Source organism: Malus sylvestris, chromosome 14 (assembly GCF_916048215.2).
Source record: "Malus sylvestris chromosome 14, drMalSylv7.2, whole genome shotgun sequence".
NCBI lineage: Eukaryota > Viridiplantae > Streptophyta > Magnoliopsida > Rosales > Rosaceae > Malus > Malus sylvestris.
This window is the reverse complement of record NC_062273.1, coordinates 2,980,542-3,102,465: the sequence shown is the minus strand read 5'-3', so window position 1 is coordinate 3,102,465 and position 121,924 is coordinate 2,980,542. Positions and strand designations below refer to the sequence as shown.

The following is a 121,924-nucleotide window of genomic DNA, read 5'->3' as shown; positions in this document are numbered from 1 at the left end:
TGCAAGCTGATTTCGACGTCGATGGAGCCAAATGCCAAAATGTGTGCACATGAAGGAAAAGATTTGGAAGATGCGACGATGTATCGAAAATTGGTAGGTAGTCTGATCTACTTAACCTTGACTCGACCTGACATTTCTTATGCAATTGGTGTGATGAGTCAGTACATGCAAAATCTAAAGAAGCCTCACTTGGAAGCAGTTCAACGAATACTGAGATATGTGAAGAGTACAATTGACTATGGTCTTTTGTACAAGAAAGGTGAAGACTGCAAGTTAGTTGGTTATTATGATGCAGACTTTGCAAGAGATCATGACACCAGAAGATCGACCACTGGGTATGTCTTCAGAATTGGTTCTGGAGTAGTTTCGTGGTGCAACAAGGGACAACCAATGGTGTCTTTGTTAACCATAGAAGCAGAGTATAGAGCAGCAGCAATGGTAGCTCAAGAGAATGCATGGCTGGTATAGTTGATGAGTGATCTACATCAACCAGTAGATTATCTAGTACCATTGTACTGTGATAACCAATCGGCAATTCGCTTGGCAGAAAATCCAGTCTTTCATGCAAGAACTAAACATGTGGAGGTACACTATCATTTCATTAGAGAGAAGGTCTTGCAAGAAGAGATTGAGATGAGACAAATCAATACAGATGAACAAGTTGCGGACTTGTTCAGTAAAGGTTTGAGTACCAGCAAGTTTGAAAAGTTTCGTCGTCAACTCAACATGGAGAAAAGAATGAGTTGGTGTTAAGAAGGAGTGTTGAAAATCAACACCAGCCCAATTGGTGTGGCCTAAGACAAGTGATCCAATCCAAAACCAATGCATGCAAAAGCTAGAAAAATCTAGCAATCTTTGTCGACAAAAGTAGCTGGAAGATTCCAGCAATTTAAGTTGGTTATCCACCTAAATATCTAAGCTAAAGAATGTATTAGAAGCTAGGAGAACTCAAAGCCTTTTAGGAAAGCAAGTCGGTTTGCTGTGTGTGTAATAATATGCTAGAAAATTCTAGCATTATTTATGTCGGCAACCACACCTATAAATAGGTGTGTGTGTGTGTGTGTGTAAGCTTGTAACAAAGTGTGAAAGCAATCAAGAAGAAGAAGAAGTAAGAGAGAGCCAAGTAAGAGTGAGAAGTAAGGGTAGTCTTGTAGGAGTGTGAGTGTTCTAGTGAAAGAGTGTCCTTGAAAGTGTGTGTTGTAATATTTTGTGAGTATAATACAAGTAATTTGTTTACTTGTGTTGTTTCTCCAACACTTGTGTTAGAGTTGTATACTCTAAATTTTTCCTAACAATGACTACATGCCAAATGGTTCTTTGCAATCTCTTCTACTTGGAAAGAACCCGATAATCTTAGACTGGAAGGCTAGATATCACATTGCAGTAGGGACTGCCAGAGGATTGGCTTACCTCCATGACGAGTGCAGAGACTGCATAATACACTGTGATGTTAAGCCGGAGAACATCTTGTTGGATTCAGAATACAGTCCAAAATTGGCGGATTTTGGTCTTGCGAAACTCTTGGGGAGACACCACAGCCGGGTTTTGACAACCATGAGAAGAACTGTGGGGTATCTCGCACCAGAATGGTTTTCGGGTGAAGCCATCACGCCAAAAGCCGATGCCTTCTGCTAATTGAGGTCATATCAGGGAGGAGAAACAGAGAGGGGTTAGATGACGGGGTAGAATACTTCCGTCCTTATTGGGTTGCGAATGCAGTTAATAAAGGGGAAGATCTTTTCGCCTAGTTAGATTGCAGATTGGAAGGCCAAGCTGACGGAGATGAACTGAGTAGAGCATGCAAAGTGGCTTGCTGGTGCATCCAAGAAGATGAGAAAGATAAGCCAACAATGAAGCAGGTGGTTCAAATTCTTGAGGGAGTTTCGGCATCGGTGTTCCGCGAGTACCGCAGTTCTCAGAGGCCCGTCAGAAGGCATTAACTACCAGGCGACTACGTCCTGTTCAGGTTCATGGTCATGCTCCGATGTCCAAAGTGCGTTTCAAGCCCAAGTCAGCAACTGTGCAACGAAAAGTCATGAGGATGAGATGTAGAACGCGAGGGTTCTTGTATTATTATTGTATGAACAAGCTTGTCTTGGAGTTGGAGGTAGTAAGTTTTTGAATATTTCCAGTTATGTTGGTTATGTAATGAGATAATAAATAAAGGAAATAATTTTCGCATTCACCCACCAATCCACCCGCCAACCCATTTCTTTGTTTTTGCCTCCTAATTTTGCTTGAATTTATTCAATTTAACCGATAAAAAGAGGAGTTGCAGCATAGGGAGAAAAGGGGAGCGTGAAAAGTATTTTCCTTAAAAAATGAGTTGCACATCTTATAGTGTATAATGGGGAGCTATAGTTGTTGCTGTATATCTAGTAGAAAAAAGAACCCTGAAGACAAATACGATGTTAATACAACAATTAGCTAGTAGCAAGTACCAGAAAGTGTCACTGTATTAAACACCAGGCCCCTGTTTATAGCACAATGAAATGCAAGGGATGCTTTCTCCAACCAAGTCCTCTTTTGCAAAGACCGTCAATGAGGATGCTATAACTGACTATATTCGGAGAGACGCTTTTAAGCATCTCTTCGAGTAGTTCAAGGGCACCTTTCGTGTTTTCAGACTTGAAATAACCGTCAATCAGATAACTATATGCGACCACATTAGGTTCCGGACCCTTTTCCAGCATTGTATTGATCATCAACATTGCATCTTCCATTTTACCTTCTTAACAAAATGCATCAGTCAATATAGTGCAAGTAATGGCATTGGGTTTGCGCTGCCCCTGTATAATCTCTTCAAAAAGTTGAAGAGCCACATCTAACCTTCTCTGAGAGCAATAACCACAACTCATTGTGTTGAATGTAACAATATCAGGTTCCGGACCACTTTCAGCAAGCTGCTCAAAGACTTCCTGCGCAGCGTCTACACAACTTTCTTTGAAAATCATATAAATTAATGAGGACATTATAAGTGGCAAATCGGGATTTACTCCATTGATTCGCATCATCTAAAAAATCCAGAGTCCAGCCAGCACATGTTTCTGCTTGCAGCAACCATCAATCAGTGTGCAATATGTTACAACATCGGGTAGGAAACCCTTCTTTACTGATTGGAAGAAAAACACCAACGCATCGTTTAATCACCCTAGTTCAGAAATACCCTTAATAAGCACGGTATAAGTCACCAGATCTGGTTTTATGTTATAAATTCCCATTTGAATGTACACCTTCACAGCATCACTCAATTGTTTCAATCTGCAGCAACCATCTATTAACATGTTGAAAGTATAGACATTGGGCTTAACGCCCCTATACACAGCTTGAAAGAACTTAAGAGCATCAACCATCAGCCCATTTTTGCAAAGGCCATTTAATAACACACCGTAAACAATAATATCAGTTTCATAGCCCGTTTTGATCATACGCTCATACAGCTGAAATGCATCTTTTACATTCCCTATTCTCCACATTCCTTCAATCAAACTACTATAAGTCAGAACCGATAGCACAAAACCACACTTCAAAATCTGACCAAATATTCCACAAGCCTCTGCGACCTTATCATCATGACACATGCCGTTTATAAGAATGATGTAACTAAAAGAGTTTGGCGAGATCCCTTCTTTCAGCATTCTTCGGTAGACCTTCACTGACTTCGCCAAATCTCCAATTCTCACATATGCATCCATAATGGAACTGAAAATGACTACATCCAACTTGATCCTGCTATCGAATGCCGCTGAGAAAAGCCGAAGCCCCTCTTCTAATTTCCCTGCCTTAAAAGACCATCATCTGGAATACCATATACAACCAAGCCAGGACTGGTACCCTTCTCTATCATAACCTTATAAACCTTGTTTGCCTCTTCCAATTTCCTATCTTTACAATACGTGTTAATCATCGTGCTAAACGTGACCACATTTGGCTTCGGACCAACCCTTAGTAATAGAGTAAAGAAATCTCCGTTGCCCCCTATCTGATTTTCTTTACAAAGACGTTTTAAACTCTTGTTAGAAGCAACAATGTCAAGCACAAAGCCTCTGTCAATCAATCATAACAAACTCATACATAGAAAACTCTTTGCAAAGGTTTGCTCTTTTGACCTGATTTGTGCTTTTCGACTTCATCTTCAATACTCTTTGCCATTTGATCTATCTAACTTAAAACAAAATTGACAATGCATGGCTAGATTTGATGCAACGAAATAAACATGAGAAAGAGAAAAATTTTATTCTAAGAAAACTGTTGGCCTCTCAATGCATTACAGATTTCTCCATATGTATGGAGAATCACGTTGACACGGTCCGAATCAACCAAACAAGTCAGCATTCTAGACAACGCATAAGGAGACACCGGAACTCCCAATTTATGCATACGACTGAATGTATCAACAGACGAATCCAACATTTCCATTTCGACAAAAATTCTCAATCAGAAAGCTACAAACAAGACTAAAATCGGAGCTATGGTTCTGAAAACAATCAGAAAATGCATCAAAGAAGTGAAACTGAGTCCCGAACTGGCCTACCGATGTTTTTGAAAAGGCGGGAAACCGGAGAGAGCATCCGGTGGCGGAGCAGCAGATGAAGGAGGGCGCAGAAGGACTGCGGGTGGTGGTGCAAGCCGAGGGAGCCGCAGGCCCAATCGAGGAAGCGGAGGGCGGTAATGGGGTTGTTGATTGGAAGGAGAGGAGGATGGGGTGGAGGTGGTGGAGGTGGTGGGGTTGTAATTTGGAGTGAAAAAGAGGGTTTAAGAGTTTGGGGTGGTCTTGGAGGAAGGCGTTGGAGATGTGGTGGATCTGGGTTTTGGATGAGAATAAGGGCGAAGTCGAGTAGGGAAGGAGAAAGCGGCACGCGACGTCGAAATTGTCGGCTTTTGGGGACTTGAAGTCGATAAAGTCGATGGGGGTTCAGAGGAGAAGCACTTGCCAGCATGACATACGTTGCATGGTTATAGGTGTGTGCCCATTACCTGTTTGATGAAATGCCCAGAAAATTATATGATTTGTTCATAGAAAGAAATGGTCTTTTGAATTTTTATTTAAGTGATACATTACTATTTAATATTGAAATTCTAATTTGGTGGATTCACTTGTAGCAGTTTAATTTTAAAATGTATCCCCATAAACTCTAAATAAATAAATAAATAAAGGTTTAAACGAAAAAAAGTAAATGATCATTTTGCTGGCGTCGAATGTCTGGCGAGCGTGATGAATTACTTTCTATGTTTTAGGTTCAATGAGATGAAATTATCTTTACTGGTGAATTAAGTGGTGGTACTTGTTATGAGATTGAGAACTTGTTCTATAACGTGACTGCCCGGAGGAAGATGTTACAAAATTCTGCTGATGGTTACTCAAAGATTGTAGATTTGCTAAGCCGGTTTGCAATTCATCATATGAATGTTGGCTTCTCCCGCAGAAAGGTAGTTTGCTGTTTAACTAAGAAACTTGTCTTTCTTACTTCACCGATCTTTTTCATGGCTAGAACTAACTGCAAATTCACAAATTAAATCTTTTTGTGCGCTATTACTATTGGCACGGAGCTGCCAGAGTAGATGTTAATTCTGCTTCCATGACGTCACTGATTGATGCAATTCGTTCAGTTTATATGGGGTGTCAGTTGCTCAGTCTGATGAAAGTAGATGCTTCAGGTAAAGATTCTTCTAGCTCAGTTTTCAAGATGGATGGCTTTATCTCCGATTCCAATGATTTTGAGTACTGAAGCAGTCTCAAACAAACCCTAAATTTAAATGACGGAGTCATCTCTTCAATTGTTGTTTACTTTATAGATCTTCTTTGAAAAATCTTTAAAGATTGGGATTGAAAGAGAATTAGATTTCTTGCTTCCTTGAGGCCGTCCTTGTTAAAACAATTTACGGATTTCTTTTGGTGCCATTCATCTTGATTTGTCTGTAGCCTTGTAACGAGTGTGGCGACCTGTTCTTGCATCTTTTTGTTTGATTTGGTCTAAGCTTTCCGTGTTTTGTTTTGTTGTAGGTTTGTTTTTATGAATTTCTTGTCCCTCCCCTGTTGTAGTTTATACTTCCATCTTCTATAAATTTTCGTTTCCTATCGAATAGATTGTTTCTGAAGACAAGTTTACTAATACATGAATTATTTCTCAATGAAATTACAGCGAAGAGCTCATGTATCAGCAAGTTCTGCGTAGGTTTGCCTATTTTAATGCTATATAAATAAGTGAGCCCGCCCTGCTGAAGGAGTTGATCGTGTTGGCACTAAAAGAGGGGGAGGATCCGGAATGCAGTGTGAATAATGAACTGAATGAGAAGATTGCAGAGGTAATGTATGTGCTCTCTGTTCCAATACAGTAATATGTTAAAGTACTGTTCAGTCCTACAAAATGATTTTAAATTTTTAGAAGTCGGTTTTTGCGTGAAAAAAGAGACTAGACTTTTAACCTCCCATTAGATGTATTTATACCAAGTACAGCTAGATAGTAAGAAAGAATCTGAACCATTGTCCAGCATTAAAAGGAGAAATCGTGTATATTCGAGGCTGATTGGAATCTTGAGGTAAAAAAAGGTCGTACCCAGTGCACAAGGCTCCCGCTTTACGCAGGGTCTGGGAGAGGTAGTGTGATTAAAATCAATGACACGAATAGATTGAAGATTTATCTCCAAGAATTCTACCTTTGCTTTGTGCTTGGATTGGAAGGTGTCTTTTACTGCTTCTCAAGTCAGCAATCATGAGAGAGTTTCTAGGAAATACAGAGAAAACTAAGTTAGGGTGAAGAAATGTAGTAAGAGTAGGGCTGTAGGGGTACGTTTCAATTTGCAAAACTGCATTCAGCATATCGATGGAGGTTCCTAGTGTCACGGGCCATGTGTTAAAAACAAAGAAAATGCCCAAGACATCATATATCTAAGCCCAGGAAGCCATGTCTTCATGGAAGCTTCTGGAACGTCCCGGAGAAATCAAGAACGTGGCGGAACATTCAAGATAATCTAGGGCATTCCGGAACATTCCACACAAGTGTACATATTTAAGCCTCACCTAGAATAATCTAGATTAGGCAAGTTGTATCTAGAACTATGCTAGATATTTTTGGATGTAAGTAGGGGATTCTAGAACCCTCCATTGAGGAGGTGACTTAGGCCTATAAATAGGAGGTAAGGCCATTTGGCCAAACCATCCAAGAATCCAAGAATTGTAAAGCTCTCTTAACTTTCAATACAAAACTTCCTTTCTCCCATCTTCTAAGTGATCTTAGCATTCTCCAAGCTATCTTAGCTTTCTTCGTGATTCGATCCGGGGAAGCGAGGCTTCGAAGGCTTACTTAGCTTGTTCATCGAGGTATTCAAGTCTAAGTGCCGCACGGGCGGAAGGCTTAAAGAGTCATCCCGTGACACTAGGTATCTCTACGGTTGTTGTTTTATCTTCCAAAACATCATACCCTTTTCCTTCCGTTGGTGCTTTAATACCAGCCACAGGGATCTCCAGGTACTTGATTGATGGTATTCAGTTTTGGGATTAATTTTTTCAATTTGAAAAGGACCAAAACTTGATCAAATAAGAGTAAACTTGTTTGGTCTGGGAATTGGAACTGAATGAATCAATTCGGTTGAAATAAGTTTGACAACATCTCGTTTGAGCCAGACACGGGTTTGTTTTCCACAGTCGGTATTGCTGGGAACAAGGATGTCGTTTCTTGTGATTTAATGGCAGCCTGGAAGTGATTCGCACAGTCACCTGTTATTTCTCTGAAGTACCTTGGAGTGATTTTTTGGTGTTACAGGAGATGACATTGTCATGACAGAAAATGAAATTGAGCATGAACTAGTTGCAGAGGCAGAGAGTGCATGGGCTCTGCGTGAATGGTCAATCCAGCATGTTTTGTTTCCATCAATGAGGTTCTTTTTCAAGCCACCAAATTCCATGGCTACAAACGGAGCATTTGTCCGGGTATGCTGCATTTCTTTACGTTCCAAAGACGTACCTTGATTTATTACTCCTCAATTCTTGAGATTATTTCATGTATGTTAGGCTAGCTCGGTGACTCCCCTGTACGTTTAATCTTGTATACATATAGGTAGCTTCATTGGAGAAACTATACAGGACTTTCGAAAGATGCTGACTCCATCCATCAGTGGCAAACGGCAGTACACAGAAGGCCCTTGGTTTTGTATAGATGTTAGACGCCATTCATCGGTATAATTTTGGGAGAAAATACTAGTTCTGTCCATGTCAAGGGGCATTTGTTTTCTTCTCTGAAGGGTGTATATTACAATTAGTAAAATCGATCAAATTACTTGAGTTTTGAAAGTGGCCTTCATTTTTCTTAATGCCAAAATGCACAAGTTCAATCTGACGTTGGTTTTCTGCCAATCCCGGAGTTCCTCCAGCGCCTTTCAGATATTAGAACTAAAATACTCACCCGTACACCTGAGTTGTGCGCACAACCCAAGTAGATAGTGTATTCAAGGATGCACATTGGGATCAAGGTGGTCCTAGGACCACTTAAACCGGGAAACAAGCATGTGAAGGTTCTTCAATGATCATCCAAAAATATTCATGAGTTTCTTTGTTTCCAGGGAAACAAGCCGGGAAACAAATGTTGGCAACAGTCGACAAATGCTCTTGATAGCACTCATCAGATTGTTTTGGCATATGTCAACATCTGTTGACATATGTCAACATCGTTCGGCTAAAGATAACAAGCCCACTAAGTGTTCGAAGAAATGCTTATGTGAATAAACTGAAATTTGCTTTTACGCTTCGCGCTATTTTTCTATCTTAAAAACATGGATCTTGAACATTAAGATCCACACAGTTCAAATCCTGAATCCGTGACTGAGTATATTGACGACGTATATTCCCCCTATGTTGACAATATAATGAGAACACACTATCTATATATTATCTATATAGTATTAGTAGCGATATATTGTTAATACAATATCTAATTGGTTCATAACGCAAACCATGTGATAACCCAAGTGGGCGGGTGAGCAAACCTCGAAATTACAAAGTGTAGCAGAAGACCAGGAGACTAGACTACTTTCCGGTTCAGGTTTGTTCGTGAGGATCACATGCAGGACGTGACGTGTCTAGTTCTTTCTACTACGATGCATGGCGTTGTAGTATCATGCATATCATGCCTGTATAATGTAGTAGTATTACCTTGTCTTGAAGGTAGTAAGCTTTTGAGATATTAGGCTTCTTCTTTTGATGTCCTTCCGATAGGGTAAAACATTTTCAAACTCAGAGGATCATTTGGCCCAAAATAAAAGTTGATTTTACTGTGATATTGCAAAAAACTAATTACACATCTCTAATAAATAGGGTTCAACTTCTATGTTACGTAGTACTAAATATTAAGAGTATTGAATTGTTTGGATTTACGGAATCACGATAAAAACAATAATATAAGTCATCCAACGCTGGTAGCATTTAATGCTACATAGCATGGAAGAATATTCATAAATATGTAGAAGATAAAAATAGATAGTAGTTAAAATTTATGGAACACAAGTGAGAATTATAACAAAGAGTGCCACTTTAAATTGAAAATGTTTTTGACAAATTTATCCTTTTAGAAATTGTCCTTGAAGGACCTAAACAAAGTTCGGAAAAAAAAGCTAAATTTATGGTGCAGCGTGACAAAGAGAAAAATACATGTATTTATTAAGAACAAGAACTTTGAAATGAAAAAAATATGGTGAAATCTCGAAGTTTAAGTAATAAAAATATCAAAGATGACAAACCTAAGGCCAAGACGACCTACAATGGCGGAGCTAGAAATTTTTTACCAAATGGGCTAGCTTAAAGATTTAAATCTTTATAAACAAAGAAAAAAATTTCACAGTATCAGCTAGCTTAAGAAATTTTTCACAAGGTGAACCAAGAATTTTCGTTATTCAAACAAATTCAAACTTGTACATGTACAAGAAGCGATGAGAAAAAAGATGTGAGAAAAAGAGATGATTTGTAAACTATATTATATAATTAAACTAAGAGAATTTGAATCAATAACTAAATATATGGTGAGCTACATTTAAAAATCAGTAAAAATTACATGTAAAATTTTATTTTTTATCGAAAGCTACCTGAGCTACAGCCCAGAATAGCCCTTAATGTGGCTCCACCAATGACGACCTACTTATAATGTAATTTAACTCTAGAAGTCGAAATCCTAAAATAGGACATAAACAAATAATAAAATACCAAATGTCGTAAAGTATCAAAATCTCGTGAGCTTGATGCGCATAGCTGTGCTCTTTGAAATGACATATAATGGGCGAAAATAAGGTACTTGAGCCCAAATTTGCAAAGGTTTGCTCTTTTGACCCGATTTGTGCTTTTCGACTTCATTTTCAATACTCTTTGCCATTTGATCTATATAACTTAAAACAAAATTGACAATGCATGGCTGGATTTGATGCAACGAAATAAACATGAGAAGGAGAAAATTTTTATTCTAACCAAATGTCATAGAGGACATTTGAGAGCATTGTACCCAAATGTCAAAAATGAATGAGTTATCAATAATGTCAGATTCTAACACTGCGATATAGTATGATTTCTCTTCGTTTGTCGTTTATTGTTTCTACCATTTCATTTTTTCCGACCTTCTCGACCTAAGACTGGAGAATTCAACTTGCCATAACGAACTATTTACATCTCTCTTTAATTGCTTTTCTTGTGTGACTTTTTGCAGCAAGTTTTGTCACAGCCTGTCCCGGGATTTTATTTATCGAAGACGTGAAATGACGGAATTACCCTTGGCGGGTGCTAAGGTGTGTGTGTGGGTGACATATTATTTTGACTAATACACATATTCCATAAACTTTTGGAGAATTATTTAAGTTGGTATGCATGTTTTGTGTGGTTAGGGATGAAGTGATCTGTTTTTGTGGGACCACACACACACACGGGTTACACTCACTGGACCCCTTCCCTTTTTCCCCCGTGCTCTCTCTTCTCTTCTCTTCTCTATTCTCTCTCCCTCTCGACTTGTACGGACCAAGATCAAAAACCCTCCAACCTTCATGGATCGACGTCAAAAAGTCAAGTTTGTGAATCTTTGCAAGCTTGTGAGTTCATTGGTATAATTTTTAGAACTTGGAACCCTCGATATCACGTGAAATCTGAAACCCATTTTGAGATCACTGTTCATGCACACGTGAATTGTTGAATTTCAGGGAATTTTGAGCTTATAGTGAGCTTAGTGAGGTCCTAAGGAAGCTCGGAGTGCTTAGTTTGAAGGTTTTGGACGTCGGGATCACTGAGTTCAAAGTTGGCCGGTTTTTCTTGGAATTTTTCCAATGAGATTTAGTTGTTTTTAGAGCCTTAAATTAGTCCAATGTGATTCTACATGTTGAGGGCTTCAAATTGATATAAAATACAAAGAAAACGGTTGAGAAACGACGGAGAACAAGGAGATTGAAAAATCTCCAGTTTTCCGGCCACCGGAAAACTCAGTCCGGCAAGCTCGAGGAAGAAGACGCGCATGGGGGCGCATGAACCCGTGCCTGTCCAGGCGCGTGCCGCTTCAAAAAAAATTTCTAAAAATTTCTCGACGTCCGTGACGTCGAGTAGGTCGATGTGGTATATTCATATACCCAAATTGAGCACCATATGAGAAGTTATTTCGAATTGTTGGTTATGTGCATGAAATTAACGTTTTTATAGTTGTTTCGCATATAGGTGACACCTATCCCGAGGACTAGCGCATCCAGGGACGTCACGGGGGTTACGACCCATGGACTTACCAGTGAGTGGGCAGTTTTGTTTTCAGTATATACCTATATACTATTAATTTTCCCAGAAATTGAATTTATATGAAAGTATGTTTTCAATTGCCATGCATGCATATTATGAATTATATGAATTGATATTAATGCATATATATATGTGAATTGGTGTTGTGGACGCACAAGTGAGTATCAGGTGAGTTTTATGTTACTCATGTGAATCATTGATGATGTGAATTGTGTTGAGAGCTCATAACCTGCACCCCTGGTGTTAGTGCTTATAGAATTCACCGCATCGCACGCTCACCTTGGATCCAAGTAGGTGCATGTCGTACAGACCATGAGAGGGTTCCGACATGCTAGTCGTACAGACCACTAGAGGTGGTTCCGACTAGTAGGTGACCTTAGATTACGCGCGCAGATGATTGATGAGAGAAGCACTAGAGCGTATCATTACACCATTCTTGTCGTACAGACTACTTCAGGTAGTTCTGACTTATGTGCAGAGTAGTGTCGTACAAGTCACCGTGGTGACTCCGGCTGGGTTGGATATTGAGCTATGAAATTAACCGTACAAGACCAACTGCAGGGTCTCCGGTTAATTCATTATGTCACCTGTTATTTTGATGCATCTATGTTTTGTTATTGACATTTATGGCATGGCATATTCCTGGATTTGTGATAGATTGGTGACTTGTGACGTATGAGGTTTTATATGCTATTACGTTATTTTCTGGGAAAGTATACAGGTTTTACAGTGATGGGTTAGAAATGTTTTTAATGAAATGTTTTGGAAAACTTTGGTTTTACTGACCCACTCAATTTTGTTTTTGCGCCCCTCCAGGTTCTAGTTAGCAGTTGGTGGCTCACAAGGTTTTCTTTGGCGTTCTGACAGACTTCCTCATGCAAAACTCACCTGCGGGTGTTGTAATTTAATTATAGTCCTACTTGACTGCACCTAGTTTTTTTTTATGCTCTGAACTTGTGTACTGCACACTTAAACTCACTCTAGCATACTAGTTGGATATTACTGCTAGTAGTTGGTTTTTATTCTTTTGTATTTCTCATATCCTTTGCTTCCGCATCGCACTTTTGGTTACGTCACACTCACGTGACGGCCAGCACGCCTTGATTCTAGGATCGGGGTGTGTCAAGTTTGCCCACCGGACAGGCATCAGAAAATTCAGAAAAATCGTGACCTAATTTCCGTGTAGGTTCGCATACATTGTATATGTGCTCGAGTTCTTGCCCACACACTTTCTAATTTTAGTTTACACTTCAATTTCATTCGTTTAGATCGCAGCCTAGGAGGACAAAGTTTTGTATGGTAAGCATCAAACCATCAACAACAACAACAACAAAGCCTTTTCCCACTAAGTGGGGTCGGCTATATGAATCCTAGAACGCCATTGCGCTCGGTTTTGTGTCATGTCCTCCGTTAGATCCAAGTACTCTAAGTCTTTTCTTAGAGTCTCTTCCAAAGTTTTCCTAGGTCTTCCTCTACCCCTTCGGCCCTGAACCTCTGTCCCGTAGTCACATCTTCGAACCGGAGCGTCAGTCGGCCTTCTTTGCACATGTCCAAATCACCAGAGCCGATTTTCTCTCATCTTTCCTACAATTTCGGCTACTCCTACTGTACCTCGGATATCCTCATTCCCAATCTTATCCTTTCTCAGGGACCTAAACCAAGTGAGGTGCATCAAGGATGAGGATGGAAAGGTTCTTGCTACAGAGAACGCGGTTAAAGATAGATGGAGAGGTTATTTTCATAATCTTTTCAATGAAGGACATGAAAGGAGTGCTTCTTTAGGGGAGTTGAGTAACTCAGAAGAGTGTAGAAACTACTCCTTTTATCGTCGAATCCGGAAGGAAGAAGTGGTTGTAGCTTTGAAGAAGATGAAGCATAGAAAAGCAATAGGCCCAGACGATATACCAATCGAAGTGTGGAAAGTTTTGGGAGAGACAGGTATAACATGGCTCACTGACCTTTTCAATAGGATTTTGAAAACGAAGAAGATGCCAAATGAGTGGCGAACGAGCACTTTGGTGCCTATCTACAAGAATAAGGGCGACGTACAAAATTGCATGAACTATAGGGGTATTAAGCTAATGAGTCATACAATGAAGCTCTGGGAGAGAGTCATTGAGCATAGATTGAGGCAAGAGACACGGGTTTCGGACAACCAATTCGGGTTCATGCCAGGGCGCTCAACCATGGAGGCAATTTATCTCTTACGAAGATTGATGGAAAGATATAGAGATGGGAAAAAGGATTTACACATGGTCTTTATAGATTTGGAAAAAGCGTATGATAGGGTCCCAAGAGACATTCTTTGGAGGATTTTAGAGAAGAAAGAAGTACGAGTAGCATATATCCAAGCTATAAAGGATATGTATGAAGGAGCAAAGACCGCCGTAAGAACTCATGAAGGACAAACCGAAAGCTTTCCCATAACTGTAGGATTACATCAAGGCTCATCCTTAAGTCCTTACCTTTTTGCGTTGGTAATGGATGAGTTAACAGGACATATTCAAGATGATATTCCTTGGTGTATGCTTTTCGCAGACGATATAGTGTTGATAGATGAAACTCAGGAAGGGGTAAATGCAAAGCTTAACCTTTGGAGAGAAGTGTTGGAATCTAAAGGTCTTCGCCTCAGCCGATCAAAGACAGAATATATGGAATGCAAGTTCAGTGCAAATGGAGGCCAAAACGAGTTAGGGGTGAGGATCGGAGATCAAGAAATACCAAAGAGCGACCGTTTTCGTTACCTAGGATCTATCTTGCAAAAGAACGGAGAATTAGATGGAGATCTCAACCATAGAATACAAGCTGGATGGATGAAGTGGAAGAGTGCATCCGGCGTGTTGTGTGACCGCCGTATGCCACTGAAGCTCAAGGGAAAATTTTATAGGACGGCAATAAGGCCGGCAATGCTGTATGGCACAGAATGTTGGGCGGTGAAACATCAACACGTACACAAAATGGGTGTAGCGGAGATGAGGATGCTTCGTTGGATGTGTGGGCACACGAGAAAGGATAAGATTAGGAATGAGGATATCCGGGGTAAAGTAGGAGTAGCCGAAATTGAAGGAAAGATGAGAGAAAATCGGTTACGGTGGTTTGGACATGTGCAAAAAAGGCCTACTGACGCTCCGATTAGAAGATGCGACTATGGGACAGAGGTTCAGGGCCGAAGGGGTAGAGGAAGACCTAGGAAAACTTTGGAAGAGACTCTAAGAAAAGACTTAGAGTACTTGGATCTAACGAAGGACATGACACAGGATCGAGCACAATGGCGTTCTAAGATTCATATAGCCGATCCCACTCAGTGACTTGGATTTTCCAAGTCTCCAACCAAGAAGTTTTCCTCACTCGGGAAATTAAGGGAACACTACCCCAACCTACATGCTCCACTCAGAAAGCTTCAACATACAAGCTTCAACAAAAGAAAATTCAAAGAACTTAGCGAAGAAGGCTTTGGTGTATTTAACACAATACGTTGAAATGAAGGAAAGCTTATTTATTGATATCCCCGATAAGCTACAAATATGTACATATACATGAGTCAAAATAAACACACAAGAGGGAGCCTTCACAAAGGTTGCTTAGGAGAAGTCTCAGCAGTCGGTAGAGCCCCAGAAAGAGAAGGCACCGGAGGGAGATCATTTGGAGCCTCAGTACTGGACAGAACCCTAGAAGGAGGAGGCATCAGAGGTTGATCATTTGGAGCTTCATTACGCGGTACAGCCCCAGAAGACGAAGGCAATAAATGCCTTTGGAACAAACCCACAAATCTCTGATGATCAAGTAAAACCTGACCATCAGTTTCCTTCATCTGGTCAAGCTTCCTCTTCATGTTTGTAGCATAGTCATGTGCGAGCCGGTGCAACTGTTTATTCTCATGCTTGAGCCCTCTAATCTCCTGTTTGAGACTCATCACTTCAGCCGCCAATGATTCAACTTGGCGGGTTCGAGCAAATAGGCGTTGTGCCATATTAGACACAGAACCTGCACACTGAACACTGAGAGCCAGCGAATCCTTAACAGCTAACTCATCAGACCGTTTGGAAAGTAGTCTGTTATCTTTGGGAGTGAGAAGGTTCCTGGCCACCACCGCAGCGGTCATATCATTCTTCATCACGGAATCCCCAACGGTAAGAGGACCAGTTGGGGAGACGAAGGATGGGCGCCATATGTTGTCTGGAGAAGGCGGGGCTGCCTCTTCAACAAGGTTCAAGTCAAAACGACGGTCGGAGGGGCCGGACATTTTCAAAGGTGTTGAAGAGAGAAGAGGTCGGACAAATCAAGATCTTAGAAGTGCAAGAATGAAGCTTCTACTGGTGGAGATTCAAGTGTGCTTTGGAACTTAATGCCAGCCCCTATAAAAAATCTGCACTCGACGGAGCTTCAGAAATCAAAGAGGCGCCTGCTCAGAAATCGAAGAGGCGTTTGCTTTCTCAAAAGCTGGGCTGCTTAGAGATCACGAGGGTTGATCTCAGAAATCGAAGAGCCGTTTGCCTTCTCAAAAGTTGGGCTGCTCAAAGACCACGAAGGCCGATCTCAGAAATCGAAGAGGCGCTCGCTTTCTCAAAAGCTGGGCTCCCTAGAGACCACGAGGGCCGATCTCAGAAATCGAAGAGGCACCTACTTTTCCAGCCTTGTCAGCACCTGTCACACGCACACTCAGCTTTGCGGAAATTATGGGCATTCTGTCAAAGACTTCTGGGGAAGTAGAAAACACATGAATCTTACTGTTCAATCACCCACTTCCCACACGCAACAATAGCTCATGGGTACCACAGATAACTTTGCCAAAGTTCTCTGCCAAAGTTGAGCACGTGAAGCTTGCAGCTCCCACTACATCGCTCTGACCAAGAAGGGTAAAAGAATAGCAAAGAAACAGCACTAACAAAGTTTAGACCCATAAATTTTGAAGGTCTAGCTACCATATTATTACCCACAAGGGTAAAGGAACAGTACCACTGCTGGATAATTGGAAAGTCCATGTATGTCAACCTCTGTGCTTCGTGGCAAGGTAGACTAGCAAACATGCCCAACCTTTACTCACATTCGAGAAAACACTCCCAATAAGATTGCTTGCTCCAAAATCGAAGAGGCACCGTCCTCCGAATCTAAAGAGCCAGACTCCCAACATGACTACTTTCTTAAAAATCGAAGAGAGGGTAAAGGAACAGTACCATTGCTGGATAATTGGAAAGTCTCTGTGTGTCAACCTCTGTGCTTCGTGGCAAGGTAGACTAGCAAACATGCCCAACCTTTACTCACATTCGAGAAAACACTCCCAACAAGATTGCTTGCTCCAAAATCGAAGAGGCACCGCCCTCCGAATCTCGAGAGCCACTCTCCCAACATGATTACTTTCTCAAAAATCGAAGAGACACTGCTCCCCGAATCTCGAGAGCCAGACCCCCAGCATGATTGCTTTCTCAAAAATCGGTGAGGCACCGTTCTCCGAATCAATCGAAGAGGCGCTCGCTTTCTCAAAAGCTGGGCTGCTCAGAGACCACGAGGGCCGATCTCAGAAATCAAAGAGGCACCTACTTTTCTAGCCTTGTCAGCACCTGTCACACGCACACTCAGCTTTGCAGAAATTATGGGCATTCTGTCGAAGACTTCTGGTGAAGTAGAAAGCACATGAATCTTACTGTTCAATCACCCACTTCCCACACGCAACAATAACTCATGGGTACCACAGATCACTTTGCCAAAGTTCTCTGCCAAAGTTGAGCACGTGAAGCTTGCAGCTCCCACTACATCGCTCTGACCAAGAAAGGTAAAAGAATAGCAAAGAAACAGCACTAACAAAGTTTAGACACATAAATTTTGAAGGTCTAGCTACCATATTATTACCCACAAGGGTAAAGGAACAGTACCACTGCTGGATAATTGGAAAGTCCCTGTGTGTCAACCTCTGTGCTTCGTGGCAAGGTAGACTAGCAAACATGCCCAACCTTTACTCACATTCGAGAAAACAGTCCCAACAAGATTGCTTGCTCCAAAATCGAAGAGGCACCGTCCTCCGAATCTCGAGAGCCAGACTCCCAACATGACTACTTTCTCAAAATCGAAGAGAGGGTAAAGGAACAGTACCATTGCTGTATAATTGGAAAGTCCCTATGTGTCAACCTTTGTGCTTCGTGGCAAGGTAGACTAGCAAACATGTCCAACCTTTACTCACATTCGAGACAACACTCCCAACAAGATTGCTTGCTCCAAAATCGAAGAGGCACCGCCCTCCGAATCTCGAGAGCCAGACTCCCAACATGATTACTTCCTCAAAAATCGAAGAGACACTGCTCTCCGAATCTCGAGAGTCAGACCCCCAACATGATTGCTTTCTCAAAAATCGAAGAGGTATCGTTCTCCGAATCTCGAGAGCCAGATACCACAGACCACTTTTTCAAAGTGCTCTGACAGAGTTAAAACATGTGAAACTGGCAGCTCCCACTACCGTGCTATGACCAAGCAGGGTAAAGGAATAGCATTACTACTTGTTGTTAGGGAGACTCCTATATATGTCGACCTCCATCCCCAACGGACAGGCAGACCTGCAAAAATGCTCAACCCTTCATCATATCTGAGAGGGCACTCCCAACAAAGCCTTTCGAAATATTCAGCTTTCTTTCCCCCCGATAATACCTCTGCAAACAAGCTATACTAGAGCAAGAATATCTCATATCATCAGGGTTAAAAGCAAGAGTATCCCATATCATGCTTTTTCCCTGTTTTTTCTTTTGGCCTTGTTTTTTACCTGCAAGACAAGGAGAAAGAGAGCAATCAGTCAGCACTTGGAATCAAGCTTCCAGCCAGGAACTGACTGCCTGGAACCCCTTACCTGATTACTTACCTGGCATTGCTCTCGAGTACTCATCTTCAACATCTTATGTTTCCAGGGAAGATTCCGCATCTGCTTGAGGAACAGATAGGGCAAGTGCGAAGGATACAAGGAAGCATGTGGAGACAAGCGTAACAGCACACGTGCCGATACATCCATTACTCTGTCAAAAGCAAAAGTATCCCATATCAGCAGGGTGGAACGTACTCTAGATTTGATGGACTTGTTTTGACCCTCAAATTCTTCAGTCGGCCTTATACTCTGGAGGAAACCAGAAAACCCTCCAGCTCAGTTCAAGAATAAGCCTGTGGAAAGTTACTTCTTCAAAAGCAAAAGTATCTCATATCATCTCTTCTCATTTTTCTTCTCTTTATCCTTCATGCTGCTGCAAGATGGGGAGAAGGTGAACAATCAGTCGGAGCTCTGATTGCTTACCTTGTCTGTCACCTCTTTCAGCAGACCCCCTAGCTCGGCGACTTGGGGGACTCCTACTACATGGTTTGTATCGCGCTTGACCAAGCCTGAAACTACAAGTAAGCTTCAAGTGAAATTGATACATTACCTTGTGCATCTCCACCAGTTAAAGATACCACCCCTGGATGGAGGAAGAGTACTTCCAGAGAAGATGCCACATCTACCTATGAGACAGATAAGGCAAGTCAAGACGACACCACACTCCGATACTTAGAAGTTTCGTGATTACGAGAACATTCTCCCACAATATTTCCTAATGTCATTTGTACTAAATCATTCACTCGTACTCACTAAAGGAGAGCTTGAACCTATGTACTTGTGTAAACCCTTCACAATTAATGAGAACTCTTCTATTCCGTGGACGTAGCCAATCTGGGTGAACCACGTACATCTTTTGTTTGCTTTCCTATCTCTATCCATTTATATACTTATCCACACTAATGACCGGAGCAATCTAGCGAAGATAACAAAAAGCGACCGTTTTCGTTACCTATGATCTATCTTGCAAGAGAACGGAGAATTAGATGGAGATCTCAACCATAGAATACGAGCTGGATGGAAAGAGTGCATCCGGCGTGTTGTGTGACCGTCGTAGGCCACTGAAGCTCAAGGGAAAATTTTATAGGACGGCAATAAGGCCAGCGATGTTGTATGGCAGAGAATGTTGGGTGGTGAAGCATCAACACGTACACAAAATGGGTGTAGCGGAGATGAGGATGCTTCGTGGGATGTGTGGGCACACGAGAAAGGATAAGATTGGGAATGAGGATATCCGAGGTACAGTAGGAGTAGCCGAAATTGTAGGAAAGATGAGAGAAAATCGGCTCTGGTGATTTGGACATGTGCAAAGAAGGCCGACTGACGCTCCGGTTCGAAGATGTGACTACGGGACAGAGGTTCAGGGCCGAAGGGGTAGAGGAAGACCTAGGAAAACTTTGGAAGAGACTCTAAGAAAAGACTTAGAGTACTTGGATCTAACGGAGGACATGACACAAAACCGAGCGCAATGGCGTTCTAGGATTCATATAGCCGACCCCACTTAGTGGGAAAAGGCTTTGTTGTTGTTGTTGTTGATGGTTTGATGCTTACCATACAAAACTTTGTCCTCCTGCAGTCACCCTAGCCCTGCCTTTGAAGCTATTGCCTACTCAGGCAATGGACTATAGAAATCTATTTTTTCTTCAATTTATTTCCTTGCAAACAAGTTCTTCCATTTTTTTTAAAGGTTGGCTCTGCTTATTTTTATGAAAAATAGAAATTTGGACATATATATTTTCATAAAAGATGAAGTTGGGCGAAATTCTGTTGAATACTTAAACTGAGAAGGTAAACGTTGATCTTTATATCCAATACAACAATTTTATACTGTTCTAGAACAAATTAAAAGGAAAAGTAAAGGAATTGGTATTGGAGTTTGACTTAGCAAGTAGGGAAAAAAAGCTGTCAATCTTGTAAGATGAATTGTGGCGTTTTTTTTAGAGTGTTGTTATTGACATTTTAAAAATTCATCCTGCAGTTCTTCTTACACATATTTTCATATATTTTTATAAATATAGAGTGCATAAAATAATTTTTATGTAGTGTTAGAGTGAGTCGTTTCTATCCGAGTCTGATTCAGCATCTCACCCCTTGTCACTAATGCTCTTATGGACGTTTAAACTATTATAAAACCCTAATACAAGATCTTATTGTTTTTATTTAATTGTTATTAAAGCGAGGAATGAGGGTTTGAAACTATTACAATAATTTAGGAGATTGGGAGTTTCGAATCCGAGACGCATGGGTGGAAATCTTACTTCATTGGGCAGTTCCATACCAGAGTGGGAATGTTGTTTGAGCAGAAACATCACTTTTTTTTAGAGTGGTGCTTTCCACACACCCATGTTTACTAGACCATTCTCAATTTTTAGCCATTGGATCGAATGAACTAGAGAAGATCAATGGCCAAAATTAATAAGAATGTATGAGAAGTAATGATAAGCTCATATTTATATATATTTTACATCAAATTCACTTGTCTTTTCTTAGTTAGTTCCTTATATTTTTGAGCTATTTACTTTGTTTTTATGTTTTGTGGGATTTGTCAAGCAAATAAAAGAAAAATAGCACAAGTGGGATTTTAAGTAACAAATTCGTCAAAACTGCCTGTGCAGATCAGCTGACTTTGGAAGCAAGTTACGAACAGCTCAGAATGAATTCGAGAATGAACCTTATATGCTTGGAAAGCTACAGATGTCTATTTTCTGGAACATTTCGCGGATTGTTAATATCATTTTTCTAGAAAAAGTTATGGCCGTTTTAACACTGAAAGGTTACCAAGAGGCTGAGCAGTTTGTAACTGCAATGAAACCAATAAACCCAATAAAGCAGTTTACCAAGAGGCTGAGCAGTTTCTTAACGCCATTCTCTTAACATACTACATAAGAAAAAGTAAAATGTTGAGTTCTAACATTGAGCCAACTTGAACATCTTCATCCTGAAATAAAAGGAATTTGAATGAAACATAACATGTTTGCATGATTATTTGGTGGTGGATAGCAATTCCCCTAACTCGTTTTTCTTAATTTATGAACTATTTAAAATTTGTTTCTGTCCTGTTTTTGTTCAATTTAATTTAAATAGAAAATCAACTCCAAAAATCCCAAATATTTGTGTGAGTGTAGCTCTGTGTGTCTAGTGTCTTTATATAAAATTTCGTAGAATTTAGATAAGTGTAAGTTGGTCTAATAATTATTTTTCGGTGACTGGCCAGTAGGGACAGCAGCCTAGTTTTTGTGACATTTTAAGTAGTTAGATAAAACAATCGTCTGCGAGAAAGACCCTTATTTTCATATGCAACAATTGACAAATCTTAGTGTTAATAAGGAAAATCAATAGGACATTTTTGTGCTACTTTGTGGTATACTTTTAATCCTATCAAGTAAAAATAGATGTGTGAAATCGAAAATAAACTTACTGTGGAGGAGAAAGTAGGAATTAGATCATTCTATAAATCATAAAACAGTGGAAATACAGGAAAGAAAATAAGACATATTATACTTTTCGTGGTTTGAATTTTACAAGTCCATTTGGCCATATTAATGATCCTTACGTATTGTCAATAATCCACATTAATTCTAATTAAGCTTTCCACCTCATGTTTGTGGTCTGTGGACTCCTTTCTTTCATGTTTTTGTGTCCCACAATTTTTTTCTCAGCCGAGATATTTGAATCCATAACTGATTGTTGGTATGCATCAAACTTAGATGGATTGTTGTGGTCCTGCTACAGATCGAGCAAAATACAAAATCGAAGTGAAAATTTTATCGAGGACTCTTTTGACTACAAAGTGGCAACCCTAAAGCTATAATTTCTTTTTCTCTTTTAATTAAAGGGGGACAAGGTGGCAAACCACAGTTATCTGCCCCTTTCGGGCCCGAAAAATGCTAGTTAGGAATTTCATTCTACTTCTGGCCACAAGCAAGTAGATTCACAGCTTACAAAGTTATATCGTTGAATTGCATAGATAATTTAGCATAATATGTTATATTGATAATTTGACTGTTCATGACAGGAATAAATCTTATCGATTATTTGTATACTGTATATATACCGTCAATGTAATATTGTGGGGTTGCTTTTGTTGGAAAGAGTTAAAATTAAACTGAATACACGCTCTAAGTGTTAATAAATTAAATGACAAAAAGAAGAAATTGAGTGCAATCACTAATTTTATTCCATTTGATTAAAGCACAGAAGTATACAAATGGCCGGCAACATATTACCAAAACAACTACATAATGTACACATTACATCTTGTCAAGACTTTTAATTCATACCAAATTTAACTCAAGGAATGCAATTATAAAATACCAAAAATATCCTAAGACAAAGTAAACTGTTAACTTGCTAACTTTTCCAACAAGTGTTTCTATTGGAAGTTTTCATTATAAACACGTAGCAATGTTGATAAAAATTCAAGTGCTTAGTGGAAAAACAATTAGTGGTGATTCTTGAAGAAGCACATGTATAATAGATGCTTCTCTAGAAAGTGGTTTTACAACTAGAAGGGTTTTTAATTTGTTGTGTCAAACGTAATCAAAAGCGTAACAACTTTACCTTTTACAAGAGCAACCCCAAAAGACCTTGAGTTTTTAGGTCATAAGTTTTTTATACACTAAGGCGTAATGAATTTGGGATATGTCAAACAATGGGTCTAGTCGTAACAATTTAGTATTAAAATCACCAACTTAAAACCTCTTATTTACAAATGAAGAGAAAAATCACTAGACATAGTGTTAATAGTAGTTTTAAGGTCAACCTTTGGAAGTAGGAATATTATTTTTTTTACAACTATGTCCACAATAAAGGAAGGCAACATTCTACTAGAAGGTAGATTAGCTATGCCATATAATTTGTATTGTGAAACCTCTCACTTATAAATTAAAAAAATATTATTAAAATGTAGTACGATTCGATTGGAAGCAAATAGATAAGAAGATTAAGATAAGGTATACCAACTTACCAAAACAGAAAAATTAACATTTCAGAGGGCAGTAAATAAAATAGAGAGAAAAATAAATAAACAAAGAGAAGTGAGTGAAGGTAGAATTAAATTTGTATTTATTATCTGACGCAATACCCTTCTTTATGCTCAACTGTCTCAATTACTCTTGCATTTATGTGATTTTAATGGTCTGTCAATCTAATAATATAGTCTCTCATTATTTTTCAATGCTCGAACGACCCAAATCACCCCGCAATTGTGTATTCAATTAAGAATTTGAGAGACTTTAATGGATTTTTATGGAGTTTAATTGATTTGTAGAGATTCCATATAATTTTTTTATTCAATTCCCTCAAAATCTCATGGAGAGATGTGAGATTTGTGGATACTTAAAATACATTACGAAATCTCAAAAATTCCCTCTAATTCTTCAACTTTCTCAATTTCTTTAAAATCAATTTCTAATTGAACAAACCTAGAATGTTATAAACTTCTTTAAAATCCTAATTAAATACACCTGGATTTCTAAAGATTTTAATAAACTATCTTAAAATTCTAAATACACCTTGAATGTTAGAGAATCACTTAAAATCCTAATTGAATACCCCTAGATTCATTAAAAGAGTTAAAATCTCTCAAAATCTCAATTGAATACATCCCTAATTATAATCTGTCGGGAAACAGATATGATTAATTTGGGAAATTAGTCGTGTGCTATGGATGCTAGAAGTTAATTAACCAACTAACAAGTTATCGCTTATTTGATTAAAAAAAAAAAAAGGTTATCGCTTCACCGCCAAAATTGATATCTTTCAAACTTTGATTGTTAGGTTTTAATGTATACAATCACGTCATACTAGTTCTGATAGTTTATCGTTGTGAAGAAAAAGCGAGAGTCGAAGTTTGGTTATGATGTGTAAACAATTTCTTTACCACTACTGTTTTGATTGTTGATTTATTGTTGTTTTCAAAGAAGATTGTGAATCAAAGGAAAGAGCAAAAGTCGAACTTTAGGTATGGAGCAAAAGTCGAACTTTAGTTATGGAGCTAAAGTTAAGTCGAACTTATGGAGCAAAAGTCGAACTTTAGTTATGAATGCAAAAGCGAGTCATCTATCACTAAAGCTATGCGCTATCGTGGCAACTTTATATGATTTGGTTATGGAATGACGGATAGTGAGTCGTATGTTTGGGTTAAGGTCCCAGGTTTCAATTTGTCCATAATTTGAACAGAAGTTCAGCAAGTTTATATATGGACCCAGTGGGGACCAAAATTTGTCCACTCTTGCCTGAAAAGCTCGATCTGCAGCTTTTAACCTGAAATCAGATTTCGCTTTCAAGCAAAACATGCACTTCACTTGCAAAAATGAAACACAGAAAAATCTACAGAGAGCTAGGTTTTACCCATGCATGTGCAACTACCTGGTAAGCTGTGATTGGATATGGTAAAACCATATGAAGACAGAAAAAGGTAAAGGCAACGACAAATATGACCTGACATTTTTTCTCATATGAAAATGTTGGGCAGTTACAGTTAAACCGTTTTACGTCATTGTCCTTCTGCTAAAGGGTTAACAAAAGCAGAAACAAACACCTTTCACCCCACCTACCAAACCCCATGGTGCAAGCCCAATTGCCCATCATCCATAACCTAATTTCTAAGATTAGCAAGGTAAATAAAAAAGATAAAACCAAATAGGTAGTGATATTCGCGCTCCACTCAATTTCAGACACCTGGTTAACAAGACTCAACCCAATTAACTGAGGATGAATTGAGCCTTGTCTAAGTTAAATATTTTCCGTTATTTTTAAATAGCGAAAAATGTAGTTGAAATGGAGTGCCAATAGCGTTGCCCTCAGAAGGGAAAAAAGGGTTGGAAATAGAAAGAGCCTAACATCAAGTCCTAGTAAATTTGAAAAGAAAAAAAAGCCCAAAAAAGGAAATAAGGGGATAGACTACTCTAGCACTTAGCTCTTTTAGCACTTTTTTTTAGCTCCTCCTTGTCCTTGAGGTTGGGGGGGGTGGTGGTGGTTGTGTCATGAAGAAAGTCTAGCAAAACAGTGCTCTTGCATTTAGGGCATTTAGGGTCGTCCTCCGAGAGCATCACATACATGAGGCACCTAGGGCATCCGACTAGCACCATGGAAGTGGTCTCCGGGCTGAAATTGTCGTCCTGATTCAGCTCCAACGACACACATGAGCTTGGCGGTGACGTAGGTGAAACAGTTGCCGATCTTCGTGGTGACTCTGCCAGTTGCTGATTAGCCCTCGGTGGTGACAGGTTCAGCTTTAGGTCAAGCTTCGGACCGCCTCCGTTTCGCCTACTCATGGCTTTGGCATCAAAAAAAAAAAAAAAAAAAAACCTTCAGCTCTAATTTAAAATCAAGCACACCCAAAATTAAAACATGTAAACACTATGGAATTCAAGAATCATCTATTACCGCCGAAGTTTAAAGTAGTAATATCGTTTGTACCTTACAATTGTCAAGAGGGCTTGTGGAAAGGGAGAAGGAGGATTGGAATATTGGATAACTTGTTTTTGGGGTTGGGAGAAAGTTGGGTTAGGCAAAAACCAGGAAAAGATGAGGGAACAAAAACATGGTCGTTGGGGAGAGGTGGTGTATGGACCTCAAAACACCATATATATATATATATATACACACAAAGGGAAGTGAAGGGGAGGGAGAGGAAGATGGATTTGCTTTAATGCTTAATTAAATTATGGGGGAGAGGTGGAGGGTATAGGATGAGAGAGAGAATTGTTTAGAGAGAGAGAAAGAGTGATAGGAATTAAATTGAATTGGATTGAATTGAAGTATTTGGGTAGAAGAAGAGTGTAAATTGAGGCCAGGAAATGTATTAATTGTTGGAAATATCGCAATAAGAATGCAGGAAATAGAAATTTGCAGTAAATATTGCAATTACAAATAGTGCAGCACAGCAGGGGAAGGAAGGGATGAAGGCATTGCCTTCATTCATTGCTTAGGCTAGTCGGTGTTTAATATCCGAGAGATGGCCAAAAAAATACAGCACAGGAAAAACCCAACGGCTTTAAAGCTAACCCTCCTTCCTCCCTCCACCAAATATTAAATTAACAAGCAACACACCAAAGAGAATTAAATGGATTTCTTGGAAAATTGAATTGTAACAACTATAAACTCGATTTTGATCTCATTTTGCCCCTATAATTCGAAAGTCATCACTTTACTTCCTAAAATTCAAATTTTGCTCCACTTTATTGTGTTTTCATTTCTTGTTTCATATCCTTAAAGACTAAATTGGAGTGAATTTTGAATTTTAGGAAGTAAAGTGACGAGTTTTAAATTTTAGAGGGCAAAATGAAATCAAAATCGAGTCACAGATGCGTATCTAAAAAAAGCCTATTATATACAATTTTACCCATCTACATCAGCAACTTTAACGGCTATTTGACAAAAAAAAAAAACCAAAAACATGGTAAAGTGGAGCAAATTTTGAATTTTAGGAAGTAAAATGACAGCTTTTGAATTACAAGAACTAAAGTGGAATCCAAATCAAGCGGTAACTAAAAATAAGCATAAAAACTATATCTCAATAACATGTCATAAAATGGAATTAAACACTTAAAAACACAAAGGGCCATTTAATTTTCACAATCTGAAATAACATTTCAAGATACAGAAAATTAAATGACAAGCCATTTATCTCCTTCTCTTGTTTTGTTAGCTCAGTAAATACTAAATACCATTGATCCTGTTTTTGAAGAAATTATAGCAATGGTCCCTCAACTCTAACCTAATTGGAGTGATGGTTCGTCAACTAAAATTTTGTGACCAGTGATCCCTTAACTCATCAAAACGTGCGGCTATGGTCAGTTTTGTCAACTCTGTTAGAACTTCCGTCAAAATAAGTCATGCGACACGCACGTAAAGTTGAATCAAAGGACAAATAAGGAAAACCAAACGAGAAAAATTGTAGCAATGATCCTTCAACTTTAACCTAATTGAAGAAATGGTCCCTCAACTTTAACATTGTTAGAGCAATGGTCTCAACTTGAACCCAATTGTAGCAATGGTCCTTCCAACATGACTCATTTTGACAGAATTTTGACGAAGTTGACGAAAATGACCATATATGCATGTTTTGATGAGTTAAGTGACCAATGGTCATGAAATTTTAGTTAAGGGATAATTGTTCTAATTAGATTAAAGTTAAGGGATCATTGCTACAATTTTCTCCTATGTTTTTATATATTAAAAGTCCACTGCATTAGCTCATTTTATTTTAGTATAGTTACGTTGGTAAGAGCAGTACGTTTCTTCTCTGCATCCAAATTTGAATTTCCTTCTTATAATTTAAATTAATTTAACATAGAACGTATAAAAAATCTATATAACATTCTCTTCTTCTTTCTGGAAAACAAAGATCAAAATAAATTACATTACATCACACGTCTTAATTGAAAGCTCCCCAATTAGCTTAGCTAGTGATATATACATAATACATGTCAGGTGTGGTTGGCCAACAATACCTATCACAGAAGTTATGTTGTTATCAAATCTCATAAAACTACTAAATTTACAGTGCCAGGTGTGTTTCTAGGCCTTCTTTCATTGATTTTCGAGAGCGAAAGGAAACTGATATATATTTGGGTTTCTTTTTTAAGTCTAAGCTTAGCAGTGGACATATCTAAATAGACTTTCTAAAGTTAGGTTCTCCCTACAAATTAGGGAACCCCTTGAATCTTCGATTTAATAATATATACACACACTCGTATATACTGCTCAAACAAATATGTACGTTTCAGACATAAGTTTAGCCATAAGTTAGTTAAAGGCTTAGAGCAGTGTGTTTCATCTCTTATGTACATTCAAAGTTCGAATCATCTTTCCCATTGTTTAGATAAATTTAGTATATTTATGTTAATTGTATGTTCAAAAATACAACAACAAATATGTAATTACTATCTGATTTTTTTTTTTTCGTTATTTCTTCAATTATGCAGAGAGGAGTAGACTATGTAATTTCCAGTTCATATATTAAAATTGGGTTTAGCATGGTCAATGACTCAAATTGGATGCAATATTGAATAGGTGGGGTGCATTAAGGTGTCCCATCTAAATCAATTTGCATCACTGTTTTTTAAAAAAATGACTCAATCTGGAAATTGCTTGTATAGAAGGATAAAAAAAAAAGGGTCAGTATTTATAAATATGAAAATGTTCATTTTATTGTTTTTTATTTGAAAAAAATGAAAAAAAAGTTGGAAAGGAGATTAAAAAAAAAACGTATTTGTGAAAGTTTAATTTTGCTCATTATGAAACTTCAAGTTCTCAAATTCAAGTCTACGAGTGCAGAAACTTGGGTTGAGTTGTCGGTGCATTGTTTGGCGTTAGGCGAATTTATATTCTTGCTAAGGGCGAGTTTTGTGTTCTCTTTATGTTATAGGCGAGTGTGAGTTCTCAAGTGTGCTCTCAATATAGTCATATGGATATGTCATGTTATGTTAATTTGTAGCTTATCTATTTCAGTAGCAACTATCATATTGGTGGCTGATTTATATGGTTTTAATTATCGTCGGTAGTGTGTTATTCTCTCCAAAAAATTTATGTTGAAATTGGTCACTAAAAATTATTTACTTATATTCAATAATCAATATTATATTTTTTTCTTTATAAAAAAGTCGAGTATTATGTGGTATAGAGCAAATGGTAAATGATGATTTTAAACACACATTAAGTTTCTCTTATGAAATTCCTATTGAGCATTGATGATATTATGAAATCCAATTCGTATATGGTGTTGTAATTTGTAAGAAAATAAATGGTTTGACCAAAAAAAGAAAAAAAAAGAACTGTGAGAAAAATGGTTAGTGATCAAAACTTAAGAACTGGCTTTCTCTGTCGGAAAGACATCCTCTCAGGATATTTTCCTCCTAATTCACCAAGTTCAGGGATCCGGGCCGTTGAAAATTGGTCCAACGGCTAAGTTATTATAACTTTTAAAGTAGACCCCTATTTGTAGCCGTTGAATCAGATTTTAATGGCTCAGATCCCCGGACTTGGTGGATTAGGAGAAAGGGATCCGGCACTTTCCTTCTATGTCAGATTCTTGATGAGCTTTTGTCTACTTTTCTCATACATTACTTCAAAAACTAACACGTAGCATGACAAAGTTGCTAAATTACTAATAGGTATTATTATTGGCACTTTAAAAATATCAGCATGCCCTCCCCTATATACAAGTTTTCACTTGAGCACAATATGATTCTTTTGGAGCGCACTCTCCAAGTTTGAGGGTTTCAAAATGAGTCATAAAGTTTCAATTTTCTCATATTGTACCCTGACATTTTGAACTTGTATCAGTTTGTACTTTTTGTACATGGTTGATTTAACGAAATTCCACCTACAAGAGAACAAACACCGTTAGCCTAATTAACGAACACCTTGAAGAAAGGGGAGGGTGTTAGCCAAAGGGCCTCTGATGCCCAAGTCAGAAAAGTAGTTAGAGAAAAAATAAGAACTTGAGAGAGGTATGAGTAGTAAGTTGCGATTACCATTTCCTTTATTTGACCTGGCTATTTATAGAGACTAAAGCCTAGCAGGCAGCTAGGAGGGGAGGATGCAGATCATACTAGGCAATCCTTGATGGTGCAGGCTAGTCTCCACAATCATTTTAGCAAGTAGTTCCAAATGTCCATGTTGGTAGAAAACCTGGTTCACCGAACAAGTATAAGGGGAGACTCTGAGAGTTTGCTTCTTGCCATCATTGGGCCAGGTATAACCCGATGGCAAGACATATCATGGAAGGCTCAGAGTGCCCTTGATAGGTTGGTGTCTAAAAGGGCTATTACCTACAGGATAGACGAATGTCATATACTCATGTGGTAATATGTGGTCTACCCATGACATCAAAGGTAAAATTGTCATAGTGAGCTTATGGTCCACGTGTCATTCTCCTATTAGATGTGGTTATGTCTGCACATAATCTACCTTTAAATTATGTAATAGGTGTGACCCATTTATGGGTTGGTGTCACATTTGAACTATTTGGACCAAATTCTGCAATTGGTTGTTGTTTTGAGATATAAAACATCAATTTAGTAGAAGTAGAAGTTTTACCATGAGTTTTTTATTTCCATGTTTGTCTTGCACATTAGCTGGTAAACGGGTCCTAAACTTGTCAAATCTTCAATTTAATAAAGGATCAAACGTTCAAATAGCTCAAATGCAACTTTAAAATTTTATTGGTGTAATATGAGAAGATTGAAACTTTGTGGTCCATTTTGAATATCACACCAAACTTGAAGGGTGGAAAATGTTAAATAAATAAGACTCAAAGTTTTTTGTTGAATATGTATTTGAGGATCCTATGTTTCTCTTGATTTTTATTATAAGCTGTGGAGGTAGTTTCTAAAGAAATGTGTTATCCACATGCATCTTTTTACTTTTCACACACCTTGTTAAATTCTGTCATTTGATATTCTTCAATTCATCCAATCCAACAAAAATTAGAGAGATACGTAAGAAGTAAAAAGAGGTGTATGAACATCACACCCCTTTCTAAATTGTAGCAAATCTTAGTAATTGTGAGATCTGTTTATACCATATTTAGGGCCTCGTATTTAGACCTCGTATAAATACTCGAAGGACTTAAATGTAATTATGTAATAAAGGAAGGGGCAAATATGTAATAAGTGATGAGTCATTATTCTATAAAAGGACCCCTCACCCTCACAATTAGGGGGAGGCCAATTCCTAAGGCCCCTCACCCTCTCAACGCTCTCACTCTCAGAGCTCTCTCTCTCCCTCACTTCTCAGATAAATACAATACAATCAGTGTGGACCAGTGTTCTAAAAAACGGCCTAGGCGGCCGCCTAGGCGCTGGGCGCCTAGCAACCGAGGCGTTTTTGGGCAAATCGGGAGGAAAAATCGGGTTGGGCCTAGGCGGCGCCTAGGCGGTCTAGGCGGGCTGGGCGGCTAGGCGGGTTAGGCGGGCTAGGCGGACCTAGGCGGCCCTAGGCGGCCCTAGGCGGTCCTAGGCGGTCCTAGGAGGTTTTTTTTATTTTTTATTTTTTATTAATTGCGTGCTTTTTTCTTTTTTGGTTTCATGGTGGTATACTTATGGAAATGGTGTATCTAATTTGCAAATGATGGATTTACTACAAGTTCATCCAATACTTATGGAAATAGTGTACCTAATTTGCATTTTATCATTATTTTATTATTCATACAAGTATAGTTTTTTTTAGGTGTCAATATGCATTTATTTACAAGATATACAAGAAATTTACCTAAATCCGCCTAGGCCGCCTAGGCGCCCGCCTAGGCGCCGCCTAGCCGCCTAGGCGCTAGGCGCTAGCCCGCCGCCCGACTAGCGCCTAGCGTTTTTTAGAACCTTGGTGTGGACGTAGCCCAAACCTTGGGGTGAACCACGATACATCTTGTGTCATTTACATTACTTGCATATTCACGGTCGGATTTACGTTGTTCCAAGACCTCCGGTTTTGTGCATCAACAAGATCTACATGCACCTCATGTCAGCATATTAATGGGAATTCTAATAGAGTTAGTCTTGAGGATTAATGCTACTAATTATATAATAAAAAATTAAGTACCTACACATCCGATAATTTAGTTTGAGGACCAAGTTGAGATCGCGTCATAGTTCAGAGACTAATTCACCAACTTACTTAAAAATTAACATATCTTCAGGTGCAGAACTGAAATTATAATGAGCTTCAATTTTGCTTAGTCATGCATGCGTACAAACATGAAAAGAAAGAAATTACCAGAAAAAAAAAATTACTCACATGTCCTTTTCAATACCGTTTATACTTGAACGTTGTGGTTTGGTGAACCCCTACTTCACGAGTCCACATCATCTTCTGCATTATTTGTTCGGTGTTCGGATGAATATCTGGAAAAGAAATATAGTCTTATTATAGACTCCTTAAATTTTTAATAAGATACTGTATAATATGTTTCTCATTATCAAAGGAAGAGGAGGGATCTAAATCGAAACTTTTTCAATACTAAGATTAAAATTGAAACTCTTGCAAATTGAGCTAGGCATAAATTAACTTAACTCGCTAACAAGATGAGTTTATCTTGAAACCTACCACTTAAGAGTAAAAACAACAATATCACCGTACTATAGTGGTCGCGGGCTACAAAACCAATAGTTATTCATTTGGTAAAAATATACACTATTGACCACTCTTTTAAAGAATGAAATCACCAACTATATAATAGAGATGTGATGAGAAAGTTTAGAAAGATAATACTTTTGTTCTCCTTTTTGGGATGAGCTCATTACCACACTTGTAAATAATATATCTTTACATAGAAATTTCAGAATCAGGTGTTCAATTCATTAAGCTTCATTTAAAAACCATCCCTACAACAAATCATTCAAATTAATTGCAGTATGTTTTAGTCATCCAAATATATCAAATAAATGGACGGTTCATTATGAATATGGTACTTGATACCTCCACCGTTAATTCATTTGATAAACTTGGGTGACTAAGCGAATTCCGATTCGAATTATTTTTTGTGGGAATGATCTAAAATAAAGATTAATGAAATGAACGGTTCCGATTCTGAAATTTCTACGGTGAATATACGTTATTTGCACATGGAGAATGAGCTCATTGCCCCTAAGGAGAACACAAGTATTATCCAATATAAATTAAGTAATTTTTTTTTCGTAATTCGTATAAATTACTGTATGACCATATATCTTCTGGACCACATAGAAACTATATGCTCTTTACTTATATGTAGTAGTCCGTAATATTATTAATTTTTTTAGCTGCATATATAGCGGTCAATATATTCAATAAGCAAAAAGATTTTTGTTTTAAAGAACTGGCCATTTGGTTGTAGTAAATAACAAGCTGCAGTTAGTTAATTGTTATTAAGTAGGGACTATAAATGAGAACCACCAAAGGCCAAAACTAGGTTTTGTCTTCATTACTCTAGTTTTTAAGGCATTCATGGATAACTATGTATTTGTATCTTTGAGAATACGATGGGAATTGAATATCTCTAAGTACCCATGACAAACGAACGAAACTATGAAACCGTGAATACAAAGAAGAAAACAAATAAACTAGATTAATGTCGAGACAGCTATCATTTGAAGGCTACTTTTTGACTAACTAGTAACTTGTTTTTCAAACTAAAATACAATATATATATATATATATATTTATGAGAGAGAGAGAGAGAGAGAGAGAGAGACCTTAATGTAAGAAACCCTAATATTTTCTAACAGTAGCTACCATGAGCACTTGTAGGAAATAAGGAAACCATATCTAATTCCCGAGGCTGAGGTTCTTCACGTAATCCTTGATTCCTTGCACAACGTATTTGTATACTATACTTATATATTTTTTCCTTTATACAAATAGGTTTTACCCTTTTTAAGAAAAGGAAAGTATAATTCTTTGCCAAATTGTTTGGGCTGCTGGAGAAAAACGTGCATGCAGAAAATAATTTCCATGCATGTTAAACGCTTTATTAATACAAATTATACAACTTTGTTTTCTTTTGGCATGATGCACGTTTTATTTGAACTTTCAAGTTCAACTGATTAGGGTTGACCCGGATTGTGGATCTTTCTATGGAATTTCAGTGCACTGTTTTTGTACCCTTAAAAGACCCCAATATATCAAGAAGGAAAAATGTTTGACTAGTTCTTCACCAACAAAAAAAATATATGTTTGACTAGTATTCCATGTAATATGCGTGTATATTTATATTGGAAATTGATGTCTTCAACTGTAAAATAATAGTATTTCATGCAATATGCATATATTGTAAGAATGAGGATTTTCTTCAGTTCCTCTTTGTGAGGATCTTAGGGATTCTCAAATCGTGTCCGTTCATCGTATATCGTGCGGTCTATTTTCATCAGATATTATTTATATTTAATTTTAAATAAAAGTATTTAAAATGATTTCTGGCTCACGATGTACAATGAGCAGTGTAAATGTTATTAACTGAGTTGAAAGTACAAACAAATCCTTTAGCCAGGTATCATTATTTATAGATTTATTTTTAGCTACTACATTTGTATTCTTCACAAAATATCATCACTTTACCCTTGTTTCACTTTACAACATGTACTCTTGATTTGTGTCTCAAGTACACTATTCACTATTCGGTCAATTCCGTCATAAATACCGTTAACTTGCTGATGTGGTAGGACTATTTTGGTACCTTCAGCCATTAGAAAAACTATCTTCAATCAATTTAATAATAAAAATTTGATTATAAAACTGGAAAAAAAAAACTAACTTCAGCCACCACCACAATCATCACGGCGACCCCCTTTCTTCTCTTTGATTGAGTAACATTTCTTTCTGTTCTTTGTTGATAACAGGATTAATACTAAATCGAGATATGTTTCTTCCTTCATCTCCATTTTGAATGATCACTGAAACTTATTATAAATATATAAAGAAAAAGTTTAAATCCACTGGAAAGTTTACCAGTGGTATCGTCTCACTTTCCCTTCTTTTTTTTTTTCTCTTCTTTTTTTCCTTTTTTCCCCCATCTTCTCCAGCGGAATTCGGAAATGATAAGAGCTTGAGACTTTGCCGGCGTCACATTGGGTCTAACGATCAATGAGAGAAAGAGAGAGAGAGCTGTTTATTGGTATGGGTCAAGGTCCTAAAAGACGCTAGGCATTAATCGGTTGGGGCTAGGGGCTAGGGCCTAGACGGTTAGACACGGCCGAAATAGAGACCTAAACGGATTTAAGTAAATTTATTATATATCGTAACGAATATGGACATGGATAAATACTTGAAAAAAACTCAAAAACTTAACTATTTTGACTGTTGGATTATGCCTCGAAAATATGATGTCATTTTTCTTAAAGATGGACACCCTTACTTAAGAAAAAGGTAGTGCTATCCACACACCGATTTTTATCTTTCTCACACCCTTCTTAATTCTCGGCCGTTTGATCAAATGAATTAAAAAAGATCAATGGACAAAAAATAACAATGGTGTGTGAGATGTCAAAAATTATGTGTGAACAGCACTAGCTACCCAAGAAAAATAAGTGAATAACACAGTCGATGTATTCTTTATCCAAATATAGACACTCCAACACTTGTTATTTTTACAAAGTTTGTCGATAAAACTGGACAAGAATGAAGAAGACAATGACAAACTTTCGTTGTTATAATATTAGAACTCATGTCATTGGCCAGGCATATATACAACCCTACGTTTCAAAAGGGTGAAGATCTGTTCTTAAATTTTTTTTTTGGGACATTGGATTTTCTTTTTGGTTGTGGAGATGAGTGTGAAGATGAAGGAAAATTATCTACAACATATCGATGACATAACAACCTTGTATTGACAACTATCTATAGCTATTATCTTATCTAAGGAAATAATATCTCCTAAGGTTTAAGAATTAATATTGTAATTTGATTTTGATTATTAGCGGTTCCGAGTTCTCGAGTTTAAATCATCTGTGCTTCAATTTTGCTTGTAAAACAAAATCGAGTGTCTGTACTTTTACTAATATATAGGGCAAAACCCAATTTTACGGTGTGGCTTGGCCGATATTCTACTGTTCGAAAAAAGAAGTTCGATCATAATAAAGATATAAATCAAAGCACAGTGTTTACTTGGTAAACAAATCATATCGTATATAAATGATATATACAAATCCTACCAGTTGCAGGTTATAAATTTTGATACTTTATTCATGAAACTTGAATTGAATTCTCTCAACCTCCACCTCATTGAAATGCATGCCAAAGCTAGCATTTAGTGGCATACCTACGTACAGATAATTAGCCTCTAAATCTGGGAAAAGAGATCAGAGGATTCTCTCAGAAGCCATCGAGGAGAAAGCCTGTATTCAAACTCCATGAGCATTCATTCTATTGCTTGCCTGCAAACCAAACTCCATTCAAGAAGCCATGAATTCACGATCAGAAAATTAAGTACATCTTATTTATGGCCACATTCAATTTTCCTCTGCCTTAAAACCATTCAAGAAGCTATTCCCTTTTTTTTTTCTTGTACAACGAAACACAGACCACAGCAATTATATGTGAATTTTAAAGCACACCCATCAGTAAATTTGGCTTGCTAGTAGATATTTATGCTATTAGATTTTGCAACCACAATCCACTGAATGTTATGGGATTTTATTATGGCCAAATGCATGGGTAAATTTTTACCGCTATTACTTCTTGGACTCTACATGCATGCAAGAATGATAAAAAAATCTCTGATGCACATGTAAATGTGCGAGGGTTTAGAGTTTAGGGTTTTGAGATTGCCACCACTACTCATCGTGTTTGTTTTTTATTTTTTTTATAAAAATTGGTCGTGGTAAGTCATGGTTATTCACTATTTACAGGCCAAAGGTTATAGAGAATTTCACCCTACTCGTGATCACAGTTAAGCAGATTCACTAACTCAAAACATTAAATCCGTTACCTCCCATATTTTTTTGTTTATTAGGAAGCCGCAATTTGCATCCTTACTAGTAGACCATTTGTTGTGGTTATTCGCGTTTGTATTATTCTTTTATGTAAGGAAAGTGTCTCGTTCGTAAAGAATCATGAGGAAAGTCCTCCTCAAATGTTATGCGAAATGGATTAAAAATAATAGAAGTTATCTGAAATAGGAAAATGGGCAGGTGTCGGTTTATGAATAAGACACGAACAATTGAGGATGATGAGCGAAGCAATATCCTTTATGAAACTGGATATTTTAGGCCGTTTTGCCATGTATGTATCAAATTAAGAAACGGTGTTGGCATCATCGTGGACAAGACCTTGACACAAGATGTTGTAGATGTCAAGAGGGTAGGAGATAGAATCATGGCAATCAAGATTGTAATAGGACAAGAACTTATCAATGTGATTAGTGCGTACGCACCTTAAGTAGGGTTGGATACGAGTTCGAAGGAGAAATTTTGGGAAGACCTTGGAGACTTGGTGCAAGGAATTGCTCAGACGGAGAAGTTATTTATAGGAGGAGATTTAAATGGACACGTGGGCAGAGAGACAGGCAACTATGGAGGTTTTCATGGTGGCCATGGTTTTGGGGAGAGAAACGAGGATGGGGAAGCTATCTTGGATTTTGCAATGGCATATGATCTCTTCTTAGCCAACACATTCTTTAAGAAGAGAGAAGAACATGTGATCACCTACAAGAGTGGGTCGTCAAAAACACAAATAGATGGTGGAACATGTAATCAACATCGCTTGTTGGTGATGGATGTACATACCAAAAGAGTGAGAAAAAAGAACAAGACTTGGAAGTGCCCAAGGACTAGATGGTGGAATCTAAAATATGAAAAACAAGCCATTTTCAAAGAGAAAGTAATCACCCAGTGTGTGTGGGATAGAGAGGGGGAAGCTAGTCAAATGTGGGATTCCATGGCTAGTTGTATCCGAAAAGTAGCAAAAGAGGTATTAGGAGAGTCCAAGGGCTTTGCCCCCACACCAAAAGGAATCTTGGTGGTGGAATGAGGAGGTACAAACAAAGGTGAAGGCTAAGAAGAAATGTTGTAAAGCCAAGGATAGGACAAATGAAAATGGTGAAAGGTATAGAAAAGCGAAGCAAGAGGCAAAGAAAGCTATGAGAGAAGCTAAGTTAGCGGCTTATGACGATATGTATAAGCGACTAAATACCAAAGAAGGAGAGTTGGATATCTATAAACTAGCTACAGAGAACGCGGTTAAAGACAGATGGAGAGGTTATTTTCATAATCTTTTCAATGAAGGACATGAAATGAGTGCTTCTTTAGGGGAGTTGAGTAACTCAGAAGAGTGTAGAAACTACTCTTTTTATCGTCGAATCCGGAAGGAAGAAGTGGTTGTAACTTTGAAAAAGATGAAGCATAGAAAAGCAGTAGGCTCAGATGATATACCAATCGAAGTGTGGAAAGTTTTGGGAGAGACAGGTATAACATGGCTCACTGACCTTTTCAATAGGATTTTGAAAACGAAGAAGATGCCAAATGAGTGGCGAACGAGCACTTTGATGCCTATCTACAAGAATAAGGGCGACGTATAAAATTGCATGGACTATAGGGGTATTAAGCTAATGAGTCATATAATGAAGCTCTGGGAGAGAGTCATTGAGCATAGATTGAGGCAAGAGACACAGATTTCGGACAACCAATTCAGGTTCATGCCAGGGCGCTCAACCATGGAGACAATCTATCTTTTACGAAGATTAATGGAAAGATATAGAGATGAGAAAAAGGATTTACACATGGTCTTTATAGATTTGGAAAAAGCGTATGATAGGGTCCCAAGAGACATTCTTTGGAGGATTTTAGAGAAGAAAGGAGTACGAGTAGCATATATCCAAGCTATAAAGGATATGTATGAAGGAGCAAAGACTGCCGTAAGAACTCATGAAGGACAAACCGAAAGCTTTCCCATAATTGTAGGATTACATCAAGGCTCATCCTTAAGTCCTTACCTTTTTGTGTTGGTAATGGATGAGTCAACAGGACATATTCAAGATGATATTCCTTGGTGTATGCTTTTCGCAGACGATATAGTGTTGATAGATGAAACTCAGGAAGGGGTAAATGCAAAGCTTAACCTTTGGAGAGAAGTGTTGGAATCTAAAGGTCTTCGCCTAAGCCGATCAAAGACAGAATATATGGAGTGCAAGTTCAGTGCAAATGGAGGCCAAAACGAGTTAGGGGTGAGGATCGGAGATCAAGAAATACCAAAGAGCGACCGTTTTCGTTACCTAGGATCTATCTTGCAAAAGAACGGAGAATTAGATGGAGATCTCAACCATAGAATACAAGCTGGATGGATGAAGTGGAAGAGTGCATCCGGCGTGTTGTGTGACCGCCGTATGCCACTGAAGCTCAAGGGAAAATTTTATAGGACGGCAATAAGGCCGGCGATGCTGTATGGCATAGAATGTTGGGCGGTGAAGCATCAACACGTACACAAAATGGGTGTAGCGGAGATGAGGATGCTTCGTTGGATGTGTGGGCGTACGAGAAAGGATAAGATTAGGAATGAGGATATCCGGGGTAAAGTAGGAGTAGCCGAAATTGAAGGAAAGATGAGAGAAAATCGGTTACGGTGGTTTGGACATGTGCAAAGAAGACCTACTGACGCTCCGATTAGAAGATGCGACCATAGGACAGAGGTTCAGGGCCGAAGGGGTAGAGGAAGACCTAGGAAAACTTTGGAAGAGACTCTAAGAAAAGATTTAGAGTACTTGGATCTAACGGAGGACATGACACAGGATCGAGCACAATAGCGTTCTAAGATTCATATAGCCGATCCCACTCAGTGACTTGGATTTTCCAAGTCTCCAACCGAGAAGTTTTCCTCACTCGGGAAATTAAGGGAACACTACCTCAACCTACATGCTCCACTCACAAAGCTTCAACAAAAGAAAATTCAAAGAACTTAGCGAAGAAGGTTTTGGTGTATTTAACACAATACGTTGAAATGAAGGAAATCTTATTTATTGATATCCCCGATAAGTTACAAATATGTACATATACATGAGTCAAAATAAACAAACAAGAGGGAGCCTTCACAAAGGTTGCTTCGAAGAAGTCTCCGCAGTCAGTAGAGCCCCAGAAAGAGAAGGCACCGGAGGGGGATCATTCGGAGCCTCAATACTAGACAGAACCCTAGAAGGAGGAGGCATCAGAGGTTGATCATTTGGAGCTTCATTATGCAGTACAGCCCCAGAAGACGAAGGCAATAAATGCCTTTGGAACAAACCCACAAATCTCTGATGATCAAGTAAAACCTGACCATCAGATTCCTTCATCTGGTCAAGCTTCCTCTTCATGTTTATAGCATAGTCATGTGCGAGCCGGTGCAACTGTTTATTCTCATGCTTGAACCCTCTAATCTCCTGTTTGAGACTCATCACTTCAGCCGCCAATGATTCAACTTGGCGGGTTCGAGCAAATAAGCGTTGGGCCATATTAGACACAGAACCTGCACACTGAACACTGAGAGCCAGAAAATCCTTAACAGCCAACTCATCAGATCGTTTGGAAAGTAGTCTGTTATCTTTAGGAGTGAGAAGGTTCCTGGCCACCACCGCAGCGGTCATATCATTCTTCATCACGGAATCCCCAACGGTAAGAGGACCAGTATGGGAGACGAAGGATGGGCGCCATATGTTGTCTAGAGAAGGCGTGGCTGCCTTTTCAACAAGGTTCAAGTCAAAACGACGGTCGGAGGGGCCAGACATTTTCAAAGATGTTGAAGAGAGAAGAGGTCGGACAAATCAAGATCTTAGAAGTGCAAGAATGGAGCTTCTACTGGTGGAGATTCAAGTGTGTTTTGGAACTTAATGCCAGCCTCTATAAAAATCTGCACTCGACGGAGCTTCAGAAATCGAAGAGGCGCCTGCTCAGAAATCGAAGAGGCATTTGCTTTCTCAAAAGCTGGGCTGCTCAGAGACCACGAGGGTCGATCTCAGAAATCGAAGTGGCGTTTGCTTTCTCAAAAGCTGGGCTGCTCAAAGACCACGAAGGCCGATCTCAGAAATCGAAGAGGCACCTACTTTTCCAGCCTTGTCAGCACCTGTCACACGCACACTCAGCTTTGCAGAAATTATGGGTATTCTGTCGAAGATTTCTGGTGAAGTAGAAAGCACATGAATCTTACTGTTCAATCACCCACTTCCCACACGCAACATTAGCTCATAGGTACCACAGATAACTTTGCCAAAGTTCTCTGACAAAGTTGAGACACGTGAAGCTTGCAGCTCCCACTACATCGCTCTGACCAAGAAGGGTAAAAGAATAGCAAAGAAACAGCACTAACAAAGTTTAGACACATAAATTTTGAAGGTCTAGCTACCATATTATTACCCACAAGGGTAAAGGAACAGTACCACTGCTGGATAATTGGAAAGTCCCTGTGTGTCAACCTCTGTGCTTCGTGCCAAGGTGGACTAGCAAACGTGCCCAACCTTAACTCACATTCGAGAAAACACTCCCAACAAGATTGCTTGCTCCAAAACCGAAGAGACACCGCCCTCCGAATCTCGAGAGCCAGACTCCCAATATGATTACTTTCTCAAAAATCGAGAGACACCGCTCTCCGAATCTCGAGAGCCAAACCCCCAGCAGGATTGCTTTCTCAAAAATTGAAGAGGCATCGTTCTCCGAATCTCGAGAGCCAGATCCCCGACAGGATTGCTTGTTCGAAAACCGAAGAGGCACCATTTTCCCAACTTCAAGAGCCCGATCTCCTTGGATAAAGCTTGTCTGTAATCGTCACACGCAACATCAGCTTTCCAGATACCACAGACCACTTTTTCAAAGTGCTCTGACAGAGTTAAAACATGTGAAGCTGGCAGTTCCCACTACCGTGTTATGACCAAGCAGGGTAAAGGAATAGCATTACTACTTGTTGTTAGGGAGACTCCTATATATGTCGACCTTCATCCTTAACGGACAGGCAGACCTGCAAAAATGCTCAACCCTTCCTCATACCTGAGAGGGCACTCCCAACGAAGCCTTTCGAAATATTCAGCTTTCTTTCCCCTCGATAATACCTCTGCAAACAAGCTATACTAGAGCAAGAATATCCCATATCATCAGGGTTAAAAGCAAGAGTATCCCATATCATGCTTTTTCCCTGTCTTTTCCTTTGACCTTGTTCTTACCTGCAAGACAAGGAGAAAGAGAGCAATCAGTCAACACTTGGAATCAAGCTTCCAGTTAGGAACTGACTGCCTGGAACCCCTTACCTGATTACTTACCTGGCATTGCTCTCGAGTACTCATCTTCAACATCTTATGCTTCCAGGGAAGATACCGCATCTGCCTGAGGAACAGATAGGGCAAGTGAAAAGGATACAAGGAAGCATGTGGAGACAAGCGTAACAGCACACGTGCCGATACATCCCCTACTCTGTCAAAAGCAAAAGTATCCCATATCAGCAGGGTCGAACGTACTCTAGATTTGATGGACTTGTTTTGACCCTCAAATTCTTCAGTCGGCCTTATACTCTGGAAGAAATCAGAAAACCCTCCAGCCCAGTTCAAGAATAAGCCTGTGGAAAGTTACTTCTTCAAAAGCAAAAGTATCTCATATCATCTCTTCTTATTTTTCTTCTCTTTATCCTTCATGCTACCTGCAAGATAGGGAAAATGTGAACAATCAGCCGGAACTCGAAATCAAAGTTCTGATCTGGGACTGATTGCTTGGAGCTCTGATTGCTTACCTTGTCTGTCACCTCTTTCAGCAGATCCCCTAGCTCGGCGACTTGGGGGACTCCTACTACATGGTTTGTATCGCGCTTGACCAAGCCTGAAACTACAAGTACGCTTCAAGTGAAATTGATACATTACCTTGTGCATCTCCATTAGTTAAAGATACCACCCCTGGATGGAGGAAGAGTACTTCCAGAGAAGATGCCACATCTACCTATGAGACAGATAAGGCAAGTCAAGACGATACCACACTCCAGTACTTAGAAGTTTCGTGATTACGAGATCATTCTCCCACAATATTTCCTAATGTCATTTGTACTAAATCATTCACTTGTACTCACTAAAGGAGAGCTTGAACCTATGTACTTGTGTAAACCCTTCACAATTAATGCGAACTCCTCTATTCCGTGGACGTAGCCAATCTGGGTGAACCACGTACATCTTGTGTTTGCTTTCCTATCTCTATCCATTTATATACTTATCCACATTAATGACCGGAGCAATCTAGCGAAGATCACAAAAAGCGACTGTTTTCGCTACCTAGGATCTATCTTGCAAGAGAACAGAGAATTAGATGGAGATCTTAACCATAGAATACAAGCTGGATGGATGAAGTGTAAGAGTGCATCCGGCGTGTTGTGTGACCGTCGTAGGCCACTGAAGCTCAAGGGAAAATTTTATAGAACGGCAATAAGGCCAGCGATGTTGTATGGCACATCATGTTGGGCGGTGAAGCATCAACACGTACACAAAATGGGTGTAGTGGAGATGAGGATGCTTCGTGGGATGTAAAGATTGGGAATGAGGATATCCGAGGTAAAGTAGGAGTAGCCGAAATTGAAGGAAAGATGAGAGAAAATCGGTTACGGTGGTTTGGACATGTGCAAAGAAGGCCTACTGACGCTCCGGTTCGAAGATGTGACTACGGGACAGAGGTTCAGGGCCGAAGGGGTAGAGGAAGACCTAGGAAAACTTTGGAAGAGGCCCTAAGAAAAGACTTAGAGTACTTGGATCTAACGGAGGACATGACACAAAACCGAGCGTAATGGCGTTCTAGGATTCATATAGCCGACCCCACTTAGTGGGAAAAGGCTTTGTTGTTGTTGTTGTATCACGTTTACTAAATATTTCTAATTATACGTGTCGCAGGTATGAGTATAAGATTTATATAAGACTTTTTGTTGTATCATATATTAGGCTTGGGTATTGGGCCCTCATTATTTAGCCCATGATTTATGTGAGAGATGTGAGAAATCCTTTTTATATAAAAAGGATCATTCACCCTCACTTTAGGAGGATGACAAACTTAGCCTCTCTAGCAACAAGCCCCAATTTATATAGTGAAAACCAGATCTACACCAATGTGAACATAGTCCCAACTTGAGGTGAATCATGATATATCGATGTATTCTTGTGTGTCTGTGATTTAGATCGGATTTATGTTGTTCAGATCAATCCGAATTTTTGCACTTCAACATTTGGCGCCGTCTGTGCATCAACTTATATCGGGTTGATAATAAACATAAGAGATTTACTTTGTGGACAAAGATAAATCGTTTCACGCGACATGAGATTCTTCACAAGCACAAATGCAAGTGTGGGTTATGCATTTTCTCTCTTTTTATATAAAGATTGAATCTTCTTACATGCTAAATTTAGGGTTTTATTTACAATTGAATTCAAGGTCGATCTTGTAAGTTCTAACCCAAAAAATAAAGTCAGAGAAGAAAGGGGTTTGACTGGGCATTACCAAGAATCCCATTTTTGTTCAGCACCAAAAACTTCTAGTACACATTACACTTTGATGAGTTTAACAATATCTATTAGAAAATTGGTCACTAAAGCCATTCATAATAATACATGGAATAGTAACAATACGTACTTGTATTGCTGGCACACACAAACTTCTCATGTTTTAGGCTTTAGGGTTTAGGCGAGTTGTTACATAATTTTCAGACCAAACAGCCAGGTGCTGAGGGGGTAGGGTTGGATCAATAAATTTGGTGTTAATTATATTTCAACCAAGGTTGGTTGTCTGTGCTTCCTAATGCGGAATATATGTGGTTTAATCATAAAGCTGGTGAGTTACTGAGGGACTGAGTTGAAATGTCCTTCTTAGTTGGTTTCTCTTTAAATTAAGCGGCACATGGAATGAAAAATTAGAGGAACCAATAAATGTGCCTCCATTAGTATGTGATTAATATCGAAGGCTACAGATTAGCGACCATGATTAATTCTTCCGACTCCAACCATATAATCAAGACAATGTATGCATGGCAACCAACACATGCATATTTTCTGGAGAACTCCGTTTGATTTTGATTGAGAGGCTTATGGTTTGGAAAATAATTTCACATGTATTGTTTTTTCTTTCTTTTTTCTCTAGATGTTTCTGATGTAATTGTTTATGATGAGGAGATTAATAAATAAAGTGTTTTTGAGATTCTATTCAATCGAGAGAGCTTCTTCGGTGTCATCAGTTTTTTATAACTATGTGTTCAGTCACGTGATAAAGTAGAAACATGTTGTATACTATGTTAACTGGCAATATGACAAAAAAATTCAATGGAGAGCTTTTGTGAGACATATTTGTGGAGGATTCGAAGACATTACTACATAAGATTACTGGAGCTTCTTCTACCTATGTGTGTTCATCGCCTAGCTTACTATGCTCTTTATTTTTAGTAGTTGTTGAACCTGGTTTGAGGAAACTGCTGACCTCATTTTAGACTTATTGTTAGAAGAATGTTGTAGTGGGTTGTTGCCACCTTGTTGTATTGTGTTGTTCTTTTCAATAAAAACTGTCAACTTTTATAATAATAAAAATGGAGGGCTTATTGGGTGTCTAGCTGTATATAATTACATGTCCAGTTGTCCAGTTATGTATTGAGAGATATAGAAATTTAGTTTCTGGTTAAATACATTACGAGATGTTTTTCCATACTTTTCGCATTCAGTTCAAGCTTGCTGCGCCTTTTGATCAACCTGAACAACATATACAAATCCCTCAACCCCTTTTTTAATAGATAACTAATGGACTATCATTCACTATTTTACTAAAAATGGAACGTAACGGTCTTGTTTTGTTTCTCAATTGAAAAGAGATCTCTTAAGTAATCGGAGAAGCACTTTGATAATAAACATACAATTGTATACAACGTTACTGAAAGGACGGATTTTCTCCTATGGGTGGTTGAGATTCCCATTTATGGATGATACGTGCAAGACATAAATATGAAAACAGTTCCCCCTTTGAATCACAATGAACACAAGTTGACAGAAAATTTACTTATTTCTGTGTGACATTGGTTAGGACGGCTTCAACTATTTTCAGAACCGAGGAGGTTGCGGATCTCTGTTTCGAGTGTCTTGGGCTACCAAGAAGGGGAAATCAACCGGATATGATTAGCCTAAACTTGCAATGTCTATTATTTTGCTGAAGTTACAGCATTTAGATCTATACAAGGACCTAAAAATAGTTTCTCAAGAAATTCTTATTTTTATGGGATTCATTTTACTTTTTCATATATTGTGAAAGGGAAATCATATCAAGCAAAAAGCATAGGCCATGTTCGGTATTGCTTTTTTTCACTGAAAAGCGGTTTTATTTTAAAGTTAGGTAGTAAAAACTTTAAGTAAAATTAAAATATTATGCTTATTTTAAAAGCAATAGCCTTCGGACAACAAATGAACAAAACATTTAATGAATATCTCAATTCTCTTGATACCCTCACTAGTGTTTAAGAATGACATGTTTTCACCATTCTTTGTGTTTTACGCGCTTTATCTAACGACTAACGAACAAACCACCACCACCTACCGTTGCCACCACACCGTGACCACCATCGCCACAAATAACACCCTCTCCACCACCGCCATTGTAGCCACCACCACTTCGCTGCCACCTCGTCACCATCGTTGCCCTTACACCCCACCATTACCACAACCACCACTACCTTACTGCAACTTGGCCTGCTATCTAAAAGTACATACCGATTTTCAAGGCCCCTAACCATGAACGTAGGTTGACTTCTGACATGTAGGAGCAAAGCAGAATCAAAGGTAAAAAAATAGGTATTATCTAAAGTTTAACAACCTTGAGCACCCAAATGCCTCAAGACTTCATTGCACCTACTACAAAGAGGTCCCTTGACCTTCACTAGAATCATGCAAACATCCCAAGTTCTCACCTGCCCATGATTGTTCTGGAGTATTTGGGTTGTAAATCGGTTTGATACAATTTAAATTCGTGCTATGTTCAATTTTTTCTTGAACCCTAATACCTAACTTGACTGATTTCTTCCCAGTTTGCCAAAAGTCGACTGTGCAATATACTGTGACATATAACGCTAACTTCACAGTAGAGCATCAAAGAAGGCCTCAAATTGTATTCAGGAACCATGATGACCGTGACTTTGATACGGAGCTGGAGCTACTTACTATGATGAATGCGCTAACTATGGATACAATGCGAAAAATAGACTGGAATAATGTAAAAGGCTTGCCCCTCCTATAAAAAATACAAAAACTACTAACTCTGAATCAGCAGCAGAGAAGGACTCGTGTTAAAGTTTCAGTACAACTTGTGAGAAACTGGGACCATCCTATAACAATACTAAATAAGATAGGTTGAGGAAATAAATCGGAGAGACGGAAGGAGAAGTAAATCGCCAGCCTTGGTCTTCTCAAAGGTAAAAAGTACAACAGTAGGAATGGAAAAGAATACAGAAGTGCATCTGGTATGATCGTAGACATGTGAAAGAAATGGAAGAAAAATGTAGGTAAGAATACAACAACAACAAAGCCTTTTCCCACTAAGTGGGGTCGGCTAAATGTAGGTAAGAATGGCTACTGAAAATACAATAATGGTGTTTCCAGAAATAGTACTAAACAGTTACAAACACTTTCAAAAGCCTATTCACCAAAATCATAAATTGAAGCGTCAGACATTGTAATCAAGTTCAGATCAAAATGTACCTCCTACAACTCATCAGCCCGATGAGTGGTTATACAACAACGTCTGTTCATCTGAATTTTAAATCCAAACATGAATCTCAGAAGGTTTCTTCACAATAATTTTTGAAGGACTTGCGAACAATGAACTTCAAGACGAAAGCTGCAAGGGACAATACTGCACCAACTTCACACACTTATGAACACTTCCCACTGGGATCTCCTGAACAACCATCCTATCGGCAGCTATAACTTAATAAATCATAAGACAAGATTTCTAGCTCAGAACTCCAGCCAAGGCATTGGTTCATGTTTAAGTTTGGTAAGCTGTAGAAACCAATCAATTTACAAGATTCACTGAAGGGCTGGACAACAGACAATCTCGGACTAAGCGTCTACAAAATTTTCTAAAGTAATCCAAGTGTTAGATATTATGTTTAAGTAATAGGTAATAATAAGTTATAACATGATGCTTTTACAACCCAAATTATTCAGAAATATTACAAAGATACAACCAAGGCCATACTATTGATTCACCAGTTTACCCAGACATCAAATACCGAATCAGTTTTCTACTATTGACTACTAGAGAAGACTCAAATGAACCAGAAACGTAAAACAGCAAACCACAAAAAAGTAAATATCCATAGCATGCTGGCAAAAGACGAGATAAGAATTTGGTAATGTGATTTGCAACCAAATGGATGTAATTTCACATGAAGCTAAACAATAAAAGGGAATTTGGATTCCCTACTTGCAGATACAAACATGCTGAAATTGACATGTATGATCCATGACTAATCCTCCAAAGGTAGATGCCTTTCAAGCTCAGAAAGAAATTCATTAAAAGATTGAATTCTTTGTACGCAGTTGTGCAGCTAACTTCCACAGAAAATAGGACCTCAGAAACAATTTCAATTAAGTAGATGAGATTACTACAAAAGCTCTTGATTAGTTCTTCGTATATCTCCTTTAATCTATATTAAGGAAATGGTTTAGTCTTTTGTTTCCTCCCCTTGGTTTATCTACAGTTGCTTCATTTACATTGGTAAACCCTAATATGATGGCACTAATCTGTCTCTGATTATGCAACTGAAGAAATTCCCAGAGAGTCCCACTTTCCTAGCAGTCTAAAGATGAATGCGGTAACTATTGTTTCAATGCTAAAATAGACCTTTTTGTATCACCCTTATAATACAGGGGGAAATATTGTGGACTAATTGGAACAATATAAAAGGCTTGCCCTCCTATCAAAAATACAATACTACAAACTTTGAATCAGCAGCAGAGAAGGCTTCATGTTAAATTTTATTACCAACTCGCAAGAAATTGGGACCATTTTCACAGTAACTACTAAATATTATGGGGCGAGGAATTAATTCGAGAGACCGGGATAGAAGTAAAACACTAGCCTTAAATCTTCTCACAGTACAAACTACAATAGTAAGAACGGAAAAAAGTTTAACAATAATGGTGATAGACATGTGAAGACATGTGAAGGAGAGGGAAAAGCAAAGGTAAGACATACAGGGTACTAAGATCACAATAATGGTGATTCCAGAAAATGGTACTAAAAATTGAAACACTGTTGCAATTAAATGCCTCTTTCCAAAAATCATAAATTGAAGTGTCAGGCATTGTAATTAAGTTCATGTAAATATTAAATCCAAACATGAATCTCAACACAGGTTTCTTCACAAAAAGTTTTGGAGTTCAAACGTGAGATGATGACAGCAAGGAAGAACCCTGCACCAACTTCACTCTTTTACTGAGTACACTTATGAACACTTACCATTTCATGAGAAAATATATTAACAACAGTTTAAATGCCTCTGCACCAACGTAACAACAGTTTAATATTGAGAGGACAAAATTCATGAGAATATAAAAGGATAATAGCTAATAAAGAATGTTCATGACACTTAGCATGACTGTTAAAAAGGTTCAGCCCAACAAATATACCATTGGGGGTCTCCTCAATGATAACCCGTTAGGGACCATAACTCAATGCAGAAACTTAATTAAATCATTAGACGAGCTAGGTAGTCCAGGACTGAAACCGAGGTGTTGGTTCATGTTTAAGTTTGGTAAGCCAAATGAGTACTGATTCACCAGGAATATGAAAGGGGTGGACAATAGGCGATCCCAGCATACAGCGTCTAGGAAGTTCTAATCCCTGTGTTTGGTGTTAGGATGTTGAAATAATAGGTAATAAGTACTAACATGATGCTTTTACGATAATATTTCTCTGCATTTATTGGTTATGTTCCTACAAAATATTTGAACCTTGGTTTTCATTTCATGCCACCGAATCATTTACTAAAAATATCACCAATATAGAAACTTTATATATCCATAACATACTGGCAAAAGATAAAGAGTTCTGATATTGCACTTTGCAACTAAACAAATGTAATTTCACATGATGCTAAGCAATAAAAAAGAATTTAGATTTTCCTACCTACAGGTACAAGCATATTGATGTTTAATACGTATGATCCATCATTAATCCTCCAAAAGTGGATGCCTTTCCAGTTCAGAAAGAAGTTCAGTCAAAGGAGCTGAAGTGCCATTGACAATCTCATTTTCACCTCTACATTGTAGCAATTGTTCTCGAAGACTCCGCACAAGCTCATTAAGTTTTTGTATATTTTTCTCTTGGGAGAGGATAATCTGCAGTGAAGATGATATTCAATGAGGTTAATGAACTTATCTCCCAGTTGACCCCACCATAATTTGTAGAATTAGGCCATTATGCTACCGCAGGTATATAAGATGCAGGTAACTTAATAATACATTATCACATAACTCATAAGTAGTAAATTGTGTACGCCAAGATAAAATTAGAATATCCAAAGTGAAAATTAGCATTTGAAGTACTTAAAAGGTCGTACCCAGTGCACAAGGCTCCCGCTTTACGCAGGGTCTGGGAGAGGTGAATGTCGGCTAGCCTTACCCCCATTTATGGAGAGGCTGCTCCCAAGTCTCGAACCCGAGACCTACCGCTCATGGGCGAAGGCACTTGCCATCGCACCAAGTGCGACCTCTTAGCATTTGAAGTACTTAATGCAACAAAATTCAAAAAGGCCCCAATCAGATAACTCATAATGGGGTTACATGAATGCCTTGATTATGCGGCCTATAGCACTGTTAGTTTGCAACTGGGTAAATTCTCTCTCTCATTAAGTTCTTTCCCATCCTTTTTGGTATTTGTAAATATAGTCCATAAAAGGGAATATAAAACATTATACTGTTCTTCCTCATCGGGTGTCCCACGCTCCCTCTCAATCTCTCAATTGGTTGTGAGCCAGGCATAAGCAAGAGGTTTTTCTAATTCTGAATATGCAGTCTAAATTTATAGACAAAGTTGTGCCAATTGGAGAAGCATTCTGCATAGAAGGAAACTAGATAAAACCAAAGGTATATAATCCTGCATATTTCCTTCTCGCTAAACAAATTCAAAGCCCAACCCAAAAAAAATCAAAGATCGGTCATTTAGAGAAGGGAATTGCTGTTTGTGAGCACTTCAAAAAGCCCATCCATCCAGCATTACCCCCTCCGTTGTGGAGTTCATGATGACTTTTTTGCAGTGCCAATGATAACTCCCATACAGAAATGGGCAAACACTTCAGATATAGAGGTCATTAACGGAAGAAGCCAATTATTAGGGGCCGTGGCATCAACTAAAGAATTTTTATCTAGATCGCTCATGCATTGTCGTAGAACACTTACTCTCTCTGGACAAGAATCAAAGCAAGGGTATCATTATGTATACAGGGCAATGTGGAGATATGAGTTTGTTATATTAACTGCTTTTAAAAGTTAGAACTTAAGTCCTGAATGAAGCAAAAAAATGACCCAAAACTCAGGTATGTTGACTGCTTAAGTCTTAATCCCAAAGGCTCGCTGCATAAATTTCTGAATTTGAAGACCAGAATAGCCTATTCATTACTAATTTGTCTTCTATTCCCCGAACTAACAACATTAAATAATTGAAATACATGTATATTGTTCAAACTAACACTTGTGAAAGTAAATAACTACAGATTTCCAACTCAAAATCACACGATAGGGTAGGCAAAGAAAAGAATCCGTATGCTATACATTTCCAAAATTAGCACTCACTTTTTCTTTCACGGCTTCTTCCCTTTCAGATATATATTGTTGTTTCTTGGAGGTACTTGGACTTGGTTCATCATTCCCATATTGCTTCCATTCAAACTGTGATGTAAACACAATTAACAGGAGCAGACAAACCAACACCCATGGTCTGGACATTGTCACAGACTCAGATGCAGCGCTCACCGAAATCTGGTATACATTTCCAAAATTAGCATATCAAATATTTCATGAATGAAAGGAACTCACAATTCACAAAAAAGAGTGAGAAATTATTTAATTTGACAGCATGATCTCATTTTATAGTTCGGTTGGACACCGATAACCATTAGCAAGAAACTTTGTCTTCATTTATCCTTCTACATTTATTTCATGTAATCATGTTTCATAACTGAGTTTGTGAAGATTTAAATTTCTATATTACATAAAGAGGTCGCACTTGGTGCGATGGCAAGTGTCTTCGCCCATGTGCGGTAGGTCTCGGGTTCGAGACTTGGGAGCAGCCTCTCCATAAATGGGGGTAAGGCTAGCCGACATTCACCTCTCCCAGACCCTGCGTAAAGCGGGAGCCTTGTGCACTGGTACGACGACGACATAAGTATTTCTGGACTTGAAGATGGGTATATATTTTTTTTCCACGGGAGCATGAAAAAAAGAACAAAAACAACAACAATAAAAGAAAAATGGCTTCCTTTCCTAAACATCCGAATGCTTCAGCAATATCTGCTTTTTTTGGTTGCTGACAATACAACCCCCCAAAAAAATGGTGCCTAAATCTCAAGCATTTTACCTTAAATACACAGTAACACAAAAACCAATAGCAATACAAGTACTACACACAATATATGAAAGGGCTAAAAAGGGAAGAAACTTTGCAGTTAATTTTCTGTTTCCTACAATTTTCTCAACAACCAAACACGGCCAAAGAAGCAAGAAAGAAGAACCCCGTTACCCCAATCCAAGATACTACTAATAAAGCTTAAAAAATCAGTGAAAGAGAAAAGCATGGAACTTACAGATCTGAGTTGAAGAAGAGAAGAAGGGCTTATCTCAGTTGCTGTTGAACAGCTTGAAGTTTAGAAGAAAACCCAGATGGGTTTTGCGTTTTGGCTTTTGGCTTTTGGCTTTTGGCTTTTGGCTTTTGCTATAATAAATTGTGGATTTTTTGGTTGGGTCCTTGAGGCTCTGAGTATAAATTCCTTCACTAAACTTGCGTACAAACAAACCTCTCTTTTCTCTTTAAGTTGGTTTTCCTTCCACTTCAGTTGTGATTAACTTTACAGTCTCCATTTTCTGCAATTCGGTCCCTCAAGTTTGTAAAAGCTTTCAATTTAGCACCTCAAAGCTCAAATTCTCACAATTTTTAATTTTTTTTATTTTATCCTTGCAATTAAAAAGGCTAAATGTTCTTTAGATATTGATTCCTTGCCGACACAAAATAATTCTTAAAGGACACGTACCAAAAAAAGAGTTGAAGAGAAAAAGGAAAAGGAATAAGAAATCTTGATGATTTTGTCAACTCCAAAAAATAATTTTTTTTTCATGATGTAATCCTATGACTCCATATCATCATGAGGTCATTACTTATTGAGAATGACCTTGATACTTGTATGTAGTTTTTTTTCCTCCAAATCAATTGAAAAAGTCTGAATTTTTTCACTTCCAAATTGAGTACAAGTGTACAACATTGATGTAAAATAAATCCCACCTGTAATTACTCGTAAATTATATTTGTTAGAAATTTTTAATGTTGATAGACAAATAAAGTGTTGGTCTACAGAAAAAACACAAAATGAGATGATATCTCAAATTTGAACTCTAAAATTGTAAAAAAGGAAAAGAAAATTTTGAAAGGGGCAAAATGATTCTTTTTTCTTGATAAGTGATTTTTATAGACTGTTTTTTAATTTTCACACACTTCTTCGTACCGAATTGAATAAATTAAACAAAATTAACAACTAATATTAAGCAAAGTTGAGTAGAAAGCTAATGAATCCCAAGTTCTTATGAGATACATGTAATTACCAAAATGTTTGGGGGAGTTTGAACATATTAGTAAATTACAAGCACCTACTTCAAAAAAATTGCAATGAAAAAGTATAAATATCAATCTAGATTTTTTCAGAGTCCACACTGCAGAGGGAAGAAGAAAACCATAAAAAAATGGGGAACTCTCAGTCACCTCCTTCTCGCAATCCTCGCTTTGCTTCCTCCTCTAGGTCTCTCTTTCTCTCTCTCTAATTATCTGCATATACATTATATATATATATATATATTTGATTGATTGATTTGGAACTGATTGCAGAGCTTTTACTCATACGGAACTCGAAGATCTCAAATCCTTGCACGCGTCTCTGGCTGCTCAGTCGCAGAGCGGTGGTCCGTACATCTCCCCCTCAGTTTTCAAGGTAAATTAGCTTCACCCATGTCTTCGGCTCTTCCAATTTTCATGGAAATTCCATTTCTTTTGCTGTAAAATGATCTTTCCTCTGTACTTAGATATGGAGTTTGTGTTTTCGTAGACTTATTTCGGACTAAAGGGAGCTCTGGGAGATAGGATGTTCGACTTAGTTATCCAGCAACGCAAAGACGGAAAGCTCACCTTTGAAGACTTAGTTATTGCCAAAGTAATTTTTTTTTTCTTGAAAATCTTGTGAACTTTGCAATGTTTGTTTCGTATTTTCGAGTTTTATCATATGCCCATTTGCTTTATTTTGCTTCCTTTTTTTGTGGGTTTTCAGGGGATTTATGAGAAGGGAACGAAAGATGACATTGAAGAATTCATATATCAGTTGTTAGACGTATCCGGGGATGGCATTGTGGGAAGGTAGGATTGGAACTCCAACATTATCGAGAATATACAATAGAGATTCATATTTTGATGGCAATTGGTTGAAGTATGTGGTTTTGTTATATCCTGTCTACAGAAACCGGTTGTGGCGTCCAGTAGTTTAGATTCGGTTGGTATAGTTTTAGTCAGTTTCACACCGTGAGTTTCTTCAATTTTGTGGAATAGATAAATGCAACTAGCATTTGAATGATTTAAAGTTCATAGAAATAAGAACAGATATCTTAAAGTATGGCAGTGCCGTATTACATGACTTGGGTTATACTTGTTATTTTGGCTTGCAGTTCATAGAAATATAGAGTTTAATTACTCTTGTTTGCTTTAAGTTCACAGTGTGATATTTCTTCAGATTTGTTGAATAAAAACGTACAAGTACCCCTTTCAATAATTTAAAGTAAATAGAGTTAAGAACATATGGCTTATTGCATGACTTTGGATTTACTTCTTGTTGTAGCTGCGGTAAGGATGGAAGAGTTTCGTGATTTCTATTTATAATGTGATAAGAAATACCCGTCTTTGTATTCTTTTTATGTCTCATCTGATGTATATGATATTTGGAATTTAAATTCAGGTCGGATTTGGAATGTGTTCTGGGTGCAATGTTTGACAATGTATTAAATATGGACAACTCTGAACGTGGATCAAATGCACATCAGGGCAGTGTCGATGTGTTTCTTAATGCTGCAAAGTTTACTAAGCATGACGAAGGACACGACCAAGAAAGTTTGTCTCTTGAAGATTTCAGAACTTGGTGTACTCTTCTCCCATCTGTCAGGAAGTTCCTTGGAAGCTTATTGATACCTCCTCATCAAGGTTTTCTGAATTCTTTCATTTTGATCCTCTGGATTTGTTGGTGTTACATTATAAACTGTTATCCCAATTAGTGTGGGAGAATCTGAAATTTGATTTGTACTTCCAATACTTTTGACATCGCCATTCTGTTTAGGAAGACCAGGTTCCCAAGTTCCTCGACTGATGCATGTGGAAAACATCGATTCAAATATGGTGCTACTGAAGGAGGTATATGCTTGGCATATAGGAGGAATCCTTCCACAACAAGAGCTGATGGAATGGAAACTGCTATATCACAGTTCTTTTAGCGGTCTGAGCTTTAACACCTTTTTGGGCAGCATGTCGTGAGTATCTTGTTTACACAGTTATTATTATTTTATTTTTTTATTTCATTTTGAATCTCTTAAAGTAAATTATATTTCTATTGTGAAGTTGAATATGTCCTCGTCACAATGTGAATTTATCACTGTTCTCAAAACGAGGATTTAGATTTCTGGATACACTTTTAGAGTCAAACGGGGGGGTGTTCATGGATGTGCCTTGTTAGATAGGCAATGAGCACAAATTCTGTATAATGTAGCCTGTTTTGGTTTAGATGCGCATCCACAGAATGTGATATGACTGCACCAAGTCGCTACTTTGGTTTTGTTTCGTTTATCTTGGGTTGAAGGGGAGATCATGTATAAAGACCACGGAAGTGTTCCATTAAATGGTTATACTTTGCCACTTTCCCGTCTTAGATAAGATGCTAAATACATTTTTTTTTGCTACTTTAGTTTCAGTCTTGTCGGTTGCTGCAACTAATTTGGGATGGAATGGGTAATTGTTCAATGAACTGCAGAAATGATAAAGGACCAACTGTGTTAATCATCAAGGATAAAGATGGTTATATTTATGGGGGTTACGCTTCTCAGCCATGGGAGAGGCACGGTGGTTTCTATGGAGATCTGAAGTCTTTTCTTTTCCAGCTGTATCCGAAGGCGTCAACATTCAGGCCAACGGGGGCAAACACCAACATACAATGGGTGAGTTCCCACTCGATCTTATAATTTATATTGCTCTCGAAATAGAAGACTCGTTTCTTTAATAAGATTTTAGCATCCATTTGGTTGATGAATGTCTTAGGGTCTTAGTTTCTTTCAGTTTAGAGTCAATCAACTGAACCGCATCACATTGTAAAAGCTTGTTTATTCAGATGATCAGCTTCGTAAATGAGTCGAGTTTGTTTCGGATTATGATGGTTTGAAGTCTTCTTGTTTTGTATGCCGGCAGTGTGCAGTGAATTTCAGTTCAGAGAGTATCCCGAATGGTATCGGTTTTGGAGGAAAGGTGAATCACTTTGGCCTTTTTCTTTCGGCCAGCTTTGATCAGGGGCACACTTTCTCCTGTACCACATTTGGCTCCCCTTGCCTCTCCAAGACCAACCGGATACACCCGGAAGTGATAGAATGCTGGGGAGTTGTTACCAAAGTAGCAGAACAAGAAAAACACGCCGGTGGAAAAGGTAATGTACTGGAGAGATTTAAGGAAGACCGCCATATGCTTAACATGGTTGGGCTTGCTAATTCAAGTGAGTAAAGAATTTGTATCTCCAGAACTTCGCGGTGAAAACGCTTGTAGATTGAAGAGGCAGCTTGCGTTTGATGTGGTGTATGCTGTGCGAATTCATGATCGCGATTTCCCTGTATATTTCATTTGGTCCTGTAATATTGGCGGCTCTTTTTACCAGCTTGTCTATATCCTCGTTCCTTTCGAACGAGGAAAACATAAGCGACACTCATTTCATCAAAGCTCCTTTTACATGGAAGATGTTGAGTTTTGTTTTGGGATGGATTAAGCAACAGCATAACGAATTCGAACAAGTCGAAATTAAAAACCGATCTTCCTAATAACCTTTTGAAGCTAAGTCGCCGACAACAAATCTTAACCATACATCTTTTGTTCAATGGATAGAATTGAGTCATGGATTCCAAAATCACCACCAAGCAGCAAACAGCAACGCTAGGTTACAGGGCAAGTTTCGCATTTCCGAAAATTTTGTCAAGGGGATGTAGAAGAGGGCATTTTTCGTCTAAAGGCAGGGAGGGGCTATCTCACTATCCTACGAACAAGGAGGAGCATATGACAGTGACAAGAAGAATCGGTGAGAGGGGAGCAAAGTGGGCATCGTCGTGACAACAAGACCACAATGCAGTGGTTCCGGGACTTTAATTCAACAATCTTTGGACGGTATAACAACCCAGTTAACAAGGAGGACATGGTAAAAAACCAAAGACACTACTGCTTATGTATTTACGGGAAGAAAAAGGCAAAACGGGCGCTGGTGTGGAAGCAAGAGACATGACTGAACCAAGCATACAACAATGATACTGATAGTGTTAACCGATTAAACTAACCATTTTAGTAAGTAAATTGAACAAATCACTACAGCTTACATGCTGAATGGACTGAATAACGCATGAAAAATCGACAATAAGCATCAAAATCGGAATCAAAAAGGTTACAAATTCCGACGATCAGAAACAAAGCCATAACATTGTTTCTGAGATCAAACTAGTCATTCCCAACTAGGACCATAAAATTCGAAACCAAATCATAATCTTGAAGCCGAAAGCAACAGTGATATTAACCGAAAGAAGCAACAATCATCACCAATACGATTCATCTGACGAATTCAATAAAATGCAACGCTTTCCATTCTAAATGCAAAATTGACATAATCCCATAACAAAAATGTCACACGCATTACTTCCACAGTAAAATTAAACACACAACAAACTTCTTCCTAATTCAAAAACCAAATGTATTATAGCATCAAAACCCGGTCATTCTCCGTTTTAGTACCTCCTGGGTGCACCACGCCCGTACCCGAGATTCTGAGTCTGAGCTTCCGGGTCGACCCGCTTGACACCAGGCATGTCAGCCATACCGAGAGCGGAAAGCATGTCGAGGGTCTCCTTGTCCACGGAGATCTCGTCGATCTTGATGGCGGACTCCTCGGGGACAAAGTCCATGCGGCGCTCGCGCTCCTCCTCCTGCAGCTTCAGCGAAATGCCACGAACCGGGCCCTTCTGGATCCGCTTCATGAGGTGAGTGGAGAATCCGGCAATCTTGTTGCGGAGGCGCTTGGAGGGGATGATGGCGACTTCCTCGAGGATCTTCTTGTTGGTGTGGAAGTCCAGGGTCATGCGCGAGTAGTAGCGCTCGATCACCTGGCGGGAGGATTTCTTCACTGTTTTTGTGCGGACGCGACCCATGGTGGTGGTGGAATTGTGCGGCGGAGCTGGGTGGAGACGAACGGCGGGTGAGTGTGTGTTCGTGAGAGAAGCGAAAAGAGGGTAAGGGAAGGGAAGGTAGGGTTTTGGGATATTTATAGGAGATCTCTGTTGGTGGGTTTATGAGGTTATTGGGCTAATGTACAGAAATTGGGGATGAAATTGGGCCACTGTATTATTTGTTAAATTGACTCTGTTTGGGAAAAACTTTGTCGTGACACTTCGATCAAATAATGCACTGTTCTGTGGAAAATACTTCCACATCGTAATGCAATATTGGATCGAAATTTCATTTGGTAGTTAACTCATTTCATATAAATCATTCTCTAATTTGGAATTTGCTAATGGAATTGTTAACAATCAAAAGCTTTTCTAATTACGTTTTACTTAAAAATGTTTTAGGTTATGAGTAATGCTATTCATACCATGTTTTTTTACCACATTTTCATACCACCTTAGGTGGCATTTGATTTGGACAACCACATTATTTGAATTAATCAGATTTTTTAATTTAGTTCATTATTTAATAAACTAATAATTAAGAAAAACTAGTTAATTAAATAATGATTGTGGTATATGATGAGTCTTTCTGCTTTCTTTTCTTGGGTTTTGCAAATTTTTAAATAATGTGGCTGTCCACATATAGAAATATAGTATAAAAATATGGTATAAATAGCATTACTTTTAGGTTATAGAAACTATTTTTCTAGAACATAATCTATAAACTATCGGGGCTAGCAAGTGCTTATTCTGGAAAAATACCTAGATTTTTAATGGAAAAATAAAATTCAATATGTTTTTAACTAAAAATTACTTCTAACAAAAACACTTATCAATAGAAATACTTTGTACAAAAGCTGGCTCAAACAATCAAGTGGATGAGGGTGGGGAATATAGATTAGAATATTACTAGAGAGACCACATAGTTACACCATATTCATTCACTGACGTGATATATACTCATTATTTGACGCATCATATGATATATTAGCTAATACGGTACAAAGTTTCCCTAGCTTTTTCTTATGTTAAAATTAATTAAGCTAGGCTGTTCGTAATGTGAGTTTAGATAAAACTATTGTTGTGATATATATGTTTTCAGATAAGTAAATGAGGGTAAACTATTGTTATTATATCTATTGTAAAACTTCCATTTTATTTATGTTTATATTTAAAATTTCTCTGCGTAATGGACACTTGTTATTATTGGACTTAGTATGGATTAAATATAATTTAATCATAATGGAAGGAAATTATTTGAACTCAAGTTTTGAAGTAAGAGGTAGTTTTATTTATTTTATTTGTAGATGACACTTTAGCAATGGTGGAAAGCAATTATGTATATGTATCCTGCTAGAGTTTCGATCCTCACAGATCCCTTAACAATTTAACTCACTAACGTCATGTTTATTAAAAGAAAGAGATGTAGTTTATTTTGATTAGGAAACTAATGGTAAGTGCTACCTTGATAGGAGGAGCAATTACTAACCTCTATATACACATCTTTGGTCTCTCTTCTCAAGTTAACCAGTTCGACAAATACTCGTCCTATCTACAGTGAGGAACTAAGAGAGAAGAAGATTGAAAACCACCGTTTCGAGATGGCTTCTTGGAAAATCTTTATATTGAACTAGTCTTTTGTATTAGGGTTTTGGTGCGTATGGTAGTTTTGCAGACAAGAATTACTGTTTGTATAGAAAGCTTTATAGCAAATGCGGTTTATGCCCTTATTGGATTATAGGGTTTATGATTTATGGCTTTCATCTATTATATTGTAACAAGAAAAACAACAATTTATTTTACATTCATTAATTTATGTTACATAAGAAATTTTGGAATAAAAGAAAGGATATTGCTTGAATCTTTACATACAAGGAGACATTTCTCCTTTAACGACAATGTGACATTGATCATATCTGAATACAAATGTCAAAATCAGAACCGTTTACTAATTATTTTCATCATCGTCTGAGGATCATCTTTTAAAAAAGTTAATTTGATTTTGAAACATTTATTAGTTATCCATGTGAATCGAACAAATTAAAAGTCTATGATAAGACTGCTCCTATAATCGTCAAATTGAGGTCTCATTATAACATTTTCAAAAGGTTAGGTTTGATACCCTACGCTGCACATAGGCTCGCTCGTGTTGGACTTGGTCACCAACTAGAGGTGCAATGGCGGGAACACCCACCTGATATACTCGCGGATGTGCTAGTACAAGATAGTTCTATTTGATTCCCTTTAGTCCTATTATTTAAGCGTTTCAATGAGGATAGTTACTTCTAATTAAGTTTGTAAGTGCGGACACTCTTTTTCTCTTAGACCGGGTGAAAATCTCTGGCAACGTTTTTAGTGAGGCTCAGTTATGCACCCTATCCTCATCTTGCATTGTACATTTCCCTCTTTTCAATGAATATCGTATTTTCTCTCAAAAAGAAAAATTGATACTATAAACTGATATTTCACTTAAATCATAAGAGTGCATGTGTAATTAACTCGTTACAACTCATTAGGTCAGTGTTTCATAAAAGAGAGAATGACGAGTATTGAAATGAAGATTCATACTTCAAAAAGAGAAAGCGCGAAGGATCAAAACATAGCAGACTAGATAGTAGTAGCACAAGAAATGAATAATGCTTACAAAGCCTGGTTTGAGGACATTAAATTCCTCAAAACCATACTAAGAGACTGATTAGTGGTGCTATAACCTCCATCCACAAGAAGGTTCAGTCCGTTCACAAATTTAGACTCCTCACTCGCCAAGTACACCGCAGCCTCCGCCACATCCTCCACCCTCGGCACTGCTCCTTTCAACACCGCGGAAGCGCAGATCAACTCCTCGACCGTATTTTTCTCAATCCCCATAAGATTCGTCAGCAACGGGGTTGCCATGGCACACGGAGATATGCAATTGACTCTAATCCCATGCTGCCCCAACTCCACACACAAGCTCTTCATAAGTCCCACCACCGCGTGCTTTGACATGGTGTATGCGTGTGTAGACTCGCCGCAACTCGCTGATGCCACGCTCGAAGTGAAAAGAATGACACCTTTTTTAGCAGCGATCATTGCCCTAGCAGCATGCTTGGCGCCCAAGAAAGCTCCGTAGACGTTCACATCAAACACTTGCTTGAAGTTCTCGGCATCAGCTCCCAAAATAGATGGGTCCAATTTGCCGGATATGCCTGCATTGTTGTACATGATGTCAAGCTTTCCGTACTTTGACAGAGCCACGTCTACAACATTTTTCACATCCGAATCGATAGTGACATCGCAACGTATGTACGAAATGGACTCTCCGTCTGAGTTGAGTTCTTTGCAGAGGGACAGAGCTAGTTCATCTTGGACGTCGGCTATGATGACTTTTGCACCATGGAAGACAAACAATCTTGCAGTGCTCTCTCCAATTCCACTAGCACCTCCAGTGATAATTGCCACTTTGCCTTCTAGCCTGCAAAATCAATGACGACAAATGAGACGTATGTTAATAGATGTAAAACTTAGAGATTCGAGCTCTGGACCTCAAGTGCAGGGTTATAACAGTAATATATTAACCACTTAACCTATAAACACCTGCTCGAACTCTAGATGTTGAAACGCTACGAAAACTAAGTACCTTTTGGGACTCGGAACCGGAACTAGTGAGGAAGAACTGCTCATCATCTTAGAATTCTAGTGACTGACGCAAATGTATGGAGATAATTGAGGCATGAATCAAACAGTGTATGTGATGTACGTCTATAAATAGAATGGAAGTCATGGATGGAGTGAGAAATGTTGGTTAGGTCGCCGACAAGTTAACGCAACCCGATTTGAATGCATGTGACAGACAAATTCTGGGTTTGAAGCTTTTAAATTTTGTTTGGAAGTGTTCTTTCTTTTCATGCTTAGGTTGCATTTTTTATATTTTAGGATTCCAATTGTATATACAAATCGTAGGGTTAAGTACGTTTGCTTTAAACAAGAAAAAACTTAGTCAGAGATAAAAGCCGAGCAGAAACGTCCCAATTACTACCAGATGAGGATATATTGCAAATCAAATTGCCTGGCAACGATCACAGGGTATGGAGGATTATATTTGTTTTTTCTTTTTCCTGGACCACATTTTGTCCTGCATAGGATTAAAAAATAATGGGTTTGACTTAATTGTCGACAACCCTTGGGATGAATTTTATTTTTTTATATTTTCTGCATATTAAATTTGGGGTAGATTAATTGCATTCGGAGAATCAGAGTGACTTTTAGTTCAAATATTATAGTTTTTGTTGCAGTATTCAGATACAATATTAGGATAGTGCAGATGCATAAAAGGCTGTCTGTTAGTGGATCGAATATTTTTTGTTATTTTGTCTCAGTGCATGCAAATTAAACAATTCGAGTCAGACTTGTAGTGTGATTAACTTTAAAGGTCCAGAACGGTTCATGACCATTAATATTATTGATATTGTCTTCAATTTAACCACTTATTGTTAGGTACGGAGTTTTATCTTAAAAGACCTTAGTGATATAAGGGGTGGAAACTCCTATATATTAATCGTATATTATTTTGTTATATTCTAATATGAGATTCTATTCTTCAACACGCCTCTTCATGAGTGGCCCCATATGGAACAGCTAGGGAAACCAATTCCTACATTAAGAGCTGGTCAAGTCATTATACTTGAGCTAATGCTAATCATTTCGAGAGTCTAATCAGTCTGCATTCAGTTACTGGAGCTAACACTAATCTTTTCAAAGACCCATTCAATATTCAGTCATTGGAGCCAATGTCAATCTTTTGGAATACCCAATCGTTCAACCAATACTTTAAGCTGGAGCTAGTGAAACTTTTCAAAAACCCAATTTAAGGAAGCATATTCAAGCCCAGTAACTCAAGCCCAAGACGTGTAGAAAGAATAACATGTACTATGATAAGCTTTATAAGCCTAACCTGATTCACCACCAATATTGCCGATATTGTTCCCAAGATCACATTCATCAACTGCATGCATTAGTAAATCTTGGCTTCATTGGAACAATTTGCTCCTCTTATGCGTTCAAGTTCAAACATCTTTGTGTTATGTAGTTCATGGAGTTCCTTCTTCGCATCATTATTATTTTACACACAATTGTCACATAATGTAGCAGATTATTCAATTATTAGGATGAATGAGCGCCGTCGTTTCCTATGACCAAATTGAATCATGTTCTCAAGTGATTTTTCAAATGTAGCCATGGCCTAATTAATAAGAAGCCTCGGCTTCTATATATAAATCTCTAGCTTGAACAAATAAGGAAGGAAATGATTTCTGCTTTTTTCCTCCTTGTGCGCTCATCTTTTCCTTTTTCTTTTATCCATTACTTCAATCAAAGGAGATTAAGGGATATAAACAAATGGACTGCAAAAGCAGAAAACAAGAGCGTAGAAATTCTTTTTCATTAAGAAATAGGCATGAACGAAACTCCTATATTTATGTGAAGCCAATTTTTCTCTAGATACATTTGCTTCGTTTCTATCAGAAGTAAAGTTTGCTAGCCAAGAAGAGTAAATATTTGATTGTCATAGAGTCTCGCATCGGAGAAGTACAAAAATATGAGTACTAAGTATTTATACGTGGGAAACTTACACACAATTCTAATCTAACTATGAGTGCTAATTAAGTATCAACATTTACTTAAAGTTTCAATTCCAAACTAATTAGGACTTTAAACTCTTCAACAAGACCTTTCCGTACCAATTTAAACTTTTCAACATGACCTTTCTCTAGTTAGATAATTTGTGAGAGAATGCTATCAAGGAAATCTTATCAACCAGATGGTGAAAAGACAAGCATGTCCCTCTTTATAAAGCAAATTTGATTATTCAATTAATAAAATGGGTAATATGGTAATTATGTATATTAATGCATTAACTAGAGAAAGTACTAAGCATGGGAGGAGGATCCTCTCTTGATTCACTTTGTGGGAATCCCTAGGATCCCCACATTCTAGTCATTCATCGTACATCATGTGGTCAGTTTTCGTTAGGTACTATTTGTGTTTAATTTTAAATAATAAAAAATCAAATGATTTCTATCCGCACGATGCACGATGAATAGTTAAGATGTGAGAATCCCTAGGATCCTCACATTTAGATCCGGGTGGGATCCAAATCCCTAAGCATGAATATGCAAAGGCGGAGCCATGATTTTTTTTGCTTGAGTGGGCTAGCTGAAATTAATATCATAAAATTATATTTGCTAATATAAAATTATATAATAATCAATATAAAAGAACAACACAGAATATAAACTATTCTCAAAATCATAACCCTAACTGATAAATTCAAGGACCATATAAATAGTTTGCCTACCAATTAAATCAAGAATAAGTAAATAAAGAGATTAAGAGTATACCAAATGTGACATTCATTAGAAAATCGCAAAGGAAAGTAAGAAAATGCAGAGGTCTAATTGTGGATTTTAAAAAAATATTATTTTTCTTTTCTTGAATAAGAAGCACAAAGGCTAAATCGTATAGGATAAATGATCTTTTTCTTTTACGAATAGGATAAAGGGAGACGAGAGATAGAACTAATTTATAATTTTAGCATAAAATGTATTATTTATTACCTATCCTCTACTTTATATACATTAAATAATGACATGTATTAAATAGTGTTATTCACACACTCATTTTACCTCCTACAGACCCTTATTAATTTTTTTTTTTATTGATCATCTTCAATTCATTTAATCAGATAGCCGAAAATTGAGAGGAATGTGTGAGAAGTAAAAATGAGTGTATGGATAACACTATCTTTACAAAAAACCTCTTTGGGCTACAACCCACATGAGTCTTGTAGGTGACTTCACCATTGAATATGGAAGGATTGACTTTCTCTCTCATTGTAGAATACTTTTTTACTGAAATTAATATATATATATATATATGTAGACATCAAAATTTCAATGAAATAAGTGTTCACCAATGCATTAAAGCTTCGACGTGCCAGGGCATACGTCGTATGCGCCACGTTTTGCACAAAATTGTACACATGTGGTGTGTGACTCAACAAAATCGGACGAGTCATCAAGAATGACACATGTCAACACTTGGCGGAAAGGAATGATTTGATTTTAATTTAATTAAATCAAATGTTAATTGATGGAGTCAAATCGAGTCATGGTTCTTTCGTCAATTAACCAAGCCACAAATCAAGGTCAAATCCATCTGTAGTCAAGGCTTAGATAGTTTATAAATAGGAGGCTCCAAGACAAAGGAAAAGGTTTAGAAAATCATTCACGCCCAAACGTTGAAGCTTTGAAACTCTGGAGCTCTCAAGCACTCAAACCCCCCAAACACTCAAACATTCAAGAAGACTCGGAAAGCTGTCCGCATTCTTCATAAAACCCGTGAATAACCACTAAGCACCCATACATATGTAGGTTACTCCATTGCCAAGAGCCAAAACCTTGCGGCATCCATTTATACAAGATCAAGTCATCGTGACCCTTTGATCAACAACACTACATACCTTACATTTCGGATATCGAATCAAACAATCAAGCTGTAAAGAGATTGTAACCCTAAATTGATATTAATTCAAATTATTTTGTACACGAGTTCTTGTTTCATTTGGTACAAGAAATTCATGTTTACAAATTTAGCACACCCAAAGGGATAATCTCCAGCTCTCATCTCTTTCTCAATTCAAGAAATCCAAGCACACTCCAAACTTAATGGCATCAAAGAAAAGAAAAGCCGTTCTCGCAACCAAGGGAAGGAGCGCCAACACTTCTACCGCAAGTGAAAAATCTATTGGCATCATAACTCGAAGTAAGGCAAAGGCAGGTTACCACTTTTCAACATGCCACTTCAAAGTTGGTGTCGTTAAGGGAGCAAGGGGAACGTTAGATATGCGAACCCAACATTAGCTTGACCTCGTTGGGCCCACTGAAGAATGCTGTTGTGGCACACACGAGGACACCTCAGAGCGGCAAGTAAGGTTTGCTAGTGTCAGAAGGTTCATGTGAGCACTTATTGTTACTAGCTTCAGACGCAAATTCAAGCACGAGAGCCTACCGCTGATCACTAACCAGTAACCGTCGCACGGAGACTTCACCATCACATTTGATGTGTGGAGGAGAGTCACATCCTTTGGTTGCGCAAGTCATAGCCACTAGCCCCACCTCTATTGAAGAACCATTGGCTTAGATGAATGAGACGATCGCAAGGTTGACCAGAACTATTGAAGAAAAAGACTTGCAGATTGTTACGCTTATGGACAAGTTGGAGGCGCAACATGATGAAAGATTCGGTCCAGACCCAAGGAAAAATTAAAATGACCAGGAGTCTGGCAAGGACGATAAGCGTCATGCAAACAAGGCCAGAAACAAGCAAAAGCTGAAGACTGAAGCTATATCGATGGGCTATCTTTCCTACCAATAGCTCCAAGGCATGATTGCGAACACCATCAAAGCACATGTAAGAGGCACTTCGTAGGATACACTGTTGTATTCGAAGCCATATACCAGATGGATTGATGACTTACAGATGTCGATGGGGTACCAGCCACCTAAGTTCATCCAATTCGATAGAAAATGGAACCCAAAGTAGCACGTTGCCTATTTCGTCAAGACTTGCAACAATGCAGGAACTGAAGGAGACTACTTCGCAAAGCAGTTTGTCCATTCTCTGAAGGAGAATGCTTTTAATTGGTACATTAACCTAAAGCCCGAGTCTATTAACAGTTAAGAACAATTGGAGCAAGAGTTATTGAACTGCTTTAACAACACATGTCGCACCGTCAGCATGATGGAGCTCACAGGTACAAAGCAATAGAAGGACGAGCCAGTCGTTGACTACATCAATAGATGGCGCACTCTAAGTCTCGAATACAAAGACAAACTCTCGGAAATCTCCTTGATTGAGATATGCTTACAAGGCATGCATTAGGGCTTGCATTACATTATTTAAGGTATCAAGCCCTAGACTTTCGAAGAGTTAGCTACTCGCACCCACGACATGGAGTTAAGCATCGCACATCATGGGAAGAAAGACCCGATTGCTAACTATAGAAAAGACAAATTCTTTGGGCAAAAAATGGACAAATCTGTGAGGGAGCCTGTCAAGGAAGCGATGTTGGTCAACACAACTCCCGTTAAAATCTCTACATGAGACAAGATGAAGTTCACCAAAGCTTTTTGTGACCAAGAGAGGCGTAAACGCGCTTTAAAAGAGCTTGAGGAGAATACTTATCAATTCCCCGACTTCGATGTGGTTTCCATGTTAGAGGACTTGCTCGACAAAAAAATGATCGATTTACCCGAGTGCAAACGGTCGGAAGAGATGAATCACCGACAACCCAAGATAATGTAAGTACCACCGCGTCATCAGTCATTCGGTTGAAATGTGCTTCATGTTGAAAGATCTCATCATGAAGTTGGCCTAAGAAGAAGTCATGGACTTAGGTCTTGATGATGTGGTGGAATCAAACAATACCACCGTCACTTTTGGCTCATTCAATTCAACATCTTCACCTCAATTGTTGGGGGCATACTCCAAAACCATGCCAATCAAGCCTAGTGAAGTTGAAGGATGGATTCATGTCACTCCAGAAACACTGCACAAGAAGCATGGTTACACGGGCATTGAGTAACTTTTATTTGGATCTTAGTATGGAATTTGAGAGAGTTTGTGAGACTCAATATGATTTTTAATAGATTTGCATAGATGTCAATTTTTTTTAATCGGCTGCTAAAATGGGCATTTCCACTAGTTTCAAAGTTTTATTTTTTTTTAAATAGTGGTGGGTCATCATGTGTAATATTGGTGGCGGTATTAGAGGTGGGTAGTGGGAAGATGGTGGTGGCGGTGGTGGTGATTATGTTTCTAATGACGGTGGCAAGATAGTGGTGATGGTAGGGATGATGGTACTGGTGATGGTCACAACAAAGTAATAGTGATTGTGATGGTGACGATAATACGGTTGATTTGATTTCTTATTCCTATATTTTAAATTTGGTCAATTTGATTCCTGTGTTTTAATGTATTAACAATTTTGATTCTTTCAGTTCAATTTGGGTTAATGTATACAAATGACACACTATGCTAACACGACAAAGTAATGTCAAAGTAGTTACAAGGGACAAAAATTGTTGATGGGATAAAATATAAAGATTAGCCACTTAATACTACAGTCTAGTAGTATTCCTCTTCATTTGTAAGTGAGATGTCTTAGGTTCGATTCTCACCAAAGGTAAATTTCAGCCACATTATTACATGTCAGCCAATTGTGAGGTTAAGCTCACCCCCTTCCCCTTAGTGTAGATAATATTGTTTGTTAAAAAAAAAAAATCAACTTCAAAATATAGGGATCACAATAACAATCAAATATTAGGAAATGTACATAGATATCAAAAAATAACTTGAACGTGGAAGTCTCTTTCATCACTCTTCTTCACTCTTCTTCACTCAAACTCGTAGCAAACGAAGATGATGTACAACCTTCTAAAACGCACAATTACAAGATTGCTTATTGGAAGACCCGAATATTTCTACTCCGATAGGGGTATTTAAAAACCCCTTTTTTTTTTTTTTTAAGGATGAACTTATAACAATTAAAAGTAATTCAAACTCAAACGTGTAAAAAGAAAGAAAAAAAATCTATAGCAACTGAACGGATCAAAGCTTTGGAGGATAAACTGTCATGACGAAGTCATCAACTAATCCATTTTTTGAAGAACCAAAAACAAAAAAGATCAAGGCTCTTGAGGGTACTGAAACATTTTGAAAGAGGGATTAAGGATGCTGAAACCCCCATCTATCAAGAGATTATGCCCACTAATATACCTAGCCTCATCACTTGCCAAATATAGAGCTGCATTTGCCACATCCACTGCCTTAAGTGTCACGCCCTTCAAGTTGGCTAGAGATCCCATCACATTCTCAAGCTCCTCATCCTCAACCCCCACAAAAGTCCGAGCCAACGGCGTTGCGAGCGCGTACGGCGACAAGCAATTCACTCTGATCCCGAACTGACCTAACTCAACGGCTGCATTTTTTGTCAAGCCATTAACTGCATGCTTGGAACAACAATATGCATGTGAGGCTGCACCACCAACATATGAACTTATACTAGCAGTTGAAATTATGCTGCCCGTCCGCGCAGGAATCATGGCTTGGGCAGCATGCTTTATGCCGAGGAAAACTCCGGTGATATTTATGCTAAGCACGCGCTCGAAATCTGCCTTTTCATTGTCGATGATTCGGGCTTTGTTTGGGTCAACTATGCCTGCGTTGTTGAACATGATGTCTAGTTTTCCGTATGTGGCAACGGCTTTGTGTACGGCATCTTTTATTTGGGCCTCGTCTGTGACATCACAGTGGACGAACGTGCAGTCCGATGGCCCGATGGACTCGCGAACTGAATGGCCCAGATCATCTTGGACATCTGCAATGACGACTTTGGCCCCATGCTGGACAAAGATTTTGGCTGTGCATTCTCCAATGCCGCTGGCTCCTCCGGTTATCAGAGCCACCTTTCCCTCCAGCCTGCATTCAGTTACAAAATAATAATTACTTCTGAAAATTTCAACATGCATATTATCTAAACAGTAGGATTTGCAATTTACAGAGTTTTAGATTGACGGTGATCTACATTTCGTCATCACATAATTTTTTTTATAATTTGTATCAATCGCAAGGTTATGAAACACATTCACTTATCCGTAAAGCTGGTTTTAGCGGAATCACAATAATGAACTACATTAGTAGACCTGAGTTTAGACAAGTTGGCTAGTTAGAATAAAATTCTCTTTTATGTGCACACAAGTTTGAATCTTCCTTCCAACATTACATGTATCTAATGAGGTTCTTTCAAAGCATCATATTATTAATTTATTAACATACACATCGGTGTTCTCATAATGTACATGACAGATGATGCAATAATTAGGAGGAATGAGCACTTTCACTATAAGAAAAGTGAGAAAAACTTACCCTAATTAGTAACTCTTTTTGTAGATGTTGTTTGGGTAACAATGATGTTGCCAATGAGAAAATAGTGACGAAACAAAATTAATGCGTTTGCCGCCTTTGAGACGTAACTATTACCTACTTTTTTTTTCTTTTTTTTACACCTTTATTTCCTTTGAACATCGTTGTTACCTCAACAACAAAAGTTACCTAAATGGTTACTAATAAATTAGGACTGTTGTTGCTCACTTTTCTTGTAGTGATTGTTTCCAATGACCAAATTGAATCATGTTCTCAGTGGCTCGTCAACCAAATAGTGGAGGAATCAAAGATTTGCCTCAGCCGGCTTAATTAGCGTCTACGCATAAATCTCTAGCTTGGACAAATTAAGTAAATGAAATGATTACTCTTCTCTATTTTTAGTCATTAGATTGAATAAATCAAAGAAGAATCAAGGGCGATAAACAAATAAAGATGTGAAATAGGAGAAAATAAGAGGATGGAAATCATTTTCCATTAGAGGATAGGCACCATGAACTTGTATTTTTGTGAAGCCATTTTTATTTTGAGTATACATTTGCAAAGCTGGGTCAGCAATCAGCATGTTGAGGAAACTAGCTTCATTCTATCATGAGAAAAGTTTTGTTGGATAATTTGGTAGATAGCTAGGATGAGTCAAGACTCAAGAGAGGTTGCAGTTCGTAAGTTTAATTAGCGAAAAAAGTAAAACTTGATTAATCATAGAAAGTTAGAAACTGATTAACTAGAAAAAGGTACACGAACAGAGGCACAAACTGAAAACTAAAAAACCTTGATTGATTAAGCATGTTCTGCTAACCTTCTTGGGACTGCAGAGAGTACTGAGGAGAATGCCATTGCTCAGAGAGAGAGAGAGAGAGAGAGAGAGAGAGAGAGAGTACTGATTCTCTTTTGAAATGGAGAGAAAACGTGAGAACTGATAGAACTCCCCCGCACACCCTGAATTTATTGGTTCTCACAAGTTGAGTAGTGGCATCTACTGTTGTTTTTGTGACGGTCTAGAGAGATTATACCCAGTCATCAAATGTATACACTCAGTATTGCACCAAAACAAAATATCTAATAACGACACAGATGCTTGAGTTCGGAATCATTTCATTGAGCCCTGGGAATCTTCATAGTTCCTAACCTCCTGGCAGAACGACAAACCTAATCTAGTTTATTTTTAATTAAATATTTATCAACTTAAGTATTTTAGAGTTTAGGGAATAATTAATGTGCAGTGGTGGCAAAATTCAACAAATCATTCAAAAACCAACCACGTCAAACCAGTTTGGGCAGTTTAGTTTGATCTTTACTTTGACATAAGTGCAACCAAGCTTGGACTGAAATGAACAGAATCATACTTCACAATTTGGTATTTTGCTTGGTGTTATATATTCACGTGACACTTTTTTTTTTGTTGTCGCCATTTGTTATTAATTAAGTTCTCTCTCACATGTTGTTATATTTAATTCTAAGAACAAAGATTCATATTCCTTTGAATTTGACAAATTCTCTACAAAACTTTCTCTATCTTCTCTAATATTATCTACGATGAGAAAAATAGATGGATTTGAACTCGAAACGCAGTGGTTAAAGTTATGCTCCAACCACCAGAGCAAATAACCCACCACTATTTTTCTTTTAACTATTGTTTAATTTGTAATTTACAATTCCCCTTGAAATATTAATATAATATTTTCAATTTTTTAACAAAAGGAAATCTTCAAAACTAAATGAATAATGGATTGCTTTGGTTTAGCGGTTTTTTTCCCACCCGGGCATCAACCACATCCCTGATCACTGTAATGGAGTTGCTCATCTTGGCCAAGTTTGCACTTACTATACTGTCGGCTATAGTTTGGTTTGAGGATCGTCTTTTATCCGATACATGAGGCCCTTCTCCAGAATAGTGGTTGATTGTTTTGGCCTATATATTGAGCTCTTTTCTTGTTCTGGGCCGGTTTTGTTCCATGTACTTGTCTTCCAGAGCGAGGCTACTTTATGCGCGCCTCAGTGAGTTATTGTTTTAACCTCAAACATTCAAACAATAATAATTTAGAGTTTATATAAGAGTGGAATAAATCCATTCACATAACAATCCTTAACCCGATCGAACTCATCTTGTTGTCATGGAGTGGCTGCGGCTTTTGTTATTGTTGTCCGCGATAGCAAACCACTCATGGGGTTCAGAGGCGGCTGGTTCGTGGTGGGAGGTGAGTCAACTCACTCGGAAGAGGGTGGACTCGGCTCTGGTGCCCGAGTTCTTTGGTTGGTTGAGAGGGGTTGAGAGGGGTTAGGAGGAGGAGAATCCACGAGAACCTGGAACTGGCCTTTGAGGAGGATGAGACGAGTCGACTCGCTCGCGATCGGGTACACATGGCCGGTGGCCAAGACCCGGGGTGGTGGCTTCTATTCGCTGGCGGAGGCACCAAGGGACCGTGGTGGTCCTGGGCCTATCCTGACCTTGAAAAAATATATCTATATCTATATACATATTTGTATGATACTTAGATATTCCTCTTGTTCTAAAACCCTCTTATTGTTTGAAACTTTAAATAAATCCAATCATTATGTCTTGTTATGATCCTTTATCACAAATCAACTATTAAATTAATATTATCATTCACCTTTATTTATAAGAAAAAAAAATCTTGCCTCACATTCTTATCTTTGATCTTTCACGGTGCAACCCAGAAAATTGAGAGTTATCCACTATCTCATTCTCAAAATTTTATATTTTTTGTCATTCCAAATTCCAAATCGAGTCAACTTATTGAACAAAATTAGAAATCCTTTGGAAAAAAAAAAAATTACAAATCCATTCAATATGCAACAATAAGATTTGTAAATCTCTATTATTGTTACAATTTTTGAGTCGTTGTTTTACTCTATTCTACCTCCTACTTGAGTGTTAGGGTTTGTAAAATTTTATTGATTCTACATATTGATTATGATAATTCTTTCAATGGAATAGAATAGATGACGAGGTTATCATGCAATGTTTTCAAATATGAAAACTTGTCGAGGATAAATATGATTATTTGAAATGTATGAGATCTTTTGATATAGGCGCCTCACTTTCATATTTTTAAACTAAACATTTATGCCTTTTAGAGATTTGATTTCTGTGCTTTGTACATTAGAATTAATTATTTCATGTACCTCCCTAAAATCTAACGACAAAAAAACACATCATAACAAATTTCCTATTATCTAGCCATTTGATTACCCTCCTCCCTTTCGAGATAAGTGTAAAAAAAATGTGGTTAGATTCAATTTATTTTCACAATAACCCCTAGCTACAATATAGCAATGATTATCTACAATTTAAAATATTTTTTTTAAATCCCACAAAACTAAACGTACCCAAATAAGTTTTTCTTTTAGTATATTAAAAGAAAATAGGACTGAAAACAATATAAACTTACCAATGAACAATGTGTGTGAAATTGAACGTACCTAAATGAAAAATAATGTACTAATATTAACAATATGTACCAAATCAATTGTACCAAAATTTGCAAACAAACGTACCAATCAACGATTTTACAAATTTAAACGTACCCACCGATAATATATGCAAAATGTATTATACCTAATAATAGTTCTATCAACAACTATACGTAATAAAACATCAAAGAAAAATAGTTTCACAAAAAAATGGAAAAAATTACACATAACTTGCTATGGTGGATCACAACTATTTGAAAACAATCAATAAAAACAAACCATTTGAGAAAAAAGATAATATTAAATGTTTGCAAAAAATAAAAAATAAAAAATGTGATCGAAGAAGCGTATTTGGAAGAATAAAAAATATAGTTAATAACAAATATGTCCACTGAGTAAGGAAAAACGCATCAAGCAACTAAATGGATAAATTTATAAGTTATTTTAATTACAAAAATAAAATAATGACATGTAATTTAACTTAACAAAAAACGCTGACGATTAGTCAAAGCACTTTAATCAAAATTTAAAAAGACACAAATGTTTTATCTAGATGATATACAAAATTTGTAGGGGATTCTAGTTATTGACTTTCGCCATAGACAGATTTGAATCATATTGTTGTTAGCTTATTATGAGACTAAACTCAACCATCTTCCTCCTTCATGTAGATAATATCATTTGTTCAAAAAATATTTTGGTTACTAATTTTATAAATATATATATATATATATATATATATATATATTATTATGAGAGATTTCTCCTTATAAAAAATTCTGACTTTGTTACTGCTTCTAACTGTTCGGGGTCGCAGCCATGGTTTACTCTCAGGGCCGACATGGATACTCTCCCTATTCACGTTGGTCAATATTCCCTTCCTCTTCCTTTTTTTTTTTTTTTGGACAAATGTTCCCTTCCTCTTCTTTGTCACAACTTTTTGATAAATGTTATTTGCACTTTGCATCATTCTAGACTTCTGGTTAAGGGTCACTAACATTTTGGTCCTTGATTTTAAAAATTTTACACTTTTGTTACTATTAAGTCACGAATTCTTCCTCTTGGCCCCTCTTGTTAGTCTAAATGTCAAGTTAACTTTATTCTTTTAACGTACCCCTCGATCCATCTTTTCTTGCATGGAGTCATGTCATAAGATTCGTGATGAATGGAATAACAAATTCTATATGAACAACAAATAAGAATTTTCTTAGTGGAAACGTTAACCTTCTAGGTTTATTTATAGATGCGAATAATGATATAAATGCAATATCAATTTAGTGTTCATGTAAGTAAAAAGTAGACCAACTAAGTATCGGGTAAAAACTTAGCAGTTAGTTAATTTTTTTTTCGTTGACAGTACTTGTTAGATGATAGTTCGACGAACGGAAGGGACATTAGTATAACAATTTGTAATTTTATGGTAGTAAAATGCCAATTATTAAAAGTTAGAGACTAAACAGTTAGATACATTGAATGATGAAGGATTCCACAAACCATTTTCTCCTTCTGCGCACCTATGTCTATTTGTGTCCCTTGAATATTATTTGGTTTTGTTTAATTCAAAGGCTAAACCTAAGGTGTGCAGGGAAGAAAAATTGTGTTTGAAAATCAGTTCATATTTTAATTTGACAGTATTTATTTAATCCAACATTAACAAAAAGAATGATGTTATTTCCATCACATTTATTGATCATATAGCTTAATACATGTGGGCCTCGCGTGAGGTACACTTCTATTAGAGCAACTCCAATGTAGGAGCCCTCCCTCCAGGCTATTCACTATTTAATCCACTTAGTGAACAGTAACTGCCCTTAATGAATAGTGCATTCCCCTGACAATTGTTTTTTGCATCTCCACCCCTGCACTGAATAGCCCTGGCAATAAGCAATAAAATATTAGTATTTTTTTATTTATAAAGTAATACATAATAATTTTATTTGTAATTTCGGATAAGATTTTTAATCGTTCTCATTGCGCCACATGTTAGTATCCGAAAAGCCAATAGCAATAAAAATTTGTATTTTTATATTTATAAAATAATTCAAAAGAATTTTATTTGTTATTTCGGATAAGATTTTTAATCGTTCTCGTTGCGCCACGTGTCATTATTCGCAAAGACAATTATTGGTGATGGATTTCCGATAAGATTTTTAATCGTTGTGTCAAGGCACGTGTCATTATCTGAAAAGACAATTATTGGTAATGGATTTTTGATAAGATTTTTAACCAATCACGTCGTGCCACGTGTCACAATCCGATTACAATCTTTGAGGATAGATTTCCACCAGATTTTTAACGAATGACAGCATGTCACGTGGCATTATCTACAACCTAATCCTTTCTGAATCCTCCATATAATCCACTATCCATCCTCATAAATCTCACACCAATTTTCTCAAGATCTCTATTATTATTCATAGTTTCTGCTTTCTTCTTCGCCAAAATCCCTATCATTATTCATAGTTTCTGCTTCCTTCTTACAATGTCTTCTTCTTCTTCTTCAAAGATGATGTGGGAAATCGATCAAGAAGAGGAAGAATTGTTTAACCAATCAGAAGGAATGTTCAATGTTGGGGATTGGGCCCAAAATGAGATGGAAGAGGATGATGAGCGTTAGGGCTGGGTTCGGTTCTTTTCGGTTCGGTTTTTTGCCAAAACCGAAACCAAACCGAAATTTCGGTTCGGTTCGGTTCGGCCCATATTTTTTTCGGTTTTTTTCGGTTCGGTTTTTTTTTCGGTTCGGTTTTTTCGGTTCGGGTTCGGTTTTTTTTCGGTTTTTTTTTTTTTCTCCAAAAAATGCAAAACAACCACAACATAAGATAGAAATAGAAAATATGACATGTTTCCATCTCTCCAGGATGGTTTTTCAATATTCATAAGGGAAGTTACTACTTACTAATTAATCTAAAAACATAAAGTCTCATAAAACTAAAAGTCTTCAAAAAATGAAAATAAACATTTAAAGTCCAACTAAAAATAGAATCAATCATCAATCAAGTTTAAGTCTTCAAAAAGTCCAAATTAAACATCAAAGTTTAAGTCTTCAAAAAGTCCAAATTTAAACATCACACAAGTCAAATAAACCTTCAAGGTTTCATCACTTCATGTCTTCCACAAATAAAATCTTCCAAGTCTTCAAGCTCAAGCTCAACGCATAGGCGGCCTAGGAGGCAACATAACAAATTGCATAAGCTCAGAAGTTCACAACCATGTAAAACAGGTAAGATTAATACAACAAGCATAACGCTATAAAGGACAATACTGAAGGCTAAGAAGAGATGAATGTAATGATTTAAAATGAACTCTCACTCAACCTAAGGCTATATACAATCTCCTTATTAATTTTGTTTAAGTGTCAGCGAGGTAAGACAACCATACCTCTTCAAACCGCTCAGCTTCATTAGCTGATTCAGTTTCAGCAACCACGGCAGGTGGTGGAGGTCCTATAAAATATTCAGAATCTTCTTCCAACTCAGTTTCTCTATACATATGTAATAAAAACCACAACATTTCAAGCAGTCACAATGAGAAAATACTATAATCCACCACCACGTCAACAGGTAACCCAAATTATAACTGTAATTCAAAATAAACAAGACTAGAGTAATTGCAAAGTTGTTTCAAAATAATTTGCCAGCTGAATAATCTGTCAAATAAAATACCTTAGCTCAGCCTGTGCCTTCGTCAATTTGGCTGCTGCTGCAAGTAACTCAGCTGATGGCATTGCAGGGCCAATTGTCCTAAAATGTAATGCAAGCAATCAACCAAAAAATAACAAATCAAGGTTCTTTTCTTAAGCAATACATAAGTGTCATTAAATATTCGATCAACATATATCAAGCCCATCAGTACCTGATGCAATATGTAAAACTAAAGATAGAAGTATGGTTACATTAAAAACTTTTACCAGTATATTACTTTCAAGAAGAACCCAAATTATGGGGCTGTTTCTCACGAAAAATTACATATTCCCAATAAGAAAAGAGATCCTCTAGCATATCATAGTAGCCCACAACCTAAGCAAAGTTTCTTACACCCAATTTAGTGAATTATCCCAGAATTGAATCACCATTTGAACTATTTTCATATCCACCAACTTAAGCTTTTATCTGCCATCTTAACTAGTTATACATCATTGCTTTACATCACCATTTAAATGCTACAAAATTTCGCAAAGTTTATTTTCTTTTCAAACTGACTTCTACTCATTTATTTACTATCGAAATGATTTCAACTATGCATGTCAATCTCTAACAAAAGCTATTGAAGAAAAACAGATCTCAACCTCATGGCTTGTCTTTAAAACAGTAATGTACCCAAAATTTGAGGAGCTTTTCTTTCTCAAACTCGTAATCAGTAATGAAGACCGTGAAAACTGCAAATACAGGTATCGTACCACTCAATAAATCTTTAAACATGTGTTGGGAAATATATACAGGCGTGCAAATTTCTCCAAGAGCAATCAATTGACGCGCAGCATCGAATACAACTATAGTCCTAATTTCGGATCATATTGTTTTTTCCATTTGTGCCTCAAATAGGATAACGAAAACTCTACACCATTGATATAAATTTTACTGGAAAGAGTTTTCCTAACCGGTTACTAGGAAATTTATCAAAAGTCTAAACCACCATAGATATCAGAGGAAGAAGCAAACCTCATTTGCTTCATTTGATGGCTTAAATACTTTTCCAGTGCTTGCAGCACCTTCTGTTAGATCAGTACTATAAAAACGACTTAGAGAATGCCATCAACATTATGTATCGGTCCATCGCCTCTTCCTGGATCTCTCACCCAAGCTATCTGATAATCAACAAACAAACAGACGAAAGCTCACATTTTTCTTTCTGTTTATCTATTTTCTCAGCAACAAAAGAGAACCCAGAAAATTCACGAGAGAAATTACGGAGAGGAGTCAATACCTGGAGGACTTTGGGGCTGAGGAGGTGAGAGGACTTTCGGAGGGTATGCGGGTCGGGCAAGGACCTGGAGGAGATGGATTTGAGGTCCATGTTGGTGAGCTCCACTTGGATCAGGATCATCGCCTTCACTTGTTCGAGATCGCCGAAGCACACGGCGAGGGCGAGGTGTGAGAGACTGAGAGTGAGAAGCGTCGCGCCGTCGCGGGTCGCCTGGGATTCAAGACCAAGAGAGACAGAGAGTTTGAGAAAGACAGAGAGAAGGCTCGGCTGCGAAGGGAATGAGAGAGAGAAGAGGGGAATGAATAAAAGGTGTGGCTGCTAGGGTTAACTTAAAGGGGATTTCTCAAAAAAATAAAAAAACGTTTCTGAAATGTTGGAGGCATGAGGGTTCGAACCCTTGCACTGCAACTTGAAAATTTTCCCTGAAACCAACTTGCCAACAGGTTTTGTTTTGTTATGATTGTATGAATAAACTATTTATAATATTGAAAAAAATAATTAAATATATATAATTCGGTTCGGTTCGGTTCGGTTCGGTTTTCGAACCTCAAAAACCGAAACCGAACTGACCAGATTCGGTTCGGTTCGGTTTGACAGTTTCGGTTCGGTTTTTTTTTCGGTTCGGTTTTTTTCGGCCTCGGTCCGGTTTGGTTTTCGGTTTTTTTCGGTTTTCGGTTTTTTGAACCCACCCCTAATGAGCGTAGAAGGAGAGATGACAAATCAAGAATGACAGGATCCTCACAATTCCGTCGAGTCGTCCAAGCTGTGGCTCATATTTGCAGGCCCAACCGTGCTATGAACATTGATAGAAACAGGCAACGACGAGGTCAGGAGCTATTGGACGATTATTTTGTCCGTAATAGTGCATTCCCTGATAATACTTCCGACGTCGTTTTAGAATGGAACGACATTTGTTCAACAAATCATGGGCCTGTTTGCAACCATGATTCTTACTTTGTGCAAAAGCCGGATGCTTTTGGTGATATGGGTCTCCTACCTAAGCAAAAAATTACTGCTGCCTTGCGGATACTTGCATATGGAGCAGCTGCAGACCAAGTGGACGAGATAACGAGGATGGGAAAATCAACCATTCTTGAGTCCCTGATGAGGTTTTGTTCGGCAATCGAATCTATCTACACCGAAGAGTACCTCCGGAGACCTACTCATATGGACTTGCAAAGGCTTATGAAGAAAAGCGAGATGCGAGGTTTTCCAGGGATGATTGGAAGCATTGATTGTATGCACTAGACTTGGAAAAACTGTCCAAGTGCATGGCAAGGCGCTTATGGGGACAGAAAATAATCAAAAAGTATCATTTTGGAGGCGGTGGCATCTTTTGATACATGGATTTGGCACGCCTTTTTCGGGGTTCCGGGAGCTCAAAATGACATCAACGTCCTTGCCCAATCCCCAGTGTTCAACGATGTCCTACAAGGAAAGACACCAAAAGTCACGTATGAGGTCAACATACGTATGTACGACGGGCCATACTACCTAGCTGATGGCATTTACCCAAGGTGGTCAACATTTGTCAAAACAGTGCCACGTCCGCGATGAAGCCGTTGATGAATATGAGCCAGACACGATGAACAATTCAAGAACATGTATATATTGTGCTCATAACGCCACCGATGAGCCCGTGCAACATGAGCCATTAAAAAGGGATGGACGTTACAATGAAAGGATCATTCAACGATATACTGCACTTCAAAGCCCATATATGCACAATGCCCGCCAAATTGACTTGATAGAGCACCAGTGGGAATTGAGGGGTGCTGAAGATACTTAAGTTCATTAGTGTTTGTTTTTATTTGGTGTGTTTATTTTATTTTATGTGGTGTGTTTTTTTAGTTCATTTAGTGAGTTGAAATGTAATTTTATTTGGTGTGTTTTTTTGGTGTGTTGATGTTATTTTATTTGGTGTGTTTAAATGTGTTTTGAATAAAGTACTAAATTTAATAAATTGGAAACAACATAAAGTATTAAATTCAATAAATTACCAAATGAAATAAATATACTTTAGTTTAAATAAAGTACTAAATTCAATAAATTGGAAGCAATATAAAGTACTCTATGCAATGAATAAGAAATTACAACCCAAATTGATTGGAAAATTATGGGTTCGTGAATGGATAACCATCACCTAACCAATTTGTGGTGCTAGGATGATCTTCTCTTGTCGTGCTAGGACCATCTCCTCTTGCTCTCGCTTCTCTTGCACGCCTCCTTCACACCACGTCCGCTTTCTCCAACTTCCAAAAATATTTAGAGTCTGGAGACTTCCCTTCTAAAGGCTCCTTCATAATGTCACGATCTCGTTCAGCCATTCTTTCTTCTCTTCTATGTTCCCTTTCTTGCCGAAGTAGTTCTCTTTCTCTCTTATCAACTTCAAATGTTTTCTCAAAAGCTACAGCTTTTGCATCCTTTATAGCCTTATCAGCCTCAAATTTAGCAATTTCCCGAGCCAAATTCAATTCACCTTGGCGGGCAAGTTCTTCCATATACTTTGCATAATCATTCTTGGAAGCATTACCTTTTCTCTTTGAAGCCTTCTTACCTTGAGGCCTAATTGGAAAACGGGTAGACCCCGACGCTTGTTCAACGGGGGGCGTTTCAGGCACTTCTTCATAATCATCTTCATCATGATCATGCGAGGCATGCTCGGGTGTAGAGTGTAGAGGGGTGCTGTTCATGAAAACTTCTGGACCGACATGCATAACTCTAAATTTAGGACAATCTTTGACAATATTCCAACATTCAAACCGGGTGAATGTTTTGTTTTTGCTTTTGGTTTTGGCACCATACCAAGCTTGTGCTTAAAGTTCCTACACAATGCGGGAGAATAAATAATTATAATGAGAATTGGTAACAAATAAATAATACAAACAAATAATTATAATGAAAGTAGGTAACAAATAATACAAACAAATAAATATAATGAAAGTAGCTAACAAATAATTATAAAGAAAGTAGGTAACAAATAAATAATACAAACAAATAAATATAATGAAAGTAGCTAACAAATAATACAAACAAATAAATAATATATTGTTACCTGATCCGCTAAATTTTCCCTACTTCGAAGATTACCACTAGCTTGTGCCAAGGCGTCTCTCCACGTACTAAACGATTGACTAAGTAATTTCCAACAATTGGACATCGATTCTTTAGTTCTTTGCCCACCCATTTTCTCAAGATAATTGGTATGAATAAGACTCCACATTTCTTGCAACTGCATCTCATTACCCATTATCGAATCATGAGTAACTTGAACCTAACTAGTACACAACGCAACATCTTCAAGAAGCGTCCAATTCGTACCTGCTTGAGTAGTCATTTTGTTGGAAAAAAAATTGGATTGAAATTTTGAGAGAAAGATAGGAATGTGGATGAAAGTAGTTGAGAAAATATGAAATTGTGGTGTAGGATAGAAGATAATGAGAAGGTATTTATAGAAAAGTAAAATCAAAATTTTTTATAATTTTTCATAATTTTTTTCAGATTTTTAAGAATTTTTTACATTTTTTTTTAATTTTTATTCACCTAATTAATCTATGCAGTTGGATTTAAAAAAATTTAAATTCCAACACTTCAGAATGTGCCACGTGTCACAACGGTAACATTTTAAAATTTTAAACGGTTTTTTCTTTTTTTTTTTTTTTAATTTACAAAGCCTAATAACGTGGACCGTTGATCTTAGATCAAACAGATGAAATTAAATGAGATTTTTAAATGTTTATTACTGTTGGAAATCCAGCGGTCCATAAAATAGGACCGTTTCAATCGAACGGACATGGGGAAGCCATGTGGCTTCCCTAACGGTAACTTTTCACAACTGACGTCGCGGGCCCCAGCCCTGTTTTTTTGTCGGAAGACTCGCGCCCACGCGCGCGTGAAACGCACGCGCCTGACGCAGCCCTCGGGCTCTCAGGCTGGCAATCCTCGACGGGCCTGCTCCTTGGGCCTCGCCTGTCGCTCGGGCTTCCTAACGATGAAGGTCATCCCCCCAGCAATCTGCTACTGTTTGGAGGCCTGGCCCCTGAGCAACCTCCCCCGCTGGAGGTGCTCTTAGAGAGGCGGTCAGTTATGTAATCCATAGACCTCATTAAAAGAGGTTTATTGTTAAAAGAAAAGGGAATTGTTATTGACATTCCAAAAATTCTCATTTTGTACTTCAAACTTTCTATAATTAGAAAGAAAAATACACTAGTGAGGAGTATAGAATGAGATTTTTGAAGTACTAATAATAGTTCAAAAGAAAAGAAAAAAAAACTGATTAAATAGGGTTTCTTGTTTGTTATAAAATGATTGAGTGGGAGCACGAGCTAGAACCCTGGAAAAATGCACTTGTGTGGACAGTTACTCATGTAACAAAACTGCTAGGAGCTGCTAAGTTACTTAACTGAAAAGTAAAGAAATAAAGGTTTATATACAAACCAACTGAAGTTAATATATGCTCAAATCTTTTCCATTATGTTTTTGACCATTTATACACATTGTTTACAATTTGCATTCATGTTTACAATTTTTATAGGGCACAATCAAGCTTTTTCTCAGCCTGCAGAAGAAGGGCGTGGAGGGTGCATACCATATGATAAAAGAGGGTACTCTTGATAACGTTCAAGGCATTCTTCTGATACATATTTCACCGGAAATGACTGTCGGAACTATCGGTTCGAGACCTGGTCCAATGCTTGCTAGGGCTGGTAGGTTTTTGGGTCATAATTCATGGGAAAGGTGGACGTGCTTGTTACTTCTCCACATTTGACTCCAACAGATTGTATCTCGAGAAACAAACCCCTAGAGTCCAGGGATTGTATAATTATATATGCATCATCTTCTTCTTAATTTTCTAAATCGTCGTCCCTGCAAACAATGGGCCAAGCCGGAAATTAATTCAACTGTTGGACTTGATGTTTATCTCTGCCAAATTTAGTAACAAAAAGTGTTCGTCTATTGGTTGAATAACAACTCTGTCTAAATAGTTTTTCCGATTTGATGATCTTTTAACTGGAGACTTTAAGAAATACAAGGTGCGGATCACCTAAAAGGGTACTCATTTCTGACCTATTACAAGGTTGTAACTGTGGGGTTGTTTTTATGGTGGCCAAGCAGTAAATGTAATCCCAGAGATGGTGACATTAAGAGGCACATTTCGAAGCATGACTTCAGAAGGTCTTATCAGATGGTAGCTTTTCAGATAAACATGCAGTTTAAAAGCAGTTACTAGTTGGAAGTGTGATTGAAATTTTGCCGTCTTATGAGACTAGACAGTTTGACATGTTATGTAATCAAGAGTCAAGAGTCGAGAATCTTTGTTTAGACCATTGATTTAAATGTGTATGATGATAGGCAGGTTATAGAGATGCAAGCTTCGGTGCATTGGTGCACAGCAACGGTAGACTTCATGCTAGAAAAAATGAGGCCCTATCCCGCCACGGTTAATGATGAAGCAATGTACAAACATGCGAAGAGTGTTGGAGAAACTTTGCTTGGGCAACCGAATGTGAAGGTACTTCCAATGGCTATGGGAGCAGAGAACTTTAGCTTCTATGCAGAAAAAATGGCTGATGCATTCTTCATGATTGGAACGAAGAACGAGACGTTTGAATCGAAAACAGATTTGAATTCACCCTTCTTGGTGATTGATGAGGAGTTTCTTCCAATTGGAGCAGCCTTTCATGCTGCAGTTGCACTCTCATATTTGGATAATGTTGATGTGCTGTTGTGACGCATTGGGGCATTTGATGTGTTTGTACCATACTTGACCAATCCCGAAACTACTGAGCACCGGTCAACGTTATACCGTCAAGGACCCAGAAGAGTTTCCCTCCAACCAAGAGGCCAATCACAACGTGACACGTGTCGACATCAGAAACCAATCATAGCGCGACACGTGTTAACATCAGAAGCCAATCACAACACGACATGTGTCAATGTCAAAATGAAACTAGAAACTCTCTTCTATAAATAGAGATCATTCTCTCACAATATTTCCTAGTGTTATTTGTACTAAATCATTCACTAGTACTCACTAAAGGAGAGCTTGAACCTATGTACTTGTGTAAACCCTTCACAATTAATGAGAACTCCTCTACTCCGTGGACGTAGCCAATCTGGGTGAACCACATACATCTTGTGTTTGCTTCCCTGTCTCTATCCATTTACATACTTATCCACACTAGTGACTGGAGCAATCTAGCGAAGGTCACAAATTTAACATTTTATGTTGTACCAAAATCCTCACTGATTTTGTGCATCAACATTAGGCGCCGTCTGTAGGAACAACACTTATTCACACTCTCTTCAGCTTTGCCAAGCTGGTTTCCACCATTCGTACACTCTCTTTTGATCAGGCATCCCTCTCCAACATGGGGAGCGAAGGAAGCCACAACACACAGAATGACACCCCTCTTGCACCTAGTGCGAAGCAACGAAAGAAGGAAGGAAAAATTGTTGCTCTTCAAGCTAAAGTCGATGAGCTAGAAGCTCAGAAAAACAAGATATCAATGAAGAATGAGGTCTTCCAGGAGCAGTATGAGAATCTCTTTGAGACACTTCACGAAACTATGCGTACTCAAATACGCGAGCTCGTTGCCCATGTGGACATCAACCATCATCTAGGTACCCCCCAACACGGAGGGTCACCTCCCTTCGACATGGGTATCCCTGATGAAGAGCGAGCTAATCATCAAAACATTGATCAACATAAGACTTCTCTCAACTCAGATGCTTCGACCCGAAGCAAGAGAAGTGGAGGAAGACACCTCTTTGCAGAAGGGTTGGAAGGATCGAAAGCCGTTTATCGTGACTGCCGAGACTTCCTAAATCAACGTCGAGAGAATCCCCTCCACATATGCTCAAATATCAATGACCCAAGGGTTTCTGAAAGACTTAGTTCCCTCCCACGACCCAGGCCAGCTACCAATCGAGGGAATGAACAATAGGTCCTAGAGGAACATGAATGTACAGGGGACTCTGAGGTATTCCGACAGACTCGCCCTAGAAGTCAGTACGGTGAGTCCAAGAAAAAACCACACGCTCTTGCTCAAACTTTCCTACTTCCAAGAGGTGATTGAGACTTACAAAAGAAAATTCCAGTGGTACATGACTCTACTCAGGACCCCCTTGTCCTACAGCTCATTGAAGAAGTAAACAAATTGAAGGCCGAACGTCAGGCCAAGATACCTAACTGGAACCAACCCAAGCCTGACCCTCTCACAAGGAGGATCATCGACACCCCCTCAAGCGAAGACAAAACAAAAGCTTGGTTTACAACTCTATACTGGAAGGAATGACCCAATTGAACACCTTAACCTTTTTGAGTCCACCATGGCGTATCGGATGCACACCGACGAAGAGTGATGTCTTCTCTTCCCCTCCACCCTCTCTGGCGGAACTCTAAACTGGTATTACCGTATTCCACCTGAGATAGTAGACTCATTTAAGGAACTGAGGAAATTGTTTGTCCCTCAACACATCTTCCAAACCGATCGCTTGCATTCTACAGATGACTTGTACACTATTCACCAGAAGCCGGACGAGTCACTACGAGAGTATGCCGGTCGCTTCAACCATGAGTATTCTCACTGCGCTAAGGCAGATGACAAGACCGCCATCAAGGCCTTCAGGGCAGGCCTACGTGATTGTTTCTTCAAGTACATGATCAATGCCAACACTTGGAAGACTTACTCTGAGGTGATGGCACAGCTTATAACCACGCTTCTACTGAAGCAGGGACATACCAAGGGAACCCCCATATGGTTAACCCTTATCAACAAGTGGGAAGTGGAAGTCAAGTTCTACCAAGTGAGGAGATCTTGGCCATTCAGACACCCATTGCATCATCTCCTGCCTCATTTAGCTACTCGCTAAGTCACCAAACGTATCTGTCTCTTGGTAAGAGGAAGGATTTTTACTTTCAGCAAGCCCATTACAACAAAAGGGATAAAAGTTTGTATCAAGACAACCAAGGGTGAACGTACCGTCGACTATTATGACTATGGGGCCAAGCCTCACTCTTTCAAAGTGGAGGACTAGGTACTGAAGGAAATGCTATTATAAGAAGGCATACACATTACAAATGTTTTGACTTTCAACCGCTTGAGATCTTTTGTCACACAAGCCATTCGGCAAATATTTAAAGAAGAAGAAATTCAGACAACTTCTTCTGAGTCTTTTACGTTCTTAGCACTGGAACACTTGGTCTACGCTGACCTACCCTTATACTTCAACTCAAAGCTTCAACATGCGTACTTTGACACAAAGTATGTGATATTAAGTGTTACAACCAATATGGTTCACATATCAAAAGCATGGATCCCTTCATGCATATCAAAACATTCATAAGCATCACTCATATCAATCAACATAAATATCATACATTCCAACACATTCATACATAAACATCATACATTCCAACACATTTATACAAAAACATCAAACATTCCAACACATCCATAAATAAGCCAACTGTGCTTCGAAATGGTTTAACATACTTTATGTCTTCGACACTTGCTACAATGTGCCTCGACACCTTGCCCTTATTCTCACTAACCAGGTGATGAAATGTGAAGAAAGAATTCATCTTCATGCCACCAACCAGGTGATGAAATGTACAACCCGTACTCTCCTTCATTTGGCAACTTGCCACTCATGCCACCAACCAGGTGAAGAAGGAACTCATCTTCATGTCACCAACCAGGTGAAAAAAATGTACAACCCATACTCTCCTTCATGCCACCAACCAGGTGATGAAATGTACAACCCGTACTCTAATATCATTTGGCAACTTGCCACTCATGCCACCAACCAGGTGAAGAAGGAACTCATCTTCGTGCCACCAACCAGGTGATGAAATGTATAACCCGTACTCTAATATCATTTGGCAACTTGCCACTCATGCCACCAACCAAGTGAAGAAGGAACTCATCTTTATGCCACCAACCAGGTGATGAAATGTACAACCCGTACTCTCCTTCATGTCACCAACCAAGTGATGAAATGTATAACCCGTACTCTAATATCATTTGGCAACTTGCCACTCATGCCACCAACCAAGTGAAGAAGGAACTCATCTTCATACCACCAACCAGGTGATGAAAGCAACTCACCATTCATTCCACCAACTAGAAGACGAGTGGTACAACTTGTACATGTGAACTCCTAACATTCACAAATAATAAAAAAACCCTCATGTTTTACAACTCAACTAGGGGAGCACTTATGCCCAACAAGAGTTATAATCACCAACAAAATCTTATTGCAAGCCAACAACAACTTCAGTGCATGGTATATGAAGATCAAGCTATTCAGCCCTCTTGCATTTGCTTCAGACATTTCTCTTTTGTAACAATGCAAACACTACAAGGTGTGGCTTGCATCATAATCTCTTGCTCAATAGTGTGGAAGCAAAATTTGTATATGTTGTCATCAAAGGAGTTCAACCACAATTCTCAAAAGCTTCACACACTCTTGATCAAGAAAGTGTGAAGCAAAACCAATCTATGGTGCCAACAAGAGCTTCATCAATGGAGGGCAACCACAATTCTCAAAAGCTTCACACACTCCTGATCAAGACAGTGTGAAGCAAAACCAATTTATGGTGCTAACAAAAGCTTCATCAAAGAAGTTCAACCACAATTCTCAAAAGCTTCACACTATCTTGATCAAGATAGTGTGAAGCAAAAGCAATTCATGGTACCCAACAAAGTTTCACCACAAAAGCTTCACCAAAAAAAGCTTCATCAATGGAAGACAACTACAAATTCTCAAAAGCTTCACACTATCTTGATCAAGATAGTGTGAAGTAAAATCAATTCATGGTACCCAACAAAAGCTTCAACCACAAAGCTTCAACTCCAAAGCTTCACCTACAAAAGCTTCAACACATAAGCTTCACCCACAAAAGCTTCACCTACAGAAGCTTGACCCACAAAAGCTTCACCTACAAAAGCTTAACCCACAAAAGCTTCACCCACAAAAGCTTCACCCACAAAATCTTGACCCACAAAAGCTTCACTTACAAAAGTTTCACCCACAAAACTTGACCCACAAAAGCTTCACCCACAAAAGCTTAACCCATAAAAGCTTCACCCACAAAAGTTTCACCCACAAAAGCTTCACCCACAAAAGCTTCACCTACAAAAACTTCACCCACAAAAGCTTGACCCATAAAAGCTTGACCCATAAAAGCTTCACCCACAAAAGCTTCACACACTCTTGATCAAGATAGTGTGAAGCAAAATCAATTCATAGTACCCAACAAAGCTTCAACCTCAAAACTTCACCTACAAAGCTACAACACCAAAGCTTTACCTACAAAGCTTAAAATATATACATACATACATATATATATATATATATATATATATATATATATATATATATATATATATATATATATTCGAAAATTCGAAAATTCGAAAATTCAGAAATTTGAAAATTCGAAAAAAAAATAATAATTTTTTGCTTAGGCCTCCTCTTCTTTGGGCCTAACAACTTTCATAACACATATATACGAAGGAGGAGTTTTGGGCTACTACTTAGAAAGGAAAACGGTGAAGTTTTGTTACCTTAGAAGTTTGGCTACTAGCAAGACACCTCCTTCGTCAACTCCCTCGACCAAAGACTTAGGGGACTCTTACCATATGCTACTGCACCTTGATACTCGGAAGTCTCACGACAACTCAGTGACTTGGATTTTTCAAGTCTCCAACCGAGAAGTTTTCCTCACTCGGGAAATTAAGAGAACATTACCTCAACCTACATGCTTCACTCACAAAACTTCAAAATACAAGCTTCAACAAAAGAAAAAAAAATTCAAAGAACTTAGTGAAGAAGACTTTGGTGTATTTAACACAATACGTTGAGATGAATCAAAGCTTATTTATTGATATCTCCGATAAGTTACAAATATGTACACATACATGAGTCAAAATAAACAAACAAGATGGAGCCTTCACAAAGGTTGCTTAGGAGAAGTCTCAGCAGTCGGCAGAGCCCCAGAAAGAGAAGGCACCAGAGGGTAATCATTCGGAGCCTCAGTACTGGACAGAACCCCAGAAGGATGAGGCATCGGAGGTTGATCATTTGGAACTTCATTACGCGGTACAGCCCTAGAAAACGAAGGCAATAAATGCCTTTGGAACAAACCCACAAATCTCTGATGATCAAGTAAAATCTGACCATCAGATTCCTGCATCTAGTTAAGCTTCATCTTCATGTTTGTGGCATAGTCATGTGCGAGCCTGTGCAACTATTTATTCTCATGCTTAAGCCCTCTAATCTCCTGTTTGAGACTTATCACTTAGCCGCCAATGATTCAACTTGGCGGGTTCGAGCAAATAGGCGTTGGGCCATATTAGACACAGAACCTGCACATTGAACACTGAAAGCCATGGAATCCTTAACATCCAACTCATCAGATAGTTTGGAAAGTAGTCTGTTATCTTTGGGAGTGAGAAGGTTCTTGGCCACCACCGCAGCGGTCATATCATTCTTCATCACGGGGTCTCCAACGGTAAAAGGACCATTAGGGGATAAGAAGGATGGGCACCATATGTTGTCTTGAGAAGACATAGCTGCCTCTTCACCAAAGTTCAAGTCAAAACGACGGTCGGATGGGCCAGACATTTTCAGAAATTATGAAGGAGAAATGAGGTCCAATAAATCTCTGAAGTAAGGGGAAAATTCCTCCAAGCAATAATTCTCTCAATGTACTTCTTGCACACAATTGATGCACTTATAAAAGAAAGGGCAACATGGTCGTTAGTTCAAAAATCGAAGAGGCACCACTCTCTGGATTCCGAAGAGGCACCACTTTCCACACGCAACATCAGCTCCTCGAGTACCATAAATAACTTTGCCAAAGATCTCTGACAAAGTTTAGGCACATAAATTTTGAAGGTCCAGCTACCCTACTATTACCCACAAGGGTAAAGGAACATCACAACTGCTTGATAATTGGAAATTCCTTATGTGTGTAACCTCTGTGCTCCGTGGCAAGGCAGACTGGCAAAAATGCCCAACCTTTACTCACATTCGAGAAAACATTCCCAACAAGATTGCTTGCTCAAAACTCGAAGATGCACCGTTCTCCGAATCTCGAGAGCCAGACTCCCAACAGGATTACTTACTCAAAAATTGAAGAGGCACCGCTCTCCGAATCTCGAGAGCTAGATTCCCAACAAGATTACTTGCTCAAAAATCGAAGAGGCACCGCCCCCCGAATCTCGAGAGCCAGACTCCCAATAGGATTACTTTCTCAAAAATCGAAGAGACACCGCTCTCCGAATCTCGAAAGCCAAACTCCCAACATGATTACTTGCTCAAAAATCGAAGAGGCACCGCCCTCCGAATCTCGAGAGCCAGACTCCCAACAGGATTACTTTCACAAAAATCGAAGAGGCATCATTCTTCGAATCTCGAGAGCCTGGTCCCCAACAGGATTGCTTGTTCGAAAACCGAAGAGGCACTGCTCTCCGAACTTCAAAAGCCAGATTTCCTTGGATAAAGCTTGTCTGCAATCTTCACATGCAACATCAGCTTTCCAGATACCACATACCATTTTTTCAAAGTACTCTAACAAAGTTAAAACACATGAAGCTTCCAGCTCCCACTCCATTGCTATAACCAAGAAGGGTAAAGGAATATCATTACTACTTGTTGATAGGGAGACTCCTATATATGTCGACCTTCATCCTCCACGGACAGGCAGACTTGCAAAAATGCTCAACCCTTCATCATATCTAAGAGGGCACTCTCAACGAAGCCTCTCAAAATACTCAGCTTTCTTCCCTACAATAATACCTATGCAAACCAGCCACACCAGAGTAAGAGTATCTCATATCATCAGAGTTAAAAGCAAGAGTATCCCATATCATGCTTTTTCGCTGTCTTTTCTTTTGCCCTTGTTCTTACCTGCAATACAAGGAGAAAAAGAGCAATCAGTCATCACTTGGAATCAAGCTTCCAGTTAGGAACTGACTGCCTAGAACCTCTTGCCTGATTACTTACCTGGCATTGCTCTCGAGTACTCATCTTCAACATCTTATGCTTCCAGACAAGATACCGCATCTGCATGAGGAACAGATAGGGCAAGTGAGAAGGATATAAGGAAGCATGTGGAGACAAGCGTAACAGAACACGTGCCAATACATCCATTACTTTGTCAACAGCAAAAGTATATCATATCATCAAGGTCGAACATACTCTAGATTTGATGGACTTGTTTTGACCCTCAAATTCTTGAGTCGGCCTTATACTCTGGAGGAAACCAAAAAACCCTTCAGCCCAGTTCAAGAATAAGCCTGTGGAAAGTTACTTCTTCAAAAGCAAAAGTATCTCATATAATCTTTTCTCATTTTTCTTCTCTTTATCCTTCATGCTGCCTGCAAGATAGGGAGAATGAGAACAATCAGCCGAAACTCGAAATCAAACTTCTGATCTTGGACTGATTGCTTAGAGCTCTGATTACTTGCCTTGTCTGTCACCTCTTTCGGTAGATCTCCTAGCTCGGCGACTTGGGGGACTCCTATTACATGGTTTGTATCGCGCTTGACCAAGCTTGAAACTATAAGTAAGCTTGAAGTGAAATTGATACATTACCTTGTAAATCTCCACCGGTTAAAGATACCACCCCTGGATGGAGGAAGAGTACTTCCAGAAAAGATGCCACATCTACCTATGAGACAGATAAGGCAAGTGAAGACGATACCACACTTCGGTACTTAGAAGTTTCGTGATATATTAGCCTTCGTCTCCAACCGAGGGCCAAAGGGCCAGATGACTCGTTTTAGCCCTGTCACAAAAAACCGTCTCCAACCGAGGGCCAAAGGGCCATAGGGCCAAACATAATTTATTATTTAAAAACTACAATTTAAATTCAAATCTAACGGCTAAGTGACGTCAACATGATGCCAGCTAGCCGTTGGTAGTTGACATCATGCTGACGTCAGCTAGCCGTTGGATTTGAATTTTTTTTTGCTATAAATAGGGTGGATATTAGGCTATAATTCACACAACTTTAAATTCAATCTATTTCAATTCAATCTCTTGTAATTCAATCTCTTGCAATTCAATCTCTTTCAATTCAAGTTTGCAATGAATTCCAACTTCGGATCTTCATCCAATTCCAATTGGGGGTCCTCATCCAATTCCAAATTGGAAGCAAAATGGGCGCAAATGAGACGAGAAGATTAGGAGTCTGATGAAGAAGTTCAAGTAAGGCGTAACAAACAAAACTTGGCAGCAACCATGGTTGCGGCCATGGTGTGTCAGCCAACTGAGGAACAACCTCAATGGGATGGCTCTGTTACTGGTCGCTCTTACAAACCACGAAACAGAGCGATGACGCATGCCAATCTGATGAACAACCACTTCAACCCCAACTCGGTGTACACAGAAGAGGATTTCAGATGTCGCTTCCGGATAAGGCGTCATATCTTCGAGCGTTTACTTTGTGATGTCCAGCAGGTCAATCCATACTTTCGACAGAAGCGGGACAGAGCAGGCCGCCCTGGTTTCTCACCTCATCAGAAGGTTACTGTTGCACTCCGAATGATGGCATATGGCTCCTCAGCTGATTTGATGGATGAAACCCATGGTATGTCTGAGTCTACATGCCTTAATACTCTTGAAGAATTTTGTAACACAATTGTTCAGGTTTACAAAGACGAGTACCTCCGAGAGCCAAATCAAGAAGATCTGAATCGGCTCCTTCACAAAGCTGAAGATCGTGGGTTTCTGGGCATGATAGGGTCATTAGACTGCATGCATTGGGATTGGAAGAACTGTCCCACTGGATGGCAAGGAGGCCTGTCCCACTGGATGGCAAGGAGGCTTTAGCGGAAGGTCGAGAAAGCCAACTGTTGTGTTAAAGGCAGTTGCCTCATATGACACATGGATCTGGCATGCTTTCTTTGGAGTCCCTGGATCCCAAAATGACATTACAGTTCTTGGGCGTTCACCCCTCTTCAATAACTTGACGGAAGGTAAAGCACCTCAACTTGACTACTACATCAATGACCGTGAATACAATATGGGGTATTACTTGGCAGATGGCATCTACCCAAAGTGGGCGACACTTGTCCAAGCAATTCCAAACCCTAGGAATGATGCAGAAAAGTTGTTTACCTTACACCAAGAGGCATACCGGAAAGATGTTGAGAGAGCTTTCGGTATTCTACAAGCACGGTGGAAGATTATCAGCGAACCGGCAAGAGGGTGGAGTTGAGAAAATTTGAACTCCATCATGATGTCTTGCATCATATTACACAATATGATAGTGGAGGATGAGCGAGATGGGTATATTGATACACTACTACAATACAGGCTATCACCGGCGAAGCAAATACCGACAATAAACCTAATTTCTGTCGGAAATTTGGTAAAAATCCGACATAAAACAATGTAATGTCGCATTTCAATAGCGACACTAATGCTTGCGTCACAAAACGCCTTCAGTGTTGGTTTCATTGCTTAATCCGCCACTATACAACGTCGGTTTAAAGCGACACTGACATTAGCGTCGCTTTAAACCGACGTACAATTGAACATTAATTATAATATATTCATAACATTGCGTCGGTTCTAACCGACATTCCCATAAAATTATAGAAATAAAATATACCTAAACCGACGTTATATAACCATTAAATAAATAAAATATTCAAATTTTACAATTTAATTATAATATATAGCAACTCTGCTGTCGGATCTAATCGACATTGTCTTACAATTAAATAAATAAAATATACTAAACCGACGTTAGATAACAATTAAATAAAAAAATATTCAAAGTGAGCAATTTAATTATAATATATATAAACCATACCATTGGTTCTAACCAACACTGTAATAAAATTAAATAATTAAAATATTCCTAAACCGACGTAAGAAAACCATTACATAAATAAAATATTCAAACTAGTAACGGTCTGAACCGACACTAGCCTTGTTAATATTTTTCAAAAAACGTAAATCGGCATCATTTTCAATTAATTGGTACTAAAAAAAATTGTATCCACCTTAATAAATTTTTTCAAGTTCTGACCAAAACAAACATTAATAAAAAAAATTAACAAGACATATAGTGCCAAAATATACAAATATTATACATCAAACGTTCCACATAATAAACAAAAATTCATCCGTCACAACAAACACTAAATCCGACATTACAAACGTAACATACAAAAACAAAAATATAGAACAAATGTGTCATATTTATCCGCCAAGAAAGCGAACCAAATAAACTACTCAACCGAGCCTGAGACTGAATGTGGCCCTGATCTTTCTCCTCCTTGAGACCCTCCTCCTTGAGATCCCCCATCTGCTCCTAAATACCTTGTGAAGTCCACATCAAATCCACCACCAGCAAGCATTCCAGAAAACCCCCCAACTGGAACTTCAGGACAAAATACAGCAGGAGCAGCCATCTCAGGTCGATATACTGGGGTTTGATAATGCGAAGGCTGCTGCATGTATGACATGGGCGTAGGCATCGGATACATAGGATATGAAGGGGGTTGCTGATTATGGCCAGCATACGGATATGCAGGGGGAGGCTGACTATGGCCCGACTGTTGAGGAGGCTGACCCTGGCCTGACTGTTGAGGAGGCTGACCCTGGCCTGACTGTTGGGTTCCCGGGCTATACGGTGGTTGAGGCTGAAATTTTTGGAGAAACATAGTAAGCAACTAATTACTATGTTCATACTTGCCCTCTAGGTCCGAAAGCCGTTTATTAGCATTTTCTTCCCTCATTCTCAACATATTATTTTTAGTCATCAACAATGCCATTGCACTATTAGATGACCTCCTGGAGGAATTTGATGTAGAAGATGAAGAAGATGCATAGGACACCATATCAGGAGTCACCCCATGACCATACCCTCTGACTCTGTTATGAGTCTCAGGACCCATTGTATCAACATAAACACGGGTCCTAAGTTCTTCATTATCCTCTTGGCCCGACTCAATCAAATTTTGCAAATTGCCCTCCATGGTTGCCTTGCATTACAATTAAAAAAAAAAATCAAACTATAGTAAAACAGAAAAATAAGTTATACATATTAAAAATTAATAACAAAAGATAAACACGAAAAAATCAACGAAAACATCAATTACCGTTGTACGCTCCGACGTTTCATCAATCCAACTTTTATCCTTTCGTGTATGACATTCACGGAAAAAGGTTACTGGATCTGCCTCTTTCCCATGCTTGTTCCGCTTTATGAAAAATAAAGTTTCATACAAGCAATTTTAAGCACCTCATACTAAAAATAAAATTTATAACTATGTATTATTTAAAATTAATAACATATCTTTAAAGTGAACAATCCTTACAAATTCTTGCCATTTTCTTGCAAAAGATTTTGTCCCAGTAGTATGGTTCATTGTTTTCTTTTTCCGATTAATCTTATTTTTCTCAGCAACCTCCTGACAAAAAAGGGGACTTTTTTATGCAGATTTAAAGTTAAAACGAAATAAATCATATAACAATTACCCTAGTTTTTTCCTGATTCCAGTGTGCCACCAATGCAGCCCAATCTGCAGAATTCACTTCAGGAGGAGGGTGGCTGCGCTCCTCTTCTGCTCTTTTAGAATAATGCTCTTTTTTTTAACTTATTTCTATATTCCTTATGTGCATGCTCAGCAATCTTAAGCGTCATATGACGAATTATAGGCATTTTCACAATATCAGCATCATCAAAAAAAATATTTCCCTGCATTCATAAAAAAATAATCAAGCCAACCAATCACTATTAAATTTATCGGTTTTGTTCTTCTATTTTCAAGGAAAAAAAAATTATATATATACCTTTATTCTATTCCACAAAACTTCCTTGACTTCTTGCTTAATCTTACACCAATCCTTCTCCAACGGGAAATTTCTGTTGTCTCGTACCTCCGCTGCTACAAGTCTTGAAAATGCATTAGAATTATCACTAATGCATTTTCCGGACGAATCAAACGAACAAAGCTGTTTCGTCCATTTAGGAATTGAGGGTCCCCGCCTCCGTTGAGATGTTCCTTATTATAACATAAAGCAAGCAATTAAAAACACACAAACAAATGTAGCTTTTCAGTTTAAACATAATACTAGTATAAACACAAAACAAAACTGAAATTATAATAATTCCAAAACGAACCAGCCTCGAACTCCTCTTCCATATGAAGTTCCTCAGAACGTTGTTCTTGACAAGAATTATCCATAGCAAATTTTAGTGGAATGAATATGGCTGAAATGAGGGAAAGAGAAATGGGAGAAGGGGAGGAAGTAAACGAGAGAGAGAAATGAAAGAGAGAAATGGAAGCACGGAAAAATGGGAAAGAAGGGGCTCAAATATGGATACAAGTTCAGCGTCGAATTATGAAGATATTACGTCGGTCCAAACCGACACTATCATTGACAAACTGATACTTTTATACATTGCGTCGAAATATTTACACATTGCGTCGGTTCAAACCGACGCAATTCCTGACATGCACCAGCTACACCTAGCCTGACATAGGTTTACTTAAAAGCCTGACAGGCTTTTGACTAAACGCAAGTGGCGTCGAAATGGGAGAGCTTTGCGTCGGAATAGGGTGAGATTGCGTCGGTTTAAACCGACGTTACACTGACACATTGACTGTCGTATCAGTGGCCTCGGAAATGCAAAGATTGCGTCGGAATAAGATATCTTTGCGTCGGATTAGTAAGGGATTGCGTCAGTTCAAACTGACGCAAACTATGACATGACTGACATAAGTTTTCCACACCATTTCCCCGTGCAAAAAAACCGGGAAAATTCCCGCCCACAATATTTAAACTAAACCGACGCAGATTACATATGCCGTCGGCTAAAAACGACAGTAAGCAAGAAAAAAAAAAAAAAAAACGTTTAACCCTTCGTTAAAAAATAAATTGTTATGTTATCTTATATAATATTTTAACATAAAAAACAACTTATAAATAATATTTAATAAAAAACAGAAATATAATTTACAATAAAATATCATCAAACACTAATTGAAACATGGTCTAATTAAAACAAAAAATAATTGATATACTTATTCCCTGTCATCATCCGTTAGCTCGTCGTCGGCATTGACTTGATTAAAGAGCTCGGTAGGCAACGGTAATGATTCAAGAAAAGGAGTCTCTTCCACGCCAACCCTTGTATGGAAATTTTCATTATCAAGAATTCGATCATCCAAGTTAGGTATGGCATAATCGTCAACTGCATCACTATCCTCCAATACGTCAAACAAATCCCTCGGCTGGGTTCGAACAACTACGTGCCAATCTTTTTCAATTGTGTCCTCTACGTAAAATGCTTGTAATGCTTGTGATGCTAATATGAAAGGATCCTCTTTAAATCCCAATTGATTGAAATTCACCATAGTAAATCCATATTGATCGGTTTTCATTCCTCGTGGGCTTTCACTATTAACCCATTCACACTTAAATAACATCACAGCTCGACCCCTATCTCCTGCCTCAGTAGGACCACAATATTTAACTTCGAACATCTCTACAACTCTGCCATAACAATTCACTTGCCCAAGTGCTCCAGGAACATTTGCAGGTACAAAGACACCACAATTTTGATTCTTATGCTTGTCATCCACAGATTTTATACGAAATCTAAAACCATGAACAATGTGACTTTTGTATCTACTCACAACCCTACTTGGATAATTAGCTAGCCAATACAAGTCTTGAGATATCAACGTGTCATTAGCTTGACATCTTGAATTCATCTGTAATAAGTATGAAGATAAAAATTGCCATAATAACCAAGGAAGAAAATATCGGTAATATCGGAAATATCGGTAGTCCGAAAACACGGAAATATTGATGGAAATATCGGTAAAATATCGATATCGATAAAAATTACATAGAAACCACGGAAATTGTAAGAAAAACTTGGAAATTTTTAATGAAACTTTGTAAGATGTTTATTTAGTCAATTATCTATTAGTTTATCACAAAAAATTGGAAGGAAATGCATTGCATGATGGATTTAACTGATTTAAGTTGATTATATAGCGAGCTGGCAAACATTGTGAGTGTAGAAAATATGTAGTAATTAATGAAAGAAGTTTAAACACACTATAATCATTTATATATAATTAATTAGTACAATATTTGGAGGTTTTATTTAGGATATTAAAAAAAAAAGGGAAGTGAATAAAATGATGAAGAATAATGTGCCGAATTTGACACTTTAAATTTCTTACACATAAGAATAAGACTAAACTTTAATTTGGATGCCGATTATGTTTTTTCAAGTTTATATAAAGTAAAAGAATTGAATTTTGGAAGCCAGGAGTGTGTCAATTGAATTTTGGCCGGCGTGCAAGGTATCAATCTCTTCGTCTCGTCGAGTAGTACAACTTTCCTTTTTGTTTCACTCAATTTCGTTGAGTATTGAAAAAGTTATACTCATTTGAATCTTACCCAGTTTCAGGCGACCTCAGTGGCTTTCGAGGCAATTTCCGGCCACACCACAATGAGTCAGACGTCGTGTAAGGTATCATTCTCTTTGTCTCTTCGAGAGATACAACTTTCCTTTTCGTTTCACTCAATTTCGTTGCGTATTGAAAAAGTTATACTCATTTGAATCTTACCCAATTTCCGGCGACCTCAGTGGCTTTCGAGGCAATTTCCGGCCAAACCACGGCGATTTGGCCAGCGTGCAAGGTATCAATCTCTTAGTCTCGTCGAGTAGTACAACTTTCCTTTTTGTTTCACTCAATTTCGTTGAGTATTAAAAAAGTTATACTCATTTGAATCTTACCCAGTTTCCGGCGATCTCAGTGACTTTCGAGGAATTTTCCGGCCAAACCACGACGATTCAGACGTCGTGTGAGGTACCATTCTCTTCGTCTCTTCGAGGGCTACAACGTTCGTTTTTGTCTTGCTTGATTTCGTTGAGTTTTGACAAAGTTATGGCCGTTTAAAGTGGGTGTAAATTTTCGGCCGAAATTCTGATTTTCTTCCTTGGTTGAGTGACTGAGTCCCACATCGCCCAGCGAGGGCAGTGAGCAAGCCAAAAACGCCTATAAAAGGCACATTCACATCCTGAGAAAGCTTGTCTTCATGTCTTGGTTGGCCTTTGGGCTTTGATCAAGTGTAGTATGTGTTGAGATTTCTCAACATATTAAGTATTTTTGAATATTTTATTGCGATATTATCGATAATTTTAAAAATATTGCGATATTATCGATATTATCGATAATATCGTGATATTTTGACGAAAATTATTTGGATAGTTAAAAAAATATCGGACCTTTAAAAAAACGATAATATCGGCGAAATATCGCCGATATTATCGATTTTTTCTTCCTTGATAATAACTATAAACACGTTATAATTAAAATGCAAAACAATAAATAAATAATGTGATTGTTATATCAACTCACATGTTGCTTGAACCATTCTGGAAATACTTTCTTGCTTAGCTCCTTAATTTGTCGCATAGTTAACCTTTCTCGACGATGTTTAGTTTTCAAGAATTCCTCATGTTGCCTAGACAATTATGTCCAAATTTAGATAATTAATTTTTCAAAGTTAAGAAAACCAATAAAACATTAAGATGTATGATTAAACGTTCTTACCTTCGAAACGGGCTAACTTCATCACAATTATTTAGAATGTATTTATGGCACTGATCAAGAACATTTAGATCGAGCTCCACATTTTCTCCTGAACCCATATAACATCCTTTCGAGTCAAAAATTGATAACCCACCAGATACTCCACGTCCAATACCATCTTCATTTCGGCCTCTACGGGTACGACGAGACTCAACATCTCTAAGATACATGGAACAGAAGGACAAGCACTCATCCACCAAATATGCTTCAGCAATAGAACCTTCAGGACGACCCTTATTACGAACATAGCGCTTCAGTGTTTGCAAATACCTATAATTATAAAACGAAATACAAATCATTATAATTATTAATTAAAGTTACTATAATTGTAAAAATTTATAAAAATTTATTTATTACCGTTCAATTGGATACATCCATCTATATGGAACAGGCCCTGCAAGAGCTGCTTCATCTGCCAAATGAACTGGGAGGTGCATCATTATATCAAAAAATGCAGGAGGGAATATTTTTTCAAGTTGACATAATGTCAAGGCAATTCTTGAATTCAGTTGCTTGAATCCTTCTTCAGTCTCCTTCTTACTACACAACTGTCTGAAAATTGCACTCAACTCTAATAATACCATAGTAACAGCTTTTGGCAAAACTGGGCGTATTGCAAGCGGGAGTAACTGTTGCATTAAAACATGGCAATCGTGACTTTTCAACCCATGTATTTTTCGTTCATTCACGTGTACACATCGTGACAAATTTGATGAATATCCATCGGGGACCCGAATAGTAGACAACACTTTGCAAAACGCAGTTTTTTCTTCTCTGTTCAACGTGAACAATGCTGGAGGTCGAAATGTTATGTTTCCTTCTCTACGTGGGTGTTGACTACGTCTTATGTTCAAGAATTCAAGATCTGCACGTGCTGCCAATCCATCTTTAGACTTTTCTATATCTAGCAATGTTCCCACCACACTGTCACATATATTCTTCTCGATATGCATAACATCAAGATTATGTCTAATCAACAGATGCCTCCAATAAGGTAGTTCATAAAAAATAGATTTCTTCTTCCACTGACTGTTACTACTTGTACTGCTCGAAGTTCTTCTTCTGCGTTGCCCAACTGAAGCATCTTTGTTTGGTTTTCCAAAAGTAAATCTCAATGTAGAAAGTTCTTCGAGACATTGTAAACCAGTCCACTGCCTTGGTGCACTACGATGCTCTCGGCGACCATTAAAAGTTATGGTTTGCCTTCGAAACCTATGATTATCTTCAAGAAAGCGTCGATGCCCCATATAACAAATCTTACGACTTGCCGGCAAGTAAATAGATTCTTTATCATGCATGCAATGTGGACATGCTTTATAGCCATGTGTACTCCATCCTGACAACATTCCATAAGCCGGAAAATCACTTATAGTCCATAAGACAGCAGCCTTCATTGTAAAACTTTGGTTGGAATACGCATCATAAGTAGGAGTGCCCACCTCCCACAACTCATTCAACTCGTCAATCAATGGACGCATGTATACATCAATATCTTTACCAGGACTGCGTGGTCCTGGTATTAACAGAGACAACAATAAATTTGGCTGCTTCATACACATCCAAGGCGGCAAATTGTAAACAGAAAGTACCACAGGCCATGTGCTATGGTCATTCCTCATTTTCCCAAAAGGATTAAATCCATCACTGGCTAACCCCAATCGGACATTTCGAATTTCTGATGCAAAATCCGGATATATATTATCCAAATGCTTCCATGCTGGAGAATCTGAAGGATGTCTCATAAACTCATCCTTAGGACATTCAGTTGCGTGCCACCTCATATGTTCAGCCATATGCTTCGACATAAAAAATCGTTGCAATCTTGGTTTTAAAGGAAAATACCACATAACCTTAGCTGCGATTTTTTTTCTTGAGCTATCATCTGCGTTGGTAATTTTATATCTTGATTTACCACAAACCGAGCACACGGTCAAATCCGAAATATCTTTCCAATAGATCATGCAATCATTGGGACATGCATCAATTTTCACATACGACAGACCCAAGTCATTTATACGTTTTTTTGCCTTGTAACAGGTTTCAGGCAAACAATCCCCTTCAGGCAACATTCTTTTAATTAACTCCAGTAAAGTGGTGAAGATCTCATCTGGCATTCCCGCTAAACACTTAATCTGATACAGTCTTACAACTGCTTCCAATTTCTTAAACTGCTTACAACCTGGCCACAAATCTTGATCTGCCTCTTCAAGCAACCTAAAAAAAGTCTCCACCTCTTCTGGACGCCCTTCCCTAATGGGGGGTTCAGTAGACGGCCCAACACCTTCTTCTGTTAATGGTTGGACAAATACATCATTAAGAAAATCATGCATGCCAATCACCTCATCTCCTGTTTCTTCTTCTCCAATTGCCATATTTTGCTCTCCAATGTTTTGCTCGCCATGATGTCGCCACCAAGCGTTTTTATAATCTTTATCCATATCATACAATATGAGATGTTCAACAATAGTGTTCCTAACAAAAGTGTATCGATTACAACATCTTTTGCAAGGACATCTAAACTTATCAGGTCCAACACCATTTGCAACTGCTTGATCCAAAAACGAATTAATTCCAGCTGTATACGCTTCAAAATTTCGAGGTATCGTCAACCAACTCTTGTCCATGCTTTACCACTTTACGAGGGCAAAATAGTACCTTCACACTAAGATGCCTACAATCTTTCAATCCCTATCATGTAGGCATAATTATTAGAATTTTCAATTTCTATCTTTCAACCCTCGAACTCTATCACAATTGCAATCTTTTAATTTTCAACACCTATTATAGTGAAAACAAATTAAAATAACAACAAAAATTTATCAAAATTATGCTTATCTAATCCATTCTAATAAATACCAACAAAAGTTATCAAAATAACAGCAAAAACAAATTAAAATAACAATTACAGTACAAAACAAATTAATTTAACATAATATATTCTTATATTACTAAATATTATAAGTTTATGTTATATTTAATATTGTTAATTTAACATAAATGCTAATAAATATTATTCATTTCCATTTTCTCATAACAATTCAAGTGACAAAATTAATTAATTCGACTAAATATAAATTAATTTAACAAAAATAATAGAAATTTATCTAAGCACTTAAATTAGAATTTTTAAATAAATAAACTTGTGTTTTATACAATTAAAGAATTTAGTGATAGAAACCTGAATTATGGAAGAATTCCTTCGTCGTTGAATTCTTTACGTAGTCAAGCATCTCAAATAAATTCCCTACAAAAATGAATTGTAAATAAAAATTAAACATAATAGGAGAAAATAAAAATATTAAAAAGCAAAAAACACTTACTGTTGAAGAAGTAACAAACGAAATTTGAAGAACAAATAAGAAAGGTCTAAGTGAAAGAACAAGGGGAGGGTTTGTAAGAGAGGAAGAGCAAACAAGAAAAATGGAAGAGAGGATGAAAGAGAACACGGGAGGGTATATAAAGACCCTCAATCCGTAGCTACAACCGACACTAAGTTTTAAAATATTTTAAAAAACTAAAATCTATGTCGCTCAGAACCGACGCAGGCTTTAAATTATTTAAAAACAATAATTTATGTCGCTTAAAAGCGACACTAATACTTTATGTCGCTAAAAAGCGACGCTATTATTTAAAATTATTAAAATATATGTCGGTTCTAAGCGACGTTAAATGTTTACGTCGGTTTAAAAGCGACGTAGACATTTTATGACGCTAAAAAGCGACAGTAAATCCGACGTCATCTTCATTTAGTGTCGCAACTGTCTTATCCGCCACTATATTAAATTAAACCGACGCCAGCCACTGACACTATAAGGCCCTTTTGTAGTAGTGATAGAGAGTCCGATGATGACCAAGAAGATCCAAATAGGTCAAGAAGGGCTTTAGCAAAAATATATGATGGGCCTAATTTGCCTTTCAATCCAAGAACTGGTAGTATCTCTATAAATGAGTATATGAGGCGCTATAGAATGATACGTTCTCGTGCCACAAATAAGTACCTACAACAGGATCTTGTTGCACATCTTTGGGCCAAAAGAAGCATGGAGTAGGCTTTTAAGTTTTATGTTGTTAAATGTTTTTAAAAATGTTGTTTAAGTTTCATGTTGTTAAATGTTTTTTTATGTTGTATAATTTGTATGTTGGTTAATGTTATTTAATGTTGTTTCATATTGTTTAATGTTGTTTAATGTTACTTAATTTAATTTAATGTTGTATAAACGGCCTAGGAAGTTATAGGGAAAAAATAGAATTGAAAAAAAATATGAAACAAATTTTGTGAAATAGAAGTTAAAGGAAAAAAATTGGAATTTAGAAAAATATGAAACAAATTTTGTAAAATAGAAGTTATATGAAAAAAAATATGAATCAAATTTTGTAAAATAGAAGTTATAGGAAAAAAATAGAATTTAAAAAAAAATTGAAACAAATTTTGTGAAATAAAAGTTATAGGAAAAAAATGGAATTTAAAAAAAAATATGAAACAAATTTTGTAAAATAGAAGTTATAGGAAAAAAATAGAATTTTAAAAAAACTTGAAACAAATTTTGTAAAATAGAATTGAAAAAAATATGAAACAAAATTTGATTCATATGAAAAGGAAAAAAAAAGGGAAAAAAAGAAGTTTAAATTCATTAAAAAAAAAGTTAATACAACGGCTACTAGCCGTTATATTCAATAAAATTCAAACTATTAGTGTCGGTTATAACCGACACTAATAGTAATTAAAAAGAAAAAATTTGCTTTTGAATAACTATTACTGTCTGTTATAACCGACAGTATTAAAAAATTCTTCTTTAATGCTGTCGGTTATAACCGACAGCAATAGGAAAACATTATAAAAAAAAATAGCCAGCCCGGGGCTGGTTGGCTGGCCGAAAGCAGCCAGCCCTCCAGCCCTTTCTGATCCCGTGGGGCCCTCCCAGATTTTAGAGCCCTCTGGCCTAGCCCTCGGTTGGAGACGATTTTAGGGCTATTTTCGGCCCTCTGGACCCTTCGGTTAGAGATGGCCTTAGGGGAGCACTGTTTGTACCATACTTGACCAATCCCGAAATTACTGAGCACCGGTCAACATTATACCGTCAAGGACCCAGAAGAGTTTCCCTCCAACCAGGAGGCCAATCACAACGCGACACGTGTCGGCAGCAGAAGCCAATCATAGCGCGACATGTGTCAACATCAGAAGCCAATCACAACACGACACGTGTCAATGTCATAATGAAACTAGAAACTCTCTTCTATAAATAGAGATCATTCTCTCACAATATTTCCTAATATCATTTGTACTAAATCATTCACTAGTACTCACTAAAGTTGAGCTTGAACCTATGTACTTGTGTAAACTCTTCACAATTAATGAGAACTCCTTTACTCCGTGGACGTAGCCAATCTGGGTGAACCACATACATCTTGTGTTTGCTTCCCTGTCTCTATCTATTTACATACTTATCCACACTAGTGACCGGATCAATCTAGCGAAGGTCACAAACTTAACATTTTCTGTTGTACCAAAGTCCTCACTAATTTTGTGCATCAACATGATGTATATCTTTTTACAGTGAATAACTCATGTTGGAACTTGAAATGTTTATATCCATTAAATCATTCATGAGAAATTATTTCCGCAGTTCTTTTTCCTCTCATGCATGATTTCTTCAATTTTTTTGTTGGTTTTTTATAGTCACTGGATTGAATAAATCAAATGAGAATCAAAAAATAAAAACAAAGAAAATAGTGCCTCACTAGTAAGCGAAAGTGCATAAATCGTGCTGCATCCATCATTCATAATTGTATGAAAGATGTACTCATAATGTTGTGTTTGGCAAGGTGAACTAACATATGTTCATCTGGTGGTTAAGGGTTAATAAAGGCAAGTAATGGATTGCGTTTGTGGTTAATATCTTATTTCATTTTTTTCGTTCCGAGATCAAACTCTCTCCCTCTCCTTACTTTTTAGTATAATTTATAATAAAAATATTACTTGTTGTAATAAAAAAAACTATTCTATCTATTAGAGAAAGTCTCTGGTTCAAATCTTAAGAGAAATAGTTAAACTGAAAAAATGACATAAGGATAAATAAATGAATTGGAGTTGGAGGAGCAAACATAATATAGGCATGTTGATTAAAGTTTCGTTGATTACAACGATTTGAGCACAGTTTTAAATTATCTTATTAATAAATTAGCGTTAATATATTGTGTGTATGTATATTATCTTCTTAAAAGTGTGATGTGAGGTGATGTGATGAACAAATAACAATAAATAAATTTGCAGGCCAAATACAGAAATTCACGACAAAAAACTTATCCCTTTCTGCTGCTCTCTGAAGTGATTCACTTTCAAATTTCCCCAAAAAAATACTTTCATCCGACTATGGTGGCATTGATGCTTTTGTGCTTATTACTGCAAACTATTTTGGGCCAATCTTGGGCTTCGGAAACCAGTGAGACAGAGCTCGAGTTGCTGACTCGGGAGCTATTGGCATCGGCGAAGGAGGCCGAGTTCTTTGAGTGGAGGAGGGGAGTGAGGAGGAGAATCCACCAGTACCCAGAGATTGGGTTCTAGGAGCACAGGACGAGTCAACTCATCAGGACGGAGCTCGACACGCTAGGAATTGAGTACACGTGGCCTGTTGCCAAGACTGGTGTGGTGGCTCCAAACCAGTGTTTGCTCTCATGGCTGACATGGACGCCCTCCCTCTTCAGGTCCTCTCTTTCTTTTTCCTTTGTTTTTAATCGAATGAGTTGAACTTGTCATCTCCTCGGTTAAAAGTACAAAACAAACTAATTAACTGCATGTTTACTAATCCGTACTCGAAATCAAAGTGAAAGTACGAGTGAGTTCTATATAATATGAGGAATTCAACTCGACGAATTTGGGGCATGTTTAATTACTTGACAGAAGTCTTGAGAATGACAAATTGTTGATCGGTACCAGATAGATGGATCAAGTATCCGTCAGAGTAGTATCTTGGTCTAATAATACAATATCCCGTCACAGTGTTTATCTTACACCGCATGATTTCGTAGGGATGAGACAGTCCACAAGGTTGGACTTGGACCCCATAATTTTCCCCATTCGTTAGGTACTCTGTAGTAGGGGTGGGTTCGGTTTAAATCGGTTCGGTTTTTTGCCAAAACCGAAACCAAACCGAAATTTCGGTTCGGTTCATTTTTTTTTCGGTTTTTTTCGGTTCGGTTTTTTTTTGTTCGGTTTTTTCTGGTTCGGTTTCGGTTCGGTTTCGGTTTTTTGTTTTTTTTTGTTTTTCAAAAAATGAAAAACATTGAAATTTTAAATTTTAACATATCCAACACAATCATAACATAAGCATTCTAACTAGAATTAAAGACAATGAAAATAAACATTTAAAGTTGAACTAAAATCATCAATCAAGTCTTCCAAAGTCCAAACTAACAATCTCACAACACAAAAATCGTACAAATGACTTAGAAAAGTTAAATTGTATGATGTTGTTCAAAGATTAGGGTTGTTTGCTTGTAACTGCATGTTGACAACTTGATTAGTAAAAGTAATACGTGGGTGGATTTATTTAGTGTGTGTTGAATTCTTTTCCATCACAAATTACCCAAATAATCTACCCGAAATAAATGTTTATGGATTATGTTACATGTTATATGAAAGTAGATTTGGAAAAGAAAGCTGGGGCAGAAGTAGACAGTGCTATGGAGATGGATGTAGGTACTTCAGGAGGAGGTTTGGTTCCAGAACCTTATATGGGGGAGAAATAATAGGTTAGGGTTTAGAGTTTTTATAGGCATTTTTTTAATATTTTGAGCTTAAAGTTTGGCAACACACTGAATTTAGCACATTTTAACTTACAAATTGGGTTTAGAAAATAATACCCAAAACAAATAATTAAATAAAAAAAATTAATTTAATTAATTCGGTTCGGTTCGGTTTGATTCGGTTTCTAGATCACTAAAACTAAACCGAACCAAAAGAATTCGGTTCGGTTCGGTTTTTTCAATTCGGTTCAGTTTTTTCGTTCGGTTCGGTTTGGTTTTCGGTTTTTTTCGGTTTTCGATTTTTTGAACCCACCCCTACTCTGTAGTATGTACTTAATCATCACATGTGGCCCTTCTTTAATTCCTTGTGTGTTCGTAAACACAAGACAAATGCCAGAGTGACACTCTTAACTTAATATCCGTTTCTGGCATGTAAACATGCCTTAAACTGTTTGGGGAGGTGACATTTTGATTGTAAGTTCTACCAGACCAAATGATCATCGGCTATTATGGAACTTTGTTATTCACCAGAAAATGGTAAACTGGGTAAGTGTTCTATTTTTGGTCACTGATGATCAAAATGTACCCATTGAATTTTGAAGGAACAAGTAGAGTGGGAGTTCAAGAGCAAGATAGATGGCAAAATGCACGCATGTGGTCACGATTCTCATGTTGCAATGTTGCTTGGCGCAGCCAAGTTACTCCAAAGTAAAAGAGACATTCTAAAGGTATATATATTCACTTGTCGTACATTTGTCATATATCATTGATAACTTGATATGCAGTTGAACTATGTAACATACCAGATGTTAATTCGGCAAACCCAAATTGTAATTGATGTCTTTTGAACTTTAAACGGAACTGTGAAGCTGGTTTTTCAGCCTGGAGAAGAGGTTTATGCCGGAGCTTACCATATGTTACAACATGGCATTCTTAACGACATTGATGCCACTTTCTTTATACATGTTATGCCATCACTACCAACGGGTGTCATTGCTTCACGGCCAGGTCCAATGCTAGCCGGTTCTGGCCTTTTTTCAGCAACAATCAAAGGAAAAGGTGGGCATGCAGCTGCTCCACATAAGAATAAGGACTCGATTCTTGCAGCAGCATCAGCTGTTGTGGCTCTTCAGCAGATTGTTTCAAGAGAGACAAATCCTCTTGAGGCCGGGGTAATTTTTCTCCTCCCCCTTTTTTTTTCAGGAAAAAAAAAATTGGAATAAGTTTGATAGATATAAATTTTCTTTCAAATTGCAATAATCGCAGATTGTTAGATATGAATAGTGTATCAATTTGCATGTTGAATCAGTTCCGTTATGTAGGTGGTGACCGTTGGGTACTTAAAGGGAGGTGAAGCAGGAAATGTGATCCCTGAGTCTGTGAACTTTGGGGGAACTTTCAGGAGCTTGACAATGGAAGGACTCAGCCATATCCAAGAAAGGATCAAAGAGGTAAAATTGCTAAAATTCTACAATGCACCGGTGTATGAGATTCTATGCTTCAGCGGATGGTTGGATTTGGTATACTTGACTAAAAACATTCCAATCTAGCTGTTCATTAAATCGGTGTATCACATATTGTAGGACTCGGTAAATTTGGTCATTTTACCAAATTGAGTGAATTGCTTGTATAGCTTCTCTTACAGTATGTTCCACTTGCAGGTCATAGAACTGCAATCAGCCGTGCATCAATGTGAGGGCACGGTGGACTTTATGGAGGAAACACCGCTGCCTTATCCAGTGATGATTAACAATGAAGCATTGTATGAGCACGCAAAGAAGGTTGGTGAGGCCCTACTCGGGGTTTCAGCTTATGGAGGATTTCAGCTTCTACTCGCATAAGTTTGCGGCTGCAATTTTCTTTCTCGGGATAAAGAATGAAAGTCTAAAATCGGACCAGCCATTGCACTCGCCTCTATTTGTCATCGACGAACAGGCTTCTTCTGTAGGAGCTGCTCTCAATGCTGCTGTTGCAATATCTTACTTGGATACCCATGATGTTGGGAACTTATTAAAAAGTTGAAATGCTTTCCCTACAAAGTTCTGCAATGTAAATTATTGGATTTGCAGAAACAATAAGAACTCGAGTATGCCAGAAGAATTACATTGAACTAAGACTCAGTGTACATTGATTGCTAATGGAATTGCACCTCACCCTCAAGTCTAGCTAATAAATAATTTACTTATTTTGTTAAAAAAAGAGAATCGGATATTTGACCTAATTTAATTCTAATTCATTTCTCCACCACCTTCGTCATTTGGGCAAAACCCTTAGGGCTTGCAAATCAGAATCTGCCATCAAGTTTAAGATTCCAATCTCTGCAATTGTATTTTTATTTACCAACTGTTTGAAGCTATATAATATCAACCAAAGCAATTTTGATGGGTATTGGAAAATGTTGTCGCAGATTGGCTAATACGAGTAGGCATTTCTATACCCGAGTAGGATTGTCTCCCTTTCTCTCCTCTCTCGCTTTTCTTTTTATCTTTCTCTTTATTAAAAAAATCAATACAAGATATTGACGTGGCTTAATCGTAACTGTAACAAATAAAAAAAGATTAAAAGAGAGAAATTTGGAGGGGAGAAAATCTTACTTCATCTATACCCTCTGTAATTGTATTTTGAAAGCAAATCTTACCTAAGGAAATGCTTGGAGTGGTTGTGTATGCATGTGTGGGTCAATTTACGTCATTCATGCTTGTAGTACTCAAAAGTAGAAGTGACGAGCAATGGCGGAAGTACATTGAAATCAAAGTTGTCCCAAACCACCAAACCACCTGGATTATGGAAATATACATGTGAAGGTCTTCCGAATACCATTTGAATGTTTGGTATGAGTTTCTATGTGCCCACTAAGTGTTTGATATAATGTATGCTAGACATATCTTAACAACACTCAACAGATTGTGTCGGAAGCACTCAACAAATTTTCTCAATAATACTCATTTGAAGGTACTTCCAATGGCTATGGGAGCAGAGAACTTTAGCTTCTATGCCGAAAAATGGGCTGTTGCATTCTTCATGATTGGGACGAAGAACGAGAATTTGATTCACCCTTCTTGGTGATTGATGAGGAGGTTCTTCCAATTGGAGCAGCCTTTCATGCTGCAGTCGCACTCTCATATTCGGATAATGTTGATGCTGTTGTGACGCATAGAGGCGTTTGATGTATATCGTTTTACAGTGAATAACTCGTGTTGGAACTTGAAATGTTTATATCCATTATTATAAAAATGAAAATTACATCATTCAAGAGAAATTATTTCCGCACTTCTTTTTCCTCTTATGCATGATTTCTTTTGTTTTGTTTTGTTTTTTTTTTTTGGTAATCGTTAGATTGAATAAATCAAATGAGAGTCATAAAATAATAACAAGGAAAATAGTTCATCATAAGTAAGTGAAAGTGCATAAATCGTGCTGCATTATTCGTATGTAATTGTATGAAAGATGTACTCATAATGTTGTATTTGGCAAGGTGAACTAACATTTGTGCATCTAGTGGTTAAGGGTTAATGAAAGTAAGTGATGGATTGCTTTTGTGGTGAAAACCTTCTTCTATCTATTTCGTTTCGAGTTTAAACTCTCTCCCTCTTCTTACTCCTTTGTATAATTTATAGTAAACATATTACTTGTTGTAAAAAATAAAAAAATAAATAAAAAAATAAAAACTCTCCTATCTATTGGAGGAAGATTCGAGTTCAAATCTTAAGAGAAATAGTCGTTAAACTAAAAATGACAATAAGGATAAATAATTGAATTGGAGTTGGTGGAGCAAACAAATGAAAGAGATCATCTCCTAATCTCTTCCATCAAGGTCACCTAATCAAGTGATCAAAACTTTTGAAATTTGATTCAACGGCTAAAAACAGAGAACCCTTTAAAAGTTATAATAACTTTAGCCGTTGGATCAAATTTAAAGATCCGGAACACTGAATTAGATAGCAATGGTGGAAGAGATTAGGAGATGATCTCTTTCCCAAACATAATATAGGCATGTTGATTAAAATTTCGTTAACTAATTGAGCACAATTTTAAATTATCTTATTAATAAATTAGCGTTAATATATCATCTTTCTAGGAGGTGTGATGTGATAAAGAAACAAACACAAATAAGACATTAAACAAATCGAACAAGAATTATCGGAACCCAAAACAACAAAACATAAATTTGCAGGCCAAATACAGAAATTCAGGAGAAAAAGCTTATCCTTTTTGTTGCTCCCTGGTCTGGAGTGATTGACTTTCAAATTTCAACAAAAACCCAAAAAAATATTTTCATCCGACCATGGCTGCGTTTATGCTCTTTTACTTATTGCTGCCAACTATTTTGGGCAAGTCTTGGGCTTCGGAAACTAGTGAGACAGAGCTCGAGTTGCTGACTCGGGAGCTCTTGGCATCGGCGAAGGAGGCCGAGTTCTTTGAGTGGATGAGGGGAGTGAGGAGGAGAATCCACCAGTACCCAGAGATTGGGTTCGAAGAGCACAGGACGAGTCAACTCATCAGGACCGAGCTCGACACCCTAGGAATTGAGTACACGTGGCCTGTTGCCAAGACTGGTGTGGTGGCTTCCGTTGGTTCTGGCTCCAAACCAGTGTTTGCTCTCAGGGCTGACATGGACGCTCTCCCTCTTCAGGTCCTTTCTTTCTTTTCCTTCGTTTAAAAAAAAAAAATAATAAAAATGGTAATTTTTTAAATTTCAACAAAAATGATAAAATAAATGGTATATTAAATAGTATCATGATTGACTTTTTAATGTTAAAAGTATGTTTTTTTGTTAAGATGAATAGTATCAGAAGTTTTTCATTAAATTTTCCTTGTTTTTAATCGAATGATTTGAACCTGTCATCTCCTCGGTTAAAAGTACAAAACAAAACTAATTAACCGCATGTTTACTAATCCGTACTCAAAATCAAAGTGAAAGTACACGTGAGTTCCATATAATATGAGGAATTCAACTCGACGAATTTGGGGCATGTTTAATTACTTGAGAGAAGTCTTGAGAATGATAAATGGTTGATTGGTACGGGATGAACGTAGATGGATTAAGTATCCGTCAGAATGGTATCTCGGTCTAATAATAAAGTATCATATCACAACCTTTATCTCACACTGCATGATTGTGTTTATTGAATTGAGACATCACCATGCGGTGTACTTGATTCATCTAACTCCCCCGGTTTGGTGGAGAAAGTTTTTAGTGTGTGATTCGTAGGGATGAGATAGTCCACAAGGTTGGACTTGAACCCCATAATTTTCCCCATTGGTTAATCCCAAACCTTTTTTAGGTACTAAGTAGTATGTACTTAATGATAACATGTGGCCCTTCTTTAATTCCTTGTGTGTTAATTAGTAAACACAAGGCAAATGCCAAGAACGGAGAGTGACACTCTTAACTTGCAATCCGTTTCTGGCATGTAAACATGCCTTGGCCTGTTTGGGGAGGTGATATTTTGATTGTAAGTTCTACTGGACCAAATGATCATCGGCTATTATGGAACTGTGTTGTTGACCAGAAAATGCTAAACTAGGTAAATGTTCTATTTTTGGTCACTGATGATCAAAATATACCCATTGAATTTTGAAGGAACAAGTAGAGTGGGAGTTCAAGAGCAAGATAGATGGCAAAATGCACGCATGTGGGCACGATTCTCATGTGGCAATGTTGCTTGGCGCAGCCAAGTTACTCCAAAGTAAAAGAGACATTCTAAAGGTATATATATTGACTAGTCGTACATTTGTCATATATCGTTGATAACTTGATATGTGGTTGAACAATGTAACTTACCAGATATTAATTCGGCAAACCCAAATTTTAATTGATCTATGTCTTTTTGGTGCTTTTGAACTTTAAAGGGAACTGTGAAGCTGGTTTTTCAGCCGGGAGAAGAGGGTTATGCCGGAGCTTACCATATGTTACAACATGGCATTCTTAACGATATTGATGCCATCTTCTTCATACATGTTATGCCATCACTGCCAACGGGTGTCATTGCTTCACGGCCAGGTCCAATGCTAGCCGGCGCTGGCCTTTTTTCAGCAACAATCAAAGGAAAAGGTGGGCATGCAGCTGCTCCACATAAGAGTAAGGACTCGATTCTTGCAGCAGCATCAGCTGTTCTGGCTCTTCAGCAGATTGTTTCAAGAGAGATAAATCCTCTTGAGGCCGGGGTAATTTTTCTCCTTTTTGTTTTGGGAAAAAAATAAAGGAATAAGTTTGATAGACATATAATTTCACTTTCAAATTGCAATAATCGCAGATTGTTAGATATGATTAGTGTATCAATTTTCATGTTGAGTTGAACCCGTTACACAGGTGGTGACAGTTGGGTACTTAAAGGGAGGTGAAGCAGGAAATGTGATCCCCGAGTCTGTGAACTTTGGGGGAACTTTCAGGAGCTTGACAATGGAAGGACTCGGCCATATCCAAGAAAGGATCAAAGAGGTAAAATTGCTAGAATTCTACAATGCACCGGTTTATGAGATTATGTGCTTCAGCGGATGGTTGGATTTGGTTTACTTGTTAAAAACATTCCAATCTAGCCGTTCATTAAATCGGTGCATCACATACTGTAGAAGGACTGGGTAAACTAGTTCATTTTACCAAACTGAGTGGATTGCTTGTATAGCTTCTCTTACAGTTATGTTCCACTTGCAGGTCATAGAACTGCAAGCAGCCGTGCATCGCTGTGAGGGTACAGTGGACTTCATGGAGGAAACACCGCTGCCTTATCCAGTGATGATTAACAACGAAGCATTGTATGAGCACGCAAAGAAGGTTGGTGAGGTTCTACTCGGGGAATCTAATGTGGAGCTTCAACCATTGATCATGGGAGCAGAGGATTTCAGCTTCTACTCACATAAATTTGCGGCTGCAATTTTCGTTCTCGGGATAAAGAATGAGAGTCTAAAATCAGACCAGCCATTGCACTCGTCTCTATTTGTCATCGACGAACAGGCTTTTTCTGTTGGAGCAGCTCTCAATGCTGCTGTTGCAATATCTTACTTGGATACACATGATGTTGGGAACTCATTAAAAATTTGAAATGCTTCCTTCAAAGTTCTGCAATGTAAATTTTTGGATGCAGAAACAAAAAAGAACTCGAGTATGCCAGAAGAATTTCAGTGTACATTGATTGCTAATGGATTTGCACCTCACCCTCAAGTCTTGCACATCAATAACTTATTTATTTTGTTACTGTTGGAGTAAATATGTTTTTATTTAAATATTTTAATTGCTATGTTTTTGTCCGTTGTGGTATTTATATTTGGGTTTATTACAATTATTAAATATATATATATATATATGGTGGGATTCCTTCTCTGAATAGAGAAGAAGATTAGGTCCTGTACATTCCTTTTGTTAGGTTTGAATATGTACGTTTTTTATTTGACCTTTGAATATGTACGTTTTTTTATTTGGTAGTTTTGGTTTCTTCAGTTTTTATTATTAAAGATTTTCAAGCCCTTGAATATCAAAAATTTGAAACGAATATTTAATTGTCTTGCATATATATATGTTCCATGTTTCGAAGAAAACACAGAGGAGAAAAAAAAAAAGAAACAACAGCTTATTATTTTTTTAAATTGAGTTCTGAAAGCAACATATAGAAAATGTGTGAGTTCAAAGGTTCTTTCATTTTGCAAGGAAGAACCTATCAGAAGAAGAAGGTTCTGAGCTGTTTTATCCTGAAGACGACGTGGTGTTTGAAAACTGCTTGCACACTTTGAACAGAGCCGCGAAACGTCTTAAAGAGAACGACTTAGTTCGCGACTCAACCCAAGAATCACTCACCACTCACCACTCAAGGCTTCTACATTTTTCTCGGATAACTTCGTTCCTTTCTATTTCAGTTTACAACAATTTTAAGACGTATTCAACCTGCCATGCATTATAAGGCAAACTCTGCTTCTCAAGCAAATCTTGTTGAAGAGCAACTGATTGCAATGATAGCAGAAATCAACATAGTTGATGGATCCGAGGGATGGTGGGTGGACACTGGCACTTCTCATCATGTTTGCTATGATCGTTCCTTTTTCAAGACCTATTCTGTGGCTGGGGGAAGGAAGGTGTTGTTGGGTGATTCGCACTCAACTGATGTTGTTGGTACTGGAGAGGTGGAGTTGAAGTTCACCTCTGGAAAAATCATGATACTAAAAGATGTGATGCACGCTCCAGCGATAAGGAAGAATCTGGTCTCAGGCTTTCTTCTCAACAAGGCAGGATTCACTCAAATCATTGGAGCAGATACGTATACTCTCACTAAAAATGGGGTTTTTGTGGGAAAGGGATATGTTATTGATGGGATGTTTAAATTAAATGTTGATGAAATCTTACATGTTGTCTTCTTTTAATACTTGGCATGCTAGACTATGTCATGTTAACAAACGCTTGGTTAAGAACATGAGTAACTTAGGTTTTTTACCTAACTTATCATTAAATGATTTTGAAAAATGTGAATATTGTAGTCAAGCTAAAATCACTAGAACTTCACATAAATCTGTCAATAAAGAATTTGAACCACTTGATTTAATTCATTATGATATATGCGAATTTGATAGAGTGCTAATTAGAAATGGAAAACGTTATTTTATTACCTTTATTGATGATTGTTTGAATTACTGTTTTGTCTATCTTATGAAAAATAAAAGTGAAGCTATTGACATGTTCAAAACTTTCTTGACTGAAGTTGAAAATCAATTTAATCGTAAGATTAAAAGATTTCGTAGTGATAGAGGACAAGAATATGAATCTACTGAATTTGTTAATTTGTTTAAGTCTTATGGAATTATTCATGAAACTACTGCTCCTTATTCTCCTGAAATGAATGGTAAAGCAGAAAGAAAAAATCGAACTCTCTGTGAATTGACTGTTGCTACTTTGCTTAGTTTTGGAGCTGCTTCTTATTGGTAGGGTGAAATTCTGTTGACTGTATGTTATGTGTTAAATAGAATCTCTAACTCAAAAACAAATATTTCTCCTTACAGAATTTGGAAAAATAAGAAACCAAATGTGTTGTATTTCAGAACTTGGGGTTGCTTAGCTTATGTTCGTAAACCTGATCCAAAAAGATCGAAATTGGCTAGTAAAGCATATGAATGTGTTTTTATTGGTTATGCATGTAATAGCAAAGCATATAGGTTTTATGATTTGGAAAAGCATGTTATAATTGAGTCACTTGATGCTGATTTTTATGAGAATAAATTTCCTTTAAATCTTCGAAATAGTGGGGGTTCTAATTCTTCTAAAATTTATGAACCTACTATTGTAGAACATAGTCAATCTGCATTAGAACCTAGGAAAAGTAAAAGAGCTCGAATAGCTAAAGATTTTGGGCCTGATTTTCATGAATATAACTTACAAGAAGATCCTAATACAATTCAAGAAGCTTTAACTTCTTTAGATGCATATTTGTGGCAAGAAGCTATAAATGATGAAATTGACTCCTTGGAGTCAAATCAAACTTGGCATTTGGTGGATCTTCCACCTGGTTGCAAAACAATAGATTGCAAATGGATTCTTAAAAGAAAATTAAAACCTGACAGTTCAGTTGAAAATTTTAAAGCCCGACTTGTTGCCAAAGGCTATAGACAAAGAGAAATATTGATTTCTTTGATACTTATTCAACTGTGACTAGAATAACTTTTATTCGTGTATTGTTTGCTTTAGCTTCTATTCACGATCTTGTTGTGCACCAAATGGATGTTAAAACAACTTTCTTAAATGGTGAATTAGAGGAAGAAATATATATGGATCAACCAGAGGGTTTTATTATTCTAGGACAAGAAAATAAAGTTTGCAAGTTAGATAAGTCACTTTATGGATTGATACAGGCTCCTAAACAATGGCATGCGAAATTTGATAGTTTGGTTATTTCGAATGGTTTTAAAATAAATGAAAGTGACAAATGCATCTATTATAAGTATGAAAATAATATATGCACTATAATATGCCTATATGTGGATGATTTGCTCATTTTTTGTTCAAATATTCATGTTGTGAATAATGTCAAATCTTTTATATGTGCTAATTTTGATATGAAAGACTTGGGTGAAGCTAGTGTAATACTTGGTTTGAAAATAACTAGATCTAAACATGGGTTTTCTTTAGATCAATCTCACTACATAGAAATTTTTTTAAGAAAGTATAATTATTTTGATTGTAAACCAGCTTGTACTCCTTATGATCCTAGTGTAAAATTGTTCAAGAACACTGGTGTCAGTGTTAAACAATCTGAGTATGCGAGCATTATTGGTAGTCTTCGTTATGGTACGGATTGCACTAGGCTTGATATATCTTATGCCGTATGAGTTTTATGTAGGTTTACTAGCAGACCCAGTTTTGAGCATTGGCATGCTATAGAAAGGCTTATGAGATACCTTAAAAGAACAATGAATTTCAGATTACACTATGAGAAGTTTCCCGTTGTCCTAGAAGGTTACAGTGACGCTGATTTGAATACCTTTTCAGATGACTCTAAAGCCACTAGTGGATATATTTTTAGTATTGGTGGCGGGGCTGTGTCATGGAAGTCGAAGAAACAGACTATCTTGGCTCAGTCTACTATGGAATCAGAATTAATAGCGCTAGCTACGACAAGCGAAGAAGCATGATGGTTGAGAAACCTACTATCAGATATCCCTTTATGGAAGAAATCGATTCCAGCAGTTTGATCCATTGTGATAGCACATCGGCAATAGCTAAAATGCAAAACCGTTATTATAACGGGAAAAGGCGACAAATACGCCATAAACATAACACTGTAAGAGATTACCTCTCTAAAGGAGCTGTAAGAGTGGATCATATACGGTCTGAAGAAAACTTAGCTGATCCTTTGACGAAAGGACTAGCACGAGAAAAGGTTTGGAAAACCTCAAAAGGGATGGGACTAAAGCCCGTAGAAAATTGAGTCATTTGTGATAGCAACCCAACCTATAGACTGGAGATCCCAAGAAATAGGTTCAAGGGGTAATAACAAGTCGCAAGTGCTATGAGTGAAGTCTTGCTAATTTTAATTTGAAATATTATTCCATGTCCATCCCTAAGAAGCATGACATCCTAAAGCGTTTTTAGGTTGAGATTTTTTTTTTCTCTTAATAAGGTCTATACTCTATGTTGAGTGGGATATCTAGCTCCAGGAATATCCTTGATAGTCTTACCTATGTGAATGTAGAAGTGAGGCCGCTTCCTATGAAATCTTGGGCAAGTTTCTAGAGCGTTCACTATACTAGGATACAAGCACATGGCCGTAATGTGCTGGCTTTTTGAACTTCACCTTAATAAAGTTGTGTCTGTGGTGTTGTCAGAGATAGAGTTAAAAACTATAAGTTACTCTGGTATAATCTGGATCAATAACACTATGTACAGGTTCGAGTTGAGAAACACCTTTACTTATGCATAGCTTTATAATATGTTGCTTGATTTACGATTTTTAAACAAAAACAAGTGGGCGATTATTGGAGTAAATATGTTTTTATTTAAATATTTTAATTGCTATGTTTTTGTCCGTTGTGGTAATTGATGAGTAGATTTTATATTATATATTTTACCCTAATCTTAGTATATTTTGGTTAATATATTGGAAGAATTTTGATACTTTAAATTGTATTTTCAATATAGGACTTCCGACTTCCTCTGGAGCAAAACAGGATCAAATGGACGAATTTTTGAGTAATTCCAGTTGAGGGACGTTCATGAGTCACTTAGCTTGATCGTATCAAAATCTGGAATTTTTCCACCAAGCGGTTATTTTCTGACGATGAAATAAAGAAGCAGTGCGCAGTGCTGGAAAATGACGTTTTTTTGCTTAAATTGCGTTTTTGGAGCCCAAAATGACCTCGGATGGGTTCGTGACCTTCTGGAAAAGTGTTCAGAATATTCCAAACATTAAATCCAGCTATATTGGGCCAGTTTTGGAGCAGCTTATGGGTCAAAACGTGGCTGTTCAGATTTTAGACGAATTTTATCATTTAATTTAGGGTTATGTTTCCTAGGGTTTGTGGGGTGGCTTGGCAAATATATTGCTTAGCCGTCTACAGTTTTAGGGACGCTTTCTTTTATGCAATTTTGGAGACAGAGAGAATTGCTAGGGTTCTTGGAGATTTTCTACTCTAAGGTGTTTTCAATCCTTTTCTTAGTAATATTTTCTATGATTTCAATTATGAATATGCGGAACTAATTTCTTTAGGGCGAAACCTTGAGCCTTAGCATGAATATGTGATTTTTATTTAATTGCTTATGATTGATTGCATGCATACTTTGAATTGTTAATCACCAGGATAAAAACTATCTAATTGTCTTAATGCCTGATCACCATTAAGATCTTTAGAAAAGTAATTTGATGCAATTTTGGTCGGAAGGTTCCCTGAAATTGACGCTGGCTTCTTGTGATTAATAATTGTAATTTCACTTAGGATGAATATCACGTCTTAAGGATTGCATGGTTTTTCAAAGGATTTTCATAAAGCATAATGAGTCTTTCATGTTCAGATTTGATCCGAACGTCCGGACGGGTTGCATGTTAGATATACGTTCTATGTTGGAGGTTCCAAGTAGAATATGAATTAGGAAAATCTAACCTTCAAAGTGGCATGTATAGATCATAAGTAATGGATAAAAATTCATAGGATTGCTAGGTGATGGTGGAACCCTAGTGCTTTCTTAATTTTATTCTCCCAAAACTGGTTTCTTTTCTCTCTAGCTCTAATATTGCAGATTGTTTATTTTAATTCATTAATTTCGTTTTTATTTTAATTAGGTTATAAAATCAATCACTTCAATTTCTACTTTACAATAATTAAATGGAATCTGATTAGTTCGAATTATTTAATAGTCCATGTGGAGACGACCTTGCGAGATCCGTTTATACTACAATAACCGTGTGATTCTTGCAAGTAAAATAGGAGATTTAAGCCCGTTCACATGAGTAGTAAAAATCCCTATCAGTATTTATATTTGGGTTTATTACAATCATTAAATATATATATATATATATATATATATATATATATATATATATATATATATATATATAGTGGGATTCCTTCTCTGAATAGAGAAGAAGATTAGGTCATGTACATTCCTTTTGTTAGGTTTGAATACGTACGTTTTTTATTTGACCTTTGAATATATACGTTTTTTTATTTGACAGTTTTGGTTTCTTCAGTTTTTATTATTAAAGATTTTCAAGCCCTTGAATATCAAAAATTTGAAACGAATATTTAATTGTCTTGCATATATATATGTTCCCTGTTTCGAAGAAAACACAGAGGAGAAAAAAAAAACAACAGCTTATTATTTTTTTAAATTGAGTTCTGAAAGCAACATATAGAAAATGTGTGAGTTCAAAGGTTCTTTCATTGTGCAAGGAAGAACCTATCAGAAGAAGAAGGTTTTGGGCTGTTTTATCCTGGGACAACGTGGTGTTTGAAAACTACTTGCACACTTTGGGCAGAGCCGCGAAACATCTTAA

General features: G+C 37.7%; 10 protein-coding genes, 1 long non-coding RNA gene and 3 pseudogenes across 14 annotated transcripts; 6 read left to right on the top strand and 8 right to left on the bottom strand.

Annotated features, from left to right (window-relative positions):
- LOC126600411 (G-type lectin S-receptor-like serine/threonine-protein kinase At2g19130) overlaps nt 1-1,940 on the top strand; it is an 8,169-nt pseudogene extending 6,229 nt beyond the window's left edge.
- A 436-nt stretch (nt 1,941-2,376) lies between these two features.
- On the bottom strand, nt 2,377-4,405 carry LOC126598447 (putative pentatricopeptide repeat-containing protein At1g31840; annotated as a pseudogene).
- Nucleotides 4,406-6,326: 1,921 nt separating this feature from the next.
- LOC126598448 (uncharacterized) lies at nt 6,327-8,290 on the top strand. Its single transcript, XR_007614830.1, has 3 exons — nt 6,327-6,540; nt 6,599-7,930; nt 8,058-8,290. It is a non-coding gene; the product is annotated as an uncharacterized LOC126598448 (long non-coding RNA).
- Nucleotides 8,291-25,030: 16,740 nt separating this feature from the next.
- LOC126599208 (protein GL2-INTERACTING REPRESSOR 1-like) lies at nt 25,031-26,510 on the bottom strand. Its single transcript, XM_050265536.1, has 2 exons — nt 26,016-26,510; nt 25,031-25,872 (listed from the first exon to the last, which is right to left on the bottom strand). Exon 2 carries the CDS (start codon nt 25,868-25,870, stop codon nt 25,502-25,504), a length of 369 nt encoding a protein of 122 aa, XP_050121493.1. The 5' UTR covers nt 25,871-25,872; nt 26,016-26,510; the 3' UTR covers nt 25,031-25,501.
- Nucleotides 26,511-40,089: 13,579 nt separating this feature from the next.
- Nucleotides 40,090-91,114, bottom strand: LOC126600410 (uncharacterized). Its single transcript, XM_050266987.1, has 2 exons — nt 91,093-91,114; nt 40,090-41,490 (listed from the first exon to the last, which is right to left on the bottom strand). Exon 2 carries the CDS (start codon nt 40,762-40,764, stop codon nt 40,090-40,092), a length of 675 nt encoding a protein of 224 aa, XP_050122944.1. The 5' UTR covers nt 40,765-41,490; nt 91,093-91,114.
- On the bottom strand, nt 47,481-53,034 carry LOC126599209 (uncharacterized). Of its 3 annotated transcripts, none has more exons than XM_050265539.1 (4): nt 52,827-53,034; nt 51,817-52,002; nt 50,153-50,364; nt 47,481-47,943 (listed from the first exon to the last, which is right to left on the bottom strand). In XM_050265539.1, exons 2-3 carry the CDS (start codon nt 51,967-51,969, stop codon nt 50,197-50,199), a joined length of 321 nt encoding a protein of 106 aa, XP_050121496.1. In that variant the 5' UTR covers nt 51,970-52,002; nt 52,827-53,034; the 3' UTR covers nt 47,481-47,943; nt 50,153-50,196. The 3 variants fall into 3 exon arrangements, with proteins under 3 accessions (XP_050121496.1, XP_050121495.1, XP_050121494.1); XM_050265538.1 differs by having other exon boundaries at nt 47,481-47,869; XM_050265537.1 differs by lacking the exon at nt 47,481-47,943 and having other exon boundaries at nt 50,007-50,364; nt 52,827-53,033.
- LOC126599204 (uncharacterized) lies at nt 53,895-57,257 on the top strand. Of its 2 annotated transcripts, none has more exons than XM_050265530.1 (8): nt 53,895-54,029; nt 54,116-54,218; nt 54,333-54,437; nt 54,552-54,637; nt 55,230-55,471; nt 55,605-55,794; nt 56,292-56,475; nt 56,723-57,257. In XM_050265530.1, the coding sequence occupies exons 1-8, from the start codon at nt 53,974-53,976 to the stop codon at nt 57,026-57,028; spliced, it is 1,272 nt and encodes a 423-aa protein (XP_050121487.1). In that variant the 5' UTR covers nt 53,895-53,973; the 3' UTR covers nt 57,029-57,257. The 2 variants fall into 2 exon arrangements, with proteins under 2 accessions (XP_050121487.1, XP_050121488.1); XM_050265531.1 differs by having other exon boundaries at nt 53,937-54,029; nt 55,614-55,794.
- On the bottom strand, nt 58,124-58,807 carry LOC126599207 (40S ribosomal protein S17-4-like). The gene has a single exon (XM_050265534.1). It carries the CDS (start codon nt 58,705-58,707, stop codon nt 58,288-58,290), a length of 420 nt encoding a protein of 139 aa, XP_050121491.1. The 5' UTR covers nt 58,708-58,807; the 3' UTR covers nt 58,124-58,287.
- LOC126599205 (short chain aldehyde dehydrogenase 1-like) lies at nt 61,273-62,617 on the bottom strand. The gene is made up of 2 exons (XM_050265532.1): nt 62,345-62,617; nt 61,273-62,179 (listed from the first exon to the last, which is right to left on the bottom strand). The coding sequence occupies exons 1-2, from the start codon at nt 62,389-62,391 to the stop codon at nt 61,366-61,368; spliced, it is 861 nt and encodes a 286-aa protein (XP_050121489.1). The 5' UTR covers nt 62,392-62,617; the 3' UTR covers nt 61,273-61,365.
- Nucleotides 69,360-71,841, bottom strand: LOC126599206 (secoisolariciresinol dehydrogenase-like). Its single transcript, XM_050265533.1, has 2 exons — nt 71,504-71,841; nt 69,360-70,242 (listed from the first exon to the last, which is right to left on the bottom strand). The coding sequence occupies exons 1-2, from the start codon at nt 71,539-71,541 to the stop codon at nt 69,450-69,452; spliced, it is 831 nt and encodes a 276-aa protein (XP_050121490.1). The 5' UTR covers nt 71,542-71,841; the 3' UTR covers nt 69,360-69,449.
- On the top strand, nt 83,717-84,793 carry LOC126600408 (IAA-amino acid hydrolase ILR1-like 4). Its single transcript, XM_050266986.1, is given in 3 exon segments — nt 83,717-83,768; nt 84,160-84,291; nt 84,426-84,793. Coding segments are annotated over 3 exon segments (552 nt in total).
- Nucleotides 91,115-98,120: 7,006 nt separating the features above from the next.
- On the bottom strand, nt 98,121-103,336 carry LOC126600406 (uncharacterized). Its single transcript, XM_050266985.1, has 3 exons — nt 101,070-103,336; nt 100,674-100,982; nt 98,121-98,697 (listed from the first exon to the last, which is right to left on the bottom strand). Exons 1-3 carry the CDS (start codon nt 103,334-103,336, stop codon nt 98,121-98,123), a joined length of 3,153 nt encoding a protein of 1,050 aa, XP_050122942.1.
- Nucleotides 103,337-106,969: 3,633 nt separating this feature from the next.
- LOC126600912 (IAA-amino acid hydrolase ILR1-like) lies at nt 106,970-110,615 on the top strand (annotated as a pseudogene).
- A 1,969-nt stretch (nt 110,616-112,584) lies between these two features.
- LOC126600911 (IAA-amino acid hydrolase ILR1-like) lies at nt 112,585-115,693 on the top strand. The gene is made up of 5 exons (XM_050267617.1): nt 112,585-113,088; nt 114,040-114,165; nt 114,309-114,623; nt 114,769-114,897; nt 115,111-115,693. The coding sequence occupies exons 1-5, from the start codon at nt 112,741-112,743 to the stop codon at nt 115,495-115,497; spliced, it is 1,305 nt and encodes a 434-aa protein (XP_050123574.1). The 5' UTR covers nt 112,585-112,740; the 3' UTR covers nt 115,498-115,693.
- The last annotated feature ends 6,231 nt before the right edge of the window (nt 115,694-121,924 follow it).

Coding starts and splice junctions, on each gene's coding strand:
- LOC126599208 (XM_050265536.1), bottom strand. CDS start 25,870: ATGAGTAGGCGAAACGGAGGCGGTCCGAAGCTTGACCTAAAGCTGAAC.
- LOC126600410 (XM_050266987.1), bottom strand. CDS start 40,764: ATGTCTGGCCCCTCCGACCGTCGTTTTGACTTGAACCTTGTTGAAAAG.
- LOC126599209 (XM_050265539.1), bottom strand. CDS start 51,969: ATGTCCAGACCATGGGTGTTGGTTTGTCTGCTCCTGTTAATTGTGTTT. Junction 50,365..51,816: donor AAGAAGCCGTGAAAGAAAAA/GTGAGTGCTAAT, acceptor TCTTCACTGCAG/ATTATCCTCTCCCAAGAGAA.
- LOC126599204 (XM_050265530.1), top strand. CDS start 53,974: ATGGGGAACTCTCAGTCACCTCCTTCTCGCAATCCTCGCTTTGCTTCC. Junction 54,219..54,332: donor TCTCCCCCTCAGTTTTCAAG/GTAAATTAGCTT, acceptor GTGTTTTCGTAG/ACTTATTTCGGACTAAAGGG. Junction 55,795..56,291: donor ACCTTTTTGGGCAGCATGTC/GTGAGTATCTTG, acceptor AATGAACTGCAG/AAATGATAAAGGACCAACTG.
- LOC126599207 (XM_050265534.1), bottom strand. CDS start 58,707: ATGGGTCGCGTCCGCACAAAAACAGTGAAGAAATCCTCCCGCCAGGTG.
- LOC126599205 (XM_050265532.1), bottom strand. CDS start 62,391: ATGATGAGCAGTTCTTCCTCACTAGTTCCGGTTCCGAGTCCCAAAAG. Junction 62,180..62,344: donor CCGGTTCCGAGTCCCAAAAG/GTACTTAGTTTT, acceptor TTGATTTTGCAG/GCTAGAAGGCAAAGTGGCAA.
- LOC126599206 (XM_050265533.1), bottom strand. CDS start 71,541: ATGGCATTCTCCTCAGTACTCTCTGCAGTCCCAAGAAG. Junction 70,243..71,503: donor CTCTCTGCAGTCCCAAGAAG/GTTAGCAGAACA, acceptor AACTGAATGCAG/GCTGGAGGGAAAGGTGGCTC.
- LOC126600406 (XM_050266985.1), bottom strand. CDS start 103,336: ATGGACAAGAGTTGGTTGACGATACCTCGAAATTTTGAAGCGTATACA. Junction 100,983..101,069: donor TGGATGTATCCAATTGAACG/GTAATAAATAAA, acceptor TTATAATTATAG/GTATTTGCAAACACTGAAGC. Junction 98,698..100,673: donor GAAGTTAGCCCGTTTCGAAG/GTAAGAACGTTT, acceptor TCATGGTTTTAG/ATTTCGTATAAAATCTGTGG.
- LOC126600911 (XM_050267617.1), top strand. CDS start 112,741: ATGGCTGCGTTTATGCTCTTTTACTTATTGCTGCCAACTATTTTGGGC. Junction 114,166..114,308: donor GTAAAAGAGACATTCTAAAG/GTATATATATTG, acceptor TGAACTTTAAAG/GGAACTGTGAAGCTGGTTTT. Junction 114,898..115,110: donor TCCAAGAAAGGATCAAAGAG/GTAAAATTGCTA, acceptor TTCCACTTGCAG/GTCATAGAACTGCAAGCAGC.